Here is a 142,399-nt window from a genome sequence, read left to right as displayed (position 1 = left end):
TTGTTTTGCCTGCTACCTTTCAATTCCTTTCAAAGCCCTGGACAATATTTGGTTCTGCACACGCACACACACATCACCCATGTTTAATTACCAGAGTCAACAAGTTTGCTTCATTGAATACAGAGCAGGCTAGGTTGAACAGACAAAACATGCTCAAGAAGTATATTACTAGACGGGCAGAGGATCACAGTAGGTTCAGGATAACAGTTTATATCGCTACAGTAGTAGCGATGGTAAGGCAGGATAAACAAGAAACGCACATTTCTGTAGAAAGACCTCATCTGCAAAAATCTACTTGATGCTCATGAGATGGGCCAGCCAGACTGTTGCCTTGTGCAGGAAGCTTATAACATTCTCCAAGTTTGGCAACATTTTGTCAGCTTGCTTGTACAAAAAAAATCCAACAAGTCCACATTTGCTATGCCAGTACAGTTTGCAGTCTGCAGTGACCATCTCCTGTGCAAAGAGAAGCGTGCTGTTCTAGACCAGACACAGGTAAGCAAGAAAGCGTCACCAGGAAGAAGACTGATGATGGAAAGGCCTCCCAAAATCCTGTCAAAATTTAAAGAAAAAAAAAAGTCATGAGAGCAAACTCAGAACAGAGCCTGATGCTAGAGGCAAACCTGGCACAACTTAAGCATTGAGACAGACTGGCAAAATACTCTGTAGATCTTATCAAGTACATATAGATGAAGAAGCATGAGGAAGAACCAGGTCCACAGCAAGACCTGATGCTGGATACATAATACTGAGCCACAGATTATTTTGGAAACATAAGCAAGAGGGGTTTCGGGCCTGTGGCCAGTGTAATTATGTATATGGAGTTGGGTTTAGCTTCTGTTATGGTGAAGGCCAAGCCACTTCCTTCTCCAGGTGCAACCCAGGACATATTCCAATTGGAGTAAGTCTAAATAACAAAGTTATTTGTATGCTTTAACTAGTGATGGAAAAAATAGAATCAGATCATAAATTACAGCAAAAACTAACAGGATAGATGGATTATACAGAGATTCCCAGCGACAAGGAGTAGATGGGAAAGCTTTCTGCAGGTAATACTGCCTTGTGCCCTATCCATCCGAGCTGTTTGGCAAAGCTCCACATCCTAATTTAAGATTATGTGAATGTTCGCACATATTCCCTCCACCAGTTCCAACTGACATTTGCTGTGCATCAGACAGACCAGCCAGTGAGTCAGAAGCTGAGGTAAGAAGACATTCAACAGCTTGTCTTCTTCTGACTGGTTATAACCTTGCATTGCTGTGATGCTTATTTGCTGCCTGGAAATTTTTCTCTAAGCATGCATAAATGGAATTTATCTACTCCTTTTCCTGCCACATAAGGTATTCTTGAGTTCCCTTGCTGCCATGGAAATATGTGCACTTACATTCATGATGTCTATCCCAGCAATAAGTTTCAGAAGATGTCTTCTCTTCAACAGCTCAGTCACAGTAAATATTGCCAAGTGAAGAGGCTGCTCATTTGAACAGGTGCATTATGAACTGGACCTAAAATCCTGCAATATGAAGATACAAATGCAAGTATTAAGAGATGGATCCACCATTTAACTTGTTTTATGGTTCTACATGTAGTGTCGCCCAGATGCTACTGTGAAGCTGTTACAGGCAAACGTTTGCTGAATCATGGGACTTCGTTTCCTGATAAAAGACATTTCAATACAAGACGACCAAAAAAAAAAAAAAATAAACCCCACAAAACTCTAATGTAGTGTTGCTTTTTGATCAGCATTTAAAGAATTACAGAGCAAGCAAATACCAGAAATATATTTAAAAATGGCTTAACCCTTCAGTCAGATCCTGTGACAAGTGAACACTGTGCTTCCAGCATGGATGACAGAGAGTGATAGGACAGCTGAGCTCAGCAGAGTAGCATGAGCAGCAGATTTTGTCAGGCTTCTGAAAATGACTATTGACTATCAATGTTCACTTTTATTAAATTTAACTAATACAACTGTAATTATTTTATACTATTCAATATTAACCATTAAAAGTTGAAATTGATCAGAATATAAAACAACAGAAGCAAAACTCAGTGTAACTCCGATCATATCCCTGGGAAAAAAAGTCACAATCAGGGTCCAGCAAGAAGTTACTCTTATAAAGAACTGCCAGGCAAGTTTCTCTGCATCAGACCTTGGCTCCCACCGCCTCTAAGAGGAGGGGGAGGAGATACCTGTATACACAACACTATGATTATTGTTTTTTAAGGCTATGGGAAGCACATATAGTAACTGTGGCTGAGAATGTTCAAAATATTTTATGGGAATTCTTATAGTGGCATTGAAATATTCTAATGATGGACACCAGTATAAGAACATAATTATTTTCACTGTTAATTAATACCATACCATATTCTCTTTAATCTAAGTCCTAGCACAATTACTACTTTAAAGGCAGAAGACATGTTCCATATCCTCAACTTTATTTAGATTACACTGACTCCATGCCTTTTTCAGAGTTCTTCAGTGGTGGAAGTTATAGCAAAGTGCTCTAAGACAACAGGCATGAAAAATATTGTTTCTAAACTCGCATCCCCTACCTTTCCCGACAGAGACAATGAAATCAGTGTTTCAATTATAGGTCTTACACACTGTTGGGCAACAAATCAACTTTCATCTGTTTATTCAAGGGTCAGTAGCATTCGTTTAGCTATAAATTTAGGTATGCTGCAGATATTGATGCCATCCATTGCTCAGTGATGTCTGACAAGAAAAATTATTCCTTGATTATACTCCTTCTCCAACAGACAACGCACAACACTGTGGGAGCTCTTACATTAGGGCTTAACAGCGGGCAGCCTCCTAGTGTTAAGAAAAAAAAAAAAAATGTTCTCTGAAAGAAGCAAACTTTAATGGAAATGTCTTTTTTTTAAATGCAGTGAATAAATTACCATAACCATGAAGCACGATTGAGGCACCAGTGTGCAGAGAGAAAAGGGCTATGTAGACTGAAAGAGCTGGTCAGGCAGGCTCTTACTAGTATGCAGGGCAACTTGCCCTGCAGTCCTGGTCTCACAGTTACTCAAAACAGCAACTAATTCGGTGCATATCAGCAGGAGATTTTAATCTGTAGCCCCTCTTACCTTGTGATAGGATTCTTTGTGACTTTAGCAATGGAATTAGCTGGTCTTTTTTCAGCCTACAGAAGAAAAAGCACTTACATACAAAGACTTTTGCATGAATAAACATGCAGGCAAAATATGAAAGCTTGTTAGATAGAAATGGATACCAGTCCATCACTGCCAACAGCTATTTAAACAGAGGGCCTTATAGCTGAAGAATAACTTCCATAAACTGCATTTGTTTCAATGGTTATTTACTTACTCCTGCTGCACTAAAGGAATCCGCACCGTGTGGCAGCTCAGGCCTGTTTGCTGCAAGTGGTGTCAAAAATGGGGATGTTGAGGAACTGGCTCCACCGTGTGGGCTATGAAAAATAAACACTACAAGTCCAGCAAGAAGCAGCATCCCTCACTTCAGTTTTCAGTGAGGATGTTTGCATTGTCTACGGGATAAAGGTAGGATGAATAGTGGGAATGTCAGTAAAAAAGAAAAAAAAATACTGGTACGAATTGGAAGAATTAAAAATCTTAATCCAGTAAGGCTTTATTATTGCCACCATACAGGTCTGAGAGGACTGGCCCACGGTCTTGCTGGTCTAAACCCAGGATGGAGTTTTGAGTTCTTCAACAGTCTTCTGACAGCTCTTCTGCAAGGTATTAGTAACAGTAAAAGAGTGAGTGTGTTACTCAAATTCACCAAAGGCATATTTTTTCCAAACACGTACTACATGTTCTGCCTACTGACGGCACGACAGAATTGCAAAAGCATGCATTAATGTAAAGTGGCACCATCAGTGAGACTTTAATAATTCCTGTACAGATAACATTCTATGTAAGCGCTCCTGCTTGTACTAAGTCCAGGTATGGATCAGTAGTGCAACCGCTTCTTCTGCATACATGATGGCATCTTCACTTCCAACCTTCCTGTTATTTTCTCCTAGAAAGGCAAGATGCCATCTCTAGGGAATCTTGTTAAACAGAGTTCTTAACAGAAGTGTTGCAATTTACTATGCTGATCTTTTCAGTTTTCTGAAGCAAAGACAACTCCTTCAACTGGATGGAGTTTGCTCTACTGTCCTACTTCACTTACCATCTCACTTAAGGACAATTTTCATTCTTATATTCCTATTCATTCTTCTTCATTTACACCCATATTCTCCACAGTCATCCTTATTGAAAGTGAGACACTTATTTAGACTGTGGACTTAGAATCTTTGCCTCATCCCAGTTGCATAGAAGCTACATTTCTTTCTTCTCCATCTTTCTTTTTCCTCCAAAATAGCTGATTTTCCAACTACTATGTGCTGTTTTCAAAAATAAAACTTGATATGACTTTTGACAAAGTTCACTTTACTTATACGGTCTCTGATATCAAAGATATACTTTCCTTGGCTAATGACTCTCCTTTTAATTTCTTACTGTCACTTACTCCCAACAGCCTTTTTGGCCATTACTCATAGAATCATTAAATTGGAAAAGACCTCTAAGATCACCAAGTCTAACCGTCACCAGTAAGGGCAGCATTCCTTTTCTGTGGTTTCATGAAATGTAAGTTCCACAAATTTCAGAAGTTTTTGCTTTAAAGAACAGCAAGCGTTTTCCTCATTTAAGTGCATGGACTTTTTCACTTCAATTGACTCGTATTTACATGAACACTGAACACTCGCCTTTCTGAAATTAAAAGCTTTGAAGATGCAGTTTTATCTGTTCTTTCAATTTTAATGGAAGCAACTTGCAATAATCTATGCAAGACTTATTTCAAGGAAGCACACTTGCTCACTGAAATCCAAACTGTAATTGCTGTCCCGGTTTGAGCCCCCTCAGCCGGCAACCCAGCCCCCCGCAGCCGCTGCTCACCCCTGCCCCGTCCCCTGAGGGCTGGGCAGGAGAAAACACAACCGAAAGGCCCGAGGGTCGAGCCACAGGACAGGGAGGGCTCACCCACCAGCGACGGGCACGGGCAACAGGCAGACTCGGCCTGGGGAGAGCAACATCAGCCCAACGCACAGCCGCCACCGCCAAGGACAACGAGAGATACAACCGGGCCTCGGAAACACACCTTCCCCCCACCCCTGCCCTCTTGCCGGGCCCGGCTCTGCTCCCTCTTCCCCCCAGCAGCGCCGGGGGCAGCAATGGGGGTCCCAGCCCGTCCGGCACACGGTGTCTCCGCTGCTCCTTCCCCCTCAGGGAGAGGGGCCCTCGCAGCCCTCCCCTGCCCCACCGCGGGTCCCTCCCGGGGCCGCCGCCCTCCCGGCCAGGGGCTGCTCCAGCGCGGGCTGCCTCGGAGCCACGGCCTGCTCCGGGCCCGCTCCCTGCTCCGGCCCGGGGCCCTCCGCGGGCTGCAGGCCAACGGCTGGGCCGCCGCTGAGCTCCGCGGGCCGCAGGGGCTCCGCCGCCACCCCGCCGCGGGCCGCAGGGGAACCTTCGCTCCGGCACCGGCCCCTCCGCCCCTCCCTGACCCGGGGGTCCGCAGGGCTGGGTCTCTCCCGTCCCCTCCTCTCCTCCGCTCGCCAGCACAGAGCCGCCAACCGAGAGCTCGCCCCGCCGGCTCTGTCGCTCTTCCCTCGAGTCCTTCGCCCAGGTGCCCGCTGGCCTGGCCTTGGCCCGAGGCGGGGCAGAGATTGGAGCCGGGGGCGCTGCTCGAAGCCTCTCGCAGGAGCCGCCCCTGGAGCCCCCTTCCCACTACCAAAACCCCATCAGGCACCGACCCGCCGCAACTGCATAGCACAGTCTCCTGTTGGATTCATGATTAACTGATAAATCCGGCATTTGTTACATACAGGATTAAGTGGATCCTACACATTCTTGCAAGTATTTTGCTGCCCAGTCCAAATACAGAAAGCTGAAATTTCCTAAAACAATACTCTTGGTGTTTATTTTCCTAGTGGTATCACAAGGCCTTCATCTGTATTCAAATCTGTTTCTGTGTTTAATGAGCACAAAACTTTAGAGCCTTTCTGCCTCTCTCTCACAAATAACCCTGAGCTGGTCCATTTAATTTTATTGCACATTTTTGCAAATCAATATGTAGAGCAGCCCTAAACTGAAAAGATGCTTTTAAAAATATGTTCTTAAAGAAAAGGTTAGTCCAATTTGATCTGTAATTCCTCATTAACTGTACCAGAGCTGTACTCTTATTTTTTTTTTTCTAAATGTTATAATATGTTCTACTAAATTGTTGGTTTTGGAAATAAAATAATTCCTGAATACATGGTTTGTGCTGCAATTTTGACAAAAATAAATGCCAGAGTTCATCGAGATGAAAGGCAGATAGATGAGGTGGTATTCACACTTGTATAGCTGCTTCCTTTGCTGAGGCATGGGACAAAATGTCTCAGGAAGAAATAAACATTTGTTTTGCTAAACTGACTGACAGTATGAACATTCTTTAACTCTGATTACTCAGCAGATAAACACCAGCAAGCAGATCCTGGAGAGCCTTTCTTTGAGATACAGTAAAAATAATGTATATTCTCTTCATTCTGTAGTAGAAATGCATAACCATAGCTGGTTGTATACTGAGGGTCATACCAGGAATTCATAGTTCGGTTATGAATTCACACCTAACTGAAAGATGGCCACAGCTGGTGAGAAACTTGTTTCAGTTAATAAAAAAGCTTTGAAACTGTAGGAATAAGCTTTTAATTTTCTAGTAATTGCTCTTGTGAGGTGTGGGAAGCTGGGAGGGTTTCAGTGTCTGTCAAAACCTAATAGGTAGTAATTCCTTTCAATCATTTGCCTGCCCTGCTGAAATTAATATATACATTATACAAATCAAAGCAGTCAAGGATTTAGTACACAGAATCACAGAGTGGTAGGGATACACCACACTGACTAGGGTAATTTTCACTTTTTTTTCAATTCATCAGTGCCCAGGGGCTTTTTTCTCTATTTAAGATAGATGAGGCAGCAGGATCAGAGTCCACACAACATATTCTTAGTTTGCTACCATGGTAATCAATACTCAACTGCGCTATTCATCAAAGAGAGAAAGGCAATGGAACAAAACTATGTATGCTTTATTCATCAAGACAAAACCAAAAGCCAAAGCATGTTTGCAATGAGGCCAATGCTTTTGTGTAGCAACAGTTTGAGGACAGATCGGAATGAGAGCAAATGCATGAAGGAATAATATAAATTTCGGACTGTCTTTTCCTTTTTGCCAACATACAAAGCATGTGTTTGCTGTTGGAACCAATAAATCAAAGCGCACTCAATATCTGATTTTGTGGGCAATTAAGATATTATTTCACTTTAACAAGTTTAATTTGTGTGCTTAAGAAGTATGAATTAATCAGAAAATTGCAGAACGATATAATAGTTCAGCTACCTGATCCACGTGCTTCTTGCAAGAAACCAAAATTCCTTTCAAAGTCAGCAGTATTCAAGATCAGACATGAATGTATGAATTTTGGGAGAATGTATGAGAATGTTTGTGTCCAGGCAAGAAATAAACACTTTTTTTTGTACCTGAAAACAGAGAACAAGTGATAGTGTTCTGATGTCTCATATTTTTGAGAATCTGTTTAATTGGATATATAGAAACCAGGATGAGATACTAAACTGAAGTCAAAGAGCTAACAAGGCTAGAGTGTCTGTCCACCCTTGTATTACCAGCGTATGTATCAAAGAAAAGAGTAGCAAGCTTTTCTAGTAAGTTCCTGTTACTTTCATCACTCAGCATTAGAAATAAAACCAAAATATTTTTTTTTTATGTAAGTCAATTTATTGGTTCTCTGAAGACACAAAAGCTGTTATTTGAAGTGCAGACAACCAATCTTGTTTTATTGCCCCAATAACAAGAGATTTAAACATCACAGTCAATGGCTTTTAAGTAGAAAGGCTCAAACTCTTGCTTAGTTATTTGTGTTGAAATTTTCTCAACACCAAGATCAACTGCATATGGATACAAGAAGAACGTTTACATGTAAGACATAGTACAGTAGAAAAAACATGTTGCTTATGAGCTTTCTGTAGAAACATTTTTATGTGTTGAGAAGATGTCCAGATTCAGGAGTTTAAAGAAGATCTAAGAGATTCTTAAGATTGATACCGTTCCAAGTGCTGCACTCATCAAAAGCTGATCTTCTGGTAAGATTAAGCCAATGTCAAAACATTTGTAAACAGGATTCTATGAATAGTTTCTGATGACATGAACTTGGTTTTTAGAACAAAACTGCTTTATATTAAGCAAAATACACTTCTAATAAACTGAAATACTAATTCTCAGTGGGAATTCAGCAATTCTTCAAACATTTCTAAATGAATACAAAGGATCAAACTCTGCACTCAGTTTCATTCCTGAATTCTCACTGAATTGTGCTGGTAAGAACAGCAGAATTTGTCCAATGTTGCCCATTCATTACTTCCCTGTTGGAGCACCATTTTTCTAGTAAAGGTGAAAAGTGGAATAGTGAAGGAGAATTGCGAAATGCCTGTTTTAGCCATTTGTAACCCTGCTTTTTTCAGACTTTGACATATTCCTTATAAATGTTGCTGTGAACATGTTTGTGGCAACATCTCCAGAAGAACGTCCTCTGCCACCTACTAATGAGTTAGAGGAATACAGAGAATCCAGAAGCTTCATTTGCAGGAAGCTTTACACACCACCCTTGACCACACAATCTCCTGTATGTACAATACTGAATAATCACCCTGATGGTGAATATAACATAGCAGATCCTTTACTCACATACTCTGCAAGTGGGTTCAACCTAGACGGTACTTGTGTTACACTGCTTAGGAAGCACACTGAAATGATAAAAGTTTACATGATGCAGGACAGGGGAAAATGATTTAGAAGTCTCTGTCTGCCAGTGATTCCTTGCTTGGATCATATGTGTGAGCTGATGTGTCTCCCCAGAAAGTAACAGAGCTAAACAGATTCCACCCAGGGTCTCCTAACTACAGAGTCATAATAAACATACACTTAGGTGACTTAACCTGGATTTTTCAGTAGTGGGGAAGACAAATGACGCGTATGAGTCATCCACAAAGACCCTCTCCATATGCAACAAAATCCCTAACAGGTGAAATCATTCATATGCAGACTAAGATGTCTAAAATAAAAACCCAGGCAGAGCATCAAAACTAAAGATCTGTTATCCTGGGAGGTAACACAGTCAGAGCAGCAGCAGAAAGGCACTTCCCCCTCAGCAATACTAAAACTGCTATACTAAATACAAGGCAACATGATACCAGCAGCACTCCACAAGTGGACAGGTGAAGTAACAACAGCAGTGAAAGAAGAAAAGGTCAATGGGCAGCAGCAGGACATGGCAAAGACAGCAAATGCTGAAATAAGAGCAAGGTACCTTTTCCTCTTCACAAACAGTCACATGCCTGACTGTATCCCCAGAATACTAATCTAATCTTGGATAACAGACTGTGAACAAAAGAGGGAAGGAAAAATGTTGAAGAGGAACTTATTCTTTGGATGTTCACACTGGAGGTGGGATATCTGAGGAAGATCACTACTAGAGATGCTGTATGAGCAGGCATTTTACCTCCTGTTCATGTACTGCTGAGCTACTGTTATTTCTGCTTTCCTGAATTACTGGTTCATTCTTCTGCTTTTACAACATTTCCTTTGAAATTAATTTTAAATATTGAAACTGAGCCCACTTTTCTTCCAAGACCACATGGCAGAGAAGTGACAGTATCACAAATGCTGAGGCATTTGTGGTCAAGAATCATATATATCTCACATTTTCTTATTAAGGTTAGTATTTGCATACAGTATTTTTTCTGCTTTCAAAATCAGATTCAGTTTTACCACTCAGAATTTCAAGCTGAGAAACACAGATCTGGATCCAGAGGAAAAGCAGGAGACAGCAAAAACTAACTACACTTTGGGATGCAGGGATTTTCTCACTCAGGTTCAGCAGAGTGAGACTTGAGACTTCACTTGAATGAGGCTCTCACTATCCTGCCCTTCACAGGCTGAGGTGGGCGCCAGTTATCAACCAGTGGGTTCACAGGTTCGTTCTCACCGTTCTTGGAAAGGCTACGGAGCTTCGCCATCTGCAAGGAATTAAAATTAAAGTGTCCATGTGAATTCACCTGGAAGCAGCGTGGACCTTGATGCCTAGAAGAAACTCTGATACAGAAAAGGAGTTTTCTTATATAAAGACAAGCATACTGGTAGAGATCACTGCAGCTCAACAGCTAGCACTGTTTCTGTGGATCTTTACACTCTTCATCCACAGAACAGTGCGTCATCTGACCCCTACCTGGGCTTCTTTTGGATTTTTCCCTGACTCACACTCAGAATGTGGAAAAAGAGTAGGGGCCTCCTGTGACCCTGCTGGAGCTGGATAGCAGTCACATCACTTGTGAAAATATGGCTGTCCATGAAGGAAGATGCACTTCTAAGTCTATGCAAGGTAGTCTGATAGAAAAAGCTGGTCTGCAGAAGTACATATTTTCTTCTGTAAGGCAGAGAAATGTATGCCAACTGGATTATTAAGTTTAATCATTAATTCATCACTTAGCTGTTGTTCTCCAAATTAATTTCAATTCAGTGTTGCTTTGTTAATTGTTACCCTTTCATCAGAATGCAAAATAAATCTGTTCTGAAAACAGCCAAATCAGCAAAGAGGCTACACCCTGACTTGTACTGCTGAAGCGGAAAATAGTATAGATAATCAAAAGATTTAATGCAAGTACTTCAAAGAAGGTCACCTTATCCAGACTGGCTCTCTATTCTTTTTCCTGTGTAAATGCACATTTGAGCTATACAAATAGAATTACTACATTAATTTGTATTAACATTCAGGTTTGCAGGCTCTAGCTAGTTTGATCCTTCTCACAGCTTTTAGGAAGTCAAGATCTGGACCAGCAATTTCTTAAACTGGGAAATCAGCCAAATGTTAGTCTCACTTGCCACTTAATGCTGAAGCAGAGAATGAACTGAGGCTGCTGTGGTGTCTGAATTTTGTGGCTCAGGGGCACTTCTGCCTGTGCAGGTTTTTGGGATCCCAAGAACACTCCACTGAAGCTATTATTCCAGGAGGTGTCTAGGAAGAGAGCCTGATTCTCAAGGTCAGTTTTACAGTCCATTTCAACAATCCATTCTGCAGGCAATTTCTCACAGTCCTCAGCTAAAGCTTTCCTTATCAAAAAAACGCAAGGTAACATGAGGCTTGCAAATCATCACACTGATATACTGACACACTGCTGAGGTAGAGGAGTAGCAGAACAAGCTGGTGTTTACCTGATCTGAGCTGACTTCAATCGGCTCCCTCAAGAGAATCCAAGTGATGCACTCCTCACAGGGGGGTGTAGTGAATGAACCATGGTAGGTCCAGTAGTCCCGAGATTTGGGGAAAAGAATTGAAGGATCAAAGTGCAGAAAAGGAGCCTCTTTCCCCTTAGAGAAACAAAAAATAATTCTCTGCAGTAACTCTAGGGATATGCATCTTAAAAGACATCACTATCTACATTATTTTAAAGGAAGTCATTAAATATCAAGATTCATAGAAGAGATCGATCTCCTTTTCTTCTTGTCAAGCATTTGCCCTGCAATTAATCATAACTGACATTTTGATTCCATTAATAAGTTAAAAGAAATTATGAACTGAATTGTGCAGGACCAAACCAAATTCATTGTTACATTCTTCTATTCTGGAATTACCAAAATTTTGTTTTATTTTGGGCCACTTGGGATAAAAATTAAAGGCGGTGGCACTGCATGTACTGGTACCCTTTTTATCCAATAGAACAGCAGCCAGGCATTTATCCCAGATTTGTTACAGTCTTCTCCTCTATCTGAAGGAATTTACATCTGCATCTCTCTCCTCCCAAAATTGTGCTCTAATTACATTGTCATGACGACACGATCAATCTTTTTATTGGCACTATTAGACTTAATGTAAAAAATTAAAATATTTCCTGGAAGAGTACTGGATCCTGAATGTCTTACAACTGAAGGTGATTATCACTAGACAAGGGAGAACAGCAGACACTAGACAACATTTCCTGAGAAGTTTTTCTTTTCCACCAAATAGGACATCTAAAAAGAGTGTCTTCACAGGACTGTGATGAGACTTACTTGTTCCCTCAGGGCGACAAGAATTAAACAAGAAAGTTCAGCTCTCTACTGGTATTTAGGATGCAGTTCTGGAAAACAAGATCTATTATTCTTAATTCCTTCTCCTGTCATGGAGAATCTTCTCTAGATGGAAACAGAGTATTAACCTACGAAGTGCAATGGGAGGAGCTGAAATCTTTTCCACACATCCTTGCGCAAAATATGGTTAGAAAGAATAACATCAAGACTCCAAATCTATCTTCCTGATAAAATTATTCTGTAAGTTCAATATGAGTTTCAAATGACTTCACGAACAAAACTGTGCTTTTTCAGTAAATACAGTACAGTGTCCAAGAAAGTCCTCTGCCTGTAATGCATCAAAGCAATTGAAACTGCATGTATAATAAATACACTGGTGATACCATCCACTAATCCTTGCCGAAAAATAAGTAATCTTGGTAAAATATATGTGATGACAGGAAAGAAAATAAGAGATAAAATACAAGATGTGGTTGTTTGCATACGCACCTATCTTTCTCTGCTTTTCTTCAACTGTTGCTTTTTCCAGAACCACTACAGAGAATATCTGTATGTAGGAAATCAGACTTCTGGGGTTTTTTTGCTGTTAGAAGTCATAAAATCTCCAGTTAGGCAGTCTCAGATAGGCTGTAATGGAGCGGGTATCACTGCCATCTTGTCATCATGTATGTATGTATGTATGACACAGTGTTTCACAGGGTAATCAATCAACTGTGGCAAAACTCTTCTGCATGTAAATGGCCAAAAAATGATTATGGGATTATGAGAGAAAGCTGAATATGTATTAAGACAGACATCACTGACAAAACAGGAGGAGCAATGGGTAGGGTGAAAAAAATTACCTTCAGTTCCCTCACCAGAAAGAACTGAATTGTATCTGAAGACTAAGAAAAGGTGGAAAAAATGAAGTTAATATAACGCTGAATGAGAAGAGAACAGATTTCAGGCTCAGACCTGCACATGCGTAGCAGCACATACATACATACATAAATTAAATGCAAGAAATTCTGCTAAATTTGGAAGAAAATGCTTAAAAAATTCATAAAATTCGGTCCTGATGATCTGGTGGTATGTTCAATGTCAAATAAAAAAGGGACTTTTCTTCTAGCATCATTAGAATCATAAAGCTGATCATGAAGTAGGATCGCTAAATTATACCTAGAGGTTAGGTTTATGTTAAATAACAATAGATACAGCATCACAATTCTCTGCAAAGAACTCCCTTCTGCAGTTGTATCTATGCAACAGGTATGGGCTTTGGTCCTTAGATCATTAATCAAACTGGAGAACAGTTTAGAATAGGTTTGCAATGCTATTTGTGCTAGTATCATAGGAAGACAGAACCTAGGACTGGTGCAGAAACTGTACCATGTAATCCCTTTTATAGATGAACTCAGTTCCACCTGAAAACTAATAAAGTTTTTCATCTCCCTTACACTGACTGGGAGCTTGCTCCATCATTCCTACTAGTTTCTTCTCATTTCAGGCTAACTAAATTTCTGGCTCAATTATATACATTTGTTTTGCCACTGCTGTCTCGAAGCCCAAAAGCTTTTCATTTTTCCTTCATATTTGCACACTACAATATTTTTACAGAGCGGTATCAATAAGACTACCAATGGGGCATGCAAGGATTGATACAAAACCCTCTACAACAAGAATACTTACAGAAGTGAGGAGTTACATGTTTACTCAAGTAAAAGAAAGTGTTCTGCTCCACAGTCCAATGTATCACCTCTGGAGATACTGTTAGGTATCAGAAGGATGCCCAAAACAGTGAATCTGAACTTCTGATTTCTGCTTCTGCTACTTTTCAACTACATTATATCACAAAAATTTTTTTGATACCTTGGTCTTAATGTTATCAATTTCTTCAAGAATTCTCTTCATCTCTGGTTTGGGAGTTTTTCCAACCTGTAATGCAAAGCACAATACTGTATTTTTTCATCATGTTTCACAGCACTTGAAAGAAATTCAGTACAGCCCAACTGTCAAGTTAGGCAGCAGTATTCTCAGAGTATCCAGTACAGACTGACTCAAAATTATGTGTGTTAAAAACCCATCCAGAATAGCATACTCAGGTAACTGGCCTTGCAATTAAAAAAAAAAAAAAAAAAAAAAAAAGACTCTGCAAGGCACCTCCCACCATCTGAGGAACAAACTGTGCTCAGACAGCATCACCTACACCCTCCAGGGCCTAGCCCTTGGCTCCTTGTTTGAAAGCAACCCACAGCCACTGTGAGACACGCAAGCACTCAGCAAAGTTTTGATAGTCTGAAGAGCTGGGGTTCCTGCAGACACTTCAAACATTTCGCAGCACATAGGCAGTCAGATCAGACTTGATATAAAACATATGATGAGATTCCTGTCACGACCTCCTCAAGCTATGGGGTCACTTTATTGCTTGTGCTCGTGACATCCAGCATCTCCAAAAGCTTTGACACGGCTCCGCATCCCAGAAGAGTAAAGACAGTATGCATAAGGCATGCTGTTATTGCCACGCCCTGTTCCAAAGCAGATTAAATTCAGTTCTTCAGGAGATAATTCAATCTCTATTTTCGCATTATCCAAAAACCCAGCCATGGAACACGACAAACCCAGAGCAAAACAATGGCTCCTATGCCAAAGAGCGAGAAGGTAACAGAGAAAGAAGGCCAGAGAAGACACAGTGATACTCCTTACTTTTCTAGACCTTTTAGCTGACCTTAGCATGGCTAATAGGAACATAATGTTATACTTTGTAAGTTGTGTTTTACAAGATAAAGCTTTAGCCTAAAATAGATCAAAAGAAATGACAAAAGAAGAATAATTGAAGGACACAGTCATAGGGGAGAATCAGGACAGGTGCTGACCTTCAGATTAAACTAACCACAAGAAAAAAGGTCAGGCTGGCTCTCAGTGTAAGAGAATTAAAATGACATTGGATCTAGCCTGTCCAGGGATACTGTGGCAAAATTAATTACATCCATTTTCTATTGCTTGTACAAATGCAGCTTACTAGTGATAAAACGATAAAAGGAGAGCTATTCTCCGATGCTGTGTTCAAGCTGAAATGCCCACCTGCAGGTAAAATGACAGCCACACAGCTAAAGTTTGCATAATTTATCACTACTAAATTGTTTGCCTGTCTCTCAGTGTCTAGACCACATGCAGATTTGATAATAGGATTGCTTTCTTTCTGTTAAGTTCATTAAAAAAACAGTTGGAAAATATCAGTATGGTATTATTTTGTTATGAATCTGCTGTATTTCAAGGTTAAAATGTTCAGTGAACTTCTTTTAACATCAATTCTTTCTTTTTGGAGCAGGTTCATTGAGCTCTTTTTGATTCCCAGCTTCTGTGGGGATGACCAAGAGACCAAGGAAGGGAATCAGTCAACATAACCTTGCTGACAGGCAGATACAATACCTGCTAGCAGACAAAGGGCAGGAGGAAACACTCTTCCTATGCAGACTGTCCTCCTCACTCAGTACACCCCACAGCAAAGAGCTGGTCAGCTACCAGGGACAAAGTTAGCAAGTGTCCCAGGTTTGAAGTTGTTTATCTCTTGTTCAATACCACCCATGATATGTGCCACTGGTGTCACGAATGGCGTCAGAACTCAGCTCTGAACGGGTTAGTGCATGGAATCTGGAGGGCCCAAGGACATACGTGACTTCAGTCTGTGCATTGCTTTGAGTACTCTCCTGTAAAATGATACAGTGCAGGGAAAAACGATGGGAACTTTTTTCCCCTGGCACTAGAGAAAGACGAAAAATACAGAAAATTATAAATCTGAGTATTTGCCACTTACTTTCAGAAAAATGCCCACAACAGCCACACCATCAGGTTGTTTCAAAGCTCCAGCAAAATTACCATGTTTTGGATTCCAATGCACCATATGTAACTAAAAATCAATGAAACTTCAGTTATAAATGCAATAAATTGCCAACAGTACAATCTTACAAGTTTTTGCACTAAATTAAAAAAAAGTTTCCAGTACACAGTAAGTAAAGGAATAGACATGAAAATGGAAACTACACATAAGTATTTCTTGTTCCCATGCTTCCACACACTCACACTTTATATGCAGCATCACTTTGCAATTGAAGCATAAAAGAAAGAAAATGGAGTTTAGTATACAATATATTTAAAAATTAATCAGACAGTTTAACCCAAGCACATGACATGCACACATGCAGTGCACAAAACACCTACTGACATGCACTTCACCTCACGCAGAATTTTAGATCTTCGTGTTATGCCGATAACAACAGCTCAAGGATTTACACTGGGCTGTATGTAGTACATATGTTCCTGGTTTGTATCTCTTACTACTCTTGGCACATTGTACTGGAAAAGAGTGGCAATAGTAACCTGACATATCTTTCTCATTTCTACTTCCAACAATGCTGTATTTTCAGGATATAGCTCAAGTTTTTACATGTCCTTCCAGAAAATCTCTGGCTTCTGCATATAGCTGCAAATGCTGCAACCAGCAGCGTGGAATCTCAAAATAGGTAGTGTCTGGAACATAGTGTCATACCAAAAAAAATAGGAGCCTAGTGCATATTTTGAATGCAAATTGTTAACTTTTTTTTTTTAAGCACAGTAACAATTATTTAAAATAACAACAAAATTATTTACCCTGAATATAAATTAATGTATTGCTCTCTGTTTCTTTTCTCTTGAGGATATCATTGCTAGGGAGAAAGGTGGAGCAGCCATATATCTTTGGTTGCATCTAGCAAAATTTCATACATTCCAGGCTTTCTGCTCCTTTCAAAAAATATCCGAGTACTGCAAACAAAAGCAAAGTAAAAAGTCTGTGCTTGAACTAATGAAGAAATAGCTTGAGGAAGTAGAATCTGTCTGTTTAGCCGGCCACAGAAACCAAAACACTAACACAGTTTGGCTGTGGCTAAGGAATAGGAAAAGAAAACCCAAACCATCACTCACAGTCACCTCTGAGATGTTTGTGCATCTGACCTGACACTAACCCCGCAAAACACCCGCCCGAATTTTCTCCTATGACAGGTGGGCAGCGCCCCTGTAAGCTCTGCACCTTGCGGGTATAAGTGGAAGGCAGGAAAACACTACCGCAGACTTTTTGTGGGCGTAGGCATATATTTTGAGCCTACTCTCAAATACGATGGAGGAAGGAGGTAACATTTGCTAGTAATCCACTAGCATCAATAGTGAATTCACTTACATTTATTACCTGAAGAAATCTTCAGGGCATAGAGCTGCCATTAATTTAAGCAAATTTGGACAACAATAGTGCAGAAGTTTACATTAAAAAAAAAAAAAAGCCCAAAAGTCTGTCTACCACTATTTCCAAAATCAAACACAGAGATTTTAAAGCACAGATGTTCAGAAACTAGAAGATACTCTTTACCACTCTGAAGCAGTTTTAAGGTGGATCTAATTTTGAATGTCAGTTTATCAAATGTGCTTTTAGCGAGTTTTTCTATTCATTAGTAATGCTTTCAGAAACTAACTTTGTAATTCAAGCTATACCAGAAACAGCTAAAAGCCAAAAAACATCAGCAGATCTTCTTATTTGGAAATTACAGATCACTTTGCCTCAAATATTTTTAAAACATTCTAAAATACTAGCAAAAACTCTTGCTTGAAGAAGCAAATTCCATGTTAGTATATACTTGCAAAGATACATTTGTTGGCAGATGCAACTCATCCCAGTGCATGCTGATGAATATTTGCAAGTTTTAGAGAAAAAAACAGATAGATACTTGCATAAGGGAGATCGGTTAATCTGTTCAGATGCACAACCAGTCAAATTCCAGTTAGTACTGAATACTACTATTAAAAATAGGTCCTACCTCTGCTGCATATTTCACCCCATCTATAACGTGCTCAGAGCCATGGTCATCAGAGGAACCCCAATGCAAGTGAAGCTGACGCAGCCTGTAGGCTCCCGTGAGCGGCCCACCTCTCAGCACTGCAATTGATAATCCACATCAGCACCAGCCTACAGAAAGCTGATGTACACATCTACTGAACAGGGACCTGTACTTTAGACGTGTGGAGTACTTCTTGTAGACCCAGCTGATTGCAGTGGGGGGCCACAACACTCACCAGTTTACAAGACTGGGGCTATTATCACTCATGAAGAGTCCTGTTTGATGTGAGAACTGTGGAAGCTGCTCTGAGTCAAGCACAAAATCAAACCCCAGAAGCCAAACAAGCCCCTTTTCTCTTGGCAAGTGGACACACTACAGTTCCTGAAGTGGAGAGAGAAGGAAGGTATTCACAGCCGATTCTCGTCAAGAAAATGGTCTGTTGTGAAATGGCTGGGGATACGACTGTGAAATTAATCCAGAGGTGCTTTGAAGCGTACCTTTAGCCCATGACTGGCATACCTTTTACAGTTCAGCCAACAAAACAGTGGTTACAACATAGTTTGCTGCTTCTAAAAAACCAACTCTTTCCTAAAAGTGAGGCAAGAGGAAAGAGTTTGAGTCAAACGAGCCAGAAGAGTGTTCTTGAGCAAGCAAAAGCTATAGTCCACACTTAACACTGCCACCAATGAAACAAATTAAGAAGCTATTATTTCTGATGTTAGCCAAATAATGCTGACCATACATCAGTCTACATCAATTCTAACTTGCAAAACATCACACCTGCTCTTTCAGTTTGGGAATTATTTTCAATAGGGACTGCTTAGAGGATAAGGTCTCAAATACATTTTTCATTCATTACCTAAGGCAGGAATGAGACGTGTTTCCTTACACAGAAAGCTGATAATGCAGTTCACAACTGCAGTGCCAGAAGACCTTGTTTAAATAGCATCCAAGTTTGAACTTCTACCAATAGCTTTGAAGTTCAAAGTTAACATTGAAATATTTAAATCCTCTTGTGCCCAATGGTCTCAAATTAATTCTTGATATCATATGTGTTGGAATACCTACACAGAGCAAGAGGTTTAACTCTGCATTTTCTCTTTTTAGTTCGTAGGTGTCACAGCCATTGGACAGCAACAAAGCACTCTGTTGAGTTTTAGGCATGCAGTTTTGAGTTTGCTCATATATATATAAATTACAGTATCTAAATCAATACAGTATTGAGTAAGCCTTCTGTAGAAGCCTTTAATGGAAAAAATACCATTATTATTGTTGCTGTTGTTATTATTATTTTGTTTCACTTTTCAATGTAGGAAAAATAAGGAAGGCATAGACTCTATGGCCCAAACCCTCACAAGTATTTGCTTGCCATTTCACACTGGAATCAATGGGAAGCAGGAACTTTCAGGAGCTGAATTTATGCGATCTACCTACATTTACAAGCTAAATCAGTATCAGAGTTGGAAACTCATTTAGCAGCCATTTCTTAGAAGCGGCCCTTTCCAGAGCTCAAATACTGTAAAGCACTTGGAAACAGCACTTCAAAATGGAATGCAGATCTCTCTAACATAAAAATAAATCCTTTTAACATTCCAATTTTCCATGTGATTAGATCAAAAAAAGCATATCTTCAAGCTAGATTTCTTTTTCCAGTCAAAATCAGATCTGTGACTACTACTTATTGTCAGCTGCTGCCACCACAGAAGCCAACAAATGAAGGTAACGTTTATGAAACGCTTTCTCATGTGGTTTTTCAGAGCCGTCAAACATTGCATTTGAATCCAATCCAACACATCCCTATGAAAGCCTTGAGCCCTAAACTGCAGCCTGCAGAAAATTACTAACAGCAGCAGTGAGTGAATGTACACACTGTGCGTCCAGAGGAACAATGGAGATGATGGGGAGGGGAGAGGTGGGGAGGGAATGGAGGGAAGATGATTCAGAGGAAAGGCTGCACCAAGGGCTGTACTCTGCTTGGCCAAATCAGGGTCTTTCTCCAATACAGTTCCCTGGGCAGACATGTTCTTGAGCAGCCTCTGTCTACCTTTAGGAAGCTGCAAAGACAGAGCAGAACCACCACTGGAAAAGGTTCATAATCAATTTACTTCCTATGCTTTTCAGTCACAGCATTGATTTTAGGCAGTGCTTGTGGAAGAGCATTCCATGTCACAATGAAAGTGTAATTTATGGTTTGTCTGAGGCTACCATGTAGAAACTGTGGTAATAAATACTAAAGCACCATATAAATACGTAACAAAGAGAACCGGTCCCTGTCCTAAAGAGCTTGGATTCCATCTGAGAGATGTGGAACAGTAACAGGTAGCTAAAGGAGTCCAAGAACACAATGAGCTCATCAAGATAAACAAGAGAGAGTGTGATTTTTCAATGTATTGCAGATATATTTCATTAATTATATCGCTTACTACAAATACAATCCCAAAACAAACAACATCAAAGTAGATGCAGAAAAATACAATGGAAAGTAACTCTGGTTTCCATTAATTAGATTGCTTGATAAAGGACTGATCAATAGTGCAAGCTCTTGAGATGTCTTCACATTATACAGTAATGTGAATTTAATAGTGATTTTGACTGTTGTTGTGTGTCTGCATTCAGAGCTACACACTGATACCACTCTGAAATCAAGTTTTGAACAATTTAACTTAAAGATTAGACTGCTCTCTCTCAACTAAATAACAAAGCCATTTCATAGATTTCCAGAAGCTACAAAATGCTATTTTCACAGATGCCACTTTCATAGCTTTTTCAGGCTGTGGAGACGCTTAAGACTTCCCATACAAACAGAAGAAATCAAGATCACAGTCAGTGGAAACACATGAGTTTTGTGTTCACGAAGAGCCTCAGAGCACGCACTAAACCCCCCTGGAAGAGCCTCTCTCCTTACACAAAGCCTGAGGCTGCAGCGTCCGCACTGAAGGAGGGGACCTGGGGAGAAGTCCACCTTCCAGGTGAGTCTGTACTTCAGGGGTGCTCCTGAATCTACAGCCTCCCTGTCCCACCTAGCGTGGACCTAAACATGGCTGGAGCCACCCCAATAAACTCCAGGAGCACCTTTTTTCCGTACCCAAATGACTTTTCTCTGCCAGCCTCCATAGGCCAGGTACCAGCATGCGTTTTGATCCCCAGCGCTTTGCAAGTCTCAATTCTTAACAATCCCAAAAGCCAAACCCAAAACCGACCTGATCGATCAAAAGTGTCGTCGAAGACAACTCGGCAGGTGCGCCCGTTGTTCAGGATCGTTTTGGCTGCCCCGGGATCGTAACTGGCGTGCCAAGGGCCGAGAGAAGTGTCGTGCCGCACGTCTTTGCTGTTGATCTCAATAGGTGACTGCTTGTCCCCCTTGGCCATGGGGTAGTTTTCATGCCAGCGCTCCGGTCCTGCGGGGGAAAGGCAAGGAAACGTCGCCCCGGCTCAGCCGCGGCTCAGCCCCGGCCCGCCCGGCGGCCCCGCGCCCCCACTCACCGTTGGCGCTCTCGTAGCCCCACACGGACTGGGCCATGGTGCTGCTGCCCGCGCCCCGTCCCTCACGCCCCGCTGCGGCTCCGGCGGCGCGGCACGACAGTCCCCTCCCTCGTTCCCTCCCGCCCCGGGGGGCTTTTTATAGAAGCCGCGGCTTCGCATCCTCCCCTGAGGGGTGGGCAGGGGGAGGGCGGCGGCGGCGGCGGCGGGAGGCTGCGAGGCGGGCAGGGGCAGGGGCAGGGGCAGGGGCAGGGGCAGGGGCAGGGGCAGGGGCAGGGGCAGGGGCAGGGGCAGGGGCAGGGGCAGGGGCAGGGGCAGGGGCAGGGGCAGGGGCAGGGGCAGGGGCAGGGGCAGGGGCAGGGGGGCGGTGGGGAGCCGCGGGGGCGGGAGAGCCATTTTCTCCCCCGACCCCGGACGAGGAGGAGGGGTGCCGGCGGGACCCAGCGGCTCCCTTCATCCCCCTCCCGCAAGGGACGCCTCAGCCCACCCTGCCCCGGGAGTGGGGAGGGGGCTGCACCGCCCGGAGGGGCGGAGGAGAGCGGGCGGGCGCTGGCTGAACCGGTGGCAGAAATGGCGGGAGCGCCCCGCAGCCCCCCCGGAGGGACGCGGAGGCAGGCTCGGGCGGAGGGGCGGCCGCGGGGAGAGCCCGCCGGAGGGGGACGAAGCAGCCCGGCCCGGCCCGCGCCGCTTGCCCCGTTCGCAGGCGGAGCTGTGGGCGTGAGGTCCGCCCGGGTGGCTGCGGGCGAGCTGTGAGGGCGGGCAGGCTGCGGAGCTCCGGCCTCCCTGCTCTCACCAATGCTCCGTTTATCAGCTCCGAAAGACACTGTGTCTGCCTGAAAGGAGATCTCATAGCCTGCAAAACCATGCCGTGACGCAAAGATAGCCTCTGCCAGCCCCAAATGAGGCTATTCCTGGTTATTCGGTCAAATTTGGGTTTGACTCAGTCCTTTGTGCAGAGAGCTTTACGACAAATGTATTTTTCGTGTTAGGCAACTTAGCAGTCGACATTTTGGTCAGAAAACAGCCATTTTTCAGATGATGGAGAGTTAGTGATTAGTACGGTTGCATTGGTTGGCATTGTCTCTGCATCTATGTTGAATACTCGAAGCTTTCCTTTCAAATGCCAGCTTTGCCACGGTCTTCCTTGGTTTTGTCCGTCCATGTTACCACTGCTGCAACTTTATCTACCTTGAGCTAAATGCTACCTCAAACTACATACCTCCAGCTAAATAACATCCCTAGCTAAATACTTGGGAGTCAGCCAAGAAGTATCGCAAACCATGGAGATTTCCAACATAGTCACGGCAAACTGGTTCAAATGCTCCTTGTACCCATCAGCACTGGAAAGTAGCGTGGAGATAAAGCTGCAGCTCTGAGAGGTTGTAAACCCTTTGTATTAGTGAGGTACAGGGAATAGGTTGAGAAGCTGCAATATACAGAGCCTGAGATTATGTTGGTCGTATTTCAGGTCCCAAAACCAGCTTGAAGATGAAGGTTCCCCTTCTAGCTTACCTATATAGCTAGACTAATAAGTATGGACTTTGTTTAGGTTAACTACAATGATTTCTTTAAACTCGTTTAGTAAATTATTCTTGCTCTGAGGTTAATTCTAAGTAGATGTTGCCCCTTTGAGAGAAAGGTAGGACAAGCATCTGCATCTGAGATTTATATCGAGATGTATATAGTGTCTTTATGTAGAGAAGATGTGTTAGATTGAAACTCACCAAACCTTAGCAACATTTATGATACTATAAGAAGCGTTCCTCTTACTGTCTTCAAAAAATGTAGTTCCTCATGTCTTCCTAAGGCAGAATTTAAGAAAATACTGGGAGATGCTTTAGGCACAATGATATGGAAAATGGCATCTTTTCACTTTCCAAAGAAAACTCTGAAAGAAAAGAAAATACAATCTTTTACTCTGTCATCAATCAAATGGATAATGTCACATTTGTTGCAAGGACAGGCATGTAAAATTGACACCTGTTGCAATTTTAATTCAGAAAGCTTACACATTAATCCTTTTGAAATGGTTTCTACCTCATCCTCCCAGAAAGAAACATTTGTGAGCTCATGAAATTCTAATTGGAGCAGCTTGTTTTCTGTCTGTATAAGCAAGACAGCTTTAGTAGGCTTGTTTAATGAAGGCTCAGAGACACCTTTAATCAACTTCATATATACAAGGAGTGCTTATTGGAGCCATTTATGAAGGCAAGTGACATGATTTGTGTTACACAGACATAGGTGCAAGTCAGTTCATTCCCTAATATTTCAATTCATTGCTCTACGTGAGAATTTACACAATCTTCTCTGTTAAGCAGCCTCATGCCTACAGCAAAAGTCTTCGTATTTTAGCTTTCTAGTGAGCTGGTCCTGTTGGACCCAGAGGAGCAGGTCTTTGTCACCTTCTGCACGTTGCCGCTTCTAGGCACTGACTTGCGTGTAAGTGACAAATGCTAGGATCAACAGTGTAGGTGCTTTGAGTCAGCCCCAGGCACTGAGTCATATCACAGTGTCGCACTGACTTTGTGGTGGTGGAATTCTTCTCCTGTTGCTTTCATCATCAAATCTAGCAGCTTTACCTGCGTTAAGAGATAATCACAGTAAAATTATTTTTGCATGCCTTAGGATCTACCTTTGCATTTATCCTTTTCTTCTGATATTGGCTCAGAAATTCAGTGTCATGTAACTTGCATAACATCACTTTCTCTAGGAAGTAAAGACTTCTGTCATGGAAAAGCCATCACAGCTAAGAAAAGGCCACAGTTTTAAACATCTAAGAGCAGCGGTGTTACCTAGTGCATTCACAGCTGCATTGCAGTGATTTGTTCCTATTTTCTAAACCTCTGACATGTTTAGAAAGCCATCAGGCGTCTGAAGTGGTAAAGGTGAGAACATAACAAGATCAGCCTACACCATTCATTAAAAACTTCAGGATTTCTGCGAGCCCAGCTGCAGTACCTTCACCCACGGTACCGCAGAATGCCACTAATGAAAGCATCTTCACAATATCTTCTGAAAATAAATTATATTACACCCATTGTTCAGGTGGAGAACTGAGATACAACATTTTTAAGGATGGCTTTCATAAAAGTTGTCCTACATCTCTTACACACTTTAAAACTTCCTGGCTGAAACTGTTTACCTCTGAATAGGCAAGAAGATTGCAAAACAGCAGGAAATGCACTACAGCCGTCCTTACTCTATGCTTAAATCAGGTCACACTCACTCAGGAACATAGCTGCATGCAGTAACACTCGGTAGGACTGCAAGACATAGCAAGTTGACATCTGTTTCATCAGAAAGATGAGATTTGAGAAATCAGGGAAGGCAAGGTAAGAGGAAAACTGGGGAACTGAAACAAACTGACCAAAGCAAATGGCATCAGCAGTATCATTGATGGCTGGGGCTAAAAAGAATTAGTAAAGTCATGATCTGTGATTTTAGTTGCAAGAAGGAAAGCTCTGCATCTGTTCACAGAGTTCTGATTTTGTCCTTAAAGGTAGAAGTGATCTGAGCATCAACTGGAAATTGCTAGGTAAAGTGCAGGCTGAATAAATACTAAATCTGGCTTCTCTCAGACTGTCCTTTTAGAATAATCCAACAATACAGCGGATATAATGTAAGGACTTAAGTAAAAAACAAGTGACATAGCATGGAAAGTAATGTCATTAAAGAATGCAGCTGACGTTTCTGTTTTGAAAGATGCCTGCCAGACAGCTTCCTATCACTGCTGTATCTGTAAAAACATAATAACAAAAAGTAGTATGATCCAATCCCAGTGAATATAAAGCTGCTTCTCTGTGATACTAGTAAAACAACCCGTGTAAAGTAGACAAGTGCACATGTGCCTGTAACTGAAGAGAAATGCAGTGGGAAGACAGGAGTCCGAAGCGAGAGGTTTTAGCCTACCCAGTAACTGCAGAGACACGCTCTTGTCTGAAACTGGTACCCACCCAATCACAGGATCACAGCTGGGCACCTGGTGGCAACAGTTTACTTCAAAAGCTTATCAGAATAGATGAAACACAGTGGTCCTGTTGGATACCCAACCAATAAGGTACCCTTCATCCAAAAGAGGCTTTTTTACATTTGTCACCTAAATGAAAGACCGAAACAGAGGGACCCATACTAATTAACATGCTATAGCTATGCGACACTGTTGGACTTGCAGTTTGGATGCAGTATTTGCTTCTGCTAAGCAAACAAAAGGCAAAAGGCATAATCATGCTCAACTCGCTTATGAAAATACCTTACCTGAAATCATAGACACTTTCTTTGAGAATGCAAAGCAGGAATAAGCGGAGTCTGGAAAATGGCTCAGAGCCATGGCTTTACCCAGAGCACACAAAGCACGTACAGAAGAATGATGAATGGAAAAGTGACTTAGAGCAGCTTTGGGCTCTGCCAGCCATGACTGGCTTGGCCAGTACCTTGACATAACTAGAACAAGCAAAGTGCTGCTCCACCTCAGCGTGCCAGTTTCCAGCGGTCTCCAGGGGTCAGCATGACAGCTAGGAATGGCTGACTGTAAGGGGACACATAGAAGTAAATAAGCCAGCAGGATGTAATTCAAGAATTTCCCTGCTCAAATCTAAGTTTTCCAGGTTCCGCCATGCTCAGGGCTATTTCCCATGGGTGACTTCATGCAAACGGCTTTACTGGAGCACAGAACATGCCCACAATGAGCACATTGTTAAATGAGCGAAAGCATTTACTCAATGCCTGTGGCCAATCTAAATATAAAATATCTTCCACTATATTTAATAGCTTGTGGAATAAAACAATACAACAGAAAGGAATCTGGTAATACACAATATGGAAGGGGCAGCAATGTTTTTTGACATATTGCACATCACATGCCAGGCAGTGCAAGAAAGGCATGTCACTCAGTGCTTTTGATTGAGGGATGCCATGATGGTATGCCATAGCCAAAAAGCCAAATTGTCATATGCCTTCCACTTCACTGAGATGCCATGCTGCGGAAAACATTATAGGCATGAATGGAAACCCCCATTGACGGCCAGATCTATGTTGGAACATCTGCCAAAGGAAAATGAGAAGCATATTGGGTCAATTTTGTTGTTTTTATCCACGATGAGTTCTTTAGCTGCATTTACATTATATGATGAAAAGCAGAATGTAGCACACCTAGACAAACATTAGGCAGATTTTTGATGCACCTTTCCATTTCTGAAGGCGTATAACTCTGCAGTCTGCAGTTTGGACTCTAGGACCTTGCTTGCAAAATGCCATTATTCTCCTGTTGTGGCTCAAAGCCTACGTTACCATTTGCAGAACTTAATATTTAGTCCATGAGATACAATAAACATGGAAACAATAAGCCAGACTTCAGATTTAGCAAAAGGAACTACAAGGCGAACAAGTTTTCCTTGTGGCAATGTATTAAAATGAGCACAGACTTAAAAGACTCTCAGTAGCAGAAAAAACCAAAAAAAGTACATTTATTAAATATCACATACAGATCTGATACAACAAAAATATACTGCCTATTTAAGACAAGTCTTCCAGGTTGGAGAAACTAAACTGATAAACTCTGTGGAAAGATGACTCTTCTCTTTTTCCCATAGGGATTTGCTTGTATGGCACTCACACTGAAATCCAAATCTGAGCTGGACTGCCTACTTTTATACACACTGGCACAGTCTGAGTTGAAATAATCCAAGTATGAGAATCTGACCTATATACTGTGTGCTTTTGTAAGGTCTGGACATGTCTGTTTGGAAATTCCAGCAGATTGGCAGCCCTTCTATATCAAAGTAGAGTTTTATGTACGATCTTCATCATGCGTGATACTCTGGCAGTAACATCTACCTGGGAACAGTCCTAACCAGACCACAGAAACGCTGAGGTGAGGCTGAAGGAGGTCATAAGAGTTTCACAAAAGACATATCTCAATGATATATGTCACATAGTTAATGATGCAGCAAATCAGAAACACTTCATACATATTTTCCAGTGAGACACATCCTCCTAAAAGAGAATTTTATCAGAAAACCATTGGATATGTTTCCAGCCCTTGAAATATGGCCTCTGCAGGCAGTGGAGTTTTCAGCTCTTAATCATCTTCCAGCAATCCCTTGAGATGCCTGTCTCCCAAAGCCCTGAGAGAGTCACTCCTTATGAATCCATACTATTTGTGCACTTCAAAAGGTCAGAGCATATCATCCCATTTCTACCAACACCTGTGCTTCTTTTCACTTTAATGGAGTCAAGATTTCACTCTGAGAACACAAAACAACTTTGAAAACACCATCTGTAGGTCATAAAAAGATAACTTGATGTGTGGAAGTATAAACATTTATATGTGAATAGCAAGTGTAAGGAGTATGTAATTAAAAAGGAGTCAGTATGAGGAACCCCGTGCTTGTTAAATACACAAATTTCAGCAACACATATTGAAGAGCAGGTATTACCAGAAGAGAGGGAAAAAAAACACTCAAAAGCCTTCCGTAACTGAGAAACAATGTTGGCTGGAAATGTTAATGTTCTTCTTGGAAGAACAGTTTAAGAAATTACAACACATCAAAAGCTTTTTTTTTTTTTTTTTTTTTAACAAACCGCACAGAAGCAGACTAAAAGAATGATATGCAGTGATCCTAAGATATACTCTTTAAAAAGCTGTAGTAATAGAGCAGTACCTCATTTTGCAGTTGGTAGTATGCTACAGTCTTATGGACAAAATCCTTAGATTCCGTCCTCTGCGTTCTGTCTCATTTCTATGAATTTATACTGATGCATCTCCACGGGCTCCTCTGCAATATTCACCTTTCTCTAGCATGGCCACTTACAAGCTTGGGCAATGGATTCCACTACAGATCTGCTCTTTAAAGTTGCCAGTACAACTAACCGAAATGCTGTTGGTCTGACAGTTCAGCATGACTCAGTACAGTGGTCCGTCCAGTACAAAAGATTTTGCTGTTTATCTCCCTCCATTACTGCCTTTCTATGTCTTTCTGTTTCTCAGTCTCTGTCTTCAAATTTCTTTAACTTTCCCTGTGGTGCTACTCTCCATTCTCTACAATTGCGTTGGTTGCCCAATGCATCTTTACATTATGTATTTTGAAAAAAAAACCCAACCTACTCTTTTTCTCCTGAATGGATACCAAGAATTTATGACTAGTTTTGATGATCAATGCTAGACATATTTTATGTGATCCAATCAAAATCTGACATTCAAATCTCATAGTCATTTCAGTGACGTTACTGACATACCCACAGTAGTGCTGAGGTACAGAAATACATCTGAAGTATGGAGCCAAAGTACTCAGACACTTTCAGAACTAAGCTGTCAACCTTAAGGATCAGTTCTACCTATAAAAGCAGCAAAAAGTATCAGTGCAGTACTTACCTTTTGGCTATTTTGATTGAGGGTTTCTTGTTAGTAAACCCTTTATATCATTGTGGAACTGTTCTTCCTAGACAAGGATAGAATATTTTCTGGCACAAAGACTCCATATCTTCTTAACTTGTCTGCAAAGAAGACTAGTAAGGGCCTTGAAGTGATAAGCTAGAGGTAAATAAGGAAATTATGCTTCATGCTTGCAATGAAGACAGTGACTGCTGCTATATTGTGCTGAATTTCAGGCTTTTTTGGAAGCAGTCACAACACCACACCAAGGAGTGACACTGAGAGGTGCACACTGGTATTTGCTGCTTCTGCCACTACAGTAATGGTCACAGCTTATAGTCACATAAAGAGCTCAGTAACAATGAACTGAAAATCGATTTTTTATCTTAGTTTGGGACGCCTAACCCAGAGCATGCAAGCACTGTCCGCTGGTAGCCACATGTGTGACCTGGAACTACAGGCTGGCCCTCCCAACAGTGGTGATTATGTGTCCTCCCCAGATTGTCACAGGCACAGATCCTAATCACTGCCATTGTAGGAGAACACCATTTTGACTGCGGAAAGTGGTTAAGAACACAAAAAATTCTCTGATCCTTCACATTTGCTTCGTGCTGGGTTGCTGTCTTTCCCTCAATTCTAGCGATTTCATGAAACTCTCTACATAGTCAAGCAATCATTCTAGACTTTAGAAATGCTTTTGGTTTGCTCAGAGTTAAGGTCCATGAAACCTCTGAGTTCAGGATGCACACTGAGGTGCATTCTTTGAGGACATGAATGATACACCAGTTCATGACTGCACAACTCAGATATAAAATGTAACTGACCTAATTCTTTAGTAGATCTTATTGGTTAGTTTTAAGGGGCTGAAATGGAGAAATGAGGACTAAATATATAATAATGAAGAATCACAAATCATGAAATACCTATCAGAAGTCTCAAGCCAGTCAATAGTAGTGGTTTCTATAACGAAGCAGTATCTGCAAATTTCTCAAACATGGACACAGCAAATATTTCCTAGCTACTCAGAAAGGAAATTCCTCCAAGGCAGCGCAACTGTAGTGAAAGGGATATGACAAGAAATGAGAAGCCATTAAATCTAGTCCTGTCTCTAACAGTGATGTCCTCTGAGGTCCTGTGGGTGTCACTCCCTGGCCAGTGTTCACATTACTGTAATCCTGCAGAGGGTACAGCACCCACTCCCTGTCTCACAGGACTGTGTTAAAGATTAATAATATGATTATGGCAAACTCTTATTCATCAAGACAGCCACACAAATGCTAAATGTTAGCTACTTACTTGTTACACGAACACCTTTACTGAAGGGGGGAAAGCTGATCTGTTCTGAGTGTCAGCACTGCACAGCATGACCTATCTATTTTATTATTTTCTTGTAGAGTTACCATCTGCAAGTAACATGCTGGGTGGAAAGAACAGCAGATTGAACACCCACAGCAACCTGAAATTTATGTTAGTATCTGTCAGTTTGGGTCCCTAAACATCAGTGCTTGTAAAGCTAGTTTCACTGTTGAGTCTTCTGTGTGCTGGCTGGGCATTTTCCCAGCTTGAACTACGTGCTTTTTGCAAAGGTTCTGTGCTGAAATTATAGCAAAGTATTTTAAGGCATTAGGCATGGAAAATATTTTTCTAACCTTGCATCACTATACCTTTTTTGACAGAGGCGGTGAACCTAGCGTTTCAATTATAGGTCTTACACACACAATTGGGCAGCAGGCCAACAATTTTCATCTGTGTATTCCAGGATCAGTAGCATTTGTTTAGCTATAAATTCAGAGATGCTGTAGGTTATGATCTTCTATCACTACTGGGAGAATACGTGCCATGATTAAGCCCTTTCTTAAAACAGTTTACTCTAGTTAATGACTCTCCAATTAAACTCCAGAGACTAAAACATAATAAAATGCAATAAAATAAGATATTTCTGATAGGAAATCAAGAAGGAAGCATATGCTACTGCACACGTTGTTTGTCTTCCAGATGTCTTACATCTTACTACTATGTAAAAGAAAGGTAGAGGTTATGTGAGAGGAAGATTACAGTCATGTCTTTTCCCTCTCTCACCTTGAATGTCTAGTACTAGTTTGGACAAAGCAAGAGTAAAGTACAAGACACATCTTGAATTCCTCAGGAGGCTAGAACTGGATGACGTTTCTGCCTTTAGCTTTTATCTTTTTATCATTCTCTATCATTTTATCTATTCTGTGATTTGAATATACTAAACTGTAATGGTAGAGCAAATCTATCTTTAAATGTGGATACGTCTTCATTTTCTGGTAATACATACTTGTGTAACCAAAATATGTTTGCAATTGTATACAAGTAACTTCTTAATACTAGATCCTGAGTAATGAAAAATATCAAATTTCAAATAAACGTTAGTGGCACCAGAAGTAGTATCGTAAATCAAATTCTATGAATTAACGTCAGATGTCAATTGCTAAACAGAAAACTAAAACCAAAACCAAGGTAAGACAAAGGGTATTTTGAATTAAAATAATTTTTCAATCCACTTCTATCACTGACATTATTTTCATCCTTTGATTTATTTTGAATTTTTAAAAATAAATTTAATTTGAAAAAACAGTGTTGCTTAACAAAACGAATGTGTCAAAACAAAATGTTTTACTTTCTAGAATTTCTCCCATTTCTTTCAACAATCCCTATCACCAGGTTCATCTTAACACCCTGACAAGACACTGCATAACCTACCTGCCTAAAAATATTTGTTCAGCTCTGCTCTCAGTTGTATTATTACAAAACCCAGTGAACTGTATGAGATTCGAAATGGACCATTCATTCTAGGTGAAGCAAATGAATGAGGGTCTGTAAACTCAAATACCTGCTGTCAAAGGCAAGATTTCAGTGATTAGGCTCTTAATTTTTACCCAGATCATCCTAACACCCACAGATAACTCCTTCTTAACTGCAAAATCCAGTGACTTGGTTTCGTATGCCTTCACCTATGATGTTCTGGGAACGAAAGGCAGATAAGGATTTTCCTCTAGCAGCTGAACAGTGCTCACTGAAGCAACTTGTTAATGCTTTTTAAGAGGGATTTTCCTCTCCTGAAAATCAGTCAAAAAGAAGAATTTCTGATCAGCTGTTTAGATCAGCTGAAAGGCAACAGTGCCACCAGTAAAACCACAAGCTAGTGCAACTGTAAACAATTAATCCTTGCACACGCTTTCATGGAGTGCTACTAACAGTTTCTTAAAAACATGTCTCACAAGGGTGAAGAAGATACTCATCCCATAGTGCTACCCTTCTTTTCAAAAGGTTTATGTTCTGAACAAGTTTCTCAGTTTGCAAAGAATCAAAGAACCCAAGGCAGAAGAGAGTAACAGCAGAGAATTTTATACTAGTAATAGAAAATTTGATGCCCAGATAAGCCTGCAGAATATTAACAACAGTTTTTCAATAAGAGCGCTAGTTATGATACATTCTAATGCTAATATTGTATTCTGAATTTCAGCAAACCAAGATCCCCAGTCTGAAAGAAAAATAAACTAAAGCTGATAAAAATTACCTTGTCACAAAAAAACCCATAAGATCACCTTTGTCTTGCATTAAAAATGCCCCAGTCTTGCATCTTTTGTTCAATAGATGGTTACTCTGGGCCTTGGGCTGGTAACTAGAGTGTTGGAGGATATTGTAAACACAACCACCAAAAGATTGCCTGCTGTTGGAAGGAGTGGGGAGGAAAGTATTTCAGTTTTATAAATAATTTCTGGCTTACTCAGCTATTTTGCTGCAGTACTCCAGATTGTCCTGTGCTCAATGAGGAAAAAAAAATTAAATAATACCATCATCTGAGTATGCAATGCATTGTTCTTATTTCTACCTCTCTGAGTTTAATAAAGGTCTGTGTTTAACTCTGTGTTTGAGTCTAACAAAAATAACAAATTGTAATCTTGTAAAAAAAAGATTATTTAGTATGGTAAAGTAACAGATAATTTACCCAAACCACAGAAACAAATACAAATAATCCCATTTAAATAACTGGATGCATAGTCCTTGAAGTCGAGTAGCCCTTACCCAAAACAATCTCTAAAGATGAGGGCTTAAGCCAGTTTATATGGACTAGCAGTGCTCTAATCCCTCAAAAATTTTTTAAAAAACAGGTATCTTAAATCTCCTTGTTTTATTGTGCACAGGACATCTTCCTTAAGCCCTGCTGAATTTATCAGCTTTGATAATGGTCTTTCGCTTTTGGTAACAATATATGGCTTTCGTATTCTGGGTGGTAGTCTACTGACTAACATCTAGTAACACTGGCTGCTAAGCACCCTGAAATGCCGGAACGCGGACATTCTGGATGCGCAGAGGAATTTGGTACCCGCACAACGTACTGTCATTCTGCACGCATTTGGTCTGCCTACCGTATCGGATGCACGAGTTGACGGTGCATGTGCAGATCAGCAGTGCAGTACGCATGCAGCAAGTTCGACGTGTTCTGCGTTTACTGCCTGCCCACTGCACAGAAGCAACAGGAGCACCCCTCCTGGCTGTGCTAGAGTAACTCCTGACCCACTGGAGAATTGTTTTGGCTCAGGGGGCTTTGTTGTCTTTAGGACTGACTTAAAATCCTTCATACGTGGAATGGGTACAAATGCCTAAGGAGGCATTAATTGTCTCCTTACCCTGCTGCCGTGAGGTTTTCTAATTGCACAGTTGACTTAGCAGGCTACTGGTGTTGACAGTCCGCTTCATAAAATGTACTCACCTCAGCTGTAGTTCAGGAAGCCCAAGGTCACACAAAAAAGTGTTTCTCCACCGAAGTTTTATATTTTAATAGTCAGTCATGCTTATATACAGAACGCAGTTGCAGGAGTGATGCTGGACATGAGTCATTTGGTATTACAAGAGTTTTGCTGGTTTTCAGAAAGAAGATGCATTAGAAACTGATGTCTCTCCTTCAACAGTCACCATTGTATGCCGAGTGCCTCAGTGAAGATAAGTCACATTGCCTGTGGGGAAAACCTCCTTATGGATCACATAAGGTATGTTCACCATTTATCATCCAAACAGATCATAACTCTTCGCATTGACTCAGAAAGACTAAGATTTGCTGTTACTAGGCAGTCACTTAGATATTCAGTGAGTCATTTGCTTCTATGGCCTAGTAACTAAAGCTTTCATTTATTTAATACAGTGAGGAAGAAAACAGGAGTTCAATGGACCACTGATACACTGTCACAGTGACAGATTTGGGCTATGGAAAACAAGATGCTTGCAAGATAGTCTCAGACCTTCCTCTGCCCCCAAAATGAAAAGAAAAGGACTGCTGCTGGCCAGCTAAGCCATCTAGCACACAAGGCCAACCTAACAGAGAATTTAAGCACATGCAGAATTTTAAGATTATAACCAGTTCTTTTGATTTCAGTTGGAGTGCTCACATTTTAAAGATGCTTGTACACTTTACAGACACAGTTCAGGTGAGTAACATTTTTTGTTGCAGATACTGGAGTTTTATTTTAAATAACAGAGATCTGTTTGTAAAGCCACATAAAATTTCAGTTTCGGAGAAACTACAAATCTGTTTCAAAAATTAACGTAACTTGATCTTGTTATGGAATTAGCTTACCAGATGTTCTTTGCACGTGCTGGGGTGGACTTCGGATAATCAAGCCTGTGCTTCCCTATTTAGTCTATGCATGTCTCGCCAAAGCACTTTATTTGTGTTCTCCTGCATCTCTAGCAGATGGTACAAACTGCCTGTCCTTTGTAAAACAGCATTAACCACACTCCTGAAAAGACTTTGCATTGCTAGTAGTCCTGCTTCTTCTCTGGTGCTTCCCTCTGTTACCCATGTGTATCTGCCTTCTTCAGAATTTACAGCACAGATTAGAGATTAAAGAAGCATCACCTGTGGACATGTAAATAAAATTAACATAAATTTGTGACAATTAATTGTGATGTGCTTATTATATTCCAATATAATAAGTAAATAGTCCTTCAGCAATCACAGCATCATTAAAGGAAAAGTATCAGTTTCAGACAGTTCATAAGATTGCCTTGAAATAATAGCAGACAATATTGTGTTTATAATATTTGTTTCTTTGCATTTACTACGTGATACTTGATATCACTATGGTATTGTACTTTGGAATGGAAAAAACCCAACAGTTTAGTCAGGCTTTTAGGAAGCATTAGCTAACTATAGCTTTTATAATCCCCTTCATTTAGAACCAGTCTCCTGTTTGTAATAGCTGAGATCATCCCCATCTTGCAACATCCCACAGGGTCACTTACTGGATACCCTGTTTTTCCTACAAATATGCGTCTCTGAACTCTCAATTCTCTTAGTTTATCTAACAAAGTGATAGTTTCTGGACTGTTTGCTGTTTTACTTTATTCACATGATTGATTTCACCACAGATAAAAATTCAGAGAACAGCCATTACCTATGTACGTCTTAATCCAAGTGTAACAAATTATAAAAATCATTGCACAACAATGTTCAAAATTCCCAGGGCGATGCACACATCGCCGAATCATTCTTCTTATCTTTAACTCTGGATGCATTCTTTATACAACACATTCTTTGATTCCTATATCTGATCATAGAAAATAAACAGAAACTAAACCAACTTTGCTGAAACTGTAGTTCTTATCTAGTGTTCCAATATTTTTCATAGTGACAGGGAAAAGTTTTATAACATTCCAGACAAGACTTCAGTTATAAAACCATAAAAACACTTCAGGTTGGAAAGGACCTCAGGCAGCCATCTACTCCAACATCCTGCACAAACAGCAACCCCAAAATATCTCACATATGTTTCAGAACATATATTAAAATGACATATATTAGCTTCACTTAGCATACGACCTGTTTGCAAAATTTATTCTGAAAATGGTTGCTAAAATTTCATTTCACTTACTAATACAAATTTTGGAAAGAAGTAGAACTAGTGGTCTCAGCAGTCTCCAGATGAAATAAATATACTTCCAGAATGGCTGGCCATATAAAAAGAGATGTGGAGGGTTAATGTACAAGAACCATCCATACTTATTGAACATCAGCATAGAGTGTAATAGTGAAACAATAAAGGAAAATAATACATCTGAAGTCCAAAGTCTCACATTAGATGAGATTAACCTTCCCACAAGGACAGCAGGTTTTAGTGCAAAGGCAACAGCAGCATCACATGGACAATTAAGAAAACATCCAGGGCACTACTACTGTAAGAAAAACAGTGAGCAGAAATTCCGTGGTTGCTGTATTTGGCAGAGAGCAATAAAAAGATGAGAAAAAGAAGGACCAACCTTCACTTAACATTAGTATCTCCATCAAAGAACAGAATTATTATTATAAAGGACAGAAATATTTTATTGCTAACATCAAGCAGCGCTAAGATAGCCTTGTTCTGTGTACCTGCATTATAGGTACTCAAGGTATGTGAGTGAGGGAGCCATAGGCTAGAAATCTTATCCCATCAGCTTCTGCTATATATATATTTCCTTTCCATCATCCCACGTCTTCAGTTCCAGTCTGGTGCCATGTTATTCTGCACCTCTCAGATTTTTTTTCTGCATCCCTAATACTTCTGCAGGTCTTCTGTTTCCTGTTGGCATCTTGCAGCCTCCCCCCAGACTCTTCACAATTTCAGTTTCGAAAACACAATCCAAAATATCTTTATTTAGAACTATTACTTGTCACTTCAGAAAGCTGTCAGAGTGCTGATATTGAGATCACCTGAGTGGTTTTAATCTTCTACTAAAGAAACACAAGGCTATAGTAATTTTGAATAAGAGCAGGCATTTTTTAAGACACTGCCAGTGGGAAGTGTAAAACTCGAGAAAACTGCAAAGAAACACACAGAATGTGAATTCTTCACAAAAGAAATAATTCCAGGTTTTTTACTATCTATCCTGCCACATAAAGATGGTATTCAGAGCTGAAGTTAAATAGCTGAGAGACTCTTTCATGGTCTCCCAGATCCCTGCTCCATCAGCATGCAACAGGATGTGCAATGGCCAGGGAGATGGTAAGGGACAGGGAGATTTTTTCAGGATTTCTTCTTAACTTCTCTGAAGAGGTAAGAGCATGAACGCATGGATGTGCCATCAGGCATTTGTCTCCCTTTATAACACTCTTGCTTTCTGTCTGTTGTCAAGCTGAGATCAACTCACTGGCTCCTTTCCTCCATCTCAGTCTGTTTACATTGTTTCAGGTTTTCAATGCCACCTCTGCACAGAAAAGGGCTGGAAAACTTTTCTTTTTTTAAACTGAGAGGAGACTTGCAGTCTGCTCTGTTGACCTGGGACTCATACAACTCCCTCTGATCCTTTGCCAGTACACCAGAGTTTATTTTTTTGTTGCCTCTGAGAGGAGTAGGATGACTAGGTAGTACAGAGTATGATTTCATGGTGGCAGGGAGCACAGTACATGCAGTTAATCTAAACTGCAACAGAAACTAGGGGAAACAGGGCAAGCAGGTCCTATTTTTGACATTTCCAGCCACATAAGGCTTTTATCAGAAATTTGGGAAAGCTGCTATGCATTTAAGAATAGAAAAGATACCACGATTTATGTATTAAAAACAACTAATTTCTCTCAGTCCTGTTTAGCATCATGACGCTGTTACATCCTAGCGGAACATTCAGTAGTGAAGATGGTTATGAAGTAAATATGTGCGGTTTCTTGCAAAAACCTTGCTCAATCTCTGTACAATTTGCATTAAATCTTGATAATTTATCATATTCCTGTACTTCTGGTTTACATGCTGAGATGTCCCAATTGGGATGCCTACTACTTACACTTCTGCAAGAAATCTACACAGGTTTTTAGTGCAAATACAGAAATGGTGTGTCTGTAGGTGGCAGAGTTGGTCTAATGGCTCTGGGGTACTCATGTATTCTGTGGCATTCCTGAAACTATTTATATTTCTTAACAAATATGATTCTTAGATTAAAATTGTTAGATGCAGTAGGTTTCAAACATGCCCTGGTGAAAAAGCAAAGGTGCCGACAAGTCGCACTCTGCACCAGCCAGGCTGCCCACATGCCATCAACCAGCTGGATATGTTTGGATACTTCTACGACTTGCACTATGCTTGTGGAGTTTAATGTGGAGCATAAAAAGAGAGAACACTACTAGCATAATAATATAAATCAGTGAAACTACACCTATGGTACATAAATATACTTATTTGCATAGGTACGTACCTGCATTTTACATTTGTAACAAAACTTGCATGTGTTACTTGTGTAGGTGTTTTATCAGCAGTTCAGTAGCTCAAAAAGACACTTTTGCAAAACAGCTGATGCTGAAATGATGGGGTTTTTTCCTGTCCCTTTGTTATTAAGAACTCTTTTTGAGAAACTGTGACAGAAGCACTGCAACTCTAACTGGCTCACAAAAATTATTCTTCGTAACTATCACCGATGTGAACAGTAAAATTAAAAGGTATGGCAAATTAAAGTGAGAATAGCCAGCCAGGAATATAGCCAAATAAGCCTTGAATCGAGTTTTAAGCAGTATTTGATGAAAAAAAGTTCAAAGATAATAAAAAGAACAATAACTTTTTCAGTAGCCATATACCATTTGTTTTTCCATTGCTGTTTTCATAGAAGAGTTTGCACTTTTTTACCCACTGTTTCTGAAGAAACCATGTTAATGCTTTGTCATTGACAAAAGAAAAAAAAAAAAACAAACAACTTCTCAAAAGTTCTCCTGCTCTTGTTTTTCACTGCTTAGTCTTTCAGGAGACTGGAAACAAAAAAAGTATTATCAGTCACCCAATGCAGCTTACAATGAAATACAAATTAAAATTTCTGTAGCGTTTTGACAAAAATCATAGTATCAGAAATTGCTTCCAGACAACAAACTTGTCCTATAAAAACGGTTATATTAGAAGATGTCTTTGAATTGTCCCATTTCACCCATGTTATAGGTCAAAGATATACAGGCAGTTTCTTGCTGCTCTTCCTTCACTGTGCTCAAGCAAGCAGCAGAGGGCATAGCTTCCTGCTGAAAGCCTTCCAAGAAGGAGGTTGTGTGACTAGCATCATCCTGCTTAAAATGTTTTCTGTCCATCAGGAGCAGTGTTTTGATTAAAATACTGCAGTTTCCACATTCAATAATACCTCTGGAAGAAGGTATTTCTCTTTTGCTATTTATCTGACAGTCTATTCTGTACAAAATCATGAAATTGTTACACCTAATGCAACTTCAAGACTACAGGTGTTATCACCACTGAAGTAATTCTTTACACACTGTTTTGTACAGAACCCCAAAAATTGAATACCTTTGGTTACCCCGAACAAACATCTGCTCCATACATACAGCTTAATTTTGTTCACAAGCAATAGGAGTAACACTTGGCAAAGCTATATTGAAACTGATCAGCAGCTCCACCTGAAGGGTCCAAATCCTGAAAATGTATCAGGCAGGTAACAATTTTCTGCAGTTTCATGGCTCACAAATGTGATCGTCAACTTCTGGCCCCAAACTCTGGGGTCTGTGGATTCTTTTCAAGGTGAAAGACAATCAGGAAGACCAACCCTGCTTTCAGTGGGCTTTGATTTTCTGTATCTTTGCTGGTAAATGTTTAAGCACCTGGAAATCAAAGGGCTGAAAACACCTAATGTAGGGCAAGTAAAACATACTATCATAGGAGTCTGTCTTTCTCTTTCATATGTTATATCTATAAACCTGATTAAGTCTGTTGCAGCTATATATGCTTCTTTCATATTAAGGTACAGAATTAAAAGAAAAAAAAACAAACCATAGAACTACCCCATCATTTCTGATACAGGTTGTTTGATGTTGTATCAGTAAAACTGCAAATAAAATTTCTATTTATTACCATGCCATGTCCACCTACAAATCTGTTCTGGTATCTAAATGTATTAGTTGCAATTCGATATATTCCCTGAAGATGAGGTGCCTAATGACATTTATAAAGTTTTGTTGGTATTTGCTAGAAAACATGGACTACATAAGCTCACAGAACACCTAGTAAGAAAAGATTATGGACTCTTCATTATCTGGATAGAACTCTTTTTCCTTGCTTCAGGTTTCTGCTATTCTCATAACTGGGACAGGGAGTTATAGGACAGACAGTTTCACATTTTATAGGTCTGTCTGCAAATAAAAATAGAGAGATGTATTATCTTTCACCATTTAAAATAAATGTTCAGTTAGTATTAAAAGCCTAAAACTCTATCCCATAGCAGATAAAACTCCCCAGTTAAGCTGACACTTTTCCCCTCACAAAGAGGGGCCAGGTTTGATCCTATCCACAACCACGAGCTGCTCATAGACAAACTGAGCTGTATCTCTCCCATTAGCAAAGCCCGGTGCAGGAAGCACGCATGAGGTAATATGAGACAATAGCTCTTTCACAGCCATTGGGGTCCTAGCATCTCCTGCCTTTATGCCACAGGCCAGTATTCACTGTCTTACTTTATTTTTAAGGCAATCCTTATATCTTGCACCCTATGCAATACTTCGCACAGGGATGGCCAGAGCTTCCTCAGATCAAGCGATGCCTGATGGCTTGCAAACACCCACCTCCTAGTTCAGTTCAAAACTTTCCTAACTTTGCTCTCACTAGTTTACTTACAATAGCTATAAGGGAAGATTATCTAACACAGCTTGTTTAATTTTGACCAGAGCATTACAAATAACAATACCCTGATTCTCTGTAAACATTAACTAAAAGGATCACTACGAGAGCTAATGAAATATTTGTGAAACTTTTTGTAGGATTTTTTTCACAAATCAATTCACTATCAAGATATGTAGTATCTGGCACTTAAACAATGAAACATTTCCTTTGACTGTTCCTGTGATTTAGTATTTTTCAGAAGAGTTTTCTGTTTTTTCTGGCCAGTGTCCTTAAAATAAGACTATTTTACATTCATTGCTATACTACATTCAGTTTTAATTTCATACTCACAAATAAGGTCAATAGGTGTCCTGATATGCATAAAGTTAGACACATCTGTAGTGGTTTGCAGGTTTAGAGCTTTAGACATTAAAACTTTGTCCACGCTCATCTGGAAAGCCAGGGATCCACCTCGATTTATACTGTGAAGGTTTTACCAAGGATATCACATTTCTTTAATCCCAATTTCCCGGAAAGGTGCTAACACTTTCCCTGCAGAGTGTGGATAGGCCAAAGTGTGGAGGCAATAATCAGCGGTTCGTGGAATATAGGCTTGTGGTTTAAGAAGCTTATTACCATCCATGATCCTCAGCCACCTTATACCCTGTGCTGCTGGGACATTTTTTGTGGTTGCTGTCTCAGCAATTTAGTCCCATAGTTCCAATGCATTAGTGTAATGGCATAATGTCTGGATTACAAACACTCTGGAGAAATGCATGAGAGCCACAACAGTAATTATAAAATGCTTTAAATCATATTATTTGAACTTACATTTATAGATAATTTGCTTCAATCCCTATTGCAATTTGTAATTATTTTGGAAAAAAATTCAGTGCTCTTTAAGTTCAGAAGTCTTTCCTACTAGCATGAAGTTGTTATAAAAAGCCTTGAAATAGTTTCTGTCAGGGAGAAGAGGGAACTGAAAGAAGTCACTCAAAAGGCAAGTGCTGTGCAACAAGCAGTAAGATATCAGCCACCCTTCCTAAATTGCATCACCTTAGTTTCTGGGACTTTGTTCAAAGTCAAACCTGATTTCTTTGTCATCTGGAGAAAGGCTGATTGTACAGCTACATCATAACTTCAGGAGTTAAAACAAATGGTAAGTCTATTCAAAGAAATACTGGATTCTTTTCCTTTGAAGCCCGGTTCTTGAGCTCAAGAGCTCCTTCATACTATTAACCTTATTCTCTATGTTCATGCAGAAAAAAAAAATGGTTTTGACAGGTTTTAATTTAAAGTTATAAGAACCAGAAGTTTAGATTTTAAATAAGAAATATCGGTAATTAAATATTTTAGCAACAGTGATAGTGTCCTAGTTAAAAGCTGAAGTGCACTTAGGGAGGTATAAAAGTGTGTAATGGGAGAAATCATAAGCCAGTTGTGTTGGGTTTCAAGAAGCAAACCAGTTGCTGTGTCAGTCACATAGAGTCTGCTGCACTTAAATTGGAGGTCTAGAATTACTTTAGAGACTGGCTGATGAGGCAGTAAAAAGGTCACAATTCCAAAATCTTGGCTCCTCTTCCAAGAGATCATTTTACTGAATCTCTGCCATGTTCACCTCGCGCAGAAAGAATATTTTTCATAGTCAGAAAATTGACATTGATTATCTGATCAAGCAAAAGATACTATGGCAATTTTTCCACATTATATTCCCATTGCATCTGTCTAACAAGACAAGATTTATACTTCCTTTGGCTGTTATTCCTAAAACATCATTCCTTTCTTTGTTAGAAAGTTCAAAATTATCTTGCCCCACTCTTCTCTATTCTTTGTCAATAAATTTCTTTTTATTACATTGTCCCCATATCATGCTGGAACACACCACCTGTTTCACTCAAACCATAAACACCATTTCAGACCTCTCTGGATTAGTCCTATCTAATTAGTCACTTGGTTTTTTCAGTGGTCCAGCTGATAGTTCTTGACCACTGACAGAAGGCCTTTGATATTATCTATATAACTAACTCAGTGATCAACACTGTCTACAGGTGACTGATACCAGAAAAGGAATTGAGAGAGCGTGAACAATTGCAATCAATTTGGTGCTGTGGCTCTCATAGGAATGAAGGAACTTATCCTACATTATTTCAAAAGAACAATGATAATTGACATCAGATCTGATCAAAAGTCATGATTTCTGTTCCGCAAGAAACACATTCTCTTTCAAAACAGTTCTTTAAAGAATTTATAAATTTTGCTGGTGGCTGCTAAATACCCCCACAAATACATTCAAAGGAGTTACAATTCTCAAAGTGAAGGACAGTTGAGCCGTGAACACCTTTGCCCCAATGTACCAGGTTTGTCTGTCCCTCCAGGACTAACTGTCCTAGGGGACAGGCAGGAAGCTGGGAGGCTTACATATCACTAATAACCCTGTAATTTGGACTCAAACCCTGAACCTTCTCCTGCAGCAGGAGAAAGGCTTCAGGCCCTGAGTTGCCCGGGATGAAGGTGGCCTTTTTGGGGCTTCTGGGTTGCCTGCTGTACAGCTCGGTTCTCCCAAGCAGTGGACTGAATCTTTTGTGCCTGGTGCAGGCTTGGTTTCTGAAGCCTCAAAACATAGTCTCTGACACCAGCCTGAGTCTGTTTCAGTGCTAAACACGGCAATAATTTATCACAGCCATTCCAGACTGTACAGCCAAGACAGCGGCAGGCTTCCCGGTTCCTCTCATCCCAAAAGGTGCTGAAGGCTTGACGCAAGCCTGGTTACTGAGATCTTCAGATTCTCTGCTGGAGAACTACAAGTCAGTAACTGGCCAGGTACAGCATACCTAATATTTCCAGCTGATCTATTAGTTTTGCTATCTTCGTTTCTCACACAGTTTACATAGCAAGGTTGCCCAAGGACCATAAATTTTGCACCCTTCACTTCAAGCAGAAATTCATGATGTAGTGAAACATTGATATCAGCTTAGTAACCTGACTAGGAAATTGATCAGGGACTAAAGCAGGTGAAGGTGTCCATCTTTCAGAAGAAATCTGTGGTGATAATTTTCCTTTGAACATTTCCTATCCCGATAAAATTTGATAAAATAATTTCTGAACCACAACAAAAAATTAACAGAAAAGTGCAATCCACCTATAACTGAGACACGCCTAAAAGCAGCCATATTCCCAAGCATCAATGCTGCAAGTTTTACAGGTTATAACATTACTTGCACAATGATATCTGAAATTCCTGACGTCAGCCGTGGACATCTGCAAAGGCAGATATCAGTAGTTTCCTATTACTGAGAATGGTCTGTAAGAAAAACAGGAAAATGTCAACAGGTTCCATTTTTGCAACGCAGGATGACAAGGCAATGCTTACGTAGTCTGTGATAAACCTTATTTTATATAGAAATAATTACTCCACACACTCAGTTCAAATGGTTACAAATAAAAATAATACCACAACTATTTAACTATGCTGCAGTACTTGTCAAGCGTATGGTCCTAGAAATACAATCCTGCTTTTAAGCACATATGAGGCAGAGTTTAAGCCAGGCAAAACCCCGCATGTGTTAGTAGAACTTAACTTTAAAACAGAGAGTCAGGGCATGGTATCTTATTACTGAAGAAATAGGTGATTGTGTGTAAATTTTCTTGAACTACAAGATAGGACCTACTTCAGGAGAAAACTTTGGAAGTTGGACTTCAATCACGCACTTAATCAGGTATCAGTCCCCAAGTAGATTGCCTTGAAGATTCCCAGCAGTGCAAAAATGGCTTGAGATCATTCCCAAAGCATCTGAGCCTGGTAGGACTTAGTAGGCTTCGGACTTCCTCGTTTATTAATGAGAGCATTGCTAGTCATAGTTATATAATGTTTAATAACATATTGACCATTTAGTTGCACACTGACATTGTTATTTGTTTTCCACCACTAAAAGCTACAGAGATTGGCTACTTTTTAGTGATTATCAAAATTAATGTTCTAAAATCCACACATAGATGTCCTAAGTCATTGACAGGGATTTTCAAAAAGGCTAAGCATACATTGCTTTCTGTGTAGTCTGCACTTTTACACCACAATTATCCCTTGGATTGTGAAGATTTAGTGTAAAGGTCTTTGGACAACATTTGAACAGTTAGAATGAATGTATATTTTAATTTGGCATCTAACTCATATCTCTCTTAATATGTACTGAACCAAAAAGTAAACAGATTGCAAACCACAGTTTCCTTATTACAGTCCTTTCTCTTATCACAGTTTCTCATGCCATTCTGAAATCATATGAAATCAATTAAGGTTGGTTAGAAAATATTGCTGTCTTTACCGTTTAAGCAGGCATATAAAAGCCCAGGTGTAAGTTGGAAATTCAGAAGAAAATCAAAGCAGAGATCCTGTCTTAACAGCTGTCATCAGCACCAGTAGTTTCTTTTTAAAGGAGAGAGTACCTTGCAGGGAGAAAAAAATGGCAAGTTTGAACTGGAGTTATCATGGCAACAATGGTAAAAGCTATCTTTAATAGAAAATCAGTTTTATTTATAATATATTGAATATTTCTTTATTTTCCTTATAAAAATTCTTCAGAATTACATGGATTATTAACATATCAAGTATCTGTATTATGTATAGAATTGATTCCAAGAGAAAGTGTCATTAATTCAGTCTTGTACAGAATTAGAAGTATAAAACTCCAATTATTTATTTATTTTGCCTAGGACCTGATCACTGGCACAAGTTATACCCTATTGCCAATGGAGACCATCAATCTCCTATTGATATTAAAACCAAGGAAGTAAAAAAAGATGCATCTCTGGGGCTTCTCCGGATCACTTGGAAACCTTCCACGTGCAAAGAGATTGTCAATGTTGGACATTCATTCCATGTGAATTTTGAGGATAAGGACAATCAATCAGGTTAGTAAAAGGGGGATCTAGAGAGGGGGACACAAGATATTTGCTATTCTCATTCTCTTTTTCTCTAATTTATATAGAAAACAAAACTATTTGCCTTTCAGGAGTATTTATATAGATTAGGGTACGCTTGCTAATTTTGTTATACTAGTTGGCAACAGCCTTTATGTGTCACAGAAGATCCAAATGATGTTCTTTAAAATTAGGACTTATTGGCAAGTGTTCTTGTGTTAATGGCAAAAGGACTGGAACTTTCCCAGCAGGAAGCTTCCAGGATACCTTGATAGCAAAGGAGGAGATTTCTGTGTGCTGATGTATATAATATTGCAAGTGCTGCAAGAACTCCAGGTACATACTTCTAAGCATCATGCACAGTTACAGGTGCCTATCCCCACAGTGGGAATCGATACACGTTTACGTGCTTGTAAGCAAGGAATTAATGATAATGACCAATAAACAGTGTCAATAACATCTGAGTACATCTATGGCATCTCATAATCTAAATCCAGAAAACTACAGGTACCTATAACTGTTACTTCTGTGAAAAAAGAGACCTTTAAAATACTGTCATAAATAATAAAATTTTAGTGGGAAGTAAATTCCGTGAGGTAGGACAGTTTGTTCTGCAGTTATTAAAATCCAACTACTGTTTCTGGAAAACAGCTGTTTATCTGCAGTATTCTTCCTTTTGTTTTGTCTCTGGAGTAGAAGGTGTATTCACATATATTTCACCTGAATTTTGGAACTGTATCGAGAAGACATGCAGATGGCACCATAACCAATGCATTCATATACATACCTAGAACTAAAACCTTCAATATCTCTGTCTTAACTTCATAAACTGTTGGGTTTTTTTTCTCAAGATGTTTAAAAATAATATAATATCAAAACTTATTAACATGTTTACATGGAGAAAACCGCTTGCACGTTATAAAATCTTGGAAATAACTTGCCTGTCAGGAAGACTATTGATTGATCTTTTTACCATACTTCACGCATTTGCAGTGCTCACCGGTGGACCTCTCACTGGAACGTATAGATTGCGGCAGTTTCATTTCCATTGGGGCCAAACGGATGAGCAAGGCTCAGAGCACACAGTCGATGGAAGGAAATATGCCTCAGAGGTAGAGTCAATGAAGGAAAAGTCACAGTCAAGTTTTCAGAATCCAGTCACATATATCATCCTGAGGGAAAAAAAGGGCCATATGTAGATAGCCTTGATAGTTATTCTATTTTGCGAAGAAAATACCATCTCGGTGTGTGCAAAGTTGACTTTGCAAGAGCAAATTGGGTTTTGTGGTCAGTACTTATTAATCTAAATTTAGATAATCTAAATCCATATTTAAATAATGAAACAGGGCTGAAAAGTGCAGGTTTAAAACTAAGTAACATCTGCTAAATGTTAAAAAGTTCATCTGTACAAGTATATTCAGCTCAATACTAAATCAGCTGCTTTTTAGTGAGTCTGATCACCCAGTGCCCCACTATAATTGTAGCTGGAGCTCCTCAAAGCTACAAGCATGCTGATCACTGTAAGGTGTGGTTTTTTCTGGCTTTTCAAGAACAGCAAGTGAGAAGGAAACCTAGAAGAAACTAATGAAGAGGAAGAGGTAGAAAAATCTAGTAAGGGTCCCAGCAACTGTGAAGTACATTAAAGGTCTTCAGATAACGAAGCAAGGTCTGTTTTACAAGAATTTAAAACGACCTCTAAAGTAACAGATTTTATTTGTTTCACAGTGCCTTAGTGTCCTGCTAATAGTCATCGACATGCCAACAAACAATTCATGTTCAATCCATGTAATGTTATCTTTGGCAGCTTTTTAGATTTTAGGAACATTACAACATGACAAACTAATGAGACGGATTATACATTTTTAATTTAGGCATTAGGAACACACAGCCAGAAGTGTGTTCCTAATAGGAAATTTTCCGCTGTTGAGAGTGCTAAAGCTATCTCATTTGATACAGCCAAGATAAGAAAGGGGTGTCCCTTTAGAATTGCTTTCTGCTGTAAAGAGATAGTGCGCCTAAGCTGCGTTTAAGCAGCACATGATTAAGTGTTTATTAGTTTGTTTTGAATCAATAGTTTAAAATTTGTTGAAACAATAAAGATGTTAAGTTGAAAATAAGCAATTCAGCTTTTAAAAATTTTTTAAAAAATTTAAATCCCCAGAAATTTTTAAAACCCCTGATTTAAATCAGCATTTTAAGATTATGTGCATTACATGATAATTTCCATGTTCTGCTTCTGTGTTTTAGAATCTCCTCCTTGTATTTCAAGAAGTTTTGATATTTTTTGTGGCCATGTTGCTGAAACATTGTATAAATAATCCAGGACTAGACTACTGCCATAGAGTTACATAGTTGCTAAGGAACTGATAAGCATATTAATAGGTGAGAAGGTATTTAAAGAAACTACTACGATTTCCAATTATGTAGGTTTTGGAAATCTGTATTCTGCAAAAAAATAGCTCAAGATATAATACGCAACATACTAGCCTGAACAAAAGTTCCTTAAATCTCTATAAAGGAAATACTTGTTGAACGATCTATGTTGAATATAAAACATCCACAGCTATGACATTCACAGCCATACCATCAACCTTTTGCAGTAAATGTGACTCTTGTGAATAAATATTGCACCATGTGTAACAAAGTGGTTACACACCTCAAAATGCTATTTAATGTATTACGTTTTAAAGACATGGAAGATCATTAGCAACAGAGTTAGAAAAATGTATGACCCTTTTGAGTTGTGATTTTCCACATCTCTGTGTACTTACCCTTAAATTGCTTTCAGGAATATGTGCAGTTCTGCCTACCCCAAGATAAAGCCTGGGTATGAGTCCTGACAATGCCAGGGCGATTCAGCAGAACACCATCAATCTGCAGGCGTTCACAAGCACGTTCTCAATTTCATGGTCAGACTCTAAGGGTGCAGAGTGGTGTTTCTAACTATTTTACTCTAATTGTGGAATTTCTTTGTAATAGAACCAGCAAAAATGATCCTGTCAATTGCTTTTTAGCTTCATCTAATTCACTGGAATGCAGACAAGTATTCGAATGCAGCTGAGGCTCTCGACAAGCCAGATGGCTTGGCAATTGTCACTGTTTTCCTGAAGGTCAGTTACTAATATACTGAAAACACATGTGTCTCTTCCCTTTCCATATCAAAACTGCAGTCAGTGATGAGGACTAGGAAAAACACATCTTTGTGTTAGAACAGTGGAGATGACTGTCTCTTATCCTGATTTAGCCTATATTGCCAACTTTGCTCATGCTTCTATTGGATGTTTTACCCAAATCCCCATTATAATCCACAGACCTTCATGAAGAGCTGTGCTTTAAAGCATGGGTGCTAGTGAGCTTGTGGTGTTTCATCCACCTTTGTAACAGGCAATGCTCACATTTTGTGTTTGCTTTCCACTCCATTTACAGCAATGTGAACTTTCACAGAAAGACGGTTTAAGTCACATGTGCTATTACTGTGTATCAATCAGAAAAGAAAATTCCAAATCAGAACTCCAAGAAATCTTAAATCCATGCACATGACATATTTAGCCTTTCAAAACCAACTGAAGCAGGAAAAATAATTCCTTAATATTAAGAGCTTTGTTATATAAAGGAAATATCATAAAATACTATTATATATTAGTATATACTGCTGAAATATTACTCATAGTTCACATTGAAAAAAGATACCAGAAAAACCAACTCTGAATGCTTTCAAAATGAATTTCAAGGACAAACGCATACGATCAAAGCAATCGTATACTTCTGAACCACAGATTATTTTTGCACTACTGTTTGTGTTACTCTGCAAAGCAGAAGCAAAACTTTCTGTTATTTCCTTGAAAGTTCTAAATGTTGTCTTGTTCATAGTGGGGTTGCAAAGCTAAATTAATCAACATTTATGAAGCATATTCTTATTCTTGCTGTTGTTATGTATTTAGGATTTCAAAGTATTTTTATTTACAGCTTGGCTTATGCAATGAAAATCTGAAGGGTGTCTTGAAGGCCTTGGATTCAGTAAAGACTAAGGTAAACATCATCACAGCCTGATCATGATAACATATAGAGTAGTTAAACCAAAATCTATGCAGTCTCTCATCTGCCTTTTTGAAGACCTCAGAATAATGCAGAGGTTCAGTTGAAAGAGGCTGTTGAGGTGTGGGAGCTGAAAGCATGATCCTGGACATGAGTCTGTGGGATCCCATAAGATATTTTGTACTGTTGGGGCTCCACCCTGTAGACAGCTATGGGCTCTTTGTGTTAGGAGTACACAGTTCCTGATTCCTACCTAATCGTATGCTTCCATTCGTCTGTCTGTCTATTTAAAATTACCCCTGGTCTCCATCACCAGCACAGCCTCATAATAACCAAACTGAAGTTTTGCTCAGTTAAAGGAAGGAAAAAAGGGAGCAGAAATAACACCAGAACTGCACTTTTTCTTAAGCTGTCTTGTAAAGCAGTGACTATTCCCACTAAACCTCTCATAAAGGCACGAGATAAGTGGAAACAGAATCTGAATATCTGAATTTTAGTGAAGCGTGTTAAAAATACAATACGGCATCTCCCACAGGATTTTAAAAAGGAATGTGGACGCCGACCCTGAACATGCAAACATTATCAACATGCATCAATCCTCCCTTTAGCCACAACAGACAGCTCAAAATTAATTACACACTGAAGTGTTCTGTTTGCTCAGGAGCAGAGTTCAGTATTCTGAAAAAAACCCACACCACAACTCTTTAGTCAGCGATGACCGAACTCTGGTGTCTGAAACCATTTGGGGGGAAAGCTGTTTTTTGTTTGGGTTTGGTTTTTTTTTTGAGTAACACTACTCATTGCCGGTGGTGCCAGCCTGGATGTTTCTCAGTGTCAAACTTATCGCCAGGGCAACGAACTCACCTCTGATGCTATGAGAAAACACTAGTGTTTTGAAATTACCTCCTCTGATTTAGGAATACAGTCCCTTGTAGCCTGAGATGTAAATCCTGTCTTACTCATGGGTTTCATTAACCCAGTGTATCTTCCACAGGGTAAGCAAGCTCCCTTTTCTGATTTTGATCCTTCAAGCTTACTGCCTAAATCCATGGATTACTGGACCTACAATGGATCTCTGACTCATCCTCCCCTCCATGAGAGTGTCATCTGGATTATCCTTAAAGAGCCAATTACTATCAGCTCAGAGCAGGTACAGTATTACAAGGAATAAGACTCTTCTTGTCTTTTAGCTTCAGGGATATTATCACCTGACATTGTATTGCTGCATTTTATTAGGTTTATTTGTCTCATTTTTATTGTAAAATGAGTACTACCTCTACACCACATTACTGCTCTTAATAAACACTTATGATTCTGCCTCAGCTGGGTTAGGCTACTCACATCTTACAAGGCCTTGTGGGAATTGAGATAAGATGACTTCAGACTGGTGGAATTGCTTCCATTGCTCCAGGAAAGGCAATGTGCTTATTTAAATTTCCTTGCAGTGCTGTGTCTCCCAAAGCAGAAGCCAGGCAGAAAGCTGAATTCTTCCCATCTTCATTCCTACAAGACTCCCCAAATGAAAATCATATTCTGATCAAATCTCAGCCAAAAACCTGCCTCAGCAGGGAGTTTTGTGACATGCCACAAGATCAAACAGCCAGAGTATAGTTCTGCATTCAGTGCTATCGTAGAGTGGTTAGGAGCTTTACCAATTGTTTTATTATTGCATTATTTCCTAACAATGCCTGTAGGACAAGCTAAATATCCCTCACTGGCCTTATCGAGGTAAGTATTCTTTCTGTTTTAAACTCTTATGAAACTTTCTTGTGCAGTTAAATTATTGCCGCCTGTCCTTCCAAAGGTGTTTGAATTAATATCTTTCCAGATAAGGCTCGTTAAGTACTTTGAATCTTTGAAAATAAGAAGCAGGCATGTAGAAATAAATTGGGTATTATGAACATCCTTAATATTCATTCCAGGTGTTATTAATTTGGCTATTCAATGGAAAGGGGACAGAAATTAAGGATAAATAGTTTGATACACAAAGCAATGTTTAAAGCAAAGCTGAATTAGTTCTAAGGCATTGGTTTTTACTTTCACAGTTGGTGATATTTTTAATTTATCAAACCCCAGGTATTTTATACAGGTGATAACACAGTGGTACCAGTGTCTGGAGGTTTCTGTGATAGTTGGACACAGCGGTGAATAGGATATTCAAGGATGGTTCGTTCCAGTAATTCCATGGCAGCATAAATCCTGACTCACCACTGGATTAATTCAACATTATGAAGCTAAATTTTTTTTAAAAATAGAAAGTTACTTGTGAAGTATAACAATTTCTCACTGACATGCAATATAAAAGTGAAAAGCTAAATATATCCCTTCCTTCATTGCCCCATTTAGCTGGCTCAATTCCGCACAATCCTGTCTTCTGCTGAAGGGGAAGCACCTTGTCCCATACTAAGCAATCACCGACAACCCCAACCACTGAAAGGCAGAGTGGTGAGAGGCTAATTTCGGACAACCAGCGCAAATCTGGATGACAGTCAGCTCATCAAGAGCAACACATCCAAACACAGACTACAGAAAAATCTACCAAAGAAACGAGGATGTGTGTGTTCTTAGCTGCAATACTCCTGTCCTGCCAGAAGCTGTTGTAATTCATTGTGGCATTCGGCTAGTGCTTTTGCTGGAATGAATCTGTATTCTTTTTGTAGTAGGCAACTAATCTGTTTTAATGCATGACTTTTAACAGTTAAATGTACTTTAAAATTTTTAATGAATCTTCACATTCCTTCTGATGTACTAAGTAAACCAGGGTGATAAGAAGCAAAGTAATTGTGCAGAGTGAATCAGTACTCCACTTCCCACAAGGAGCATTTAAGAAACTGTATGAGATGTCTGCTGTTAATGGCAATTACTAATGGGTTATTGTTTATTTGGCTATTAAAATGGTTTCTTTTTCTAGTTCAGCTGATATATGCCTGATTAAAATTAAATTAATAAAGGAAGCACTTTGAAATGAAACAGTAACAGTGCTATGCAATCAGTGTTTTAAAAGAAATTGTGTGATAGTTGCTGGTTTATTTCACCTGAAGCTCTGATAAAGAAATGTCAGACATATGTCCAAAGCACCTTGGTCTGGTTGTACATTGAAGTCCCACACTTACAGCACCAGTTTCTCTATTTCTCAGGCAGAGCTGTACCTAGGTTTGCAAATGGCTCCAGCAGTGACAAGAGAATTATTTAACAGCCAGCAGTGGCAAAGGTCTGAAGAAGATAAAGTCAGACTCTACAAGTACAACGTAAAGCATTAGAACAAAAATTAGGTTTCCAGTTGACTCTGTTATGTAACTTAAATGTTATTTGACTGAAATGATGAAGTACCTTCATTAAATTACCTAAGTGACTATTACCTTGGGGTTTTGCAGCACATGATGCTATAGATATAGTTTCTTTAACATTTGCATGCCTTCGACTAGACAGTAAAAGCAGTCCTGTAAACATTTCCAGTTCCTCACACTTCCTCTATAAAGTACAGAAAATTTTCACATCCATGTTCACAACATATCCAAAAGCTGAATAGCTTTAAATACAAAATACCACCTCAGCTGCATGCAGCTGCATTCAGTGGGACATACTCCTAGGCTCACCTTTTCAGGTAGCCAATGTGCACACCCAGCAACTGAATCGCTAAGGCCTTGGTCTGTGACTTGCCGCCATAATGTAGTGGCAACAATTACCATACCAGAACATGTGAAATGAATAACTGATTACTTGTCCAAATCAAATTATCTTATACCTGGTTGGCTTGCATATCCTTACTGCCTTGTGCCATTAGCCTGTTAAGCATGATGACAGAAGCAAAGACTAACTGAATTTGATGCAATGCATCTGTAAGAAACACAGTAAAATCATACCAAGACCTTTCTTTATTCCATTCCAAAACAGGTGCCACATTTACGGCTAACTTTCCGTATGAAATAGGTTTTGAGATATCACAAGCAATTTACACCTGAAAAAAGGAAGAGGTGATTTATTTTTATTTTCCCAGCTCCAAACTAAAGGAAAAAATGTTAATTGTAGTAAGCACAAACTGTAGATAAGCCCATGGCAGCTAAAATGTAGTATTTCAGCTTAAGTCTCAGACCTCCACCTTTACGAACAAGAATCTCCCTTTTGTCAGAAAAGCTTCTTTTCCTAATAATATCAATCCTTGATGGAGAAGCATGAACAAAATGTGAGCTCACCTGTGAGCATGGGAATGAGGAGATCAGTATCCAAAAGTAGTCTCCACTTCTATGCTAAGTAACATTCAGTCAGATATTTCTGCCATCTTCATCAGCAAAACCTATTCCCACCACCTTATTAAGCAAAGCTAGTAAAATGCCTCTTTCTGTTCATAAGCTTATAAAAAGAATTAGGAAGATGTCAATAGTTCCCTCAGAGAACTGATACCTACTTAATGAGTGATCCTGAAACCACACCACTTGTCCCTGCCTTAGTTCAATAACTGCATCATCCCTTTAACTGCTGTGAACAGGAACACAATATTTTCACTCCTCTCAGTTCTCCAGAAAAATATCTGATGTAGCTTGTAGGAAAAGTGAGAACCGAGACACAGCTATATCAGTTTGACTGGTTTCAGAGGAGGCATCTTCGTTGGGATGGCAAAAAATTAACTTCACAAAGAGATCAACAGGCACATATCTGAGAAATGGGAACACATCTGTTAGGCAGAACAACAGCTTCCTATACAGAACTGTTTCGTTCAGAGTCTCTTCAAAAAGATCTCTGACTAGTGTCCTGAGCTATATCTTGTAATTTCCCAGATTTAGAGTGGGCCTGAGCCACAGAGCTGTGGGTTCAGCCAGTTGGAGACCTTTGCATGTGTGCACAAGGGTGACATGAAGTGGGGAGCCAGATCTACTGGTTTGTCTCAAGTTCATCTCCAACATAAATGACTGCACCCTGCTTCTGTTTGCATAACTCCTTCAAAAAATTACTTTAATAAAATACAAGTGAAAACATCAGGTAGGAACAACTATGAATATCAAATGGACCTGATTATGACAACCAAGAAAATGAATAAGCCATTATAGGAAACAATAAGGTAAATGAAATGTTCTTCACTTGATTAAGGAAAGGCAAGTTCATTTCATAGTACCTCTAGACTTTGACTGCCAGTGAATGAGAGCTCTCTAATCTTTATAGCAAAGAAACAGAACAAAATGCAAACAGTATTTTATTTTAGACATAAAGCTATCACTAGATCGACACCTAATGATACTTGCTGGCAATATAAAAGAGGTGGAAAGGAAAATTACCTGGTGCAGTAGTTTGAATGAGTGATTTCTCAATGCCAAAGACTTGAGGAAATAACATGGAAAACCATAATTATTTCAAGTATTATTTTTAAGAATACTGTTTCTGCCTTTTACCAGAATGAATAATTTTCTCATTTGCTGCTCCGTATTTTATCTGTATATAAAAATATCAGTGTCTGTGTTGTGTATCAATAGCCAAACCCTACAGTAAACCACCTTCAGTCTCAAATGACTGAGAAACAGGCAAACACACTCTACCACAGACACAACTCATCTAGAAAACTTCTGCTAAGCTCCTCCTCATCTTGCAAAGACTTTCAAAACACATAACTCTGCTAAAATAAAGATCCCCTGTGTAGCTCCACAGCTGTGAAAAAGTAGTTAAGACTCAGCATTTAGCATCTAATCAGCAGAATGGGCCTCAGGTCAGGCTCCAACAACTTCCATTTGATCTCTGCTGGGCACATTAACGAGGACTTTGTTGGGGTTGTAAGACAAAACTGGGTTCGTTCATGTTCCACGTTAATTTTTTCTTTAGAAAATCATTCCTATTTCAACTTTTCCCTCATGTTGAGGGAAGAAGTGTACTATTATAACCACTAAGGTGTCAACTGATAAGGGTGCCTGGAGAATGCCCAGATAAAACCCTGTAGATGAGATAGCCTAAAAAGGCCTAGTTAATAGCTCCTGATTAGGGATTTCACTGTAGGGCCTGTAGATCTTTTGGAAAAGGAAAGACTTTGTACAATAAGTCTCACTTTTTTCATAGGACTTTCTGGGAATCCTCTGCATCTTTAATCCCATCTATAACAGGCACAGCAACGCAGGGCTGAAGTGCTGAGCGAGCCCACTGGCCCAGGATGGGAAACATGGGGTTTGAAGCAGCTAGCAGTAACACTGGGAAGTGGAATAAACCACTTAAAACTGAAGTCAGTCGCAGTAGGCCATTAAGAAAATGTCCAGATATAATACCACATCATGAAACTTTAAAAATTGTTTTCCAAGCTAAACTGCTTGTCAAATTCAACACATTCACTAGCTATTCTTAATTTCTTGATTGCATTATTTATCAAAGAAAAGAAAAGTAAAGAGAAGGAAAAAAAAACACTGAAAAAATCCCACCAGGATTAAGGGTGTACTACTGCCTATGTTATGGAAATGCATTACAGTTTCCTTGTATGCCTTATTCAAGTTTTTTTGCATTAACACAGAACTCAAATAAAATGCATTTACTCTTGACTGCTTAAGCTATTAAGTCTTTTGCAATGCTCTGAAGTAACTAAGAGATCACACCATAAAAACTTTAAAATCAACAAACTAAATTGTGCCACAAAGTTCACCATAATGTAGCTAGATCGAAGTCATCTTAAATAGTATGTGTGCAGGAAAAACACACCTATGGCATTGTGTTCACGCCAGTACAGTGTATTGTGAGTAATTTCTTTATGGGCTATCCGTTGCAGCCAAAGGTGTAAGGTTCCTCTCAGAAGGGTGCTAAAGGAGCCCAGGTGACAAGGCACCTGCTCCCCTGAGGGACCAAGTGCCCTTCATCCCCAAGGGGTCCCGGCGACTTCCAGCAGACGAGCAAAGGGTGGTGCTGCCACAGGGCGCTGGCCTGCCAGGGTCAGTGGAGCCCGAGCGGATGCAGGACCAAGCTGTGCCATTTCGGGAGCAGTGACGGCAGCAGCACTTTCTGTTCCTGCAGCCTGAATCGAGCACTTCCCTCATCGCCAAACCATTGCCACCTGATGATCCCCTTTTAGATATCCATTACATTCACTTCCTATTTTGTCTGTGGAGAGCTACTGCTCACATTTGGATAAATCTGTGAAATCAAAAGGCTTGATATTGACTGTATTGGGCAATGTGTAGCCTCTGCTTAATTTTCTCATAAATGTACACACACATACACACACTCCAGGGTAGAAACAAGAGTGAGTTGGGGAAAGCTCCAAGCTTCCCTTTCCTTTCCCACTCCAGGCGGGGAATTGGCTTCATTCCTCACATACCCTTCGAACAGCATTTACTCCTCCTCAGGACACCCATGAGCTTAAATCCATCCTGCCCAAGCAAGAGAAACATGAGGCTCACCAAGGGGCAAATGAGTGTGTCACATGCCTGGCGGATCTTGGTGCAGGTACCTTGGCAGGACAAGGGCTGCCAGAGCAACACCTCAGTAACTGGGTACGTTGGGGCAATGAGGCACCATGTGTCCACCAAAATGCTGCCGCAGAGCACAACCAGGGGATGGGCCTGCAGTTCGTCTGTGGGCGATCCATGCCAGGCCCCGGCTGCAGCCACATCACTGAACTCAGCCCCAGCCGAGCCTGCTGGCTGCTGGGCTCACCCCAGTGCAGGTGAGCGCTGACTTTGTCAGCGTCAGGTAAGAGTTTCCTAAGCAGCGCTTTTGATGGTTTGGTCACAAAAACATCAGGTCTGCGCAGCAATCCTGGCGGCGTGAGGACGTGCCTTTTTGAGACACCCCAACTTTGATTTGTGATGATGATTTGGCCTGCTCTTATCCTCACTGAAATCTTTAGCAAACTGCCTGTTGACTGACGTTGAACAGGATAAAGCCTTGAATGAGCTGTAAGATGGAAAAAAATAGCGTCTGGCATGACAAAATGTGATGCAATAAAACCTCATCTCTATCTGGGACATTCAGTTACCAGAGCAATGTAATAACATGAATCAATGTAAAAGGCGAAGTCGTGCACAGCCAATACTTTTATAAATGGTACCTCTGAACATACCCTCTCCTGCCCTGCTGTAAACTTGCTCCTTCAGCTGGAGGGGTGTTAATCAGGAGAAAGCTGAAGGCCAGGGCAATCTGGTCATCTGGGCCGCCCCTTGAAACCACACTGCTTCCTCATGATAAGGAGACACTAACCCTTGGCACACCAACAATATGCCGTCAGGTAACATTTAGATTTACCCTCGAAAAACATGTTAGGACAGATTTGGTAGTAGTGACACAAAAAGCTGTCAGCAACTGATGCAATAGGACCACCCCTGTCTTATCAGGAGGTTCCCCATGAGGAAGAGCAAGAAGGGGGACATCCATGGCTGCTTCTGTGCAAGTGATTGGGCTTTCCTGCTGCCCTCCAGGGGAAGCCAGATCTGCACGTCCCCCTCCTTCCCTCACCAAATTGTGAGCTCTTCTGTTGATTCGCACTGTTGTGAAGCGTGGCCTAATAACCTTTCACAGAACCCTTTTTCTTAATTATCTTCATGGAACCATACAGGCTGTCTCTACAAAGGCATCATACTTTGGAGGCATGGTCCGATGGAGCCATTGTGTCTTCTGTCTGTGAAAATGCACATATGCAGGAGAAATGCCCGAAGCCAGTCACACTCCTGCTATTCAGAGTGCTTTCAGCCCTTGAACAAGTCCTGTGGGATTAATATTAAGCAGGACTTCACAAGGCTGCCAGCTAACTTGCATTTTGCATTTCCATTACACATCCCACAGCAAAGTTTGTGACATGGATTCTTTTGTTACTGGGTCAAGGGAGAGAAAGGCTCCAGGGAAAGCCTCCAGACAGCTTTAGATAATTATTGCAAAGGAAAGCTCTGCCAAGATCTACAGAATTGTTTCCTATTTCACTCATTGTACCCTGTTTCTGGCCTCCTAGGTTTCCCTGGTATGAACATTGCTGACCTGTCCTGTGATCCTTTAGCCCTCCTTCCAAGTATTTGTTGCATGCATATTTCCTTCCTCAAATGATATTTTAACTCATTTGAGCGTATCTGGTTTGGCTCAAGCAGTTGCAAGACCAGACACTTATGTACAGGACATCAAGCTCTAGACCTGTGTCTGAAATCTCATTTCTGAGACACTACAGCAAGTTGGGCCACTTGTGAAAGGGGTATAGACTGAATTAAAATAAATAATTCAACAGAACAATATTTTAAGTAGGAAAGAGTATATATTAAACCCTAATTTTGTTCAAGGCTGTGACATAAAGAGTGTTCATGCTCATGTTCTTCTGTAGATCTGCAAGCACACACGGATACAGTTATTCCAGTGGGACGGTTAGACTAATGCTAAAATTCAGCAGCTCCTCCTGAGTCCTTGTTCCCAAAGGTTATGCTCCTAAACATCACAACATAAGTGGCCCAGATTGCCACAGGACTGGAGCTTCCATTAACTAGGAGATCTCTTAGGTAGTCAGTACTTCAAGGAAATGAAAAGCTTCTGTGGTGGCTGCTTCCATAGTTAAATCAGCATCTACTTATGTGCTGGCTTCTTTGACACAAAAGTCACAAAAATCTTAATTACTGCTGAAAGACAACAGACTAATGAACAGAATGAGCATTAATGCACCTGTTTTGCAAATAAGGAGAGGCACAAGAAAGGCTTACCATAGGATTCACAAGACACATTTTGTCATCTGTAATGAAACTTCGGATGAATGCCAGTGGCTAAATTCAGTAGAGGACTCCAGAAAGCGAATGCCAACCCGCCTTTCTCATTTACGAGACATCTAAATACCACCATCGCGCAGGAATGCCGTGTGCAGTGGTGCCCACACAGCAGCTTATGGAGACTTAAGTGTCCAGACAGAGTGGGGACAAGGTGTCACACAGCCATTGCGGTGGGATTCGGAAAGGAGAGAGGTGCTGGTGAAGCCCTGGGTCACACTGCTGCACGTTGGCACTCCTAGTGCACACCAGAAGTGTTAGCTGTGCCCATACTAGCAACTGGAGAGGGACGGGACCTGGCCACAGTCAAGTGGAAGGTCCCTAGTGTGGTTGTCACAAATGTCAGCTAGAGCTCTCTGTGAGAGGGCCCAGACCAGGTGAAATGATAGCTCCCAACAGACCATGTGGAGAAAGGTACGCAGGAAGTTCAGCTATACAAACTCAGGACATCTTAGGGTCCTTGTTCCAGCACCAGAAAGTGGGCCCTGGCTGGTTTTATTTAACATGACAGGCACAGCTACTAAGTTGACTGCAAAGCACAGCAGGTACGCTCAATTTTCCTCTGGAAAAGCAGGGAGTGTTGGTAGTTAACATACTCACCCAAGAAGTAGGCAGCTTTTCCCTGCTCAGCCTGAGGGATTCCTGTAGCCTCTACCAGTGCCCTGATAGGCAGGCTTTGAACCAGCTACACTGGTTTTTAACACGAACTCATCACTGCTTTAACTGGGTAGTACTTACATTGTGGCTATGGTATTATGCCTCTGTAAACTCAGAAAATAAAGCGATAGCAACAAGAATATGCAACTAAATTCTCTCTTTTTAACTATCTAGCCATTCATTTGGTCAGTGGTGTTACACCTTGGCTGGGTAGCTTTTTCCCTGCCAAACCAGAAAGGTAACTCTTAGTGCCAGCAAGAAGCATTAGCTAATGTTTGTACAGTGCCTACCAACGAAAGAGCGCTAAGTACTGAAATGAAGCGCATCTTAGCACTCAAAGACCTGCATGCTGAATAGTTGACCCAGTGCCCGGACTGGGGTGACTACTGACTGAAGAGGCTGAACATAGCCTTAAGCCACAATAGAAAAGAAATCCAGTACAGACATATAAGTAACAGCATGTAAGGCACAACTAAACAGCAATACACACTTTTCCGAAAATGAAACTGAGCTTTCTCTATTTCAATACAAAGCAGTTCAGTCAGTCATGTTTTCCTCTTGCATGAATTACTGGATGCAAGATAAAATTCTTTAGCTTAACTTTTTTTAATCTCAACTCGTTTTAGTAGGAGCTTAGTGCAAGTGACTCTACAAACACCCCTGAACACATTGTCATGATGCAACACACACGCGCCACTCACTAGGAAAAGGTGAAGCGCAATCACGAGACTTCTGTATTACTTAAGCAGTATCACACCTAAGCAGTGCGTGCACCCAAGTGCTGTTCAGCTCCGATATCCTGGGTGTTCCCACTCTGCTATTAGATGGCCATCCTGCAGGGCTAGATTGCTAGGTTACATCCTGATTGCCAGAGCCCAGAGGTGGGGGCAGTGTAGGTGGTATATACCCTCTGTACACTGACACAGAGTGTGAAATCTAAATCAGGAAAAATGACAGTTATCCAATAAATAATAATAATTAAAAAAAAAACACCACAAAAAACACCAAGCAGGCCAGAAAAGAACATTTCGGTAGTGCATTCCGCTGTCCATAATTATAACTCTCACATTTCTGTAACCACAAAGATCTTTTTCCAGTTAACATACATTTACAGTGTGCTTGTGTGAACCAAGAAGCCTGCCTTGAGTCCTAGCAGTGATATTCACATATCTCATAACTGAGAGAGATGGGTAAGCAAACGCTTTCTGGAACCTCACACAGAGAGTGAGGTGACAGTGGTGCTACGGCTGAAGTGAGCCCCACCATCTAGCTGAATCAGTCAAGAAACTGAAGCAGAAACTGGTTTCAAATAACTGGTCAGATTTTCTATATGAATCTTTACTGTTTCCTTTGCAAAAAACCTGCTCAATGATGACCTATGCTCAGTTGTATTTACTGCACGTGTACATTTGTCCTTGCACAGAGCTTGGTCCCAGAGCTTCAGGCACCGGCACAGTCTGACCCCGCTGCCCATGCTCTGCCCAGTGGCTTTCCATATGCTCAGGGAGTCCAGCTAAGCCAGAACATGCTGGACCTACAGAGCCTGCCTGGTAGCCCTGACATGGCCATGCACAGCCCAGGCTCCCTGTACACCTATGATTTGGGTACTCTTTTTTGAATGCCTGGGGAGGCTTCCAGCTAAAAGAAAACACAGAAAAACTTAATGTTGCTCCTATAGTGGTTGTTTCTGGCAAGTGGCTTTTAGGCATTTAAATGCACATATTGATCTAAAGATGACCTTTTAAATCTGCACGTAATCCTTTTTTTCACAATCCTTATTTCACTTTTAAGAAAGGGACTAAGCCACAATCAACAGCACAGCCTCAGTACAAGACTTACATTACATACTCCTTTTCTGCAGACTGAGACTTCAGGACACCGTGCATGTTACGCGGGTTGTCATGTCAGTGCGAAGGTGACACCCCAGACCGACCATTGTCTTATTTACAGTGACATCTACTGGCAAAATCCATCTGCAAAGGGCCTCTTTCTTCTATTAGAAGGTTTTTTCGGTGTTCATGCTTCTATCTTTGGCAGTTTTCTCCATCTTGTTCACATCTCACTGCTCAGTTGTTGACATTCAATTAAACATTTTAGATTACTGAAATATAGTTTAGTCCGTTATTACCTTTTAAACTTGATATCCCTGTCCTCAATCAATCATCTGTCTATCTCCAGAGTATTTGTCAAAACAGAACAAGATTTTGTATCATCAGCCCTATTTGCCAGCACACGTTAGAGCACTGAGCATCTCCAACACCCAGGAGACATAGCTTCTGCTGAGGTAGCATTGTCCCAACATCATATATTTAGCATTCCCATATATCTACTTATTGAATGTAGCTACCACTGACACCATCCACACCCCAAACCTGAAGCCTCTCTGGGCACAGGACCTTGTCTGTAGACTTCAGAAGGCCAGTGGAGTTCAGTGTCAGCTCAATTCCATAGTACTCAACAGAATCTGCTGTGCTCTAGAGTCATCCTCCAGCTCCTCCTTTATATTCCTCTGTGTTTGTGTGTATATAAACTCATATATAACACACAAACAGTATACTGTGTATATACGGATAAACACCTAGCATAGGTGCTAAACATTTTAGGAACAACACGTAGGAACTTTAATTACATTAACACTGTCAGACTGCAAGTACAGAAGACGGTATGACAAGGATCTGCTCAGGATACCTGCTGAATACACCACACACTATGTTACAGCTACTCAAATAATGTTAATTAATAAACAGTGTGTTGCTTTGATTTTGCCATATATGGTTATTGCTATGTATCAGCCAGTTCAAAACTAACTCAGTCAAATACACTTGCTGCAGCAGGTATTTGTGAAAGGCTTTGTTCTGGGCTTTGCTTCTGGCTTTGTTCTTCTGATGAAGGTTCCCTGAACCAGTCATGAAGATAAGCTAAACTATTTTGAGAGATTCAAGGTTTCTTTTGGGCTTCACGCCAGCTGGCTGGAAGTTCTTTTGGCTAGTCTCTGCAGACATTTTTAATAGACTTCAAAATTACTACGTTGTTGAATAGCACAGTACCATGACTCCTGTATTATTTAGTTTGATACAACAGTAAGATGTTGCTTTTATTTATAACTGTATTTGCAATGAAACAGGTAACAAATACCGTTTAAATAATCTTCAGCAATTTTTGGATTGCCACTGCCATCTGCAGACCTGGGGACACAGCATTCTTTCAGCTGTTCAGACATGGGTAGCTATGATTTCTACATAACCGTTGAGAATTTTAAAACAATTTTGGAAGGTAAGTTTGGATGCTGAGACCCTTACTGATTTCCAGGCAAACTGTTTAGTCATGAAATCACAAACTACATGAGAAGCTGGAGTTTAAGCAGGACAAAGGGAAAACGGAAATCAAGAACAGACTCTGAAAAACACCAAGGATGACTGGGTTCTTTTTTTTCCCTCAAGAACACCAGTGTGCTGTTTTGGTTTTGTTTCGTTTTGTTTTTTGTTTGTTTGTTTTGTTTTGGAGTTGGGGTTTTTTAATATTTTATTGAGAGCACGTTTCTGCCTGGTGTTCATACAACTGTAGAAAAGAGAAAAATTGGAAGCAAAATGTTGACATTTAAATTTAGGCTGATGCTTTATTCAAACTATTTTCAAATGAGAGACACAGAAAAAAACTTAAATCCAATCTTTGTAACAAATACATTTCATCTTTCTATTGCATGTAACCTGTACAATTTACATCTGAAAAACTAAACTGTCAAAAGCATCTACAAATTATTCAAATTTATGTTCCCAACTATGTGGGTGAAATTTGATAAAATAGAAGGGACACGGGAATTCACTGAGCAGCACGTCAGTTGTGTTAAGCATAGGCAGAGAATGTTTGTTTTCACATGACAATCCAGTACTCTCCTGTCAGACATTTCCTGTCCTCAAATTCTGCTGCACAAGAGAAGCCAACACAGATCACACATGCTAATGTTTCACCCCAGTGAAAACTTGTATTTGACATGAATGATGGAGCATTAAACTTTTGTTTAAGCACTTCAGCATTATCTCCTGTCTCACAAAGACAGCGGACACCCAGAAAAGGCCACCTGTCCATACTTCACAAATAAAACGTATGGAAATAACAGTATCTAAGAGATTAAGTCACACACCAAATCTCTGTTAAACTAGATCTGAACGTACAAGCAATAGCAAGACTTAGTATGAAAAACAAGCAGGCTATTTATCTGTGCAGAACATTGGTGGAAATATCATAGAATCATAGAATGGTTTGAGTTGGAAATATAACACTACTTTATTTTTGTAAGATGCTTTGTAAGTTAAGGTTTTTATACCAATTCCTAAAGAGAAGCCAGGGAAGAAGAATCAAAGAAAAATGAGTGCAGGTATTAAAAATGGTATTAAAACCAAAAATTGAACAAACGCTTTATACCACAGCTACAACTACAATGCAAAATCAGACTGTAGGGGGAACAACAAAATATAACAGCTCACAAGTTAGATGTAATCTATCTAGCAGCAGAGTGATGAAGGAGATTGTCACAATGCTTTCTTGTACCGGTCAACAGACAACAAAAGAAAAAAAAAAACATCTCTAGAGCGTCATTCCTCCGGCATTCGTACCTTCATGCTGAGACTGCAACCTGAAGGTGCTCTAGGTCCCTCAATTACTTGCAACTTTTAACATCTAAAGGCTAGGCAAGATTTATCTCTAGCAGCCTGCTCCTTGCCTACCCAAAGCTATAAGAATCTAAAACCAAATTTACCTTTCCATTAAGTTTATAAAGTATGTATTACATATTTCTATTATGTTACTCTATTCATATGCCATACCACTTTTTTTTCAGTAAAATTATTTTGAAATAGATTATTTGGAAGACTCGGGTTTTGTCCTGGTTTGAGCCCCCTCAGCCGGCAACCCAGCCCCCCGCAGCCGCTGCTCACCTCTGCCCCGTCCCCTGAGGGCTGGGCAGGAGAAAACACAACCGAAAGGCCCGAGGGTCGAGCCACAGGACAGGGAGGGCTCACCCACCAGCGACGGGCACGGGCAACAGGCAGACTCGGCCTGGGGAGAGCAACATCAGCCCAACGCACAGCCGCCACCGCCAAGGACAACGAGAGATACAACCGGGCCTCGGAAACACACCTTCCCCCCACCCCTGCCCTCTTGCCGGGCCCGGCTCTGCTCCCTCTTCCCCCCAGCAGCGCCGGGGGCAGCAATGGGGGTCCCAGCCCGTCCGGCACACGGTGTCTCCGCTGCTCCTTCCCCCTCAGGGAGAGGGGCCCTCGCAGCCCTCCCCTGCCCCACCGCGGGTCCCTCCCGGGGCCGCCGCCCTCCCGGCCAGGGGCTGCTCCAGCGCGGGCTGCCTCGGAGCCACGGCCTGCTCCGGGCCCGCTCCCTGCTCCGGCCCGGGGCCCTCCGCGGGCTGCAGGCCAACGGCTGGGCCGCCGCTGAGCTCCGCGGGCCGCAGGGGCTCCGCCGCCACCCCGCCGCGGGCCGCAGGGGAACCTTCGCTCCGGCACCGGCCCCTCCGCCCCTCCCTGACCCGGGGGTCCGCAGGGCTGGGTCTCTCCCGTCCCCTCCTCTCCTCCGCTCGCCAGCACAGAGCCGCCAACCGAGAGCTCGCCCCGCCGGCTCTGTCGCTCTTCCCTCGAGTCCTTCGCCCAGGTGCCCGCTGGCCTGGCCTTGGCCCGAGGCGGGGCAGAGATTGGAGCCGGGGGCGCTGCTCGAAGCCTCTCGCAGGAGCCGCCCCTGGAGCCCCCTCCCCGCTACCAAAATCCCGCCAGGCACCAAAGCACCCGTTTTTTTTCCTGGAATTGATTCCTTGAATTCTGTTAGGTCCCAGTTCATGTCTGGAAGGCCAGCAAAGTCCTGTTTGCTGAAGCAACAGAGAGACAAATGTCTGAAGGGGCAGAGAAACTATATGTACGTAGCAAGTGGGTGCAAGGCAGCAAACAGATGTCTGCCTGATCTTCAGCCTGCTGTACTCCAGAAGGAAACACAGCAACTTTCCAGTTTTTTACTTTGACATAAAGAAAATTCCCAGCTGATGTTGAACGCTGGCTTCACAAAATGAAAGACTGAGCATGAGTGGCAAAGGCTATAAACACAGCAGAGCGCATTGCTTCCCTTGTGTGCCAAAACCAGCAGAGCTTACCCCAAGCCTCTACTGCAGTTTATTTAATTCTGAGAATAAGCTTATGGGTGACCAACCATCCAGCTGTATACAATTCTTGACAGCTACTATTCTCAGCAAATACCCTATATGTTTTTTGGTCACTAAGCATTTCATTCTTCTTAGTACGAAGGCTCCAAGTGTGTCAGAGAGTAAAGAGTTGATCAAATGGACCTGCAGCTGCGGTGGTGATGACATATTTTAGCCTAGTTTGCTCTAGAGTCATCTTAGTACAGCATGGAGCCCACACTTGAGATTTAATTCCCTGGAAGCACGTCATGTAGCCTGGCTGAGATTCAGCACAGCTTGGGCATAGAGTAAGGTAGTGACTGAGGATGCAGCTAAGTGCTCAGTGCCAAGACTGGGTCCATGCTCCCACCTCACAGTTGCAGCAGATGGATAAACTGGGAAGCTGTTCCCAGAGGATTTCAGGCAACTGAGGAGTTCTAGTCTTTTTCAGATGCCACCACTAGCTTTCAGCCCAGGTGCAGTACCATGCTAGGTTAATCTAATGTGAAGACAGCTTCTCCACATTAGAATTACTGTGAATGATGTCTTCTTCTAAAACTTATTTGCACGACTACAAAAATAATCAACAGTTCAAAAAAGCGCTATCAGAAACTTTATGTACAATGACAGACTTCAAATGAGGGGTGGCAATTTTTTCCAAAACCAGAGCTGCAGGCACTAATTATAAAACTGCAGCCCTCTCTGTCAAACGTTAATGTCCTCAACAGAAAATACAAGACACATTCATAAAATCCATTTTTTATTTTGATAAAATCCTTATAAATATCAAAGCACTGGATCAACTCCACTGTTTTCAAAATGTAAAAAACCACGTAAAACTTTTGTTTCTGATATGAAGCAGTAGCCTTATTACTTTCTCTTCTAAGGCAAACAAACTTTATAACCTTCCTGCAGTTTGTAAACATTTTGTTCATGTTCTGCAGCTACTCACATGACAGGGAAACGTATCAGATCCAACACTTAAGTCGAAAAAAAAAGGTATAAAAACACGCAACACACTCCTACTCTCTCCATGCACACTTTCTGGAAGTCATCATTCAGAAAGAACCAACCTTTTTGGTCTTTTCAGCTGCATTCTTCTCCCTACGCCAGAAAACAAAAAGGCTTTCCCTTTTGGTTAATACTTGTACCCACTGCCACTGCCAAATGCCTTTTATTTCTCCCATGGTCTATTTGTGTTCTTTCCTTCAGAAAACATTCAGAAGGCACTGAGAGGCCTTGCAGCAATAGTAGCTATATTCTGGGGAGGAGAAAACAAAGAAATCCACTTACCTTAAACTAAGCTAAAATATCTATGTCTCTATGTCTAGTTTATTCAGTTATAAGAAGGTATATAAAATCAACCCTGATTGTGATTTCCCTCATGTTTGTCCATCTAAGACCAAAAGACCTGTTGAGGTAAAAGGCACAGCCTATAAAAACTATTAAAAAAACTAAATTCATGGAGAGCAGTCATGGAAGATGAGCTGGTCAGAAGTACTACAGAGATTGGTGGTGGTTGCTGCCCACGAAACCTCTAGCTACCTCTTTCTGGTATCACGGGTTTTCACCATGTAGTTCTCACAGTCTGAGGGTAAATCTAATCCTATACTAAGCTACATTCTATGGCAAGTTCATTAAAAAAGAATAAAAATAAATTTGGCAAAACCCAAAGAATTATATTCAAATAACAAAAGCTCCTGAGAGAAACACATGCTCAAGTCAATTCATAAAGATAGACATTTCAACACATTGCTATTGAGGGCTAATCTTTTGTTAGATACTGACTTGGTTCTGATTTCTTTGGCTTGCTCTAACTGCTATCTTTGGTCTGGGAATAGAAGTGCAGCCACTCAAGTTCAGCAGCAACAGCAGAACATCAGCCAGTACCTAGGGGACATTACATACCTGAGTCGTGCTGTGCTCCACTGCCAGGTGTGAGGTATGCAGCATGTGCTTCACACTGCAGCGTTCAACGTGTCCAGTATGAAACAGTCTGGAGCAACAGCTACCCCTGCCTCCTGATTTTAAGTGGTAGGAGTCTGATGCTACATGGATATAGTGTTACAGTCCCTTATTGTTTACCAGATGCAACAGACTGGATTAGGAATTCATAGTTCCTTTTATGCCCTTCCACCTTGCAGTTTTCAGGTTTCAGGACAATTTCATCACTACACGCCGTGGAATTCAGGAATACATAATCCACCTGCAATATACAAAATCCTTCTAACAGTCAGTACTCATTATTGCTATGAAGCTGTCAGAATGATGGGATGATATAAATACCCGTTTTACTTAAATGCTGGTAGTCATTACCGATTTTTGTAGGAAGGTAAGTCAGCATGGTATTGCAGAAGTCAGCAATGAAATTTTATCAGGCTTGAAATATTTTTTTTTCTTGAGAATTACAGGGTGAAGTCTCACATAGAAGCTAAATGTTATGTTAGAGACCAGAAGAATAATCCCAGAACACCCTTTATGGCTATTATTATCAGGGATCCTGTTCAGTAATTTGGTGGCAAATTTCGGACAACTCTTTCATCAAACCTGACCCTTACCATTAGCACCGCCCTCTGTGCATGCAATGCTCGTGCCTTAACACTCCCAAACCAACGCATTCAGACACAGTTGGACCTGTTAACATTGATGAACCTGCAACAAATTGGGACCTACTTGTGAGAAGTGACTGCATGGTAGGTAACCAGAAATAAAACAACAAAACCTATTTGTTAAAACAACTCACGAAAAAAAAAAAAATCACAAGGTGTATTAACTATTAAAATCAATTCAGCCTTTGGTTTTAGAGGAAGACTGCTCTGGCTTTACTCCTTTAATTCCTCCTGACTTCTCGTCCCTTTAAAGGCTGGGGAGGCCGGTAGTTTCTCAGCAAGCAGCAGGCGACCTCATCCTCAGCAGTGCTCAGGAGGCTGCGGAATTTGGCTAGCTGCAATCAAAAAAGACATAATATTCAAACCAGAAGAAATTCTGATTTTTTCCCTTGAGAAGACACAGAACAAGCAGTTATTCACATCTCCACATAAGGTTCTCTGCTTAAGCTGATCTCAGCAGAAACCCAGATGAGAGCTCAATGCCGAAATGTCAGGAAATCCAAGTCTGATTTCTGACCTGAAGTTTATTATTTTGTCTAAGTTCTAGTATTTCCAGTATTTACTCTTTCTATATACCAACTTATCTCCCTTCTAGGTTACCAAAGGTAAGACAGCATAGAAATCATTCCATTATAATAGAGCATTTAGTTGTATGGCACATTGCATCTTAATTCCATTAAGACCAAAAGAAGTCAGTACTATCTTACTTCACCCTGTTCTAAAGCTTACATCTGTAATTCAGGCTCCCTGTGAGTTTCTAAAAACTTAAAATTTATTTTTAATATTTTTCAACCTGAAAAGTACACCAAAAAGTAGGTAGTAAACTAAAGCCCTGAAGCAATACAAATTTGAGAAATAAGACTAAATGGCAAAACAGTATCAGTCATGGTAATGACTGATCAGTCACAATGGTGGACACTACTGGAAACAGTTTTAGCTATGTGCATGCTTATATTTATAAGAATATGGCACATTTATATATAAATATATATTATAACACATATACTTTAATACATAAGATATAGCTACAGTCTGTGAAAAATGAGTAGTAAAGAATCACTGACATTGTTTCTGACACCATGTCCTCCGAACTTGTTACACATGGGAGTATTTCACATTTTAGAATGCATTAATTATAGATTAGGCCAAATAAAATGCTTTAACCTGAACAATGGCTTGTCTTTGGGAAGCTGATATCTTAACATAGATTTTCAATCCTAGATCCATACGCATTGCAGCAAGTCCTGCAAAGCCAGATTGAGGGGAGTGGGGAAGCAACACCAGTGAGAAAAACGCACACACTGAGCAAATACATGACTTCAAATCAACTACAAACAGAATTTGAGGTCTTCTGACTAACAAGCACCCCATTCAGTGAACTGTCTCAATAGTTTGTGCAAAGACTGAAGTCACCATTTCTGGTGAGTATGTGTGTATTAAATTTTCTGAGGTATTTGTAATATTGACCATGAATGAGAAAAATGCTGGGGTACAAAAATCTTAAGGGTTACAGGGTGCCCAGAATATTGACAGCAACATATTGCAGGTGACGTACTTATCAACATCCAATATCAGAAGTTATAATCTGACATACATCAGTGTCTCCAGTGGGAAAAACTCCTTATACTTGAGATGATCAGCCCACTGGGTGTCACTGTTGCAACGTCAATATGTATCATGAAGGTTAATTTAACAAGAAATGTTGGACTTTTACCGGGTATCACACTTTTAGGAAAAGTAGCCTAACACAAAAACCAACTTACTACAATTTTATTTGCGTTTCATTATTCTAGTAAATTCACCAAGTTTTACATATCTGGAATGCAAGAAGAAATTTACTATTGATCTGCCACATAAAAATGCAGGAGCAGAGGTTTGAGCAGGGTATGGAAGTAATTGAATTGAACAAAATTCCAGAATTTCTAAGTGTCACCAGAACCTTTTTCACTGTAGGTTCCTTGTGGGTTATTGTTGATTGTTAATTTTTAGAGTATGCAAAGTCTCTTTTTAAAACGTATAATAAATAGCTGTTATGCAAAGAAAGACAACAAGAAGTTAGGATAAATTTGATATACATATTTCGTCCTTCAAAAATTTGATAAGGTATGCAATGCCAAGGTCTGCAAAAAATATATTTTTGGGTGGCATTTACCATTTCAAGTCTTACAAAAGCAACATTTCTATAGCAGTGAAAAATGAAAAAAATACCTGTTCAGAACAAACACTTATGGGCTCTCTCAGAACAATCCAGATGACACTCTCAAGAAGAGGTGGAACAGTGAGAGAGCCAAAGTAAGTCCAGTAGTCCAGGGACTTGGGGAGCAGACAGCTAGGATCAAAGTTTGTGAATAGTGCTCTTTTACCCTGGAAAGACAAAAAAAAAATAGCTCATTGTGTTTCTAGATGTAATATATTTAGAAATGTATTTTTTACACAAAATCAGGAAAAAAAAAAAACAAAACCGAAAAACAGGGCAATATTATTTAAAAGCGAGAGGCCGAGATAAATCATGCCAGAGGTGGAGCCTGTTCCACTACCGTGTGGGTTGGCAGCATCCTGGATGATCACAGCAGGTGAGTCCATGCCCCTCTGATGAGGGCTTACCTCTGCCTCAGCTTTGCTGCTGCCATCCTTGATGCCAGCAGGACACCATCAAAGGTGCCATGTCAGCATAGTTACAAGTGACCACGAGATGGAAGTTGCAGGGAGAGCTGAGAAGACGTTAGATTTCCAACGTGGTCTCTATGGGGCTGGCAGAGCAACCCCACAGGTTCCCGCCACCTGCTCCCCTCCCCATTCACTCCTCCCAGGCCCATGCGTTCCGACTTCTCCCTGTTTGCTACCAGGCCAGAGATGCCTGTACAAAACACTATGTTGTGAGTCTGTCCAATTTCTCTCACACAAGTGATAGCTTATTTCTCACCCCGTACCTCAGCAAAACAGGGGAGGAAAACTTCCTCTCATCTTTTTCACAACTTTCCATAAAGTATGTTCCTCCCATTGCTATTCTCATAGCAACAGATTTGTCAGAGATTAGGTTCTGTGAGGAATTAGCCTTTTCCTCTGATCTCTTACTGTATAAAAATTATTCTTTGTCTGCTTAGTTTTCACCTTTACCTAACAAGCATGCTCCTAAACTGTCTCAAATCAGAATTAGATATAGATAGCTATGAAACTAGAGACTAGGGAATATGAAGGTAAAGGGAGTAGCAGCCAGGTTACCAAAAAAAAACCAAAACAACAAAATCAACAACCAATATTAGTATTCTTTTAGAAGCATTCATTCACCTTGATTCTGATGGTGTCCAAGCGGTCAGTAATTTTCTTCAGCTGAGGGTTGCATTCACCAATCTATTAACACCAGAGAAAAAAAGACATACTTGAGCCCCAGAGAAAAATGGCAAAAATAATTATCAAAAAGCAGATGCATACTGAAATGGTTTTATATAACTTTACTTAAGCGACTGTGAGATCTGATGGATTTTGTGAGTACGAGCCTGTGACTAGCTGGTCCTTAGAAATAGTACTGGTCATAAAGAAGATACAACTCCCTTGCCGACAATATTCATTCTGGCTACTCATAGTAAATATTTCAGCTACAGAAGACCCACAAACTTTACACTGCAGGGGAATAAAAGCAATTTATTTTTCATATTTTATATGCAGGATATTAGAAGTTGCAGGCTTATGTCTGAAATTTAAATTGCTTAAAACAGTGAATATATCGTTCTTACATATCCCAAGCAGATCTTGTGTGCTAAGAAATCCGATGAAAATTTCCTTGAATCATTACAATGTAAACTGGAAAGACAGAATTAATGAAGCAGTTCTTTGCAACTGGTGTACGGCTCCCTGACTGTGCCAGCACCAGCACTAGTTGCACTCAGGAAGCTGTGGCAGCCAGGCAGAAACCCCAGATTTGACCAAAGCCCTATCCTTTGTCATAGATTGTGTGAATTCCACATCTGCTTCTTCAAACGGATGTCAGTGAAGCTGTTGCAAGGGTTAATTTCATCTTAGAACAGGTACAAAAGGCAAAGAGGTATATAAAAATTATAAGGAAATTCTCCCGTTTCTGGGTTTGGGGATTTTTATTATTTTTCAGAAGAAACTACCAGCTCAGAAACAAACTGTTAAAGACACATTCGATCCAAATCAAATCGCCCTCCTAAAGAAACCTGTTAGTCCAGTACAAGTTACTGGGATCCATATAGGAGCGGCTGAATTAAGTTTCACATCTTACGTTGTACAGGAGTGCAGACTAGGCAAACTGAAGAGCCACACTGTCTTGAAAATCTATTAATTTGGTATTTTTAATCTTCAAGGGAAAGTAAACAGTATGAAGGAAGCAGTATAATTTAATGCCCATATAAACCAAGTATCTTTTTTAGCAATAATTATACCAACCATCACCATTATCCCTTTGGGCTCATAAGACGGATTTGCTAGGAGGGCTGAGGCATTCTTTTCTTACCTTCAGAAATACAGCCATGACTGCTAATCCGTCTGACTGACGAGCTGCCTCGACGAAACTGGAATACTTTTCTGAGTTCCAGTGGACCACATGAAGCTGAAAAGCAAGAGACACAGACAGCATCAACTCCCGCTGAACTGAAATAGTCACAAATTAATACTACAGCTTTACTGGTTTTGATACTCTACTTCACTCTCTTGTATTCAGAGCCATTCAGTTTTCTAAATGCAAATATTTAATGAAATTGGCAAATATGCAGTTCACACAAATGGCAAAAGTATTTCCAGTGGCTGGGATTATTCAAAATTTAGCAGCAATCAGCACACCACAGTGCCTGGCAAACTGCTGTTGGGTCCCCAGACTTTGAACAGAGAAGCTAAGACAAGATATCCCATGGTTATATAACTAAAGATTTTAAATCCATTTTTAGTACAGCTGACTTCAAAAAGTGATTGAAAATCATGAGAATGTTAGTAGTCGCTCCTCTTTTTCCTTAATCAAGCTTTCAGTAACATTAATCAGCCACATAAATAGCTAGAAAACAGGCAGAGGAACACACATTAAACTTGCACTGACCCCTTTTCCCTTGTGTAGTTTAAGCTGAACGTCAAAATTTCATTTTTGATACTTTCTAAATGTCATTTTCTATGACTACCAGTAGTTAGGCACTTACAAGCAGCTTGGTTATCTCAGGTTTGAGCATATGCATTTCCAACATGCATTATTCTGTAAGTGTCCTGTGGTAGCTGCTTAAGCAGCTTAAAGACATCACCTAGCCAGGTGGGGGAAGGAAAAGCCCATGATGTCTATCCCCATACCGCCTCAGTCTCTCCTGCTAAGCCAGTTTTGCTGAATCCTGGCCACGCTCCATGGTGGGAGCTCCTGGTTCCCGGGAAGTGCCAGGACGTCCCACCCTTGAGCAACAGTCCGACTGACAAACTGAAGAGAGCACAAACACTCACACAGCACTTAAGACTAAGTACTTCACAAACATTAATTACTCTCGGAAGTCCTCAGTGGATTAGTAAATCTTATTACCCATAGTTTTTAGATAAGGAAAGAGAGGCTCAGAAGCAGGGCATGGGATTAGCTTTTCTAAAATTGGTGACCATCTTTTCTGACTTTGAACTTGACTCTTTAGGAGTGCTGAAAAGCAACTCCACTGAATGATTTAAACTGGGATGAACCCCTGAAAAAAAAAAAAAAAAAGGCTTCCTTTTGGAATACAGCACTTCAAGACCTCTAAAGCAAGAGCAATTTAGGAAAGCTGGAACTTGCTTTAAAGGTTTTCTATAGGAAGCAAACAGGAATCTAGGAGTGTGAAGATTTTGACTCTAAATCTCAATCCTTACCTAATGTCTATGAGTTTCGATTTTACATATCTGTAAAATGGAGCTCTTACTTGGTGTTACAGAGTGCTACTCATGTTTGTTAAGCACTTGGGCTCTACGTGCTGAAATACTACTTCCAGCAGTAAGGAATCCCATTGAAATCAATACATGTATGCTCATGATGAAACACATGCTGGCTCACAGCTTCAGAGATCCTTGAAGGAAAGTTGCTAAGAGTATTATCAATTAAACAGGGAAGAGAACATAGTCCACTAAACCATTCTCAGGTGCACTAGTATCCTGGAACTCATAGTGCCTGCACCACTCACTATTGTAAGTTCACAGAAGCTACATTGAACAACCTTTAAACAATTACATTTTTATATACACAAAAAGGAAACAGATACTCTCCATCAGAATTGACTTTTATTGTGGATTTTTAAAAAAGCAAAAAACCAACAAAGAACAAAAAGGAAAATTCCCGCAACTAAAGCCCACTCCCACTCCCTCATAGCTTTGCCAAAGAAAAAAAAACCCAAACCAACCCCCCCAAAAACCAAAACTACCAAACAAACTGAGCTGTGAAACACTTTTGGGTACAGCCCCATTCTCAATGGCTTGTGACTTCTCTTTAAGGAATATATCCCGTCTTACCACCGCTCTGTCACTGCAGCTTGTGAGGAGACCTTGATCAGACCATACGTTGTCACAAAGAATGGAGCCATGGATCCTTTCTGCTTCCCGGTGGGCTTAGGGGGCTGAACCTTGTAGTCTTCTTTACCTGTACACTAATTCTTTCTTTGACTTGGTCGATGCTTTTTCTTGAAATCTTACACATCTTCCTTATGAAGGTGAGCACTGAAACAATCTTCATGTCTCCTTCTGAGGCATTTTCTTTTGTGTGAACAGTGCTCAGAAGCCTTGATCTTAATTCTGGGTTCCTTATCCCAAAGCCAAAATGACATCTAGAGAGCTTCTTGTGGAGGATTACCCAATCAACAGGTAACGGAAAGGTTTTTAGACTGGCTAGAAATTCAGAGATATTTTCTCCTTCCATTTGGTTTCTTAGATGGGAAACATATATATATTTTCTCAGCTAGAAATTTGGTTTGGTAGTTAATGGTTTTAAAGCACCTCTATTAATTCTTTATATTCCATCTCACCTGGTTCCTGTGGAAAACATAAGCCTTTAAACACTGCAAATGTCACTTTTCCCCATTAGTGTTAGAAAACTGATTTTTTTCTGACCACTATCTTTTATAGCACTTCCAGTAAAATCTGATCACACCACTGTGCATACATTTCATTTTTTTTGTTCTTTAGTATTATGTCTTGTATTTTCCATTAACATTTATTTTTATATTTTTATTTCTTTCTAACCTCAGAAAACTCTTCGCTGTCTGACCTACATGTTGTTAAAGATCCCAGTCTCATCAAACTACTCCATGTTACTTCCATTTGCAAAGAAGAATCAGATTCTGAATACTTTTTACTGTAGACTACTCGAATGCATCGAAGGAGACAGAGGAGTGAACCCTCCGTGCCAGAGCAGATGGTGCATTTCTCCCTGTGGCATGCTGCCTCCACTGAAACGCAGTACCTCCACAGACAGTAGGCACCCCACAGATATTAAGGTGAGGTTCTCAAAGCCGTAACTATCACATCGCTAAATGCACCGCAAAATGCAATACTCCTAAGTCTGGCAAAAACTTTACACTGCACAGGCCCCAAATCAAATAATTCTGTGGTTTGTAACTGAAGCTGATTTTGAAAATATTCTCCAAGGAAGAGACAGTGAAAGACAAAGTTTATAATAACTCTTGAACATTAAATCTTGCTCTTATCAAGCTCTTGTCTTCTGTACTCCTTTTTTTTAATCCTCTCCAAAGCTTTCAAATATGTTCTCCTTTGGGAAAGGACCAAACATGCAACACTTCAGGAAGACCACTTGTCTTTTGATAAAATGGGGGGAGAATGAAAAGCAGGAAGAGGAGGGGCAACAATATTTTTACAATGGAAAACTAGTCACAAGCTTAGAGGTACAGATGACTCCATGTAAAGCCTTACCTCTGCTGCATACTTCATCCCATCCACTGCGTGCTCAGAGCCGGCTTCATCGTTGGACCCCCAATGGAAGTGAATCTGGCGCAGCCTGTAGGTCCCGCTGAGCGGCCCCCCGGTCAGCACTGGAAACCCAAGCATAGGAAGAGGCTTCACTGAAGGAACAGGAGCCGCCACCCACATCCTCTAACATCACACCAGACTTCAGTCTTTGGACTGTCTCCTACTCCTTCTCAGAAGCTGTCTCAGATGGGTTCTCATTTCTTTGAAGTACTACAGAAACCCTCACTTGTCCAGGATATGACTTTCAAAATAGCATTTATGTGTCGATTAGTGGATTACGGCCCATTAAAGGGTATGTTCTTATCACCATGTTTGTCTTGCTATGGGTTGGATATTTCTCAGAAGATGGGAAAATATTTCTATTTTGCAAGTGTTTTTCTTTCTTGAATGTATTTAAAAGAGTCACTGAGAAATTAAGCTTAAATTACAGATTTTATAAATAAAGGGGAGGATCAGAAAAATACAATGTGAATATAATTTCTTCTGTGAAATTTGGAGGAAAGTAGGTGGAGCTTAAAAAAATTTCAAGGCTCTTTCCTTCATTTGCAACTAGATTCAGTTACATCAGATTTAATCTGAGAAAAAGGAGCATACATTAACATCAATAAAACAAAGCCAACATCACATACACATTGTACAACTGCAGTATTACTGACACTTAATTAGCCAGGGTTGGAAGGAATATCCCATGAGGAGTGGCTAAAGACTTTGGGTCTGTCTAGTTTGGAGAAAAGGAGGCTGAGGGGCAACTCCATTATTGTCTAAAACTTCCCGAGTAGGGAACATGGAGAGAGAGGTGCTCAGCTCTTCTCCCTGGTACCCAGTGACAGGACACGTGGGAATGGCTCAAAGCTGCACCAGGAGAGATTTAGACTGGACATTAGGAAGCATTTCTTTACTGAGAGGGTGGTTGAACACAGGAACAGGCTTCCCAGAGAGGTGGGCAATGCCCCAAGCCTGTCAATGTTTAAGAGGTGTTTGGAAAATGCACTTAACATGCTTTAGATTTTGGTCAGCCCTGAAGTGGTCAGACAGTTGGACTAGGAGATCATTGTAGGTCCCTTCCAACTGAAATACTCTATTCTCTCCTCTTCTATTCAACTTAACATGCATACAGGTGGGCTTTTCATTGTTCTACTTTTGCATATACTCATCTTTTGCTAATCAGAGTTGGAACCAAACCACCTCTGCACAGACTCGAATGTCAATCACATTCCAAAAGATTCCTTATTCACCGCAAAACAAACCACCCCACTCTCCTAGCTCCATGTCTCCTCTGAGGGTTTGTGAATTAGTCCGGGCTGGTTCGCTGGCCCATTATAGAGATTTTAGGGGGAAAGGATGGAAGCTTTAACCAGAGGGTTTTTTAAATTAAGAGCACTGGGGAGGACAATAGTTATTTCTTCTTTCTTCTAGGTTTAGTCCAAAAACTAAACTTTGTTAGGAACAAAATACATCAAATAAAGATAAAAGAAGAAATCTTAAGTAGCCCATCTGCTAACACAAGTAGCCTCGCTAATGAAAAGGAACTGGAACTGTTTATCTGTGGGGAAAAATATTTGATCTCCTTAAAACTTCAACTCAAAAACATGCTTTTACAGAGCCTATAAACGTAGTGAACAAAGGGGACAGGGAAGTGGCACTCCTACAACAAATTCCTTCTTTCAATGACTGAAAACATGGAGGCAAATGATCCCAGCAATGTGTAAAGATCAGTGTTCTAACTGGCTGAGGGAAAACAATTCTGTAGAAATGCATCAGCATTCAATGAAATACTTCTGCTGAAAAATGTGGAAAATGGCCTGATGATGTATTTGTGCCACGTCATACAGTGATGGTAAAACCCTTCCATTCCAACAATAATTAAGGAAGAGGTTAGTCAGAAGCTATTTAAGGCAAATATCAGTATCTCAAAGTTTGAAAAGAGCTGGAGGAAGGTCTTTGAAATATCAATAGACCAATTTCAAACAATGGACCTAATGTGGTACCAAAGAGGATAAACAGAATTACACAAACAGTTACAGACTTGACAGCCCAGTTTCAATGCTGGCCAAAGTAAAGAAATAGTTCATGTGGAAGTCTGCTAATAATGCATTAAAAGATGCAAATGTATTTAGTACCAATTAATTTTTTTTTTTTTTTTTCATAAAACCAATATATGGCAGGAGTGCTTACTTCACAGGGATGCCCCAGAGGCCAAATTTTGGCCCTAGAAAATTCAGTATTTTTTGATCAATGACCTGAAAGAAAACAAAAACATTACTGATAAAGTTTGTCAGTGACAAATATCAGGGAAAATAGTGAATAACTCAGTTTATGGATACAGAAGGATTTGAATTCTTTGGTAAGTAAGGCATGACAATGGCCAAAATGTAAAGCCATGTATGTGGACTGAAGAATCTAGTCCATATATAGAAGATACAAAGTCTCCTGAAGGAGACTGGTGATTATACTTGTTAATTATCTGATCAACATATCTCTCAGTGCTTGGCCATGAGAGGAACTATATTCTTGGAGATATGGCCTGAGGAAAGCAGTAAGAAGAGGATCACATTACCACTGCTTTGGTACCAGTGTAAGCCTACAGAAATATTTTCAGGCCCTGTCACTTCATGGATAGAGTTAGAAAAGTGGAAGAGGTTCTTTGTGTATTTATATTTTTTTTTTTTTAAAAAGAAAAGGAGTTTAAAGGCTGAGTTGCTCTAACTCACACCAGAAATAAAGTGTTATTTTGATTTTTTTAATTGTGAGGGTAATTAACAATTAGAACAACTTACCAAAGGCTGTGGTAGGTTCGTCATCGCTGGAAATTTTGAAATCAAGACTGTATGTTTTTCTAAGAGATGTGCTTTAGTTCACCCACGCCTACTAGGCTTGAAGCAGAGATTAATTCTGGGAAGTCCCATGGCATCTGACACGCGAGGTCAGACCAGATCAGTGACGGTGAGCTGATGGCTTTCAGGCAACATCCAATGTTGCTTGTATCGACAGGAAATTTAAGAATTAAACTAAGACTCTCCAGGAAAGCAAAGTATGATGTTATCTCCATCTATGTCTGTTGCCTGTTGCCACTATAAGCTAATAGGTCCTCGGGTCTAATCTAATGGACAGGGTGATCACAAATTAGTCCTCCTCTGGCTTTGACCCCTGTGAAAGCTTCATATGGGTCTGGATCCTCATCTAAGCCTCACGCAACCACAAGAGGATTTTATTGCTTGAAGAATCTCCTACAGTTTCAAGAGGAGGTGCGCTAGCTAGCCTACCATCCAAGAGAAGGTTTTAAAGATGAAGGCACTAACATTACAAAGACTATGCTAAACCAGAGAACTTCTAAATAAGAATTATTGCCTGCAAAAAGGGACACTACGTACTCCTAGAAAAGACTAGGACAATAACATTTTTCAGAGAAGAAAAGGGATCACTTGGGATATATTTCATTTGTTCTGCATTGTCTCTTTCCTGACACAAGAAGTCCAGGTATGGATTGTAAAAAGGGAAAAAATATGTAACCAAACCTGCAGCTAAAGTCAGATAAGAGACTTGAGCGATTCAGTTGGAATGAACCTGTAATGAGACACAAAGGATTCATCTGCAGTGAGAGAGAGCAGCATTTGAAAAATTGTACACAAAACTGTTCAAACAGGGGGGCTGGCATTATCTTGCTGGCTGGGGTGGATCAAACCACCCTTGTGAAAAGGGAATCCTAACACTTTCTGAGAAACACAACCTTGAACTCGTGTCCAATATGTTCCCACATTGTATCATGCTGAAAGACAGGGGAAAAAGGAATCTCTCATCTGGAGAAGCAAAGCCTTATTGTTTATGAGGAGTTCACACCCAGCAGTGAGACACGCCCCGGCTGTATGTACCCCACTCAAGAAACGGTGGAAGAAGACAGTGCAACAGGAAAGGAACAAACCTGATTTGTTGACGGTGTCATCAAACTCAACACTGGTGGAGTGCCCGTTGTTAAGGATGATTTTAGCAGAAGCCGGATCATAATTGGGATTTAGAGGACGGAGAGAGGGATCATACTTGGTTTCCTCAGTTTTGATGTCAATGGGTGACTGACGGTCTCCATTAGCAACAGGAAAAACCTCCTTCCAGTGGGCAGGCCCTGCAACACATTGGAGAAGTCTAAAATGATGGCAGTGCCCTGCTTCATATGCAAGAAAACTCTGCTTGAATTGTTCTTATTTGCATCTTTTAAATTCAAAAAGGGTGCATCAGAAAAACACAGATCAAAATATTCAGCTACTTTTGCTGCACCACATTGCAACAGCAGCTCTCAGGACCCCTTTATCTACTTTGCATGGTGTATCTAACTGCATTTGGCCTTTGAACAGGGCCATGTGCAGTAGGTAGATATTTAACTATTCAGTTAAAACTCAACTATGTACAAGACATATCCAACAGAAGCTCATTCAAATCAAGCATCCTGTATCCAACAGGCACTGTGCCAAAACAGATTTTTGACATGCCATTTTTGCCTAATATCATGTCTCATTCTGTCTTTAAGTATTACCTCTTCTCTGTCCAAAATCCCTGCATTAAGGGTTTTTTGTGTCTTAGTCATTGGCTGCAAAAGACCTGAGAACACATCTTCTACTGACTACAATGAATGAGATGAGGAGGCGTCAAAAAAGATAAAAAGGCTGAGTGGTATGTGGACTCTCTTGGGGCCTAATGGCAGTGCCTGTAACCTAAGCACTGCTGCACAACTGATCAGCTCCTCCCAGTGCATCAACCCTGCAAACCAGCTGCCACAACATGAGAGTCACCCTCTAACCATAAAACCTACACACACACAAGCACACACGTACCCACACACTAGTATAGTGCTGACAAAACCAGCAAAGACAGGAACAGTCAGGACAGTGGTGCCTGCATGAGGTTTGGACTTCTACCACCTGAGAACAGATCTTCCAGACACAGACTTGCACCACCATTCACCAGAGTTAGCTAGAAATTAAAACACTAAAGAAACTGTTAATCAGTACTGGTGATCTCAAGTTAACCTTCCTCTCTCTATGCAAGCTAAGCCAAAAGTCAGCTGAAAAGCATTGTCTCTGTAAATCAACAACACAGATATGAGAAAAATGGTAAATGTAATTCTAAAATAGGAAGAAAAACTTCACAGATGAGACATGTGAGGTGTCTGTTCTTATGTACTAAACATCAGAGAGTCCTCAATAAGAATATATGTGCCATTGTTGAACCATATTTGAATAACAAGCAATGTAGAAACAGGCCATAGAAGAAAAATAGGAACAATAAGATGCTTGGGGAATGTGTTCTATAAGGTAAAAAGAGCAAACAAGGTTTAGGATCGAAAAGAGAGTAATAAAGGCAAAAGGCAAAAGTCTGCAGGACTAATCATCTTTCAGTATTGAAAAGAGCACAGCACTTCTTTTTCCCCCAGGCTTGTCATGGGTAAGAAGCATAATAAATCAATTAGGAGACAATGGATATAAAAAAACCTTAAATATGAGCATCAGAAACTGATCTTGTAAAATCTGTATCATTGGAAACCCTCATAACTCCTATACTGAAGGTAACTGATCTCAGTCTAAAAAATCAGCCTCTTGGTTTGCGTCTTTCCGGATGGCTTAGCACTTAAATAAACATGATGACAAAAAAGGATCAAAATGTATTACATTGTGATTAATAGCCTAACATCAAAAGTTGTCAGACAGTTTTCTGTCGTTGACTTCAATAGAAGCGAGCACAGCTCAGAAAGCCAGCACAGCTCAGAAACTCACAGGTGCTAAACCAACCCAAGCGTGCCGGCAGTAAATCAGGGAGGGGAGCGTCCCATGGCGCCTCGGGGAAGCAGCTTGCACAGCCACCTGGGCAGAGACAGATTCTCCTCTGGGCAGCACCGAGGAAAAGGGAAGGAATAGTTTGTAAAGACCAGCCTAAGACTTAAACCTCAGGTAGAACAAAGGCAAGGGCCTTCAGTCTTGAGTTTGTTAAAAAGTCCTTTTGTTAATGACTTCACTAACTAATTCATTGGGGAAACCACTTCTAAGGCAGAAGATAAAAATCCTACTGGTTTGAAATACAAAGTTGTTTAAACTTAATTCTTCTCACTTCACAAATGGTCAAAAGTATTCAATATTTTAATTACATGCAGTTTAGCATATGATACAATTTTAATTGTGTTTAGATTCTTGTACCCTGTAGTTGCAATGCACAATTTTATTCATAAGAAGCACCACTCCATCATTTATACCTAACTACTCTGACTTGGGATGCCTAGAAAAAGCTTATTGCTACTTAATTACAATGTTTCAGATGTTCCTTAACTGAGGAATGGCAAAATATATTTACGAGCTTAACTACTTTGTCCTATTGCTCCATCTCAGAATGAGTTATTGCACATTAAATAATATAATGATTTGCATTCAGATATAATATGAACGTGCCAAAAAGAGGACCCAAAACTTTGATTCTGTCATTAGCTAATTATTCAACAATAAACTTCAGTTCTAAAAAGACATTGTACCTGCCTTTGTACTTAGCTTAGATGACCAAAATTATTTTGCTATGGTGATTAAACAGTAACACAAGACCGCCAGAAATCTGACTTTCAAAATGTACAGGAAAATATCAAGAAACTTCAGCTCATTTTGTACCACTAGGTTATATCAAGTAGTATTCCTTACTAGATTATCTGCCAGCAATCTAATATCATTATCATACTCTTGCCACTGTAAGAAAACTGTGACTCGATTCATTACTATGGACCCCACCCCAAAGCAAACTTTGTGTATGACTGTTGGAAAGTAAGTCATTACAGTTGGAAGAGACGCTCAACTACATGCCATACAATCAGATTTAAGCCAATGGGATCTCCAGGGTGAAAATGTCTTCTGAATTTGGACCCGAATTATATGCCTCCATCTCAATACAATGTACAGGTTAGTTTTTTAGATATGTACTTTAAGAGATACCCAGGAAAGTGCAACTCACCAATTCACCTCCCTTTGGTTTTTAATTTACTGCAGGAACATGATGAAATGTACTAGTTTTTTAACTCATGAAACCCCCTCCTGTTGATGGGAAAATGTTCTGTTGCTAGAGTAGATTACCTAGTAGCTTTTAACAACCAAAGCCATTGTGACCAAGATTTAGGACAAAAAACAACCCTCTGCTCTGAAGATTGCACGCCTTTATCTTGGACACAGCATTGCCGAATGCGATGCACACCTCTGTCACTTTTAGATCAGACTATTGCTACTTGGTACCCATCAGCATTGCAGACATTCAGCTCATGAAATAGATCTCATAATGAAGGCAGCTGCAAATTTGTCAGGAAACAGAAGTCACTATAGCACCTAACAGTGGTGCTTTTTTACCCAGCTAGAGTTAAAGATGACAGGTTTCATCAAAAGGATAGACTAACTTGAAACAAGCCTAGTGGAGACATCGCAGGATACAGTTCAGTTGCAGTGAGCCTCTATACTTGCAGAAATAGAGCACACACAGGTGAAAAATTGGGTTCTTTTTTTGGACAGTTTGCTATTATACACAGAAAATTCATTAGTTTGGTATGGTCTGACCTTGGCAGGATCACATCCTCATTTATTCAAAAAGAGAATCCATCGGCTGGTTTATCATACACAAAATGCTTAAATTTATAAGGTTAGGTTTGCAAGTAATTTAGTTGCATATTGGGTTACAATAAGATTAGCTCAAAAACAATTGAAAATTCACAATGGGTAAAATTAAGTGCTGTTTTTTTAAAGCAGACATCAAAATTATGTAATCATTCTCAGGGAGTAACAACAGCATAAGCAATGATGGTCTCTTCCAACCTAAATGATTCTATGAATTCATATCCCTTTTTCTTTATAAAAGGCCTTAGTGTTACAGTAGTAACTAGATCAAGAGATATTTTTGCAGTAAAACATAATACGGGTAAGTATTTTCCATATATTTTATTAAATAAACAGTAAACTGAGGCAATTGATTCTTGACCTAGCTTGTAACTAAGGCAATTCCCCAGCTAACTAAAAGGTCTAGTCCTGTGATGTGGTGAGAACATTCCCCTCGTCACAGGAATCTTAAGCAGCAAAGAAACACATGCACGATGCCACACTGAAGCCAGTTTTCAAGATCTCAGTATTATACCTCCACACACAAGCACCATCAAAACTGTAAGGTAAGAACAGTGGCAAGAAAGCAAAGGCCAAGGTTTGCATAGAAATCAAATATTACCTCTTTGCATTTCAGAAATACGGGCATCAAAGCAGAGGAGAGCATTTAATGTGGGGTATAACAGTCAGCCCATGCCCTTAAACGTAGATATACCATCTATGCAGACATGTATGTGTAATATTTGACAGTTTACTTTATGCACATAATGATTTATGTTGCAGTTATTATTGCTAAGGGGCAAACAAGTTTTCCCCCAGTTTAAAAAAACCCAGCACTTTTATCACTGCTAGTAACAAATGCAGAACTCAGAGTGAATGCAGATGTCTTTCCAACTGTTCAGGAAGTCAACTTCACTATATGACTGCACCAGATTGAATTAATTTCATTTTGTTTCTGCCTCCTTGGTTGCAAAAGTTAATCTTAATTTCAGGGAAGCTACTTTGAGGGCTATGCAGGGCAGTAAAATTTTTCAAGACTCAGAGCAGCATCCTGCACCTGCTATTCAGCCAAAGAAGAAACAAGCCAAACCAATAAAATAAATGCATAAAAAGAGAAAAAGCTGAGAAATAAAACTGATGCTAGGGAAAAGCAGTGAAGTGTTGGCTATCCATGCATCTTGCCTCTCTCCTTTAGTCTCCTGTGAGAGGCTGGGGAAAGGGGACGGACTGATGAGGAACTACCCACCCTGCAGCTGCTGGGTGCTCCAAGAAAGGAGAGAGAGAAAGCTGAACTCCACCCCAAATATGTTATCAACCAGTAAACAGAGTTTTATAGGAGAAATGGGGCCTCAAGCAAGGTCCAGGGCCACCCTGATAGAAAATCTGGTGCCCTCCCCTTCCTAGAAGTTGAGAATAGCAAATGAGGAGGGATGGGATAAGGGAGGGAAGTGGGCTTCTTATCTGGACAGTGCAGGTGAAGTCCACAGCGCTCTTGGAAAACATGTGGAGAAACAAATTTGAAAAACAAGACCCATTTACGTCTTCAGGGGAGGGGTAGCGTAGACTGCACAACAGTAGATAACACACCTAATCATTGCAACATCACTGTGATCCACCACCACCCAGTTTTTCAGGAAAAGTATATCCATCCAGAAAATTTGGAACAAAAGGACTAGGAAGGAAAGGCAGTACTTGCGCAAACAGTATTCCAAACTCCAAGTAATAATATACACGAAGCATACTCCTACAGGCACCAGTATATGCAAATATATAGCTTTCTCCTTTTACTATCATGGTGGTTTGTTTCTCTAGGTATTGTAACAGACGACGTAAGCTATTCCATTCATTTCATCAGAGCCGAGTCTCCCATTTACAAAAGCACTTTAATTTCTACTTGCATGACTTGTGAGCCGGTTCGCACACAGGAGCGGCGTTTGCATGACTTACCATGCAAAACAGAGGAAAGTCTTTAAGCCTGCTGATGAGCGCATCTTAGGACTTCAAAGACTGACAAGATTAAGGAAACAATAAAATCCCAAAGCATCTCGTCTTGGGTGCGTAGGTACACATTCAAACGACCGATTCCAGCACCTAGTGCTTCCTACCGTACGACAGGGGCAGAACACCGCCACAATCACAAAGGCATAGCCGATGCGGCAGCCCCGATCAGCGTGGCCGTCGGATCGGAACACCTCGATACGCACACGCAACACAGCCACCAGACGAGCAAACGCAACCCCTGCAGGCAGCGAGCCGCCCCCCTCCCGCCGCCCGCCGCCGGTGCTGCTCACGAACACCCCTCCTGGCACCCGGCACCGGGCAAAGACCTGCTCGGTCCCGCGCTGCTGAGCCTCGGCGGCGTTTCAGCCCGCTCCGCGCTCGCACGGGCTCGGGCGCTGCCGGAGGAGCCCCGGGGCTTCCCCGACGGCCCCGCGGGAAGCGCCACGGCCGCCCCCGGACCCCCGCCCGCTGCCGCCGCCGCCCGCCCTACCGTTGTGCTCGTCGTATCCCCAGTGCAGCATGGCTCCGGGCTCGGGACGGGACGGGACGGGACAGGCGGCCGCGCCGACACTGCCACCCGCTTTGAAGGCGGCGGGCGGCGACGCCCCGATGCTAGGGCGCCGATAAGGAGCCCGCAGCGCTCCGCGCCCGCGCAGCCCGGCCCCGTTCCCCCTGCCCATCCGTGCCGGTTCTGCCCCCCTGCCCCCCCCCCCGCCCATCCGTGCCGGTTCTGCCCCCCTGCCCGCCCCCCCCCCCCCGCCCGCCCATCCATGCCGGTTCTGGCCCCCCTCCCCGCCCCAGCCCTCCGCCGTCGGGGCGGCCTGAGGGCAGCGGCCGGCTGGCAGCGGCGGTGCCGCCTCGCAAGGGACCGCGCCGACAGCGCAAAGGGGCTCCGCCGCCCCCCGCCCGTGGCACCCGCTGTGCGGCAAGGAAAGGCGGGGAGGTGCGTCCCTGTTCCCGGGTGAGGCCCCGCTTCCCTCCCGCCTTACCCCAAGACCCGTTCCCTCTGGAGTCACGCTTTCCAGGCGGGACCCAAGGGGCAGACGGGTTTCCCACCACCCACTCGAAGTTTTGGGGTTTCCTTGTTTAGAACGCTGTGTTTCGGGGACTGCCAGGCGCGTGCTCCGGCACGGCGTCGCGTAACCCGGCGGCCGGCAGCGACAGCCGCAGGGAGCTCGGCCTTCCCGTGCCGGGCGCTGGCTGGGGAGCTGGGGCGAGCGCGGAGCCAGGGCCGGGCCGCCGACCTCTTCCCGCTGCCCGCCGCGGGGCCGGGACGGCGGCCGCTGAGCGGGGGGCGTCGGGGGGTGGGTGGCGGCGTGCGCAGCGCCCCCTGCCGGCCTCGCCGCCCGATGGCAGCGCGGGGGGGGGGGGCGGGATCGGCGACTTCCCCGGCGCGCGGGTGTGACGTCGGCCTGGCGGCCGTCGGCGCGGTGCCGCCGCCATGGGGAAGAGCCGGTCGCGGGCGGCGAAGGCGGCGAAGGCGGCGAGCGTCTTCCGCATCGCCCGCAGCGGCGCCGCCAGGGCCAGGGGCAAGGGCAAGGCGCGGCCCGTCACCTCCGGGCTGAAGCAGGTGCGCGGCGCGGGGGGAGGAGGGGGCGCTGGCCGGGGGGCGGCGCGGCGGCGTCCCGGCGAGGGCCTCGGCCCTGCCGCGCCGCCCGTAGGCACCTTCCGCGGGGTTTCCGCCGGGCCGGGCTGGCGCGGCCTTCCCTCCGCTTGGGCCTCGCATGCGGGGCGGAGGAGGAGCCGGTGGGCGGCTGAACGGGGCTGGCGTAGGTCAGTCCCGCTGCTGTCCGTCGCGTTCCCGGGCGGGCCCCCCTCACGGGGCGCCGGGCTGTTCCCACAGCTCTGCTTGCGGCTGGCTCGGGAGCTCATCGCCTGCGAGGTGATTCGACTTGCTAAATCATCAGCAGAAGCCGTTGAAAACGCATTTTGCGTTTTTCTGTGCTGGGTTGATGAGTTGGACCAACTGAATTACGAAGGAGTGCACGGAGAAACATTTTGGGGGGAGAGAACGGGAAAGGATGGAGCCTTTTCTGATCCCGCGGCTGTTTGTCTCAGCTGTCGAGTAAAACTGTGCCAGTGAGATGCCAGGAACAGAGCTCAGGGCATGCACTGCCCTGTGTCTGCATTCCTCTTTCCCCTCCTTCTTGCTCCCTAGGCTGTGAGGCTCTGCAAGCCGATTTGACACACTAAGGCAATGGAAAATTGAACAGGCAGACCCGGTATTCCGCCAATTCCGGGTCCGTAGAGCACCACAGCCCAGAGGAGGGAAGGGGTAGGTCGTGTGGCTGCGAGCGACGCAGGGGAGGAGGGACAGAGGTGATCTCAGCACGTTTTCCTCCTGGTCGCAGCAAGTCATTATATGCTATCTTCTTCTCAGACCTGCCTCCAGCCGGGGCTGTGGATCTGCTGAGAGTTCAGCTGGTCCCTCTAGAAGAGCATCGGCTAGCGAAAGCAGAAAGGTGGTGGCTTATTGTTCCCATGAAGTTTAGGTGCAGTCTGCTGGGCAAACAGAGCTAAATAGCAGCTCTAAGAAAAGGCCCTTTCAGATTTTTCTCCTGCAAGCTAAAGCCACTTGACAAGTTAATCTGGTAGACAGGCAGGAACATAACAAACTTTGGAAATAAACAATTTTATGTTGCTGGCATCACATCTCCACTTAAGTCTACAGGTTTCTGTATAATAAAAGGAGAAACAGGTTTAAAAAACACATTCATGAAAAGTCAACAGCTTATTAGGAGTAAAATTTTATTCTCTGTGTTTGAAGCTGTATTCTTTAATTCATTAAGCCTTTGGGGATTTACTTATCATTAAGCAGTATAGGAAGATGCTCAGAAAAAATTGTTAAAATAGGTTTATTCTTTAAGCTACAAGCCCATTATAACTATTCAAACTTCTCATACAGATACATGTGCTAGCTCTAGAGCCTCTTTCTCTGGAGGAGTCCTGCCAGAGTAGCTGAAAGTATCGGGTATTAAAACTGACTGGATCCTTTGAGCACCCCTGTAAAGCTGGAAAATGGGATGGGAAACCGAAGACCTTTGTAGATGGCATTGCCCACAGGCCCATCCGCTCCGACGTGAGCTAGGAGCCGAGTCCGCGTTTCTCGAGTCACCGTCCAGTATATCATGAACTGAAGTGCTCATCTGAGTGGGCTTGTTTTATCAGCTGCTCACCCCTGCTTTCTTACTACTGGGTCTCTTGGTCACTCTGAATAAATGGAGTTATTGTTAATGTGTATGTGCTCCGAGATCATGGAAGCTTTGAAAGCAAAATGAATACGTGTCACTGTCCACGGTTTGCTTCTGCCTGTGTAGACTGCTGAGAGGTGAATTACAGGGGTAGCCTTTGGAACAGCGGTAGGTATCCTGAAATTTGGGGTTGCCTGAAGACGTGTGAGCGTGCTTGTGGAACATTTGCAATGTAATGGGCCATTATCTGGCTACGATCCTGCTCCAGACTTGGCACTCCAGAAGCAAGAGGTGCTCGGGCTGACAGCAGCTGAATCTTACTTTGCTGCAGCAGTGGAAGAGTTTATGCCCCCCCCTTGCATCCACCCTGCTCCTCTTCCACAGGTTACTGTCCCCAGAGCAGAGCCCATGTCCGTGTCTTAGCTGTTCCCCTTCGAAAGCAGGCGTCTTTGCTGAAATAACTTAAGGCGGCAGACTTGGGCTAGTAAGTGAGGCTGAGGTGTCCTCTTGTGAGGGAAGGCTGAGAGACGTGGGGCTCTTCAGCCTGGAGAAGAGAAGGCTGAGAGGGGAGCTTATTAACACTTACAAGTATCTGAAGGGCAGGTGTCAAGAGGATGGGGCCAGGCTCTTCTCAGTGGTGCCCAGTGACAGGACAAGGGGCAACGGGCACAAACTGGAGCACAGGGAGTTCTGCCTCAACATGAGGAAAAAGGTTTTTTTTACTCTGAGGGTGACAGCACAGGAACAGGCTGCCCAGGGAGGTTGTGGAGACTCCTTCTCTGGAGACATTCAAAACCCACCTGGACGCGTTCCTGTGTGATCTACTCTAAGTGGTCCTGCTCTGGCAGGGGAGTTGGACTAGATGATCTTTCGAGGTCCCTTCCAACCCTGACAGTTCTGTGTTCTGTTTGTGGATCACTATGAGCTCCCTTTCCAATAGAACAAGTTTAACTGCATTCATAATTTTCAGTTTATTAGAACATTAGTAGTACATGGCTAGATGATACTAAGTAACAGATAAACTTACTAAAAAGCAATTTTGGAAGCTATGCATATAACACTGGCTGTATAATAGTTGTACAAAAATGGTGCAATTTCACATGCTAACAGAATTTCTGTTAAAAATACCAATGTGTGTATTTTTTTCCCCTCCTAGATAAACATTAGAAATGCTGAGAAAGTCAGCACAATAAATAAAGCATTTGCTGAAGTTCAGAAAGAAGTACAGCAGCTATCAAAAGGCACTGCAGCAGAACCTCAGAAGAGTCATCAGGTAATTCCCCTTTGTAAAAATCTGAGGAGGGAAATGAAAGGAGTGTCCCTGTGCAAAGCATTATATGCTGGCTCTAAGACTGCAAGCAATTAATGTAGTTGCTTTAAAGCTTTATTAATTTCAGTTGTCTGGTAATGCTGAAATCTGGTTAGCCTATTCAAGTGCTATGTAACTGCTGAAGTAAAGAGAGAAGAGGGTGGACAGCCAAGCCAGCGCATGCATCCAAAACATATTTTTAAATTATGTTCTAGCTGGATTTTAATTATTCTTTTTAAAGTTAATTCCAGCTCCGGCCCCTTGATTCGAGACATGTCTCAACATGAATACACACGAAGTAAGGATGAACCTTGTTCCCTGCCTGAAGCACCTGATAGTGCTTTGAACCAGAGCTCTGCCTCTTTCGGTTCCCGATTCCTAAGCCTTCACGTTCCCTCGTCAGAAGTTACCAACACCTGAAATAGCAATTTCTGTGCAAGAGCTCTTGCCTGTAGCACTTGGGGTTCAAGTGCCGTCCTTTGTCTAGTCTTCTAAACAGTGCTACGTGCAGTCTTGTGCAAGGAATAATTCACATAATTTAATTGCTGACAAGCTCCTCTGTGTAAACTCTTTATGCTGACTCTTTCTGATGCTCTGGGCATGGTTTGGGGGCGAGGGAAAGCAGGGGGCTAGGATGAGGTACAGATTAATCCATCCTGGCTGTTGGGGGTAGTGGGGGGAGTTGGCCAAGTGGACAGGAGTTGAGCGTTATTTACTGCGCCTGGGGCAATGAAATTTCTGCATGACTGGGAGCAACAAAACAAGTGTCAAATACCTTAAGGAGAGGCTGAAGGAAAAATGAAACGTGGGTGACTGCTGCCAGCACGGGAGGAGGCCAAGCAAGGGTTTCAGGGCAGTTGGTGCCAGCCGTACCACTGCTCCTGTGCTAGCAGGGCTGTACATGACATCATGTCAAATTTGATCACTCAGGCTACAATAGTATTTTCTCCAAAGCTGCAAAAGTGTTGTTGAGACCACTTCTGCACTAAAAGCTGAGCCTATTTCCATTTGGCCCATGTATCTTACATACTGGCATGATGCTTTCTTCTTCTCCTGCAGCATAAAGTAGTGGCTGCTTATCTGTCAAGTTTAGTAAATCCTGCAGTTCCCCAAATTAATGAATTATGACTGCAAAATCAGCCTAGATTAAATATCTAAAGACAAGCTAATGTTATAGATGAGCGTTATTCACTAGTGTGGGTTTTTTTTCAAGCAGAGCAAAAAGAAATTGCTTTCTTCTTTAAACTGAAACTCATTTTTTTTTCAGGTTTCCACAAATCTGGAAGAGGAACCTGCAAACGTGGATGCTGCCACAAGCCTGTTATCTCAGCTGTAATGCATCATGGACAACAGAGGGATTGCAGGAAATCAAGATCACAAATACTGATAGCTTTGTTTGTACAATTTTATTAAAAAATCTTGTTAATATACAAGTATTGGCACACTTTAATACAAACTACAAACAGACCTTTCCTATTATCTAGGAAAGTGGAATGTCAGAAGTCAGTGTGAGAAACTTAAAGTGCTAAAACAGAAGGCACTTCACAAAATTGGTTCACTGAAACAATTTAGCATAACTCAAGTTGGTATCCTTCACTTTTCAGCTTGGCAGTGAAAGCTTCAAAATTCATTGAAAGGTTAAAAAAATAGAAAGCTTCTTGGCAGTAAAGCTTCAAAGAAAATGCTGTTAACTGTGAGCAAGAAGCCTAATCATTTTAAAAAAAATGATCAAAGGCTCTAAAGCATTTTCACTTTTCTTGCTAAAGAAAACTCCAAACAATTGGATTACACAGAGGACACTCATGTGAAAAAACCATGCCAGAATTATTGATAAAAGCCCTTTTTTCTGGTTGTTTAATTTTTGTGAAGTAGTTAAGGAAGCAAAAGGAAATATACTCCCAGAGTCAGTGAACTACGAAGTTATACATTCATTATTCAAATACTTAGGTTATGAAGAAGTCTAGAATGTTATAGTTAGAGGTAGATAAGTAGTCTGGTTGACACAATATCTAATAATTTAGTATCTGCACATCAAAGAGATCACAGACTCCTTCATTATCATCCAGGTTAAAGTTGTAGTCATCTCCGGGAGTAGGAGAGAGTCGTAAGAGAGGAAAAACTGTAAAGCAGGAATAGTTTAGTTTAAATTAAAACACTTGTGGAATATCAGCCCTATCTCGTAATTCAGTATGTTTGTCATCACCAGTATCAGGGTTAGTCTTAAAACAGTCTCGATAACCTGACAAGCGTGCTACAGTACATACTGTGAAGACCTGTATTGCCTTCAAACTAAGGCAGTAAGTGATGTGTCTACTTTTTTTCCTTAGTATTTTAGTGAATTTGCTGGAATGGAGTGATAGCTGTGGAATATGGACTTAAATTCTCCTTCTGTGGCAAAGAAGTTCCGGAGCAGCTTTTGAAACTTTCATCAGAAAGCCATCGTTTATAATTCCTTTGCCTTGTTGGCACTGCATGTATTTGCCTTCAAGTACTTATCATTTCTAGTCAGGAAGTTAGCATTAGCCCCGTTTTACAGATGAAAATGCTTGGTGCACTGCATTTCAGGCGTGGACTTGAAGGTGTCTTCAGGGAGGGAAAGCAAGAGAAGCCTCAGCCCTCAGGCTGCACCTCAGGAACTCTAACTAGTGCAGGTGAGCTGGGCATGCTGTACCTGCCCTAGAAGTGGAGACTGTTTCCATTTTAGCCATCGATTGGCACATTCACACAATCCCATCTTGCCCCTTGGATCTTACAGTTACACGGGTCTTCCTGGAAGAGCCCTGAGGTCATCTGCTTGAAGGGCAGGTATTAGGAGAGGCTGCTCACAGCCACACAGTTACAGGGTGAGAGGAACAACGGGGTGAGAGGAACAATGCCAGCTGGGCTCACCTCTCTGCCTGGCACCTCAGCGAGGCAGGGAGCATGTGAACTTCCTAGCTGTGCTTTAGTTCTGCACTCATGGCCACTAAGGTGCAAGAGCAGAAATGGGTGATGTTTGTCTGTTCTGTCAGTGTACCCCGGCTGCCCATGTACCAGTCTGCGTGCAGGCATGTAGATACGTTCTGAAATGTTTACTCAAAGCTCCTGCAGGAAGCCTGAGGCAAAACAGAATTAAACTAGATTTTTTAAATTATTTTTTTTAAGGCAGCACTTCTTTCTTTATTCCTGAATTAAGGACTGGTGGTGGGTTACTCATGCATGTAAGTGCTTGCTGGATTAAGACTTTCATATTCTGATTGTTAAGTAAAACTTGCAGGGAATGGAAAGGGGAGAGCAAAGACAAGAGTGACAAAGACAGAGAAGGCAGCACAGGGGAAAGAAGTAGTTTTGTACTGACTCTTGGCATCAGATTTAGGACACCTACCAAGAGTGCTGCTCACACAAAACCCATGCTGCTACTGCTCATTACTAGAAAAGTAAAGATGTCAAATACTTACCGTCAGAAGACATGAGTTCATCGATAATATCCCCACTGATGTTTCCTGTGAAAGACAGGAGCACATGTTTACAGAAGTCAACAGAGGCTCGTTAGAACACTGGTTTGCAAAGTACCGTATGGGTCACGTGCGCAGTGTAAGAGCGGTAGGGACAGCATGCCACATAATACCTAAAATATATTCATCTTTGTATCCTTCATGTTTTCCTGATACATTTCTCCCACTGATCCCTTATAACCCTAGAGCCACATACAACAGGAACCCGATTTGGTGGCAGAGAAAGGTATTTTGCTCAAAATGAGTTTGCTACTTAGAGCTGGCTCAGTGGCTTTGTCAGGAGATAAACAGAGGCCTGTCATGTCTTCTGTGCAACTCATCGGTAACCTGGTCACAAAGAAGGGCTCAGGAAAACAATAAAGACATTTAAACAGTAACTACTGCTTCCTACCTGCGGGCTCTTCCATCTTTGCTATGTCGAACGAGTTTGGCTTGAGAATACAGTTAACGTCCAGGGGCAGCAAGCCCGGGTAGTCATTTGAGCTAGCTGTAGCTTGGGCGACATCTCCCGAAAGGCTGGGGTACAACACCGACTCGGGAAGGCTGGAGTAAGGAGCTGCTGGGGTTGCACTGTTCTGCTGCACACTGCCATCTACAAAGACAGAAAGGCACGTGATAAAGTCTGTTATGATAAAAGGGAACACAAAACGCCTGCACCCGGCTTTGTTTTTGAGAACATGGCCAACGTCTGGGATGAGGTGAGAGGAGTCTCCCCCTTCTGAAGTCGCAGGCACAATTTAATCAGGACCCCTCAGAAATGCAGTCTGTAACACTGATAGCATTTTCTTAAATCTTTTCCTATTACCCTACTATTATGAAAAAACCGCCTGATATTCAGGCGGTCTCTCACCATGGCTATGCGGAAGAAGGTAAGTGACCTTGTGGCACAGAAGTTGGAACTGGTGCCTGTTATTATCTGTCTCATTGAAAGGCACATGTTCAAACCGTATCCTTCATGAGAGGTTGGCAATTTCATTCCACACTGCATTCTGGAGCAGCACCTCAGAATAATTAACAGGATCGCATCCAAAACCTGTTCAGTGTAAGATGATAAGCTACGAGGGATCAATCTGTTTCCCCAGACAGAAGAGGAAGGGGCTTCTCTGTAACCTCCTGAGAGCTGTTAGTAAGCTCTTGGGGTTGTTTCTTAACAGACAGCTGCTACGCTCTGCAGAATCTTGATCTTTCTTTTACCTACCACCTTTTCTAACAGTTTCTTCTTCCCCTCCAGTTCCCCCCACCCCCACCCACCCAAGGCAGGAAAAACCCTGGACCCACCTGATGGTGTGTCTGCAACTGATGTTTGCGGTAACTCTTGTCCTGGGTTCAGATCGTGCTGTTCTGGTGCATTTTGAGGAGCCGTAGCCGGTTTAAGGGGAGTCGCTGGAGCTGCGGGCTGAGATGGGGGCTGTGCAAGGTCATCGGGCGGTGGAACTGGGAACACCATGGGTTTGGAGGAGCTTGATTCTTTATTTATAAGCAGCACATGGATAGGTCCTGAACTACTTTTAAGATTGATCTGGTATTTCTTCTGTCCATTCTGTCCCTGTGAAGGTGGTACATTATGAAAGTTACCATTCCTTGAGAACGTGGAACTTTACCAAATATAACCGTAATGGCACAAACTTATTTCCCACAGAAAGTAATCAACATGTTTGAACAGACTTCTCAAACTGATGCAGAAGATAAATACAGTGCTCTTCTAGTTACATCACTAGGAAGAGCGGAGAATTGGCACAAACTTGTCAGAGCATACTCAGGAAAAAAAATGCATTTAAAACTAATACATGTGATCTAATAAAAAAACAAACCCAAACCAGATTACAAACCTGTAATGTATTTACCTGCCCAGAACACAGTTACAGAGGACACAAATATACGACTCTTCGACATGCTTAACTAAATGTTGAATTCAAGTTACATGAGACTTACAGCAGGGCTATGTTTTATCAATAACAATAGTGATAAATAACTATTTCTGTACATTTACATTTCTTCCTTTTAAATGGAGCATCATAATGATCCTGGTTGGGACCAAGCATCCTAAACCAGCTGGATATCTCACCCAGACTGAGTGAACACAGGATCGTGAGTCAATGGAAACAATCTCTTAGCTGATCTGCCAGGCCTTCTTTTGGCAAGTTACTTAAGCAATACAGCTAGGACTAGCTTCCTCTAGCACAGTCTCAATGAGGCTCCTGACTCCACAGTGGCTAATTCAGCAAATGAGTTTTCAGCAAGTACGTTCTAGAAAAAATGAGGATGACAAAAGCGGGGAAGGAGCCTCGCGGAAGGGGAATCAAAGCAAAAACATCCAATCTGAACTTGGTGATGAAGACTAAGATCATCTCTTTTAGTCCTCCACAAAAAGCAAAACAAACCCCAAACAAACCCCACCCCAACATCAGAGCTGCTAACTTTGGTCCCACAGAGAACCTTACCACTGCCTGAACTGATTTCAGCAGAGATGGACAAAGATAATACCACTGATCAGCTTCACGGTTCTAGCTTTGGATGCTCTTGTGATATTAGACTGTGCTCAGCCTCACTAAAAACAGCTTGTGAAACTTCTCAGGTGAATTTTGGCCTTCTGCAAGCATGGTGGCTATCATGCTTCTCCCAACTATGTAAACCCTGTTTAAAACAGAGCATTGCAACAACAACAACAACATCATCAAAATTAAAGATGGACAGAGGTAACTTGGCCTCCTACTTTAATCCTCTCCATTTAAGCCTTTTGGCTAAAGTGAGACTGCAGTCTCTCTATCCAGTCCAGTACCATGAGACTAAACATAAACTAAATCTAAACTAAACCTACAACTAAATCTAAAAGGTTTTTTCATAAGAGATCTGTTTCAACAATACAACAGAGAAACCAGACACATAAAAGTCACTGCTAGTAAGTTCTCAAGGGAATTTGTGAAAGTTACATGTAATTTAGAAAGTTGAAACATTTAAAAGCAAGAAAGAAGAGAGGGCAAAGAAACCCACTATTATATCTCGCTTTTAAAAGAAGACAGAGTTACCATTAGTCTATCTAGGTGTACAAAACCCACTTTTTCCCACCCAGCCTCTCCTTTCTCAACTGAAACCACCTTAATTCCTTCCCTTGAAGGGGATAGAGATAAATCCTCCACTGTAATGTAGCTCTTCTTTTCCACTGTCCCTCTAGAACACTTAGGTAAACAAGAAACCAGTACATACCATTTCGGGTATAGGTACTTCTAACTGTGTACCACAAGGTGCTTGAATTGCTAGAAGTGTGTCTCCTGGTTAAACAGCAATTTTTAAGAGTTAAATGTGCACAATTTTTTTTATGTCTTGCATGGTATCCTCTCAAATGAGATATGGTAATTCTCTAAGGCCACTTAAAATACTGCATAATTCTAGCACAAATAAACTTGCGGTGGGACTTGCATAGTCCCTATAAGATCCAAGTATATCCCATACTATAAATCACAGAATTCCCATAGACCACAGTTGCAAGAACCTTTTCTCGTAGCAGTACAAGGTTTACCACTTTCTTTACCTGTTTGTTACTGTCCCCAGACCTCCTAGTTGTATACGTAACGTGAGGTGAGAATATTTCACTAGTTTCTTTTTCAGCTAAAACAGCTCTGGTCCAGCTCACTTTATGGCTTTGAAGAATGGTGGTAGTATGGAGAGATTTAACAGAAGGAAGAAAAGGTATTAATGATCACCTTTAGTGCCAGCAGTTCCAAGTGTCTAAGCTCACAGCTTCTGCAGCACATACCACTGGGATGTTAACAGCTGGCTATCGAACTCACCTGTGGCTTGCTACGTGCACTAAAATGTACTGGTTAAAGTCATGAGATCACAAGTACAACAGCACTGGCACAACCTGCCTTACATTGCAGGTCACTCGCCCATCATGTCCCCTTTGTCTGTAACTTGCAGTAATGTTTCTCCTTTGCCTCCTACGAGACACTGAAGTACTATGTGACTGGCATAGTAGGCGCTCCACGTTTTCTAACGACCAACTCCTTTTAGTAACAGCTCTGCTTGTTAAACTCCACGGTAGCTCTCTAACCTTGCATTTTTATTCAAAACCACACCCAACTTTCCCTGTGGCAAAGAAGAGATGGTTCTGACCCTAGCTGGAGCCTGAACAACAATCTTCCCTTGGGTGCCCCAGGATCAGGAAAGGATGTCAAGGGAAGTAACTTCTGCCTGCAGTTCTTTGCAATTTCTTCAAATTTAAATAAAAAAGATTGCTTTTGTACAGGAGTAGCAATGCCCCATCTTTGAGCTGCAGCTGGCTCCATTTACATATAGCTCCCTCTGGCCACAGCTGCCACCAGAAAATGTTATGAAATTTTGACCTGCGGGGTCTTTCTGGTGGGTTAGACCAACATGGTCCCTGGTTGCATTAACGGCCTAAGGCAAGCTGCTGCAAAGTATGAATACAGAAAAAGACATCCGAAACAAGTACTCCAGAAACAGCTGAGCTCCTATTCCATACCATCTGTGAGTACAACTAGCAAGTGCGAGAACTTGCTAGTCATGAACATTGTGAGGGATATCTACTTAGTACTGATCACTACTGAATACTTCTAAATTCAGCATACTTGCAGGGAAAAAGCAGGTTAGTTAGCAAGCTAGTTTTCACAAGGAAGATCAGGAAATCCCTAACTTTAAAAAATACAGCCTAGAAGCAACTTACCATTGAAGCAGTTGCAGATATCTTCATGGGTGACATATGAAAACGTAATTTATGTCAAGGAACGTTTTTCTTAAAGCAACATGAAACTGGTATTTGTTGCCCTCTAAAAGAAGTTGTCCAAACTGAACTTAAACTATAAACGCATTGCTGTTACTCAGAGGTGTAATCAAGGCATGATTTTTGTCTTTCAGAATGGCTAGTTAAAAACAGAAGAGTTCTGTCTTTCAAATAAAAAAAAAATCTGTATCCGTAAAGAAAACACAAAAAGAAAATAGTTGTGTAGCTTGAATGAGAAGAGATTCTTCTAAAAAAGGAAACATGTAACACCTTGTTTTGAAGAATAATTTACCTCACTAACTTGACACTACAGAATTAAAGTACATATCAGGACTTCCCTCAATCACACAAAAATACTGCCAGAGGGGACCTGAGAGTTCACCTGCCATCCCATTCCCCTGCATTGAGGCAGGATCAACTGTTAGACGTTCCAGACAGATGTTTGCCTCCTCTCTTCTGGGAAACCCCCAGTGATAGATATTCCACCGCCTTCCTGGGAGGTCAATTCCAGTGCTAGCTCTCCCAAAAGAAAGCTTCTCCTAACATCTAACTTCAATCTCCTTTGCTATGAAACCTATTTTACAGGAACAGTTTCTGTAGAGAAACTCAAATAATTTTTAAGTACTCGTCACTACTGCTACAGAGAAGAGCGGCACTTTCCTGCTCCCAGTTTCAGGTGTTTGTTTTGCTCAATACCTTGCAAGACAGCTAAACACATGGTTACCAGCAATGCAGCTGGAACTCTCTGCTCACAGGGTATTTACACACAGGATTTTTTTCCAGTTTCAAACCAAACAAGCTTCAGGACTTTGTCAACTCAATTTATCTTTGGGTGATAGCTTAATCTTTTCAAGAGAAGGAAGCAACACAAAAAAAGATTCATGTAAAGCCCTGGTAAGAAACTATAAATTCAAGTGCCAGAAAGCAATACAATTCATTTAAAATAAGACACCAGAATTATACTATGGACTTAAAAATTACTGCCATATATATATATATATATATATATATACACACACGTGCTAAATTATTTGCAGGTTACTAATCGTACAGTCACAGAAGTTAAAAAGTGATGTAAATTAGATTTACACTTTCCTTCTTTTTGAACCAAAACCAGAAAAAATATTTGCCTTTCCTTGCTTCTAGAGAAAATGGGCTATACTGTGCTTTATCCACGACTTACACCTTAACTGTTGCTATAATTCTAGTTCCAAGATGCACACAATTAATTTAAAAGGATATTGGTGGTTTGTAGAATCATCCATGACATTCTTGATACTTTGCTGAAGCCACAGTTTCTGCTGATCCAATTCTTTTTCTTTTAGCTCTAGATCTTCAATTTCAGCTTCCAGATACCTCAGCCTGTCTATGACTTCTTTTGTATTGCAGCCAGCACCTACTCCTCTTAAAAAGTTATAAGCGTTCATGAAATCACAAGTAAAAATCTAAAGCAAACACGCAAAGATAATTTCTTAAGACTACTTTCAACATTCTGAAAATCTACTAATATTCCATATGAAGGAAATGAGCGTTTACCTTCCCATCAGTGTTTTAACAGAAAAATGAAAATTCCTAACTTCAGATCAAATTTAGAATTCTCCTCTCGCAAAATTTATTTTCTTTTGGAATTAAGGCTTTTTTTTGCATTGGAGCATTTTCTGCATTGCAGGCCCTTTCTCCTTCCCCTCTGACTCTTAGCTTGAGCTTTCACCTTCAGTGACCCAAGAGAAAACAGACATGGACAAAAGGCGGGTAGGGAGGTGGAGACAGTGTGTTCCAATACCCCTCCCCGATTCATCTTGAGTAAATTTTTCAACTACAAGTACTAGTTATAAAGTAGCACTACAAGTTTTCTGAGATTTTCTCTCCTGTATGCTTTAAATTTGATTTTATATATCAAAGACACAAGTTAAAGAGAAGACAAACAAAATTCATTTGCAACTTTCCTGTAATTCTAAAAGGTCGTCTTGCCCATTGACAAGCGTAACATCAACTTTACGGTGTCACATCTAGTCAGGAGAAGTGGAAAGCAGCAAATTGTTGCTCTTGAGCACACGAAAATTTGCAGAATTGACATGGCTTACTTCCACTGGATGCTGTTTTTTGACTTCTTCTCAATGAGATCAATCCCCTCCAAAACATTGGTGATATCATAGATCCTTCTCTTCTGCCTCACAGCAAGGGTATCAGCCGCCTGCCAAGAGAAGAACAGCAACTTGCATGCTGAGGGCCAAAGCCGGTTCAGCCATTCCCTTGCAAAAACACCAACTAATGTCATTCTGAAGGGGGAAGGTTCAGCTCTTCGAGAGCCAGGTGCCCAAGCACAAATTCAGAAGTTCAGCACCCACATGAAGGGCTACACAGCGCGCTGAGAGGAGTCACCTCTGAAGACCAGCAGATGGTCCCTTGTCAGAGAGGACAGTTCACGCACATTGCAAAGACTGTGCCTGGTATCTGGAGCACGTGCTATTCAACTGCACGGAGGAGCTTGCAATGCTGTCTTTGGAAGGCAGGAAAAAGTAGGGAAGGCAGACAGCAATGCCCTGCCGTGGAGCAAGCCTCCGAAGCCAGCAACGTATTAAGTTTATCAACCCTTCTGCTGACACTCGAGGCATTGCAGTCTTTGTTTGGACTAAACTCTGCTGGGATATGAAACAACAGGGCTGTAACTGCAAAGCAGCTGAGGGAGAGCTGCCACGTTTCAAGCCAGCATCATCCTCTAACATTTCACTGCATGAATCCACCTCGCAGCGTGCCTGGGCTCACTCAATCTGTCACACTGAGCACCAAGAGCCGTTTCACAGCCATCAGCACCCTCCCTGGTACGGCTCACAGGGACGCTCGCCACCATCACGCTATCACTTGTACGTCACAGCTAGCTGTGCTGTGTGTCTGTGTGCTGTCACAGCTTGTCACTCAAAGCGAAGCAGAATGTCGGGCAGAGGAAAGCCTGCTTCATGCTGTAATTCTTTTCATGGGGACCTTTATGTACCTGATGCAAAGACTAAAGATAAAATAAGCAAACCTGAGCTAGTCACACCTTCCACAGCCTCAGGTCTTTGACGCTGTAAAGCAGCTCAAGTTCAAAGAATATTAGCTAAAAGGAGAGACAGTAAAGAGGAGTCTAACTCTCTAAGTACTCAGGACACTCAGATACAATGATTATAAGGGATTATATGTATTAAACAGACTAGAAGAAAAGAAGAAAAATAAAGAGCAGGATAGCTGGCAAAGACTTCTGCATCCCAAATTTGAACTAATGCATAAAGCCAACTGATTTCCACGATAGGCACATAATAATTTATTTCAGTTTGTCCAACAATCTATTAAATTAATGCTTTTACAAAGTAGGCTATATGAAGAGTACAACCTGAGACAACCACAAATGGGAAGGAAAACCAAATCAACTTTATAGCAAAGTCCACATAATTCCTTTTACAGTATTTTCTGAAGCATACTCAAACTCACTAATCTTCCAAAGAAATTACATTTTCCTATTAGAAAGTTAATTACTAGAACTTAGTAGTACAATTTTTTTTTCCAGTGAAGTAAAATTAAAAGGAAAAATGAAAGAAGAATGGAAAGTAAAAAAATGCTCTTATAGCCATGAAGTATAAACACTGCTCTTTCTCCTTGACAGCGAGGTACCTACTAAACAATGTTTCTACCAATATCGTTATCAACAATTATCTTTTGTATGGTCTTCTGTAGCAGTCCATTAAAATCTTCTCCTACCTAATGAAACAAAATACAAACACATAGGAAGTGCACTTTCGTTCTCCCCAAGGAAACAGGCTCTTCAATCACCTGTGTCAGCAGGTATGTGCCCGCTATCTTCACCTGCGATTTTCGCTGCACGCCATGCATACATGCTGCTTACTGCGATTGCGAGAGATATCCAGGAAGTGACAAAATTGATGCTGCCTGCACAATTTTTAATGAACACCTCATATATCTCACAGTCTTAAGAGGCACAATTTCTGCAAGCTCTCTACTTTATTCAGTGCAAGGAAGGGACAGCAAACGATCAGCTGCTATTCAACTTTCTGCCTTTGTCCCACTGCTCTACATATGGACCTAGGACATAGCCTACCGCTCACGGTTTGAACGATGAAGAAACTGCTCTGGAGACAGATTTCACCACCTCATGAGATTTTCCAAAAGGCCTGTCTGTACAATATGCAAATGCTTTACTAATCTTATATAATAACGTATTTTCAAACTACGCTGGTGGTAAAAGATAGCAACGTACACAAACTCGTAGCTATGATACCAAAGTCTAAGACTTATTAAAAAAAAAAAAAATCACCAATTTTGAGTGCCAAACTTCAGATGTTTCAAAATCAGAGTAATCTCAGCACTCTGAATGCTATTGCATTTCATATGCCCAAAGCACAGCTCCCATCAACACCAGCAGTGGAGATACACCACTGCTGCAAACCAGGCTCCAGAAGCCCAGGTTAGGGATGGAGAAAATGAACGACAGAGTTACAAATGTATCTGGCTTGACCAGCCCTGTGTGTAATTCAGTCACAGCTACAAAGTCCAACTACTTACAGCAAGAATTCCAACAAGGAAGTTACACTGGAGCCAGTTTGGGAAGTTCAATCCAGATATTCACTAGCTTCCTGGTGCTGGTCTTGTAACCGAATTATTTTCTCAAAACTTTATGGGGTGTTTCACAGATATTTTAAAAACAAATTGAAAAGTTCCTCCTCAACACTCCAGTGGTTCACCACCTTCTGGTAGGCACATGGCTCAGAAATTAAGTTCAGACATTCAGTTTCTTCATACAAACCACACAATAATGACTTCAATAATTAAAAGAGCCTCCTGAGACAAATCTCCCATTGTCAAAAGCACTTTTAAAACTCATCATTTCTCAGCCTATGTCAAATGGTCGAAGCACATCCAGCAGCACAAGAAAGGGATGTCTACCACAATGGCCCTGCTAACACGGTTGGACATAGCTTCCACACTCCTTCCTCTGAATCATTTCTATCTGCAGTTCCTTCACAAAATCTTTTTAATGTAAAGCTGCCACACTCTAGTCACTCCTTCTGGTACCTCCTCAGGCTTTGATTACAAATGTATCCAAGACAAGCAATATATGAGTGTCTCACAGGCAGGTTTGGAACTGAAAGGAAAATATCTAAGCGCAGCACTTTGCTTTGTGTGCATTCAGGTTGTGCCACTTCTGGACTACAGAAAACGCTCTGTTCAGCACAGTTTCAGCTAGAAGCATGCAGACACGCACACCCCACCCCACCCCCCTCCTCCCCACTGCCTCCCGAAATAAACCAACCAACCAGAAAAAGGGTAGTCGAGAGCTTGGGTGCACGCTTACAAAACTTCTTTGCTCCCTGGGAGCTGACAAAATGCAGCAGGAATCATCAGCTGCACATTTGCTGCATTAGCACTGAAGAGCGGAGGAAGTCACCAGAGCACCATGGCAGAATTCCGAATACCGTGTCGCTACTGCGGCGCTTCACAAAGCAGAAGGGCCAGCAACACCTGCTTGCTCTCCCTGTGCTGAAGGAATCTTCCGGGCTGTGCCCATAGCAGATCACAACGTCTTCTCCCCAAGAGGACTGTCAGCAGTTTGGTGGGAGTTTTAAAGTGAACAGCGTGCATGGCAACCTGTACGTAACAGCACTGAGTATCACTGCACATGTAATGACTAAGGGAACGTAAAATTTAACAGAGAGGCTTTTTCTTCTTCTGTGGAATACGGTAAGTGTAAGGCAGCTGTTACTTGCTCCTGACCACACTTCTAAAGGTAGTGGTAAACAAGTAGATTTTAGAGTACCTGATGCTTTGCACTGATCGCAAACACTACTAAACCTTGAGTACAGCAGGGATAGCATTCTGCTATAAACCAAGCCCCTTTAAGAAATCAAGGCAAAAGCAATTGTATGCTACCAAAGAGAAGGAACACACGATGTTTTGGGAGTCATTTCAGGCGCTTTATCCCTTATACACTCATCTTGCTCTTTTTCTCTCTTCCCTGCAATTTATGGGTTGCTGCATACAGGAACTTTGTTTTCTTTCCCTTCCATCTCATCCCTTAATGTTTTAAGCTTATTTGCATAACTACATTTGTTTATACAGGATTATTCAGGGGCAGTTATACAATTATTGGAAAACAGGTATTTGATTTTAAAGTAAGCACTGTAGAATACAAATTCCAAGTAAATAAAAACCTCGCTTCCACACCCACGAGTTGTTAGATGTTAGCAGAGAAGCATCCAGAGCTACAACATTTCCAAAACCAGCTCACCATACAGAACTCGCAGGGCTCCCTGCTCCTAAAGCAAGGAACTGTGCACACACAGAGGATGATGCATCACTGCTTCGTGATGGGTGAGCACACATGTCCCAAAGTATCCCCTTACAGATGGCTTAACTGTAATTACAGACGTATCAAAAAGTCACCAGGAAATATCCTATAAAACAGCTTTTCACTCTCAATTGTTAAATCACAAAGCCAGAAGTACACTTAATGTTTCCAAATTGTATTTTCTGCATAGTGCACTGCAGGTTTTGCTACGGAAATACTCATCAGCAGCGTGACATCAGATGGTCAATACCTGTCCGCAGGGATACATCTGAAGATGCTCACCGCGTGAATCATTTCTTGGAACGCTCTGTTCCACTTCCAAGACCGTCCTGGTTCTGCAATTCCCTGAGCACACTGACATAACATACATGCTGGCTTTCATTTTTCCTTAGATAGGTGGCTTATTTATGAGAAATACCTGTTTACAGAAATGATTGTTCTCAATCATCATTTATGAAAGTACCAACAACTGACTGCCTTCAGTTAGTGTTTACTTCCAACAAACCGTATCCTGCAATTCAGAACCAGGCTCCAACAAAGGCTTTGAGCAGAAGTGTCTATGACTTGTTGCAATGCCCACTTACTATTCCCTGGCTATCAACTCTTCCCTTCCCTCCAGGTAGACACCTTCCTCACAAAAGGGAAGGAGAAACATTGTCCCACCCCGCTACACAGCCCAACTTTATTGTTCAAATCCATCCTCTTTGGCTCTTTAAGCTAAGCTTTTTGGCCTGATGCCTTACAAATTACATTTTGCTTCTCAAACCGACCTGGAACACCTTGCAGCACATGACAGATAATAAAGTAAGCCGCACAACAACCCCCGAGATGTGGACAGCTTAGTTCAGTTTTACTAGAGGCAGTTAAATACTAAAAAGTTAACCAATTTGTCCAGACTGCAGCGTAACTGAAAAAGGAATATAACACCTACCAGCATCCTTCCCACTTCCCCCTGAACCTGCGCTACCCACAGCAACATCACTGAAGCGCCAGCTCCCTGAAGAGGGATGCACAGAAATGCTCCGAGAACACCATTCACGTCCTGGAGCCCATCAAGAAAAATCAACAAATAAGGTCCGTTTTCCAGAAAGGGCTTCAAGTAACCAGAGTGCCAAGCCGGCCTCTTCCTGCCCTTCGCTTAACCCCCCAGCAGCTCACCGAGGACCTTAACCAGCCAGGCAAATCACACTTTTGCCTGCAGGCACTGTGCACCCCAGCAGCCCGGCGGGCAGAGCAGAGCCCCAGCCCTCAGCCAGGGCGCAGCATGCTCCAGGGAACTGGTGAGTGGGACACTGCGCCAAGGGTCCCTCCTGCGATGGAGCAACCTCCTGGTGCGAGGGCGTGGCGCAAGGTAGGCTGGTCCCAGGGCTTCCCCGGGAAAGTCCTCCTGCTGCCCTCTCGCCTCCGAAGTGGCAGGCTGCAGGGGTGGGTGACGATGATCTGCCACCCACCCCTCCAACTGAGCATCTTCCGTACGTATCAAAAAAGTACTAAAAAGAGGACGGTCTGTTTTTCCACAACGTTTCCCCTTGGTAAATAGGCATTGAGGGCAACAGGTGAGAAACAGGTTTAAAAAAATGGCCTGTACACTGAGCTGGTGCAGAGAGCAACGCTGGGGAGTAAAAAATAAATAGGAAATCCCACAAATCAGTGAGCTACATGTTGTGCACGGTAACTATTTTAACCTCTTAAAAAAAAGAGTGGAAACTACAGAATAGTTTGGGTCAGAAGGGACCTAAAAGATTGTCCGGTTCCAATCCCCTGCCACGGGCAGAGCCACCTTCCACTGGACCAGGCTGCTCCAAGCCCCATCCAGCCCGGCCTCGGACACCTCCAGGGAGAGGGAACGCGCACTTTAGCCCCCCGGGCCGGCTGTCAGCCACCACCGGGCAGCCGCAGCCCGTCAGCGGCCGGGGCACCCCCCGCCGCCCGGCGGGGGAGGCAGGGAGCGTGCGGCCCGCCCGGCCCCCGCGCTGCGCCGCCCTCCCGGCAGCTCGGCGGGGCTGTGCGGGCCGGCGAGGCCCGGCGGTGCCGCAGGCGCCGTCCCCGCCGCGGGCAGGCCGCCGCCATGGCGCCGCCGCCCCGCCCCGCCCTCGCACCGCTTTGAGGTCCAGCACGCCGTCCTTGGCCTCCTGCAGCAGCGACACGAACTTGGTGGTCAGCAGCCCCAGGCTCTTCTCGTGGCGGCTGCTGCCGCCGCCCGCCGCCTCGGCCGCCGCGGCCATGCCGCCCGCGGGGCCGCCCCGCCGCGCCACGTGTCGCGGCCGCTGCAACGGCCCGAGCGCGGAACGGAGCCCCGGCCCGAGGGCTGCGGCGGGAGGGGCGGCGCCGCAGGAAGTGACGCCGCCGCCGTTGCCTAGACACCGGCATGTTTCGGCCGCGGGGGGCGAGCGGCTGCCGCGGGGCAACGGGCCGCGCCCGCTACCGGTGCTGCGGCCGCGGGGCAGGTGGCGGGCCCGGCCCGGGCCCCGGCGGGCCTACTCCTCTCCCTGCGGCCTCCGGCCAGCAGAGCCAAGCCGGGCCGGGCCGGGCCGCCCCGCGGCCGGCGGGAGAGGAATCACACTTGACTGCGCAGCCGGGCCGGGCCTTGGCTCGGGCTCCCCCAGGGCGGGCGGCGCGGGACCGGAGGCCGCCTAGGACGGGAGGAGGGGACCGGGGCGTGGGCCTGGCTACCCCCGCCGGCTGCCTTTCCCCCGCACGATAGCTCCTCGGTACCCAGGTCACCGTCTGCATGCGCTACAAAACACTCAGATTAAGGGTAGAGCACGTTCTCACCTCTGCTGCGGCCAGGCGAGAGTCACTGAGGATGGGGGCTGCCTGGCCTGTCCCTCGCTAGTGTCCAAATATTCTCTGCCTTAAGGTCCCTCAGGGTACACCCCTTTCCCTCAGTTACCACCCGATAAAAGTAGAGAAGCTTTAAAGTCCACATAGCCTAAGAATTGAGGGGGTGACTCATGTTCCTCCTGGTCTCGGATAACACAGGCCTGTCCTGATTGATTACACATTCAGTTCCGATTGAGGTAGACGCATTACCTTGTCTGGAAGTGAAAACAAAACAGAATCTCATCACAGAATCAGTTTTAAATTGTCACGATTAATTGCATGTGACAGGGGCAGAGTTCATATTTCATTTATATTCGTATTTATTTTGTTTATTCATTTATTTTATGCCTTTCAGTAATGTCAGGCGGGAATTTATCAGTCTGAATAGGTAAATTTGGCACAGCTTTGACCTACACCATATTCATAACATTTTATCATTTTGAAGGTAGAACTCATTTAAATATCTTTTAAGGAGATGTGAAGAAGCCCTATAAGCATAAAGAGAGAAGCTATGCCAAAGGTAGAATTAGCCCTATGAAAAACAAACAATCCAAACACCACTAATGCATGCCTGTACCCAAGTACAGATTTCTGAGCCAAGAGCAGGGACTAGAAAGAATTTATGTTAAAACCAGTAACATCTCCCTACGATGAAATCAGAAAATAGCATCAGAACGAAAATTTTAGAGGAAAAACTCTAATCTTATTAATAAACTGAATCAAGATAAGAGCAAGTTTTTTTACCTTCCTGGTGCATTCCAGGTGTTCGATTAATTCACACAAAGTGTAGCTTGGTCAAATAATAAAGGAAAAAAGTGGCCAAGAAAACACTTGATAAACATGACAGAAAAGCACTGTGAAGTGGTACAACCTTTCTGCACCAGTGATACCCATTTAAATACTATAGAGCAGCTTTCCAGGCGAGCATTTCCTCAGATTACATGGCCTCTGAAGTAGCAGGAGTGCGTAGAGCACAAAATGAGAAGTCATTTTCTTCTGCATTTAAGCAACATTGACACACTTGCATCAGGGAATCAAGAGGTCCCTGGGATGCCAGTAGACCAGTAAGTTAGGCTGATTTTAAACTTTGCAGCACAATTTACTAGACTGACATTCAATACCCTGATTGTGCCAAGAGCTGGTTCCCACACCTTGCTGACCATTACCCCTATGTATTAATTTCTACATGTTTCCAACTGTTCCCACAGACTCAAAGCAGTCAGTCCTTAACAGCTACATCCCACCTCAGCCAGAGTGCATGGCACCACGGAGCAGCTGCCTCCTCCTTGGGGCTGATGGTTCCGGTCCTCGGTGGTCTCGGGGGCCAGGCACAGGAACTCCGGGTGTAGGGAGCCAGAGCTGAAGCCAGTGGCTGCTTTCTGCCCCCTCCCACAAACGTGGGATCTTACATTTATAAGACCCTGCAATCTCTGGCCACTTCCCAGCCCTCCACCTCCACCCCTGGTCATTACTGGGCAAAGGGGGGGGGGGCGGGCATTGTTTTCCCAGGCCACTGCAGGTGCCTTATTCAGTCCTTGGGCTGGTTTTTGTTTTGCTTCACTGCTGCTTCCTCTCTTAAAGCAAAGGCACTCTCTTCCCAGCTCTCAAGGCTGTGCTTTGCCAAAGACCAGTCACTGACCATCAGGGAGTTGTTTTTGCTGCCACGGCCTCTGCTTTCAACTTGTGCCCAGGTTTTCAAGGCTTATTACATCCCACACTTAGGCTGCACCTCATAACAAGAGGCAGCTGGTATCAAGGTCTGGTTCACACAGCAAGTTCTCATAACAAGTTGATAACAAGCCAAATTCAAAATATATCACAAAATTTATTCTCTAGAAAACAAGGAAAAGTGCATTGTAGTGTAGGAATTCGCTTAAGTCTGTGTAATACACATTTTTAGCGTATATACTCATTTTCAAAGGTCTTGTTGAATATCATTCAGTGCATGTGTGAGTCGTCTTATTTTATTTTCCATGGCTTTTTTGTTGTTTGCTGTTTCCTGCAGAAGCTGCCGCATTTCTTCTTCAACACAGTAAACCTGAAAAAGCACAGAGATTAAACAGAATTCCTGCTTTTCCTTAATATGCCTAAGCCCATACAATCTTGGCAATGTTTAACACTGTAAGCAACACAAGAGTTATATGCTTGTGTTTAAATATGCAATGCACTACTTTTGACACTGGATGCAGCAGCAGAGTTTTGCTTTTAAAAACCATTAATTAGCTAGGAGGTAGCAAGTGATGTATCAAAACCACAACACCTACTACACAGAAAAAGCGCCAGTTGTCACACTAAGGAAGGATGTGGTATCCAACAGGAACAGTAACTGTTAACACTGGCATAGATGAGGTAAATGGATTATCTGGTAAAATCATCATTTATCTTGCCTGTACAGATAAGGAGATGTTTAGTTACTGGCTCATAACAGCTACACATCAAGTACTAAGCCAGGGCTGTTTCCATCCAGAGATTAGCCAGATAGATAGAACAGGTACTTCCAGGTGCCACTGCTGTAGCAGCTGTAGAGTAAAAATGCAAATACAGTAAACAGTATTAAAATTACTTTTTCATTTGCTGCTTCAATTTGTTTTTCCTTTTCATTTGCCATCTGCAATACTTCTTCCTGATGAGCTGCCACCATTGACTCAAGTTGTTTTCTAAAAGCAATCCTAAAAAATGATAAAAAAAAATCACACTCCTGAAACCAGAAGTATTTTACTTTGCCCAACTCTGCCTTCAATAAAGTTTTAATAACATAGGCATGAAGGCAATTGTTTCAGTATTTAGCATCAGAAGATGGCCCGTTTTCTCAAGTACATGTTCTAGTTTAGAGCTTCTGGCATTCCTCTTAGCAGAGGCATTTAATCACTAGCATACAATACAAAGGTTTGGGCTTGCTACTGTCAACACGGCTAAGAACACCACCTGTTTTCAAACACCTACTTACTATGCTTTTGCTTCCCGAGAAGTCAGCAACTGAACTACACTACCCTGTGAACAGCCTGGAAGCCTGTCTCACAGAACCAGAAGCATCTGCTTCACCAAAGTGAAGCATTTCCTTGACTCCAAGCAAGTTCTGCTTTTAGGGGGCAATTCTTAAGTATGTAGCAACAGAAAGCACGGCAAGTTATCCCACTATACAGTTAAGTTACACCAAAATTTTGAAACAAAACAATTATTTGGGACAAAATTTCAGTTTCATTACTGATGTCCCAACAATTCAAAAACCTAGTACTATTGCTGTTTGAGGTGGTTGGGTTTTGTTTGGTTTTCTTTTGTTTGTTTGTTTTGGGGTGGTTTGTTGTTAATTTTTTTTAAGTCAAACTTGTCCATCAATGTATTTTCTTTCATTTATTAATCAGATAAACTTCCTTAAAAAAAAAATAACTGAAGTATGATTAATCAAAGTGGTTAATTTAAACATGTAAAGCAAAAAACCTTAAGTCATACTAGCTTATTCCTTCAGTAACAGTGTGGTTGTCACTGCTAGATAAACACGCAGTCTTATCAACCAGCTAATCTCTTCTTAAGAATAGTTGTGAAGAAGGAAGAATAAGAGAAAGGGGCCAAAGAATGAAGTAGAAATCATACTAATGAGCTAAGCTTATCACAGGCAGCAGTGTACCACAATTCTCCATAATGCCACAAGCATATGAAATAACTGAGCATCATCGAAGTCCTCAATTATTTTCTGGGTTACAAGTATTTGTTTCTGTATTATCTCATAGTTACTATTAACTCAAAAAGATTGACAGTACAGGAGGAATAATAAAAGTTAAACCCCTGTTGCTACTTGTATGAGGAGAGAATGACAGGTGACTTACAAACAGTCCCTTTGTTATAGACCGAAGTATTTATTACTACTGTTGTGATAAGTACTGAGGATCTGTCCTCCATTTCCTACACAGCACACAAGGTATTTCCACCACCCTGCACAGATGTCAGCGAAGCACCGCGGCTTCGCTAAGCCCAAACGCCAGCCAGTTGCTTGGGTTCCATGCACCCTGGTCATGAGCTAGCAGGTTGCCAGGCTTGTGCTCAAAAAACCCCGGTACAGGTGGCGAGGCTGTGCCTCACCTGCACAAGCAGCTCCGCTGCGTGACTCCAGCCGGCACGTCCGAGGACAGCAGACCAGTCCTTGTCACGTGACATGGAGTTTCCTCACAGAGGTACCCCAAGAGCATTGTGGTGGGATGGATGGGTGTACTAGGGGGCAGCGAGTGCAGGCTCCACTTGTTTTCAAGGAAAATGGGAACATAGCTAAGCAGCTTAAAGGACAAATGCTGTAACCGAATGCCAGTCCCACAGTCAGTCACCTGTATAGCAAGAATTACTTCTGCGCACACAGAGTTCACAGCAACTGGGCTCACCAAGTAATTAAAAAGGTATTACGCATTCTTTCACCACATAATCAAGCATTTTTGTATACTTACTAACAGCACAACTCCACACTAACTGAGCAGTCACAAAATAAGCTAGTAAGGAGTTCACCTCTGAGTTTGAAGACTTCTGTTTTTCTCTTCAATCAGCTGCTTCTCTTTGATATCAAAGCTCTCTTTCATTTGTTTAACCTGCACCTCCAGATGGCTTAATAGCTCTCCTTTACCTTGCCACTGCTTTTTCAGTGCACTGAAAAGAAAATGCATATATTTATGACGAATGTAGGTACCACTTCTTCAGCGGGCAGAAGAGAAGTTTTTCATGCTGCCAGTTTTCCACATTTGTGTAGGTTTTAATAGCAAGCAAGTACTCTCTGAACACAGAATAACTTCAGAGCAGTGTTGCATACTATTATGATCCCAAAGCATTACTGCCACTTGTATGCATCACCTGTGTGCATTCTTAATGTCATCAAGTTCTAGTTCTTTTTCTTCTAGCAGTTGCTTTAATTCTTCTTTTCTTTCATTTTGCCTTTCTAATTTTTCCATTAGCTCTTCAGATTCAGCCACTTTTTCATCCAACTGTCCTTTAAAAAGTCTCTGAGCTTCCAAATTTTCTTCATGCTGTTTTCTGATTTGTCTATCTTTTTCTTGTAAGCCCTTTAGAAGATAAATATTTTACAACACATAAATGCCATTCATTGTTACCTTTTAAGAGCATCTGTTTAGTCTATGCTGGAATAACAGACACAGACATGTGAAGCATATTATATGAAAAAATACTTAGCAAAGTGATTGCCAGTTAAATAATCTTCATCTGAAAGAGGTCAGAATTAAAAGACAAAAGATCAAAACAAATCTGAAATTGAAAGCAAGTTAATAAAAAAAAGTTTAGAACCCTAATACTATGCACACAAATCACTGTTACATGGCTATATAGTTTAATGAGTAACACTTCAAACCCTGACCAACATACTAGAAGACTTTGATCAACAAGCTACAGTCTCAAGTCCCTAAATGAGATGAATGGAACTAACAGAACAAAACATAGTAGCTCTGCTGTTAAAATACTGATTTAGAAGAGAAAATCTTTACATTGTAAGATGAACCCAAAGCAAAGTTTACATTTTTTTTCCTTTTCTTTTAAACACACAGGAAGAATTACACTATCCTAGTTTTTCCTCTCTCAAAATCATTATCAATAATAACTGGAAGCAAAGCAGAGAAGAAAAGTCTTTACATAAACATGGTTCAGTCAGAGATCCAAAGTAGCACCTCCGCACATCAAGTTAATACAAGGCCCTCTTCTGCTCTCAGCAACATCGGTTGCCACCGACAGCCTGGTCGTGCTTTCTGAGATGGTAAATCAGCAGTGCACAGCCAGCTTTCATACAGCCTTCACAGTAGCTAAAATTAACACAGTGAAAGTTAAGCACACAAATTGTGAGACACGGCACTTACCTCTTTCAGTCTCCTAATTGTTTCTGTCTGATCATCCACTATTTTGTTTTTAATTTTTATAGTATCAGTGTCCTGTTCCTTTTGCTTTTTTAACATCTCAATCTCATTCATTAGAACTTCAATTTTTGCCTCCAGTTTTCCCCGATCTTGAGCAAGATGAGCTCCTAGGTAGAACAGAACATTCACAGTACAGCACTCATTTTACAGATAACCTCAAGGTGTATAATGTTGGGGAAGGTGAAGGCAAGAACCACCTTAAAAACCAAACATGACCATTTTGCCCACTGGAAACACTGCAGGGCTTTAACTGGTAGGTAGCTAACACTTCAGAGGAAATGTAGAACTGAAGGTCCGTATTTCATCCTTTGAAAGCTTCTCTGATAAAGGTCAGCAGCAATTCTTACAGACCCCATCTCAAAGAGCCCACAAGGTGGTGCTGAGTCAGCCACATGAATCAGGGAAAAATTAAAAAAGCCCAAGTTTTTTCTCCACCTGATATTTAACACTTATTTTTCCCCCCCAAGACACATACTGAAGTTTTCAAATTAGACTTACCCAATAGCCAAGCAGCATTACATAATACTTTTTACCAATCTTTGTTTTCCTAGTTTCATGTTCTTTGTATAACATTATGGTAATTTGACATTTTGGGGAAAGAAACACTGTATTTACAACTAACTCCCACACCTGCTGTTACAATAGCCTGTGTACTACACAAGATCCATTTTTGCACATCTTTACAACTGGGTGAGATCAACAAGGCCATCCAGAGACCCCCATTATGATTACAGCTACACTGGAGTGTTTATTCAAAAAGCTGTGACATTGACCACCACCATTTTTCTGCAAAAGGAAAAATAAATATTACTTTACCTTGTTGTGCCAACTCCTGCCCCCATATTTTTCTTTCCATTTTTAACCCATCAATCACAGATTCCTGGGCTGTCAGCTGAGAAATAAGTTTTCCATTTTCCTTTTTCAGAAGTTCAACTTGAACAGACTTCTGTTTGTCCTCCTCAATGGCAGTTTCAAGTTGTCCAGTTTGACGCTGTATGAACAAACATTGGGAAGAGACAGTAAGATCCTTTAAAACATGTATTCAAAATTTCCAGTCAATGCCAAGCAGCTAGGAAAGCAATACTTATACACAGCGAGTTAAGTTAACCAAGGAATATTCTGCTTGCATACAGGGTTCTATACGCATCTCTTCCCAGTAACGAAACACAAATGTTTGCTTCAGATAGACATACTTCAACCCCAGAAAACTGATTTCTAAACAGCCACCTTAGGTTATCAATGCCATTATAAAAACCTGTTTGGAATTATAAATGGACAAGTCAAAAAAAGAAAAACAAAGTCAAGACATTGAAAACCAAAGCAAAAGAAGAGAGACAGAAGCTGGGATGAACTTCCACTTCCCATGATAAAGATCCCCCCGCAGTTATGCAGGCTACATTTTGTTTTACAGATTGCAGCTGTTTAATATAGCTACTTTTAAATTTTGTTTTTAGCAGCATCACTGACCAGCAGATTCCTATTCTGTATGGCAGTACAAGATTTGGTCACCCCAACAGCCACATGTAGGAGGGAGATTAGAAACAGCTGTGCAGGGGTTGTACCGCACGGAGGTTTTACCATAAAGATGGACTGGATACATACACAGTCTGGATCACACAGCAACTTAAAAAGAAACTTACGTTCCTAAGATATGTAGGAATTATTTATGGACAACATAGTACTATAAGATGTTACCATACAGTGATCAGTAGTGTAAGATAAAGCAGCTATGCCTGCAGTATTTAACATTAAAATTAGACAATTAGTAGAGAATGACTAATGCTGCTAGTTTCATGCAACTCAGATATTAAGCTGCTAATAACTACACTTGATCATTTGTTCAATTTCATTTTTACCTCACGTACAGTGACCACTGCAGAATCATACTCCAGATTTACAATGGGTCAGGGCTATTAATGTAAGTTTTTAAAATTCCAGTTTAGAGTGACCATGTGACAAACTGCTGGCACTCACAAGACAAGGGCTGCACTTCTGAAGACGTGAATGAGACTAGATTTTGCTATATGGGGGGCAGTGTTTGTGAGAAAAAGAAGTGCAAGATGCAAGAATAAAGGCTGATGTGGACTACAAGGTTTCAGTGCAACAGGAAACACGTGTCTTTCAGTCAACCTACCTTGTATGGAATTGCTACTTTTATAGATAAAATATTACTGAAAAGAATCATACACGTAGTTAAAATGTTTTGAAACAAGTACCTTTAGGTTGGCTGTAGCTTCTTCATTTGATTTTGTCAATTCTGCAATCTTCGCTTTCTGTTCTTTCACTATACTTGTCAGGTCTTGGATCAGACTTGCCATCTCTTTTTCTTTTTGTTCCAACTCAAAGAGGGCTTGTTTATGTTCAACTAGATCAGCAGCAACATTTTCAAAACCCCCTTTCACCTGAAGTTTTACAAGATGAGACTTGAAAAATGCTAACATTTGGAAAAAAGTGTGTATACATACACACAAATGACATTTGAATTTCAATTAAAGGAAGAAACAGCAGTTCATCAACAGTACGTGAAATTAGTGAATATCTGAAACTGGTTTTCTAACAGTTTATTGGTGATACTTCAACTCCAAAACCTGGTTCTGCTCAGCTACAAATCTGAAAAAAAAACCAAACACCCCACCACTGGAAAAAAATCATGGGTGGACAGGAAGCAGAGCAGCAAAAATCTAGCTTGGGAAGTGACATCAATGCCTTGATTTAATCTCATTGTTAATCTTAACATTAAAATCTGGAAAGAAGAGCTTAGAATTAATTCTTTCTTTTTTCCTTGCAAAAGAAAGATTTGAAGGGTGAAAAAAAAAAAAAAAAGGTCTTTTCTTCCCCCTCTTTCCCATGTATCCAACTGATTTAAAATGAAGAAAACCAAGTTTAAGTGAAGGATAAGCATTTAAAATTTTATTTCGCTTAACTTATTTCCATGGCCAGCGTTCACATTATTTTATAAGTTATCTAAGGAATTCAGTAAGGAAGCTTTGAACTTCAAAAGGCACGTCCAAAATTCAATTTTGAAAAGTTAAACAATAAGGAACTTTATAACTAAATATACTAGTATTTATGTAACCATAACCTTACAAAAACACCAGAAGAGTTTATAGTAATTGAATATATTCTAATAGAAGGTCAACATCTTTTAAAAGAATACCACCAGACAGAAGGTTTTCTAGTTTCTTTTGATTAACTTTTACTTATGAACAAAACTGTTGGGTTTTTTTTGAGTGCTGACTTGGCAGTTGGTGTCTATGTTCTAATTGCTGCTATTTCAAAGCTTACTACCAGTATTTTAGATGAATCCTTGGAGCCTAGGCCTTGAGGATCAAGAAATGAAAACAAAACACACCCCCCACCCCCCTCAACCCAACCCAACTGAGAGAACTACAGCTCCACCTCGTTTGAGATGAAGCGTTCTCTTAACCTTACCTCTTTAAACCTTTTTGCTTCAACAGTTAAAGCTAAACGAAATTCGTCTTCTAACTCTTTGTACTTCTGGTTTAACATATTAATTTTCTCCTGAAATTCTTTAACACGCTGTTCATGCCTCTGCTCCTCTTTAGCCACTTCTTTTGACAAAGCATCTTGAAATTCAGGTCCATTTAAGGCAACTCGGGTTTCTAGTTCTTTCCTGAAGTTACCAAACATATCCTTGAGACAAGAACTGCCGTATCTCACAATGCTGTTTCAATAATTTCCTTAGTATTTCTTAAAAAGGATAACAAATTACGTAATAAATGGGATAAACGCCTTAGTTTCACAGACAGATTTCCATCATCTATGACAGTGGCCCTGGTATGAGGAATAGTGTGTCAGCTACTGTTAAAACACCCAGAGAACCTTACTTTTTAAGTCAAACTTTTTTAGAAATAATTCCACTGCTCTTTCACTGTTAGTTAGCATTTGTTTGCTTCGCTGATCTGGACCTGGAAGAGACATTGCCATTGGGGAAAAGCCCTGTACAGACAGATGCCCTCTTTTGCAGTCGTTCTCTTCACCCTCACCCAACAACTTCAGACCCAAAACCTGAAAAGCAGCAGCAATGGGTTCCAGGATAAGGTTCCTTCCTGTCTGGAAGCATCCCTACAGGAGAATGATGAAGCAAGAGTACCCTGTACTTTAGGGCCATCCTATTCATCTGCTTTAAAGCACAAACACAAAACATATCTGCTGCCCTTCACATTTGGAGATTTACAAGATAATAATCGGAAGTTCTCAAAACACAGCTATCTGAATCTGCATATCTAAACCTGCAGTTATGTTGCTATCTGAATACATTTATCCCTGTAAAATTTAGCAAGTGTAACCACCTTATTTCATTAATAACCTCCCTCACATACTAGTATATCACACACCACTTGTTGCTGTAGTTTGACACATATTTGATTGTATTAGCTAAACCGTATAGAACTTAAGTTCAAGTATTCTCCAGAAAAAGGAAGTTTTAAGAGGAAAGAGGAAAACCATGCTAAAGCAAGACACTGCAGAAGCTGACTTTTTTCAGAACACTGTGTTCTTGTAGTATGTGCACATCTTCAGACAGTAATTTGAATGCGATTTTATTTTTATCTGATTATTTCCTGGATGAAAGGTCAAGTATTCAAAACAAAAAAGTTCAGCCATATAATAAGACAAGAACAGATCAAACAAAAGGCTGGAAGAACAGCTGCCTATGCAGACCTGAGCCAGGAATCTACAAAATATGAAGATATTCTAAAGTGAGCAAGAAAGTGGGTGGAAAGACATCTACGTTTTTGCAAAGACCATCTCTCATTTAAAAAAAAAAACCCAAACAGAACCACACCCACACTCTGCAGAACGCATTTAAACAAATCATGTTGACAACACTCGCATTTCTGAACTCGTGAAAACAGAAGACCCCATACCTTTGCTCTTGCTCTCTTAATATAAGCAGTTCATGCAGCTGTTTTACCTTCTCCTTCTGCTGTCGAAAGGATATTCGAAGTAACTGTACTTCTCGTTCATTTGCTGATGCTTTAATCTCTGCTTCTTGCACCTGTTTCATCTGTGTAGAAGTCATAAAGGGAGGGTTTGTTGTTACACTTGCAGAAATTTAAGACAGGATGTTAAAAATTAAGTCTTAGCTTAACTTACCACAACACAAAAAAAGCAACTTTCCTGAAGAACCAAGGATATTGACTTAATTTATAAAGAACTCAAGTGTCCTGCATAATTGGAACAAGTGTATTGGCAGAATGATTTCCTCAACTACAAACTCTTATCTTGAAACTATTATTAAAGTATTACAAGTAAAACATTTTTAGATGTATTCAATGTAACTTTAACTCCAGTTACAAAAAAAAAAAATCAGCATCTTTGACTTTTACAGTTTAAAGTTGATGAACAAAGCTGCTTTCTAATGTTTTTACGAAAAATGGAGAATCAGTGTAAACACCAGGTGGCATACTCCACTTTCTCCATATGATACAAGCTTTTATGAATAATTCCACTTCATAATCTTAAGCTTTTTACGTACAGAGCTGTCTTTTCTGACTCAAGTAGGAAAAAAAGATAGGAAAGAAGTTATAAAAAAAAGGGTTTTATTACTCATGAAATGGTAATTCAGAATCAAGACACTTCAGAAGGCTTAGAACATGCAACAGAAAACAGCAGAGGTGATGTTAATGGAGATATTCTTACTCCTAATCATTACTTGTAGCAACCACATAAATCCTTTCCTGCTCAAGCAGTGAGCAGTAGCAGCTTCACTATCTCAACAACCTGTCCTCCTAAGCAAAGCAAAGGGTCTTCACATTCTGTACTTGCACAACTCCCATCTCTTCACTTCCCAGAGAATCAAATCTGTGAATGGTAACTGACTACTCAAGATTACTGTCACTTACCTAATGTCAGACCCAGAACACCACAGAAACAGCCCAGTTTAATTTCCAGCTCTCACAAGAAAACAAACAAAACCCCCAACCCTCACAAAGCAACAACAAAAATATCCCGAATGTTTTCTTTCAGAATTCCATCACAACTGTCCCCTCAACCTGATTTCTGAACAATCAAAACGAAAAATAAAATATTAAGGAACAGCTGTATGGAATGTCCTGCACTGACAAATAAAACAGCGATTCCAATGTTTATCATCTCCTGCAACGTCCTGCTGCTGCAGCATGTCATGAGTTCAGCTTGACAATGCGAGAGGTACCTGAAGTTCATACAGTCTCGTCAGTGTATGAAAATTGTTGAGAGGCTTGAGTATGAAGCCAAGTTCTCATGTTCTACATGTTAAGCCTCTTAATGAGTAACATTTAGATATACAACTGTATTCCAGTTGTTTTGTGGATGAAGTGAAACAATTCTCTCCTGAATCGAAGCACTTAAAAACAAACATTTCAAGTGAGAACAAGCAAGTTTAAAGACTTCCAGAAAGTCAGGTATGCGTTTAGATGCATAGTAACTTATCTTGAATCCCTTAAAGAAGTAATCTAGTAATGTTGGCTGAAATCCTTAAACAGGGACTACCTGGAGTAACCATAATTTACCACTGAAGGTAACTGCCAATGTGTACTATGAGAAAGCTCTATAAAGTATTCTAGAATTTGTTAATCTTAAGACTTGGTAAGATAGGCCAAAGGTATATTAAATCTGAATTCAAAAATGAGAATTTAGTTTCTAGAGCATCATGATTCTTTGAGACATAGTTATTTAAGATCCTGTAGCAAATACTCTTTAAGACAGGAACAAAGACCTCCCTCTAATAAAGTTTTGCAGTTAGTAAAAATAATGCTACTATTATCAAGAGAATACTTATTTCTAGAAACTCATTAAAAGGAAAAATAAAAACCTCAAACACCAATAAGGTATTTCCTTTCTTCTAGGAAAAGAAAAAAAACCACAAACCAAAAAAAACCCTCAACCATTCTCCTCTTCTCTAAATCCTTAAATTTAGTACTTTTCCAAGTGACAAGCAGATACTTGATCTAAACTGGAGGTCACTTCTAGATCCATAATTGCTCCCGGGTATTTACAGGTAAGGAAGAAAATGGAAGAGCCACTCCGGTGCCTGAACAGGAGCCTGAAGTGGAGGGTGGCTAACCCGTAACTCTAACTGCACTGGCAGCACAGTTTGGCTGTCAGCACACTCCCGGGCTGCGTTTCCTTTCAGGGTATCTGGACAACACCACACCCTACAGCACCACACTGGCAATTCAGAGACTTCAGCATGGAGGTAGCAGGATTCAATTTCTGTAAGTGTATGCATTCAGTGACACAGGAACGGGCCAATGTAAGAATACAATCAAACAATAGGGATAGATATTGGAGGATGCAGCATTTGGCCACTTAAAATTCATCCATTAATTACTCAGAAATAGTGGCAGTATCTGGTCCAGCAACTTGATCTTAGGTATCTGTGTGCTGGACAAAGTGCCTCTGGCAACAAAAGCATCATCTTCTCCAGCTGTAAAAGAAAACCCCCAAAAATCCCCAAAACAACCAGAATCTTTAAAATAAGTTTTCAGTGATTACTGTTCTGGTCACAGTTTAAAGCATCTAATTCTTCACATCAGCAAAACAAAGAGAACCACCAGATTTCCATCCTGCTAGTAAGATCTTTATTGATTTCAGCAACATTTTAAAAGACTTGTTTTTGTTACTGTGTATTTTCAGAAAATACCAACTCTGTGTTAAATACATAGGACATACTCTCCTTTGTCTTAAGAACACATCACATGTCATACTTCTATCTATAAAAGACAATAATTGACTACTAAAATGGATACTTTTAATTAACTACTACTACGTAGAAAAAAACCCCAGCTTTTACTGTGGAAGAGTCACACTTAAAGCTTTTAAAAACCTACTGTTTCTTAATATCTAGGACTATAGTAGCCATTCTGTTGCCATTGTATTTTTTTACTCACAAAAATTATTTACCTCTAATGTTCGTTGCTGCAACCTTTGTGTCTCCATCTTGGATAGTGTTTCTTCTAAAGCTTGCATGGCTTTCTGATGTTCTGCTTCTTTATTTCTTGCCTGATTTAACTCATTAGTAAGTCTCTCAGTTTCGCCTCTCAACTGCTGGACATCTGCTTGCAGTCTTGCTTTAGCATCTCTCTCTTTCAATATCAATTCCTTTAATCTAAGAACAAACGCAATAAAGCGGCATTACAAACATTTTAGTATTTAGTTTGATACCAAATACCTTGAGAAAAGACACTAGCAAGTGCTGTAGGACCGCATCTTACTCTTTACCAAGGTTTACTATTTACAGCACTGTCATGTAAAGCTGTTTAAAAACACATAAAATCTTACTGAAGTCATGTGTAGCATTACTATATGGAGCTTCATCATTTTAAAAGAAACTAAGCTGGAGACAACCTCATATATAGGTCTTTACAGAAATGACACTACTGTATCATTTTGCTTTATACAGAAGTCAAACATATAGTATCAATTTGCAATTTAATAATTTTCTTAAGAAAATAATTTTCTTAAAGATATTTCAAAGTTTTCTTAAATATATAAAAAATTATTAGAAAATTTAAGAACTCAAAAGAAAAGGAACACAATAAGCCACTTCTCCAAGGTGATAACAAGCAAAAGGTTGAAAGTGAACCTAAGGCAAAAGTAAAGGGGAAATAATTGCAGTCAGTCACAGATGGTAACTCGGGAAGCACTAGGCTTGTTTCTTCCTTACAAGAAAGAAAACAGGCCTTTGAAAAATACAATGCAGTTAAACACAAATAGAGCAGACCAATCCTGGCTGACAAGAAGCAAGGCTCTGTTAGAAAAGAGAACTTCTGGAAAAAAAGGATGCTGCCCAGAACCGAGGGGGGTGATGACAGCAGCCTGTAGGAAGATACGCGAGGGCTGACCCGCACAACATAGCGCCCATCGGCCAGCTCCAGCCTGCCAGAAACGTCTTTGTTGAGGTGCACCGGGCAGGAAAAGAAGAACACAGGACGGGTAGGTGGAACGGGACAGTGGGAATTGGAAGCTGAACACATGGTACAAGACAGCTACTAGAGCTTGAGCTGACACAGGAAGTTCATTTATGATACTGACTGCTTGGCTAGTAATGGCTAGAAACTGATACTGGTGTGAGACAAGAACCGGAAGGAAGCTGCAGAAAGGAACTTTGTTAGGTAATACCAAGAGAAATTGTAGCACTATTTCTTGATGCATTATTTTCCAAATATTGTTTAAAGCTGTTCTCACTTCTTAAGCCTATAAATCGAATTGTCTTGAATTCAACAAAAAACCCTCTTATACTACAGCACTGTTTCCCTACCTGTCTGTAGTGTACACAGCCATACTCTGAACATTCTTTTCTTCCTTTGCACGTTGCTGTAGCTCTCTGACGTGCTCTGTCAATTTCTTCTCTGCTTGCTCTGCTTTCCACCTCCTTTCTTTCTCCTGATCCAGCTCTTGAATTAGTGCCTTAGCAAGAATGTGGTAAGTATCAACTTACTGGGAAACATTCAAATGTAGCCAAAAATGACAAACAACATTCATAGTTGTAGAACAAGATTCTTTTGTCTTTCTGGAATTCACAGATGACAGAGGAAAGTGCAAGCAACCAGGCCAAAAACCCCCATAAAAGTGAAATAAAATAGAGTCCAACTGACACTACAAGAACTCCACTATTTTTGGATACCATCTACATGCAATTATTTTTGTCACCTTCAATTTTAAAGTTTCACCAAGAGACATATGCTTGGCTTCAGGTGAAGACGCTCATATTTAACTTGAAATGATGCAAAACATACTCGGTATGTTGATTCCTCTGTGGCATTTGAATTAATTTCTTCTGCTTTTTCTATATTGCTCTGTCTTCCAGTTAATAGTTCAGCTTTTCTTCCCACTACTTTCAAGTCTCGAGTATCCGATGACAAATTGAGATGAGAGTCTCTCTGACTGGAGCGTGGACACTTGGAGGAACTCTTCTCTTCCCTACACCAGCAGGACATCAAGGTATATTTAAGAACACACAGAGTTTAAACAGTAACAGGGGATTCAGACATTTCTACAGGACAAACATTTTACAGGTCTGTGCAGAAGCCAAATTGTAGAGAGTTCAAAACCACACAGAAGATTTGCACGCAGATCATAAACCAGCTAAATTCAAATCTTCAGTTGTAAGAAAAAAATAAGTAGTACTAGCAGATGCCATCTGAAAAAACACCTCATGATCACATAGATAGGAAACAATTTCAGAGAGCCAGAGTAGCTGTAGAGCTGCAGTGGCTGACTAAACTAATATATTCCCATTTATATCATCTATCTATCACTTCTGACATTTACTACATAAACAAATTACTATGCCATCCTCAGTTTCATCACAGACAGTTATATTCTTGACCATCATTCTGACACCATGTATCTATTATTTTTATTTTTTAATGCCTCAGTTGTTCTGTCTGTGGAGAATTCTGTCACCACAATTTAAAACAAAAATGAAAATATAAGCTGTTCAAATTCTGAAAGTGTTTGTTTGGGAATCTTCAGTTCCATTTCCCTTTCACCACAAAGGCACTCATACGACTGAGTGAAGCCACAGTAGCTAATAATCTTTAGAGCATTATTAATGGAGCTCATTACCCAACCTACCACTCTCAGCAAAATGTTTCAAGTCAAACTATGTTCACTCTGACAACAATCAGCTTAATTCATTTTGGCTTTACATGGCAAACGTTGGGGTACCTGTCAGTTATTTTCTTCTTAGGATGATTTGTATGACACCTAGTAGATGACGTAGTTCTATGGTAAGTAGGGATCTTGCTTCTTTTCACAACCTTTCTGTTGTTCTCTTTCCCACTGTCATTTTCACTCTCAGAAGTTGGATCTGTGTCTCTCTTAGCTTTGAGAACATGCAAAGGAGCTTCTCTTCTTGAGGTATCAGATACCTAAGAATAGAACAAAATTTTATCTATGATTTTATAATTTTTAACTGTCTAATTTCTAACACTTATTCAAGTGCTATTTTTAAAAAGTTCACACAAAATAATTTTGACAGAAAAGTAAATAACTGTTTCCAAACAATCCCTTCCCTTGTTGCTACAACATGTCGTTGTTTTAAAGATAAAATAAACCCAACAGAACAGCGTGCTTGAGAACAAATAGTTGTATCTTTTTGAAATACCTGCTGGTTGGTAAAATCCTTTGGCACAGAAGCTTGGTGCAAAATGAAAACCAAATATATCACTTAAAACCAAAAGTGTCTTGCAAGGTACATCAAACTGTAACAGAAACATACCCGACAAACACACCAGACCAACTCAACCTACTAGCAAATTTATTTTTCACCATCTCTATGATCCAGACTTTTGCTGCATTTCACGTTTTACTCTAGTTCAGTTACTACGGTGATGTCTTCAGGGTAAAAAAAACAAAACCCAAACAAACCAGAAAACAGCTTTCTAATACAATACAATCAGACAGTACTCCCAGTCCCATACACTATGGTTTTTATTTGTTATGAAAGTTTCCATGACTCAAAGGTCAATCTTCAGTATTAGAGACTTGTTTCTATTTTACTCCCAGTTTCTCAAAATTATTAGGAACACAGAAGCACGAAGCCAGCACACACATACCAGCAGAAATGCTCCAGTCTGTCCCAGCACACTTCCACATTATCAAAAGGGACACCTTGTTTTACAAACAGAACTTTCTGTGCAATCACAGAAAAAAAAAAAAAAAAAAATCACCTTTTGCAGTATCTGTGAAATTTGATCTTCTATTTTTTTGATCCTCATCTCACTGTATATTTTATCAAGTTCAGCCTTCTCTGGTTCTGAAGATGAGACAAGCTCTGTAGAGGAGCTGATGGCACCTTGTGCTGCTGTTCTTGCACGCTGCCGGAAAAGAGCCAACGCCTGGTCGATACGCGGTGTCACCACCGGTAAGGTAACATGGCTCTAGCAAAAGGAAAGACAACCCTTGGAACATTAGTGAGTCACGTGCAATATAAAACTAAACCGTGTCAATTTTAAAATTGGTACACCCAAACTGTGGCACCTGATCTCTGGGTGAGAGGCACCCAGATGAAACCAAACAGCCCAAAACATCTTCTGAACACTGCAAAGCTGAACAGTTTTCTTCTGCCGGGTCCACCGGTTCACCAGAAGTATTTCTTCCATCTAGAGCCGTTAGCTGGGGCAACGCCTGAAGAACAGTTTCTCTGTAACCTTGAGGAAAAAGACCACATTTAAATTGAAATGTATCTCTGAAGGAAGCATCTGGTGTGTTTTAGGTACCCTGTCACCTTAAATATTCACTGCATTTTTAAGAGAAGGAAGAAAGTACAAGTGTCTCACTTTTCCCCACCCATAAGGCTTTCAACAGACAACAGTACAAAACAAGTTAACTGAGAAGCCGCCTGCCTCATCCTGGTCTGCAACTGCGGTTGGGCTGCGGTGGCACAGCCAACCTTCTCCTATTGCCCTGCTGCACCAGAACAGTTGTCTCAAGTGCAAGGACAGACAAATGTAATCGAAAGGCAAGTACTGAAAGGGCTTAGATAACTTCATTCTTTTTCAGTGAATGAAATAAGGAGTTATGAAACTGTAAGGCACTGAATTTCTTTAAATCAATAGAATTTGGGTTTCAAAAGTAAGTGCCACCAAAGAGGTACATCTGAAGAGGCATGTGAACACTGACAGAAGAAAACTAGTGGAATTTTCTAAGTTATCCACGTAACTTTATAGTCCTGTTACTGCTTCCGTGGTACCTGAATGCACTTGTATAACTTGTTCACGGGTGCTTCCGAAAGCATTACCTATGACCTTATTTGTCTTCCCTCAGCTACCTCTGAAGCTTCTTTCCAAGAAGTGTACACATATTACAGCTGTATCAGTTACATGCTCATGATACAGTTGTTATTTTGTATTATTGTAACACCTACTGTTCTACGCTTTGGAATGAAATTATCTTTGTCCCATCCCAAAAGTATCAATCCTCCACTTCTATCTTCCTGTAGGAGATTTCCCCTCTTACGCAAGAACGAAGAAAACAACCTGCACTAAAACAAGATAGTACAGTTTAACTTGTTTGAACACAGGGTGCAACATTTAAAGGGCACGAAAAGCCTACTCCCGAACCAGAAGCTCTAGGCAACACAACTGAAAGAGATATATCCACTGGCATTCCTCCAACGTGTCTCCACACCGCCTAGGGAAAGCCCTGTCTGCTGTTTTGATGAACATGCCAATGACTGCAGAGCACCTTCGTGCCTGCCACTGCTTACTGACGCTGCAGGAAAAGGAGTACAGGTTAATAGTGCTTATTGCTGATCTTCCTCTTGGCGTCTCTATCAGTAGAAGACCATCTACTTCCCATGCCTGCCCCCTCTCTCTGTAGTTCAGTATCTCTACGTACATTCTTCAAATCCTCCACCCACCCACCATGTAACAGCAACACTCCTTCCCTCCCATTTCTGCAACACTCTCTCTTTCCATTGCTTTTTGTCTCCTGCCTTAAACTAAAACAATACCGGAAAAGTTGAGCCTTAACAAAGCATACAACAAGTTAAAATTTTGAGAATATGCCTGGGGGAGAAAAAAAAAAATTGTTTTCCAGGAAAAAAAAATTAATTTGGACAGAATTTAGATTTCTGCAAGTTGGCCAGATGATGAATGAATTTGCAAGCTTCAGAACCTGGCTCACAGCTTAAGGGAAATCCCTGCCCTAACGAGCACAAAGTATTCAGCTAGCACGAGATCCATACCTGCTGTGTCACACACTGGATTGGCTTTTCCATTTTTTGCCAGTGTCAGACTCGTCAAACAGCGCAGCCCCTTTGTGCACTGAAGTAAGTGATTCATACTGTTTACACAGTTGCTGTGAAGGTCAATATGACTGACCTTATGTCTGGATCCATGAAGGCATTGCAATCCTGAAAATTTGAGAAAAACTCACAAAATAACAATTTCTGGTATGATCGTAGACTATAGGATTTAGAACAAATGGCATCTTGTAAAAAAACATGCAGTAAATAATACATCGTAACTGGAAATGATGTAACAACCTTTGCTCCACATACCTTAATTCTGCCTACATATTTTGATTATGGTACACCTACCACACAGTACAACACTTAAGCTAGTTGAGAGCTAACTTTATTTAAAGAGATTAGTTTCTAACTGTTAAGAAGCATGTAAAAACAAATATTTTGCTTTTTATAACTCAGTTCATTAACAAAATTGTTATCAATGTTCTTTTTAATTTTCTTACAAACTCCCTTGATTCTGTAGCTTAAAATCTTAATTAGAAGCAATAATTGATTATTTCAGCAAATTTATTTAGAATTAGAACAGAAATTTAGAAAAGAACTTCCATATCCTATCCCAAGCTGAACTTTTGTCCTACAAAGAGGGAAATATCTTCCAAGACTAGTGCATTTTTCACTTTGAAAATAAGTTTGAAACATTTACAGTACTACTTTGTGAATAAGTTCGGCCTCACCAAATACAGGAGAATAAATTCCAGTTCAGAACGACCCTCAATGTTAGAAACTCAAAAGCTGAGAGTAGCAGCAACTGTCACCTTCAGCAGCATCACTTATCCAATTGGCTGAACCACTAGCAACTCCTAAAGTTACACTTGGTCACATTTTTCAAATTGAAGCAAGGCGAATGCTTTTCATTGCACTGCATGTGCCAGTCACTTACCAGAGAGATCATGTATGCGATTATATGACAAATCCAGTATAGTTAAATTAAAGAGGTTTTCCAGTCCTAAACAAAGTGAGAAAAAAAAAAATCAGTAAGATTTTCAGAAAAATGTTCTGCTTTCAGCAAATCAACACTTGCAAAGTAAGCCTTTAGAAGTTATACCTACAAGTTACTATCAATACAATGAATTACAATCATAATATAAAAATCCATTTTTCCTTCTAAATGAATCCATTTTGCTATGACAAAGCTTACAGAGACTATACACTCTTTTAAAAATCTACATAACAATACGTTTTGCAGCTCATACTAACTTCGTATAACCTTAACTGCATGCATACTTCCCTGAAGCAAGCTTTAACTCTTAGAAAAGCTTAGCGAGCTGCTAAATGGACATAAAGAAGCGTTGCAGACCCTCCACTTTCGTCAGCAGGTTACAGGATAAGCTCAGGGTGCGCAGACCAGCCAAGGAACTCAGCCCCTCAATCCGGCGGATCTGGTTTGAGGACAGATCTAAGTGCCGCAGGTTCCGGAGGCGGCCGAGCCCCTCGATCCTGGCGATGCGGTTACAGTGCGCGTTGAGCGTGTGCAGGTCCGAGCTCAGGGAGACCTCCAGCAAGCTGCGAAGGACCGGCACCTGCCGTCAGCTGGGCGGCATCCCTCCCGGCCCCGCCGCCCAGCGCCAGCCCCTCCCCGTCTCCCCCCGCAGCCTCCCCTGCCCCTCGGGGCCCAGCTCCCCCCGGGGCCCAGCTCCCCAGCTCCCCCCGCCGCCCGCCCCTCCGGCAAGCGCCTCACCTCCTAACGCCCTTATCCATGAGGCTGAGCTCGCCGGGGACGGCGCGGCCCCCCGCCATGCCGCCGGGCCACCCGCGCAAATCGCCGCTCAAACTTCCCTCGCCTCCCACCAGCGGCGCGTCCAGCTTTACGGCTAAGACGCAAGCCCTTCACGACAGCCCAGCCGCAAAGCGGCGCCGCCCCGCTTTTTCTCCCCGCGGCGGGCTTGGCGCAGGCGGATAGGTCGGGCTCCCGAGAGCATGCGCACAGCAGCGGACGAGGCCGGGGTGTGCCCGTCGCCGGGCAGCCGGGGGGGCGGGCGGCGGGCGCGCTGGCCGTGCGGCCTGGACGGGGGTGCTGCGGGGTCCGGGCTGTGGCGGGGCTGGTGCCCTCTTCAGAGCTCCTGCGAGCCGCCGCTCAGAGCAGGGCCGGGCCGGGCCGGGCCGGGCCGCAGGTGGCTCTGCCGAGGAGGCAGGCGGTGTGTAGCGGGCCGCAGGCCCGGCCGCACCTCGGGCTGGCTCCGCACCTGCCCGCGGGCTGCCTGCTCGGCGTCGGCATGCTGACACCTGGGCTCCGCCCCGGCGCTTGTGCGTGGCGCGGCCCCCGCCGGGCCCTGAAGAGCAGGAGAATCCCAGGGCTGCGGTGAGGGGCCGGGGGACCTTGCTCAGCACGGCCTGCCTGCGCAGCCGGGGGGAGCCCCCGCGTCACTGCAGCGGGTGACAAAGCACTGCCTGGTGCCGTACCGCTGGGGGTTTCAACAGTAATGTCGCTAAAGGTGAATTTTGGTCGAACAATTTCAGTAAGGCTGGGCCAGATGTCCGAGCAGACTTCTTACGTGGGCTGGGCACGGTACATGCTTTTGAATACCGCTGCTATTGCAGTACCCCTTTACAACGCCGTATTGACAGTTAGTCAGGAATGACTCTCTCAGGGCACTGTAGCATCACTGTATAAGCTTGCAGTGCAACACCGAGCATTTGACAAAGAAAACAGGAGCCCGTCCCAATATGAGGCGGGGTAGACTCATCTAACCATCTAAAAGCAGAAGGGGAATCATTTCCAGTGGGCAGTTCATACAGCCATTGCTAGGACTGGATGAGTCTCAACCCACCTCTTGCTATTTACTACGGGAGAAGCCTAACAAAGTCCAGACATGTAGTTTTTAAATGTCTGCACTGACACAGAGGAGTATCACTGTTGGTCATGCTCACTGGCCACTGATCATTAATATCCATTACTGCAAAAAAATCCATCGTACTTTTCTTTACACATTGCAGCCCAGCAATGAATGTATACAGCAGCTCATGCAAACACACTTGCGTTGATATTTTATCAGAGACTTACTTAAGAGAAGCCAAGTCTCTGGGTAGCACGAGCAGCTGTATAGCATGCAAGTGCAAACATCGTAGCATTGTTATAATCAAGTTTGAATTTTGAATAGATAATTACTTTTCATTGATAACTAATTGCTTTTAATGAACAACTTAATTGCCTTAATGAATAACTAACGCTATGTGTTGATGATATTAGTTTACATCGTAATAAGAAATATACAAAGCCTCACTTATGCTAAGAAACAACAGATGCAGGCCTTGCAAAGAAGGTCAAAGCTAAAGCTGCAGCTAATTGTGAAATTGTCCAGAACAGAGCAGGGAGGCAGGGAGACAGGTACAGGGAGTGAAAGTACACATTCTTGGGGTGTCTTCTTATCTTATGTGATGAAACCAGAGAAACTAAGGAATGCTAAGGTGAAGACCCTCACATCCTCCCCATCCTAATTTGCATATCAGAGATCTTGATCAGTAAGATAACCAATGATTATATTAGTATAGGAATATTAATGAAGTTAGTTAATAGGTGGACCAATCATTGTCAATGTCAAAATTAATAGCGGGCATAACATGAATACTTATGTTAAAATATGTTAAAGACCATGACTTCGCAGAAAAAGAATATAAAATGCTGAACTTTTTATGTAACTTTGAAGCACGTAAGGTGGGGCTATCCCCCGTGCTTCCCAGCGCTGCAATAAAGAAGTGCCTGCTTATCTGCGATTGTGTAGGTAAGTTTGTTGTGATTGCGACCTTTTGTCAACAGCATGTCACAAAGCAGTGAATTTTCCCATGTTTTTTGGTTTGCCATTAGCTGACTACTGTGTGGGGTCTGTTTCTTGATTAATAGTAAAGTACGATGATGTATCTGCCAGGGAAACAAATAGACCCGTAGGACTTTTAGTAAAAGGCAGATGTATAACAAGTTTGGCAGAGTACCAGGCAGGAGATTGTCACATGCCCTTACGTGCAGACTCATTTTCTAAATAAAGTTTTGTGAATACAGCATGGGGTCTGGAGTGGCAAATGGTAAACTGGCTTCTATCGAATGGGGCTCACGGAAATCCCTGAAGAGCTGTTGAGCTCCTTTCAGAAGGCAAAACAAAGAAAACTACTTTGAAATGTCATATTGCCAACAAAAGGTGAGCTAAAGGAGAGGAGAGAGGAGGTTTATAATAAAATTTGTCAGTCGTATTAAATGCAATATGTCTCTTGATGTACGCCAAAGAAGATTAACTGTGACTGTTTTTTTCCTAGAAGGCCTTTTCAGGTTTTTCCTTTGTTCCGCTGCTTCTTTATCCTTGGTGAATGTCAGCAGCAGGAAGATTCTTCAGAGACAACACAGGAGAGAACTGAAACTTTGCAAGACAGGTGAGGTTCTGATTTTTGCTACATCTTCTCCCCTTAAAGGGTTTGGGATGACGCAGAGATAAATCAATACCATGCTAGAAACACTGTAGCTGATGGAAAGGGAACTAAAGGAATGTTTTAAAATCTGACGTTGTTTAGACAGATGGGCTTCTTTCTGATCCATCTAATCAGTGAGTGCATCATAGGAAAGACCTGGTGAGTACACGCAGAAAATTCTTGACAAGATTGAAATCGAGACTCCTTATCCAATTACACTGAAATTCAGTTAATTAGGAGATAATACATATCCATTTTAGGCCACAAAAATATTCTTCCATTACTTTTCTGTGTTGGTTTCTCTCTTAAATCTACAGTGACTGAAGGTATCAGTCACGATAAACATTAGATAGTCGATAATAAAAGGCTAAAAGAAAGCTAAAAGAATTTTGAAAGAAAATGAAAAGGGAAAATCCTGCATTTAGCTTGGAGAACTAGAAAGGATCAGCTCAAGTTTCAGCTTTCAACCATAGCTGTTACGTGGCAGTCTCTTGATGTCATTCTGCTGTCAAAGAGAACTCAGTAGTTGGCATGCAAAAGAAATGCTGTCGTTCCCTGTTGACTATAAAAACTGCAGTACTTTGGCATTTTATTTTGATGAGGATATCACCTTTCAGTCTGCTCCACGTATCAGGGGAATCTTAGGCTCGTCTTCTTACAAACCATCTAGGTTATTGTCATCATTTATCTTTGCCTTCTATTCAGTGGTTGAGTCTCTGGATAATGTCATCAAAGTGAATGTGACCAGGTGTTGAGCACGCACTTGGGTGTGAGGCAGGAGGCGCTGACATATGAGACCTTGAGATAATCATAGAGAAACACGGTACCATTTAGGTTGGAAAAGACCTTTAAGACCATCGAGTCCAACTGATGACCTTGCACTCTTACAGTTTAGCCCTGGCAACAGGCTAGGAACAGGTAGACACCTCCTCCTGCTCTGGCAACAACACAACAAAGTGAAAAGTGTACTTTGCATAAATCTCCAAAGCATTTCACTGCAAGTCTAGAAACGTTTATCTGAGGTAGGCAGAAAGCACATACAAGAAAGTGATAATCTCAGTGGGGTTTTCTGAAATCAGGCAGCTTTGTCAGAAGTAAAAAATCCTTACTAATCTGCTGCTTGGGAGATTTTGGAAATGCCTTTGTTATACTAGAAATTAATGTGCTTCAGGATGAACAGCGAAACAAAATCAGTTGCATCTGTGCCTTAAGCTGCCATTTAGTGTAATACTGATTTGTTTTAAAATAGTAATCCAAAGCCAGCTGTACGTGGCTGCACCCAAAACAAGAGTTGGAAGATTACTGGATATAAAAAAACACGTGTGCATTCACAGAGAAGGAGACTCAGAAAAGGCACTGAAATAAAACATGAAATTACATATTTTAACCATTCAAAATGTTTGTCACAATTTCCAATTCATGAATACTGGTGAATAAATATTTGAATTATTATGAATTATTTGTAATACAAGGTGAATGCATACTTAAATACATATTGCAATTTATGAAGTGAATAAATGCAATTTAAAACACATGCAAATTTTTATAAATAGAGGTGTGTTTTGTGGAGAACTAAAATTTTTGTAGTCTGTAGGACTTGATGTTTTTTGAAGGTGAAAGTATATAGCGAGTGCTGCAGTGATTTGCAGAAGATGGAAGAATTGTCTTACAGTTAAGCGCTGCTCTGGAGCTGTGAATTCTGTCACTGACCATGCTGCATAGTTTCTCTGTGGTGATGGAAACCCACTTTAACCAAGTAATTGAAAAAAGAAGCCAAACAGAAAACGGTCTGTGCACATGACTATTTTAACTAAAGATCTTTTACATGATGGCGTGCTACAGAAACCTAATTTTTCATACAAATTTACTTTGGACTTTAGTGAAAATCCTGCTGTTCGGGACTGCTCTGAACCACTGTGTCTTTCCAGTTGGGCCCTGTAAAAGCTGTGAGTTTCATTTGCTGCATTACTGAGCTTTGACCTTCGGGACAAAACTGGTTCCGCAACCTGACTGGCAAAAAGTAAGAACTGTGCAGCTACTCGTTTGGGTGCTTAACAACCCTTAAGGTATATACTGAGCTGCTTTTTCAGTTAGTTCCTCGCTGTCTGCCCATTTTTCTCTACATCTCTTAAAAATAATAAATACATTTTTCTTGGGGCAAAAGTCTATGGCAATGGTATACCCACATCTGATTGAAGAGAAGCTCCTTTTCTGTATTTTGAACATAAATATACCACAGATTTTTAAATATGTGGAAAAATCAGTGGCTGCACCTTAAATGGCACACACCAAACCGGTGGGAACTTTCAGCCTTCATCGTTCTGCTCCACAGCCCCTGTCCAGACAGTGGAAGTGATGATAGAGCCTCTTCCCCTCACAGCAGTGTCCGAAGATTAACACCTGCTAGGAAGTGCTTGGGTACTACTATAACGATGGGTGCTCAGGAAAAACTGGGAATAAACTGGCAATTTTCTTTCTAGGGGAGTGTTTAATGAGTGCAGTATAAACAAGCTCCAGTATACCCAGTGACTGATGAGGATTTGGCAAAACATAGTGGTGATCACTGGTTATCACTGTCTGTTTTATGTATTGACAGTGGAAAAGGAGTACCAGGCTGTTCAGCTAGTGCCCATGTTGCTGTCAATAACATAAGGTGGGGGCTGATGTCTTTCTTCACACTGCCACACCCTTCCCCTTTCCCTAGGTCACATTTACCCACCTCTTGTGGTTGAAGACGTACGTGAAAAAAATTGAAATCTGTTGACGAAAATCAGCCGAGAAATAAGCGTTTACTGTGCATTACTTGTTATGCCGTTTTCTTTAAAAATAGCTCCACACCTTAATAATTTCTGAAGTACATATTAAACCAACACGTACATGATTTGCCAGTGTTTCTTGAAGTATTTGGTTAATCATCTTCATACAAAAGACATCAAAACCCAAAGTATGCTCTCTTTTCTGAATGATTAAGCCAGGCTTCCCATAACATTTCACTAGCAAGTAGGGCCATGACAGTCTGCTAACAACAAAGTGAAAGGGAAATACATGTAATCCAGCCTCTGAAGTCATATCATCTGCTGTGAAAAAAACAGAAAAACAAATGGGAAAGGGAAAAAGCGATGACCCCAAAGATGTGAAAAGAAAAGAAAAGGCCAAGATGCAACTCAAACGGAATATAGGTTATTTTGATGGGGTAAGTTTTATTATAGGAACAATTGTCGGGGCAGGGATCTTTGTGTCTCCCACGGGGGTGTTAAGGCATTCCTCGCTCAACGTAGGCGTCGCACTAATGATCTGGACAGCATCTGGGCTGGTTTCTCTGATGGGTGCCCTCTGCTATGCGGAGCTGGGAACTGCTCTGCCCTTCTCTGGAGGAGAATACAGCCATATTAAAAGAGGCCTTGGATCCCTACCTGCCTTCGTGTTTATCTGGACGTCAACATTCACCAAGCCAGCATCAAATGCGGCCCGGGCCTTGCTGTTTGCCGAATACGCCACCCAGCCCTTCTATGGCGTTTGCCCTGCACCGGAAGCGCTGAAGAAGTGCTTGGCCTTGGCCGTTCTCTGGTCCCTGGGGATTTTGAATGGCCGCAGCGTCAAAATGGCTGCGTGGGTGCAGACAGTTTTCACTCTGCTGAAGATGATGGCCTTGTCCATAATCGCTGTCGGTGGCATAGTTCTCCTCATCGGCGGGAGAAAGGAGAGTCTGGCCAGGTTTGAGGACGCGTTCAGCTCAGAGATCCCCAATGCATCACAGGTTGCCGAAGCCTTCTTCCAAGGACTGTACGCGTACGGTGGCTGGTGGTCCCTCAATTATATGGCAGGTATCTCACTCCTCATCATTAGATTTCTGTTCTGCAGTCGCCATTCTTATGTTCCTCAGCTCATCTTGGTAGAACTTGTCTCTACACTATAGTGTCTCTCATGTTTTATGCAAGTCCTGTGTTTGTTTGGGCTGGTAAGAAGAGGCATTGTTCCTCTCTAGGGAAGTTTCTTCTTTCTTGTGCAGTCTCCAGAATCAGACTGACATTTCCAGAGAAATCAATTTTAAATTTCATTTAAAATCTCATGCATAAACAGATTTTCTTTGTACCTTGAAAACCTGCATTTTTTTTTTTCTCAGTGTCAGTGGATTTTTAGAAAAGGATTAAGATATCCATGCCAAACTATGGGCACAGTAAGGACCAAATAAAAAAAGATCATGGATTAATTTGTATTTAAATACCTGTACCTTTTCTGAGGTTGTGCAGCAGGTATGTGCATGGACAAATTAACTTCGAATTGTGTTAGAATATAGTAATTTTATGGGATATGCAGGATGGTCAGTAGTCACTTCCTTGGGAAAACAGAGTTTTGCACAGAAGGTGAAGAAGAGTCTAAGAAAGTGGTAAAAATCCTTTCATATAACTTGTGCTCAATTTTAAACATTCAAAACCTTTTTGAATATCTATTTACTTATCCTATTCTGTATCTGATGACACATGGGGCAGTAACAAATACAGCAGTTTCTCATGAAAGCTGCAGAGATAATGTTAATAATGTTAGTTATGTGTCTCAACAGTTAAATGAATAGTTTTATAGTATCATCAGATTTATAGAATTAAGTTGTAAGCAAGTGGATATTGCTCTTATATCTTTAACCCTGTTTATCCATTGACCTCTATCACATGTAAAACATTAAAGTGTATGTGTGAAATGTATAACAAAGTTCAATGGTGAGAACAGTGTGAAAATTGGGTTAATGTTTAAAAAAATGACTGTTATTATTACAATCCAGCTAGTCTAGCGTTAACAATGTGCTGCAATAAAAAGGTGAAATAAAACAGCAAAGTATAATTTTGAAATCTTAGAATATCCTTAAAGACAAACATTCAGCTTTGTAAGCCTGAGAAAATACAAAACTATTGGTAAAATACTAATTTATTTTCTGATCAGTGAGGAGTAGTAATAAATACCATACATGGGGCAGCACAGCTGTTTAGACAGGTGCAACCTATGCAATAGTCCTCTTCCGAACGGAATTTCCTATTCTTCAGCAACAACTGAATTCCTGTGAGCTTCAGCTAAAGCATCAGGTGCCAGCTGGACAGCAGGACTGTAATGAGCAACAAAACAAACGGAAAGATAAATTTAAATTGGCAATTTTAGTGATCATCCTCTTCTGGGCTCAAAATTATCAAGTGTATTTCTCACATTTGAAATAAATCCCAAATTCTCCGATGGTCTGTATCTGAATTCTGCTGTTGTGCTCATTCAGTCCCTCTGGCTCTGTGCACTACAGCCGGTGCTGAGGCAGGCTCAAAGCTGATGTTCTGGGCAGGAGACAGAAATTATATTTAGGGGAGGAAAGAGGTTTCTGTCTCCTAAAAAGAGCTTAAGTAAGCTGCACATTTGGCTTTGGACTTCTTGCCCCTTGCCAGTTATTTGTTGGTAATACTCAGGAAGTCTTCTGTAAATGCCGAGGGAAGTGGGGAGGTGAGAGGGAGGGGATGAAGGACTAAAAGAGAGCAAAAAGTCCCTTTTTGACTGACATGAGGATGAATTATTAGGCTCCTGGAAACCACCTCCATCTTTTGCTGGGACTATAACATGGTCAGAAATGTGTGCCAGTGCCTCAGTTGTTCAGCTGCAAAATTTGGAGTTTTTTCTTACTTGGTAAGAGTAGTTCTAAGCTAAGATGCCAGGCTTAGCACTAAACAGTGTTTCTCTGCCAGCTCTGCCCTGAAAAGATAGTCAACAGCAGAATTCAGCTGGTAATGTCCCCCTTTTAAAGCCATTGCATTACTGCTCCTGTGTCAGTACCTTCAGTCTCTTCCTTTACTTTTTCTGCATTTCCTGAAACAAGGGCAATGAGGAAGGTTTTGTGCAGGAATAGGAAAATACACTCAGTAAGTTTCAGATCAGGATTCATGAAGTGATGTAAGAATACATAATCTGACTTTAGTGTCTCATGTTTAAGCCAGTAATTTAAGAACATGTCTACTTGACAATTTCTTACCAATTCAATTTTCTAATGTAATTCCAATATGTGTTTAATCAAATAAAAAAAGAACTTGTTGGTCCTTCTGTCATTTTTTTAATCAGCCTATCAGACCTCCAACCATCCCTCCTTCCAAGACGGTTAAAAAAATAGCTAAATAAGAAAAAAATATTAAAAAACAAAAAGCAAAAATTGTTTAGGCCTCTACATTATTTGAGAACCACTATAGGACCTCGCAAGCAATGGAGCTTAGCAGCCATGATTAGTGTTTGGAGCAGGACTTTGGTATCAGTCTTGTCAAGCTCTGCGCAGATTCACTACTGAAACACACTTGCAGAAGCTACGCTGCTTGCTTTATTAGTCTCTTTAAATTGTATTTTTCAGAAGAGATGAAAAACCCTAGCAGAAATATCCCCTTAACAGTGATGACTGCTGTTCCTGCAGTAATTGTTTTTTATTTATTGGTGAACATCTCATATCTGACTGTCCTCACACCTAAGGAAATTGTCTCTTCAGGTATGGATTTTATTTTTTTTTAGTAAAAAAAGTGTAGTCCATTAGCATACCCATCTGATGTTAATTTACTGGGTTACTTCTACTCATCTAACTTCACAGTCATGAAGTCTGGGTTTCATTCTAAGTTTTAACAGAGCATTCTCATTTAATTTTACTGTATGACGCAAGTTGGACTGAATGCAGACAGATGTTACTAGGTGTTGAAAATGTTGGCTTGTACTTGCACTATATAAAAACAAATCAGAAGTGTATTAAACCCAGGAAAATCAGGTGAAGATCAGGTCTCTGTTGAGTATAGAGAAGGCGTTTTTTCCCCTGTAGTTTTAATTCTCTCTCCTCCTTCCTTCTCTGCGTCGTGGTGTCTCATTATAAAGCCATTACTGTTTAGGAGGTGGACAAGTCTACCGTGATAAGTAATACAGAAAAGACTATGGACAGAAAAAGGTAGCTATTTTGGGTGTGTGTGTGGGGGGTATACCTTAGAAGAGGCTATACAAAAGTCCAATGTATGCAAAGCCTCTCTCAGATCCTGTGCCAAAAAGATGTCCATGAAAAGGTCCAAGAGCAGCTGTATTTCTCCTTCATTGTCAAAACAGCACCTTTTAAATGCCTCTCTCATGAGACTGAGCTGTCAGACCTGGCCTCCAGGAGTGACAAAAAACATACCTCATTTGGATGGATCAATTATTTTTTTTCCTGTGAAAACAGCTCAGTAACATAAATGGGATCGGTATCGCTGTCACTCAGCAACCTTGTATTACCGCTCAGCCGTTGTCAGGCTCTCTGCTGGGAGAGACGCACACATCTGCGGATCCCCCCCACAATGAAAGAGGCAGAGAATACAGAGTATCCGTGAGTAGAGCTGCCCAGCTGGCATGAGCAGCGCCAAACGGACCCTGGAGCTGTGCTTACCTATGTCAGTTGAGGAGATAGCCTTAAAATTATAGCTCCTATTTCAAACATTGCTATGCATTGCTGTGGTGCTTATTCTTTCACTACTTTTTTTTTTTTTGGGGGGGTGGAGGTGGGGGGTGTGTATTTGCCCTATCTCTAATAACCTCCTGTGCTGTGCAGGTCACTGCAAGACCTATATTCCTCATGGCAGCTGGTTATAGACCCACTAAATATTAGTCCCCGCTATAATATGGGCTATAGCTAATTTCCAAGCAATATTGAATATCTCTTGTTCAGAAATAATCTTTTACGTTTCCCACTTCCACCTAAAGCAAATCCTCATCAACAGGCTCACTGACCCGTCTCTGTACGTACACACGCTCCTGTTGGCAGCTTCCTCATAACAGTCGATCACGTCACCACCATGATCATGCTGGGGACTAATGCATTCGGTTTCTTTCCCGGCATGGCCTTGCCCGTGTGTGTACGTTTGTGATTCACGGCGGTGAGGCGCAGCTTGCTCCCGCTGGGCAGTCCATTACTGTGGTATTGGCCCCAGCAGGTTTACCCGGCTTGCTCTGGCAGGCAGCACTCCTTCTTGCTGTCACCCCTCCCTGGAAATTGTTAGCTCCTGAATTAAATACCCTTAGGATTAGATTAGTCATGTTGGACTACTGTAACAAAAAAAAACAGGTTTCGCTGGTAACTAATAGGTGTTTCTTGTATTTTAAGTTTTGTTTCTGTTGAGTCTGTCAGGAATTCAGAACACGGTACCTACACTATACTAACGCTTTGCTTTCTTGCAGTTGCTGTGGCAGTCACTTGGGCTGATCGAGTGATCCCCTCTGTTGCCTGGATCATTCCTCTCTCTGTTGCTGTCTCAATATTTGGTGCCCTCAACAGCAGCATGTTCACACTAGGTCGATTAAGCTACGCTGGAAGTCAGTCAGGACATTTACCTGTTTTAATATCCATGCTTAATGTCCACTCCTGTACTCCAGCACCAGCCATGATTTTTTCAACCACCATTGCATCCATTTTTATTATCCCCTCTGACCTTATTACGTTAACAAATTACTTTGGATTTTCTGCCTGGCTTATGATTGGATTGACTTGTGCAAGCCTGATCGTACTTCGATACCGGGAACCTCATCTACATCGACCATACAAAGTAAATGGAAATAAGTTACAAAATATTTTTACAGATTTTTTTGAGTCACGGGTAGTGTGCAAAAGTTACGGAAAAAGTGCAAGTTCAAAGTGGATAGTTGCTACAAAAATACCAATAATAATCACATGTTTAGACTCTTATTCAAAAACTTTGCTTCACTGTAGAAGGAAAAGAAACAAACAGATGGTCTCTGCCCCAGAGAGCTTGCACTTAAAAACAAGAGATGGATATATGCAAAGCGGGGGAGATGTGCAAACAGTGTGAAACCATACTAGTGTGGACTAGTAACCAGAACAGTGTGGGATCCAGGCTGGCCATTCATGGTTAATTAAACCTCAATCTACTCTCGTCTTTCCTGGCACAACTACAGACATTGAGGATAGGTTTAATTTCCTCTCAGTTTAGCTGTCAGAAGGCTGGGTCAGAAGCGTATGCTTCTTGTGAAGGCTTCTTCTGGCTACCCAACCCTGAGTTTCTTTTAGGAGCCCATAACATCATATGCGGACAAATGGGTTTCAGGTACTGCCCCTCTCTCCTCCTTGATGACAGAAGGAGCCTGAACAAGTATTTAGAAAAGATGCTGCCCTTGTAGGTAATTTGAGGTCAGATGAGTCTCATCCTGGGTGAGATCGCAGTAGCGTGGTGCAATGGTACTCCGGTGTGGCAAAGAACACGTTATTACTTTTATGAATGACACATAAAATCACAGTTGGTCAGTTTGTTTCCTAAACCATTTTTTTTTCTTTCTCTTGCAGGTGTTTCTACCAGTTCCATTTGTGATGGTGGCAATGTCTTTCTTCTTAGTTTTAGCTCCCATAGTCTGGTCTCCAAACCTGCAATATGTTTATGCTTTCCTGTTTATGCTGGGAAGTCTTATTGTTTATCTGCCTTTTATACATTTTAAATTGCATTTCGCATTTCTTGATAAAATTACTTGCCACTTACAGCTCCTGTTGGAAGTCTGCCCTGCTGATGGAGCCGCTGAGGGCAAATGTGAATAATGGTAAATGTTTAATCCCAGTACAACTAACAGCTAACAGAGGATTTTGTTTAACTGGGGCTGCAGAAGGTACAATTTGATGTTAGGTGTGATATATAGGCATGCATGCACTTGCATGCGTATGTGCGTACATATATGCGTATATAGACGAATATACATATATTGCCTACATATATACATGTATATACATATGTGTATACACATGTATGCACTTATATGTACATATACATATGTATGTATAGACATTAGCATAATAAGTTAATATGTATATATTTTTGTGTGTTTGTGTGTATACATACATATATGTAGATGTATATGTATATCTCAAACTGGTAAAATCTGTAAAAAGCTCTCTCTTGCTCCTGAAGACACAGTTAAAGTTGCATATATCCTTGCAATAATAGAAATAAGACTAAAATACAGCACAAATAATTCTCAATATTATCATATATGAAATGAGTAAATACATGCTTAACAGCATTGTTATATAAATATACTTTTGGCCTTCAAACTGAATTGTCTGGATTATTTTTAGTTCATAGTACCTTGTTTACTAGAACTTCTCATTTTAAAGGCTTTATACTTCTGCTCATCTGCTACCTTTTTTGTTTGAATTTTTAATAAAAACCTTTGAAGAACATCATAAAATTGACTGATACCTTTTTCAATCCCAAGAAAACTGTACATATGCATCTTAGCTATTTTAGAACAACACATACAAATTCAGGATGAATTCTTACAAAGAATCAAATAAGGCAATAAATATTATTTATCCTCTTTGTCACAGCAGGAAAACTACAGATATGTGGATTACTTTACTAATTTGTTTACATCTTGGCATTAATATTATGTTATTC

General features: G+C 41.4%; 7 protein-coding genes across 11 annotated transcripts; 3 read left to right on the top strand and 4 right to left on the bottom strand.

Moving 5' to 3' along the window:
* Positions 1-9,981: 9,981 nt before the first annotated feature.
* Positions 9,982-24,865, bottom strand: LOC104342938 (carbonic anhydrase 3). 3 transcript variants are annotated; one of them, XM_086465380.1, is made up of 7 exons: positions 21,475-21,511; positions 21,192-21,389; positions 17,971-18,089; positions 15,942-16,034; positions 13,997-14,062; positions 11,294-11,449; positions 9,982-10,101 (listed from the first exon to the last, which is right to left on the bottom strand). In XM_086465380.1, exons 1-7 carry the CDS (start codon positions 21,509-21,511, stop codon positions 9,982-9,984), a joined length of 789 nt encoding a protein of 262 aa, XP_086321506.1. The 3 variants fall into 3 exon arrangements, with proteins under 3 accessions (XP_086321506.1, XP_086321508.1, XP_086321507.1); XM_086465382.1 differs by lacking the exons at positions 17,971-18,089; positions 21,192-21,389; positions 21,475-21,511 and adding exons at positions 22,160-22,180; positions 24,839-24,865; XM_086465381.1 differs by lacking the exon at positions 11,294-11,449.
* Positions 24,866-44,870: 20,005 nt separating this feature from the next.
* LOC104347528 (carbonic anhydrase 1) lies at positions 44,871-51,819 on the top strand. The gene is made up of 7 exons (XM_009952583.2): positions 44,871-44,907; positions 45,121-45,318; positions 46,321-46,439; positions 48,342-48,437; positions 49,294-49,356; positions 50,357-50,512; positions 51,709-51,819. Exons 1-7 carry the CDS (start codon positions 44,871-44,873, stop codon positions 51,817-51,819), a joined length of 780 nt encoding a protein of 259 aa, XP_009950885.2.
* A 14,817-nt stretch (positions 51,820-66,636) lies between these two features.
* On the bottom strand, positions 66,637-86,592 carry LOC104341419 (carbonic anhydrase 13). The gene is made up of 7 exons (XM_086465904.1): positions 86,520-86,592; positions 80,347-80,544; positions 76,371-76,489; positions 72,973-73,068; positions 71,787-71,849; positions 70,707-70,862; positions 66,637-68,833 (listed from the first exon to the last, which is right to left on the bottom strand). The coding sequence occupies exons 1-7, from the start codon at positions 86,548-86,550 to the stop codon at positions 68,720-68,722; spliced, it is 777 nt and encodes a 258-aa protein (XP_086322030.1). The 5' UTR covers positions 86,551-86,592; the 3' UTR covers positions 66,637-68,719.
* Positions 86,593-87,470: 878 nt separating this feature from the next.
* RBIS (ribosomal biogenesis factor) lies at positions 87,471-91,962 on the top strand. Its single transcript, XM_086465933.1, has 3 exons — positions 87,471-87,599; positions 90,377-90,493; positions 91,797-91,962. The coding sequence occupies exons 1-3, from the start codon at positions 87,471-87,473 to the stop codon at positions 91,863-91,865; spliced, it is 315 nt and encodes a 104-aa protein (XP_086322059.1). The 3' UTR covers positions 91,866-91,962.
* An 82-nt stretch (positions 91,963-92,044) lies between these two features.
* E2F5 (E2F transcription factor 5) lies at positions 92,045-107,329 on the bottom strand. Of its 2 annotated transcripts, XM_086465178.1 has the most exons (9): positions 107,204-107,329; positions 100,849-100,958; positions 100,007-100,168; positions 98,708-98,751; positions 97,228-97,292; positions 95,302-95,569; positions 94,415-94,615; positions 93,967-94,011; positions 92,045-92,648 (listed from the first exon to the last, which is right to left on the bottom strand). In XM_086465178.1, exons 1-9 carry the CDS (start codon positions 107,327-107,329, stop codon positions 92,539-92,541), a joined length of 1,131 nt encoding a protein of 376 aa, XP_086321304.1. In that variant the 3' UTR covers positions 92,045-92,538. The 2 variants fall into 2 exon arrangements, with proteins under 2 accessions (XP_086321304.1, XP_086321305.1); XM_086465179.1 differs by lacking the exons at positions 94,415-94,615; positions 100,849-100,958; positions 107,204-107,329 and having other exon boundaries at positions 100,007-100,059.
* A 2,403-nt stretch (positions 107,330-109,732) lies between these two features.
* Positions 109,733-129,326, bottom strand: LRRCC1 (leucine rich repeat and coiled-coil centrosomal protein 1). Of its 2 annotated transcripts, none has more exons than XM_086465157.1 (19): positions 129,265-129,326; positions 128,884-129,089; positions 128,467-128,532; positions 127,524-127,691; positions 125,816-125,985; positions 125,506-125,715; positions 124,502-124,704; positions 123,568-123,751; positions 123,090-123,238; positions 121,733-121,937; positions 118,714-118,853; positions 117,257-117,458; positions 116,041-116,226; positions 114,641-114,815; positions 113,768-113,931; positions 112,758-112,966; positions 112,419-112,556; positions 110,491-110,596; positions 109,733-109,965 (listed from the first exon to the last, which is right to left on the bottom strand). In XM_086465157.1, the coding sequence occupies exons 1-19, from the start codon at positions 129,321-129,323 to the stop codon at positions 109,843-109,845; spliced, it is 3,063 nt and encodes a 1,020-aa protein (XP_086321283.1). In that variant the 5' UTR covers positions 129,324-129,326; the 3' UTR covers positions 109,733-109,842. The 2 variants fall into 2 exon arrangements, with proteins under 2 accessions (XP_086321283.1, XP_086321281.1); XM_086465155.1 differs by having other exon boundaries at positions 123,568-123,744; positions 124,492-124,704; positions 129,265-129,323.
* Positions 129,327-135,081: 5,755 nt separating this feature from the next.
* Positions 135,082-141,543, top strand: SLC7A13 (solute carrier family 7 member 13). The gene is made up of 4 exons (XM_009951962.2): positions 135,082-135,805; positions 138,346-138,477; positions 140,178-140,542; positions 141,298-141,543. The coding sequence occupies exons 1-4, from the start codon at positions 135,082-135,084 to the stop codon at positions 141,541-141,543; spliced, it is 1,467 nt and encodes a 488-aa protein (XP_009950264.2).
* Positions 141,544-142,399: the final 856 nt, after the last annotated feature.

This window comes from Leptosomus discolor, chromosome 5 (assembly GCF_034619465.1).
Source record: "Leptosomus discolor isolate bLepDis1 chromosome 5, bLepDis1.hap2, whole genome shotgun sequence".
In the NCBI taxonomy this organism is placed as follows: domain Eukaryota; kingdom Metazoa; phylum Chordata; class Aves; order Leptosomiformes; family Leptosomidae; genus Leptosomus; species Leptosomus discolor.
Note: the sequence above shows the minus strand (reverse complement) of the source record. Positions and strands in the feature narration are given on the sequence as shown.

What these genes read in the sequence shown, in the direction of transcription:
- LOC104347528 (XM_009952583.2), top strand. Translation starts at nt 44,871, where the DNA reads ATGGCAAGTTTGAACTGGAGTTATCATGGCAACAATG. An exon ending in GAAGGAAATATGCCTCAGAG is followed by an intron (nt 46,440 to 48,341) that starts GTAGAGTCAATG and finishes ATTGCTTTTTAG; the next exon opens with CTTCATCTAATTCACTGGAA. An exon ending in TTACTATCAGCTCAGAGCAG is followed by an intron (nt 50,513 to 51,708) that starts GTACAGTATTAC and finishes TGCCCCATTTAG; the next exon opens with CTGGCTCAATTCCGCACAAT.
- RBIS (XM_086465933.1), top strand. Translation starts at nt 87,471, where the DNA reads ATGGGGAAGAGCCGGTCGCGGGCGGCGAAGGCGGCGAAGGCGGCGAGC. An exon ending in TCACCTCCGGGCTGAAGCAG is followed by an intron (nt 87,600 to 90,376) that starts GTGCGCGGCGCG and finishes TTCCCCTCCTAG; the next exon opens with ATAAACATTAGAAATGCTGA. An exon ending in AACCTCAGAAGAGTCATCAG is followed by an intron (nt 90,494 to 91,796) that starts GTAATTCCCCTT and finishes TTTTTTTTTCAG; the next exon opens with GTTTCCACAAATCTGGAAGA.
- E2F5 (XM_086465178.1), bottom strand. Translation starts at nt 107,329, where the DNA reads ATGGCCGCGGCGGCCGAGGCGGCGGGCGGCGGCAGCAGCCGCCACGAG. An exon ending in TATCTGCAACTGCTTCAATG is followed by an intron (nt 97,293 to 98,707) that starts GTAAGTTGCTTC and finishes CTGTTTAACCAG; the next exon opens with GAGACACACTTCTAGCAATT. An exon ending in AGTTGCAGACACACCATCAG is followed by an intron (nt 94,616 to 95,301) that starts GTGGGTCCAGGG and finishes CTGTCTTTGTAG; the next exon opens with ATGGCAGTGTGCAGCAGAAC.
- LRRCC1 (XM_086465155.1), bottom strand. Translation starts at nt 129,323, where the DNA reads ATGGCGGGGGGCCGCGCCGTCCCCGGCGAGCTCAGCCTCATGGATAAG. An exon ending in CAATTAGGAGACTGAAAGAG is followed by an intron (nt 112,967 to 113,767) that starts GTAAGTGCCGTG and finishes TATCTTCTAAAG; the next exon opens with GGCTTACAAGAAAAAGATAG. An exon ending in AGAAGTCTTCAAACTCAGAG is followed by an intron (nt 110,597 to 112,418) that starts GTGAACTCCTTA and finishes ATCATTTTTTAG; the next exon opens with GATTGCTTTTAGAAAACAAC.
- SLC7A13 (XM_009951962.2), top strand. Translation starts at nt 135,082, where the DNA reads ATGGGAAAGGGAAAAAGCGATGACCCCAAAGATGTGAAAAGAAAAGAA. An exon ending in TAAGGAAATTGTCTCTTCAG is followed by an intron (nt 138,478 to 140,177) that starts GTATGGATTTTA and finishes GCTTTCTTGCAG; the next exon opens with TTGCTGTGGCAGTCACTTGG. An exon ending in ATCTACATCGACCATACAAA is followed by an intron (nt 140,543 to 141,297) that starts GTAAATGGAAAT and finishes TTTCTCTTGCAG; the next exon opens with GTGTTTCTACCAGTTCCATT.
- LOC104341419 (XM_086465904.1), bottom strand. Translation starts at nt 86,550, where the DNA reads ATGCTGCACTGGGGATACGACGAGCACAACG. An exon ending in GGGATACGACGAGCACAACG is followed by an intron (nt 80,545 to 86,519) that starts GTAGGGCGGGCG and finishes AATGTGTTGCAG; the next exon opens with GGCCTGCCCACTGGAAGGAG. An exon ending in TGACACCGTCAACAAATCAG is followed by an intron (nt 76,490 to 80,346) that starts GTTTGTTCCTTT and finishes TTGGGTTTCCAG; the next exon opens with TGCTGACCGGGGGGCCGCTC.
- LOC104342938 (XM_086465380.1), bottom strand. Translation starts at nt 21,511, where the DNA reads ATGGCCCAGTCCGTGTGGGGCTACGAGAGCGCCAACG. An exon ending in GGGCTACGAGAGCGCCAACG is followed by an intron (nt 21,390 to 21,474) that starts GTGAGTGGGGGC and finishes TTTCCCCCGCAG; the next exon opens with GACCGGAGCGCTGGCATGAA. An exon ending in TTGAAGTCAGCTCAGATCAG is followed by an intron (nt 10,102 to 11,293) that starts GTAAACACCAGC and finishes AATTCCTTGCAG; the next exon opens with ATGGCGAAGCTCCGTAGCCT.